Source organism: Mytilus californianus, unplaced genomic scaffold, assembly GCF_021869535.1.
Source record: "Mytilus californianus isolate M0D057914Y unplaced genomic scaffold, xbMytCali1.0.p SCAF_5, whole genome shotgun sequence".
NCBI lineage: Eukaryota > Metazoa > Mollusca > Bivalvia > Mytilida > Mytilidae > Mytilus > Mytilus californianus.
Genome location: NW_026262701.1, coordinates 54,032,197 through 54,149,148, shown reverse-complemented (window position 1 = coordinate 54,149,148; position 116,952 = coordinate 54,032,197). Strand labels below are relative to the sequence as shown.

The following is a 116,952-nucleotide window of genomic DNA, read 5'->3' as shown; positions in this document are numbered from 1 at the left end:
GATTTTAACCTTATTTTACATGATTTCCCAAACCACAGTAGATACAGATGAGCGCGACAGGCTCTTGAGAGCCTCTATAGTTACCATTGTGACTGACCAGATAAAAAAAACACATGCTACTAATAATCTTTGTTGCTAATTATGCATTAAAAAAAAATCATTATAATCAGATCTATTATTTTGTTGTTATTTAACCCGTTTAGGTAAGGGCGTTACAGAAAATTAAATGCAGACAAGTGGTGGTGGGAGTTGGCATGGGAGGGTTATTATTAAGACCCCATTCACCTATGATATAAAATTTTCATTTTACTTATAATTAAAAGGAAAATACAACCACACACAATTATTTGATTTGAGTGAATCCCATGCCCCAAACCACAATCAATTTTGGAACAGTACCAAGAGATTGTGTTCACTGCATATATATATTTGACTGTTATATTTAAAATCCACAATAAATTAGATTTTCCCATGGATAACATTGCAGTTAGGACTGTTCCATTCAAACATACTTTGTACACACAAAAGGCACTTTGAGGTTGGGGTACCATCTAAAGAGACAATTTTAGAATTTCACCTACAATTTCACTGTACAAAAACACCCACCTGTAGATGATATTTTGTAGTGCATTCACATTAAAAAAGTTGACATAAAAATAAAGAATTCAGAAATGTTTGTTGCTGCTGAATTATGATGGAAAAATGCGTCTCTGCATGACATTATGAGCTTGCATGTTAAAACTATCTATAAGAAAGATGCTTGTAACAAAACCTAAAACAGAGTATTCATTTTTAATAGATAAAAAAACAGATCCTGTTTCCGCATTTTGCCTACAAGTTGGATTTCTATTTTCTTCTACATGTATTCTATCTTATGTTTAAATGAACCTTTTCAAAATGAGATTTGCCATACTATATTACAAATGTAGACATTTTTTATTGCTTGCAGTAAGTGTCATCAGAACAGAAAGTAGAGAGGAGTTATTTAAGATACTTGAAGGCAAAGTGTTTGTCCAAGACCTAATATTCAATTTAAACAATTTATTTTTATTCATAAAGTTAACTGCTTTTATATTAAAATAAGCACATTTCATGTGGTATGATTGTCAATGAGACAACTCTCCACCAGAGACCAAATGACATAGAAGTTTACAACTAAAGGTCACTGTATGACCTTCAACAATGAGCAAAACCCATACCGCATAGTCAGCCCCGAAATGACAAAATGTTAAACAATTCAAACGCGAAAACTAACGGCTTGATTTAAGTACAACACAATGAATGAAAAACAAATATGATATACAGCAACAAACAACAACCACTAAATTACTTCTGACTTGGGACAGGCACATAGAGAATGTGACGGGGTTAAACTAAGTTTGTTGTCGCCAAACCCTCCCCCTAACCTGGGACAGTGGTGTTATAGTACAACATAAGAACAAACTATAAAAATCAGTTGAAAAGGGCTTAACTCATCAGCTAGTTCAAAACCAATAACAACTAATAAAACAATCATGCCTACTACATGTTTAAAGTTGGTTCGTTTAATTAAATCAATAAACTTACATTTATTTTCATTATGTATAAAATTCATTTTAAAATTTGCATTACTATTGCCTTTTTATTTTTTATTGTGTTTTTTAGAAACCAGCTTCAAGAAGAAGAGAGGATATATCAGACTCTGAGTGACTCTTTAAATGACTCTTTAATGATACAAATTATATAAATGATAAATAATATATGATAATGTATAATATATATACATAATATATGATCAAATTAAATATGAAAACACATCTTTATGCATTTGTTTGGAGTATTCTATTATCTGAAGCTGAAGTTTTTCAACCAACAGTAATGTCAAAATGATCTAACTTTTCAATGGAAATACTAGTAAGGAAGAGCTGAGAGGCAGGGTAAAAAAAGAAGAGTGCATTTAATTGTATTGGAATACCATTTAAGTAAATCTTTAGATTAAAAGATGACCCTTTAATTTTAAGTGTGCCTTAAGCACTGTCGGCTATTATTCGACTATTCTAGTTTAATTATCCCATAGGTATCTCCCGCCTCTCTTTTAGACGTGAGGTATACATCAATGCAACAGCAACTCGATGAACAAAAGTAGTCAAATTATATTTAGATGGGAACATAATATAGCATATAGTCTTCAACAACATAGATGTCTATTCACTAAACTAGTTGTGAATGAATAAAACAGAAACAGACATCTGCCATATCCATCTATACAGAATTTCAGGAATAACATAAAACATTAAGATTTCACAAGACAGGAATTGATTTATGGTAAACGCAAGTAAATGATTTTTTTTTTAAACATTTCACTAATGTGGGTCTTCAGTAAATGAATAACGTTATCAGAAGTGTTACTCTAACGTTAATATTACGTAAATAAATAATGTTGTAAAAAATATAATTCTAACGTTAGTCTTCTGTAAATAAATAACGTTATCAGAAATGTAACTTTAACGTTAGTTTTGAGTAAAAACAAACATTGTTAAAAAAACATTACCACCACGTTAGTCTTCTGTAAAAAAACAACGTTGTAAGAAATACTAATCAAACGTTAGTCTTCCATAAATTAATAACGTTATAAAAAGATGTATCTTTAATGTTAGATTTACATAAAAAATAAACGTTCTCAAAAACGTAACCACCACGTTAGTCTTCTGTAAAAAAATTACATTCTAAGAAATGTTACTTTAACGTTGGATTTACGTTAATAAACAACGTTAGCAGATATGTTACTATAACGTTTGATTTATGTTTCTTGTAATGTTACTTTTAACGTTACTTCCACGTTGATCGGAGTCTACAAAATGACGTAAAATAAACGTCTCTCAGTAACGTGAATATAACATAAAGTTTACGTTATACCAACGTTATACTAACGTTATTTTGTTTGCTGGGCAGTAACTGCGACTACTCTCAAATCGTACGTTCGTGTTAATTTGACCTGTTGGCACAATTTGTAATGCATTTCTGTAATTCAATGTTTACTTATTTTGTGTTATATCTCGTCTCACTATTTTTAATATGTACCACCTTTGTATTTAGTATGACGATAAATTTTCACTTCTGTACTCGTACTCTGAACAAAAAATTTATTAATTTTGTAAAAAAAATGTTTACTTCCGTACTCCTAACAACAAAATTATTATATTTTTAAAATTTACCTGTGTACGTTGTTTTATTTAGCGCCATTTTGTCCCAGGTAAGAGTTGTCTTATTGACACTCTTCCTACATTTTTTTTATTACTACCTGTAACGTCTCTGTTATAAAGGCACCTACGTTTTAATATTGTATTTATATTGTGTCATAGATCAAACTTATTCAGTGTATGTTTACTTGTTTTTGTTAAACATATTTTAATGTCTTTTTGATCGAGTTAAGCCATTTCAATTGATATTTTATAATGTGTCTTTTTATGTTGTGATGTTACACTACTGTTTGTGCTGTATTTAGACTCTTCTACCGAGAAATTTGTTTTGCATGCACACGTATAGAAATTGCGGTTTTTATCCAACGCAATCATAGGTTTGAACGTTGTTTTTTTATTTAGACTTGTATCAAATGTTCTCTTATTCCTTTAGTAGTCGAGAGTTTTGTTATTCCTTCCGGTCAACTCAAGTTTTACAACTAATAACGGATTTATTAATTTTTTTCTCGTCCTTAGTTTCCATCAAATGCAAGAAAACAAAGAATAAACGATTTCGAACTGTTGACCTAAGATCTTGTCCATTTTTGTTCCGACTCTAACGGTCTCAATATACAGAAATCCTTATGACTAACAAGTGTGATATACATAATAAAAACATACGATATCATACGGGTAATCAATGGCATTCCCTTCGTGCACATATCATCCAAATTCCGTGGTTTTTAAACTGCTTTCTAGGATTTTACTTCTGTATTGTGAGGGAAAAAATAGAAGAAAGAAGAAGCATACTCAAGTTGAAAAACAATTAACATAAAGTCATCTCCTTATTTTTTAAATGGCAGAAATCAAGACAGTCACATATGGTCAAAGCCGTATTTAAACTAGAATATACACACTCCGATACTATAGCCAAAATTTCAATATATTGTATAACACTTGATATGGGTTACGAAATACTATGGATTTTCTACCACAAGAATAGTTGACCTTAGCTGTCCATTGTGACACTAAACCAACCACCATGTCACTGTCGGCATTGTGAGATTCTGATTCTAAATTTGTGTTATGTCTTCAAAAACAATTATATAATTCTAACTAGAGACGAAAAAAACGGTAGTAGAGTTTTTCTACGAAGTTGATTACGAAAATGCTTTATCTAAACAAAAATTATGAAAACACCTATGAATGACCAGATGAAGTTAATACAAAGTGAAAAATTATGTGATCATTATCTTCATATAACATATACAATTTTGATATTTGAGTCTTCGTGAATTTTTTTAAGCCTCCATTTTATGTTTTGGTAGAGCTAATAATACTTTTCCAGTTCTCTCTGGTGCTGTTCCACCAACATCTCAATCCAAAGTAGACATGCATGTGTGGTGGCAAGATTCTTAATTGATATTTTAATGAATGACCGGCGAACAATGTACAGTTGATGTATAACAGTTATCTCCCTAAATCCAGGCCTATCCCCTTAAATCCAGCTCTCTTAAAGTAAATAGTTTACGCTATTATACACGAAAGAATTATATCATAATAAAGTGAAACAGTAAAACAAATAATTATTTTTGAAAACATTACATGATTTTACTTATAATTACGTTTTTTTGCTAGGATCATGAAAACACGATTTCTATCAAGTTTTTCTTTTATTTACCTGTGCACTTTATTGTGGAAGATCGTGTCATCATGAATGTTACATTTCATTTTGAAATGAAGGTTAATTTCAGAATGACGCGAGATTGCTGTTAGCCAATCAAAATAACGTATTATAATGAAACGTACATGTAATGTAATTAACTTATCAGTTTGTATTTATTAAATATAAAAAAGGCCTTACTTTCTTAATTACTTGTGTTTCATAGACTTAAATTGCTTAATGTTTAATGTTGTCAATAAACGTCACATTAAACTACTATCAACAAAACCTAAAACACAAAATTAAAAATGTTCGTGATATATTATCCATCAAAATATGCACACATGTATCAGATAAATAACAAGACCAAAACCAGGTCTGGACGAACATTTTCCTTCTACAAGCTCTCAGCAAACAGGAGGTGGCTACATGCCAAATGTAAAACTTGCTTACTCACTACAAATCAACATTATAAAGCTGTAGACCAAATATCAAATTATTCCCTTGCATAGAAGCCAAGAAACGTTTGACGAAAATTTTCCTTATACAATAAGTGTTGTAAAATTTCAAACTATCGGCAATCAGGAAGTGGCTACACGGCAGATGTAAAAATTGTTTTCTCGCTACAACTCAACGTTATCCAGCTGTAGACAAAATATTAAATCATTCCCTCTCATAGAAACCACGAAAACTTTGACGAGATTTTTCTTTCGGACGGATCGACGGACGGAGTCGAACGGTTATTAGACCTACTTCCTCAAAAATTGACATTAATATGCATGCACCTAACCTTAATCCGCATATCTTTAATATCTGTATATGATGTATTCTCATCGTCAAACTATAATTTATAAGTTTATAATGTATTACTTTTCTCTTGTGCACACGCGTGTTGTAGCCTTTTAATCTTCAATCTATTCAATATAATATTTTATTCGTCAAACATTGGAAAGGATTTCCAAAAAAATATCGTTTAATATGAAAATAAGGAGATGTGCTATGATTGCCAATGAGACAACTATCCACCAAAGTTCAAATAAAGTGGATGTAAGCAATTATAGGCAACCGTTCGGCCTTCAACAAAGATGAAAACACATACCGTATAATCGGCTATAAAAGGCCTCGACATAAAAAAAAATATGAAACAATTTGATTGAGAAAACAAACGGTCTAATTTATAAGAACACAATTTACGAAAAACAAATATGCTAGACATAAACCAACGACAACCACTGAAAACCAGGCTCCTAACTTGGGTCAGGCCATTAAAAAATGTGGCGGGGTTAACGATATTTGAAGTCCCCTTCTAAACCTCGGACAGTGGTGTAACAATATAACATAAGAACAAATTATAAAAGAGCTTAACTCATCAGATCGACACAAAGCAGAAACACATCTAACGAAAACACAAACCGGACGTGGCAGGGATTTTATACATCCCACACAACAACAAAAAAAGACACAACGTACAGATTTGAGAGTACTCGAAGCTAATGACAGCAAGTTCAAAGGCAATATAATTAATAAAAGGAATCATGTATCTAAGACTAAAATATCAACCAGTACAAATCCAACATCAAATGGATGTTGTTTCAGGAAATGGTCAAGTATGAACAAAACTTATAGGATTCAGAGGCAATATCGTTAAGATAAATTGGTACGGATCGATTTATGCAAACTCTCGAATAAAATGTTTGAGCTATTTAATTATTTACATAATTTATAACTATAAAAAAAAAAAAAAAAAAAAAAACACACACACAGGATAAGCTTTAGAAAACATCAGCTAAGGCAACCAATTATAAACTCGCTATGCAATGTCATAGAAATTACAATTAACAGACACATAGGACATACTCCACCTGAACATTTAATTTAGTAAGTTAAACATATGAATTTTAAAGTGAAAGCACAAGTCAAGAAATTTAATGAAATATTTTATTGTGATTCGCCGCGTCAGAATCTACCGGAATATGAATATTTCCGTAGTGCGTTCTCTAAAATAAAGGAGAATAACGTCACGTCATTGGTTGTATTTCCATTGTTTCGGACCTTTTTAATCAATCACAACACTTTTTAAAATACTATGCAACATACATTATGTTCTTATCTGAACGGCAACGTTACACAGCTAGTGCAATGGTTGATCCATGTTGTTCTTTTTCAAACTACATTTTTACTTTTCCAGTATATAGCGAAATGTATACAACTTAAATAACGAGGTTCAATTTGTTAGCCGGCATGACGTAAAAAACGACGAATCAGAGAATTTAACTTTATTTATAACTAATATAGGACAATGGTGGGTATTAAAAATGACACCATTCCACGCTCTTTTGTTTTCCACATAATGTATTACCGAGTCACTTGAGACCCGGTCTAATTAGTCATAAGCATCACGTCACAATGGGGTAAATCTGTTAATGGATTCTCATTGGTAAATGTTTGCTTATTCCGTATGAAGTAAAGGATTTCTTAATGTCTGATTGGATAACATTTGGTTGCATCTATTATATATGTGAGCGTAACTATCCGTAAGTTAGGCCAGAAAGAAATCACGATAGTAGGTCATGAAAATGACAGTAAAGTGTTCATTCACGTTGATAGTGAAGTGTTGAATCGATATTTTAATGCCGCAAGTTCAAACGCATAAGTGATTCAAATTATTTGAGTTTTGTTCTGTCTTCATTATTCAATTGTGTTTGCATCAGATATAAATATTATTTCAACTTTTGTATTCATAGTTAACTTGTTGATATGTATTAGATCAGTAACTAACAGTCTCCGGGACAAGTTTGCACTTCCGCTGAGTGCAAAAGTTGTCACCTTAATTTTTGGAGTTAAGTCAAAATGAAGTTGATAACTTGGTTGGTATTGGTTCCCTGATATTTGTCCTAGAAAATTTTGGCTCTAGCACCACTGTTGAAAAAGTTATGCCCCTTTTTTCAACAATTTCCTCAGAGGAAAAGTAGTTTTCCTCAAGGGAAATCAAATTTCCCTGAAGGAAAAAGATTTTTCCTTAAGGGAAATTGTATTTTCCTCAAGGGAAAAAGATTTCCCTTAGGGAATTTGCTGCATTAATATTTCCTTTGAGGAAATTCTATTTCCTGTGAGGAAATTTGAGGCTTCAAATTTTCCTCTGAGGAAATACTTTTTCCTGTGAGGAAATTTGCAGCTTCAAATTTTCCTTTGAGGAAATACTTTTTCCTGTGAGGAATTTTTGTCAACAGCAATTTCCTGTGAGGAAATTTTTGACAAACACTTTTCCTTGAGGGAAAATTCAAGACCACAAATTTCCTCTAAGGAAAACATTGTTCTCCAAATTTCCTCTATGGAAATTTCTCTCATTCAATTTTCCTCTATGAAAATTTCATAACAGTAAAAACAGTATGAATATAATTTTTCCTGAGACTGAATAATTGATACAAAAGATAATTAAAACTTTAATAAAATGTTCACTGATGAGTAACATGACATACAAAAACAATAGGCTAGCTGTTTGAGACAATACAATAATAAGCAAAACGCTATGAATATCATACTATTTGTGATGTTATTAATATTGTGCTCATATTTGCGGATTAAATAAAATAACCACTTTTCATGTTAATTTAACTTTTCTGCTGCGTACAATTATTCAATCCCCTACAAAACAGTTCAGTGCATAAATAATTCCATCCACCAGACATCTTCCTTCAATTGGTAGAGAATACATTTTTGCAATTTGTTCTTCAAACATCTTCCTCTATATAGTTGATATGACAGAGCTATGTACATGAATGGATAAAGCAGGTGTTTATTTCGACAAAAAAATACTTTTTTTTCTACATTTCTCCCTAATCCTTCAGTGTAGGTTGTTGCAATTACACAATTGTGTTCTTGTGCATCTATAATTGTACTCCATTTTGTTTACAGCCATTTTGTAGAAATTTCCTATTTTCTTTTTCCAGGTAAGCACACATTTCATTTCACATTAATCCAATTAGCACACAATGTAGAAAAGTATTAACCTTAAGTTTCCTCTTCTGTATTGATCTGTTGATGATCATGAAAACCAAGAAGTCTCTGCACCTATAAATACACAAAATATAAATTGAGAAAAAAACAACAATATGAAATAAGCTTATTTTATCATGTTTAATATGAACATTTTGAGAAACTTAAATTTGATATTCCTACTAATCATGATTATGAGTTCTGTTATTTCAGTGCTTTGTGTCCACGACTTAATATCAGTCGTTTTAGTGCCTTGCAGTGATAATGAGTTGAGCCACTTTCAACAGTTTTTACAGTTTGTTCATATGTTGTGCTATTTGAACCACTGTCCTAGATTATGGTTAGGTGGAGTGCTCACAGACATGATTGTTTTCTCATTATCGAAGGCCGTCATTGGTCTTTAATTGCTTGCATCCACTTCATTGAACTCTGGTGGATAGATAACTCATTTACCATACCACATCTTCTTACTTTTATAATAGTCATCATTCAAGGGCAATCACTTTTATTATATAGAAGTGGTCTTACCATTTAGGCCTTGTTGTCTTCTGTTTATCTTGTTTTGCCGATCATTTCTACTGTACAGTTGTAATTGTTTATATTTTTCTTTATCTTCTATATTTCTTGCCCTAAACTTAAAAAAGGTAAAAACTATAATTTAATGACAGTCACTATAACTATTATGATACATCAGTATGTGTTTTTCTATATACCATGATATAAAAAAGAATGAAATATTTGTGCTATTTCATTTCACAGACTATTTGCCAGTCAACAGTTTCAAAGACATAACCACGGTCAATAGTTTAACAAACAAACATTCCTGTACTTTTTCATCGTGTTCATACTAATTTTTCAATGGACAACAATGACGTGATTAACTATTTTTCTATGATTTGTGTGCTTGACAACATTAAACTCTGAAATATTGTTAACAGTATAATCTGTATGTGTCTGTTGTCAAAATTTCAAATTAATATATAACTTACAGAAGCAATTAAAACAAGAGGCTCACAAAATGAATGTGGTGTAACAACTTAAAAATTTCTAATTTACCTAATCAAACTGTATCATTATTATTTGCTTTTATATATAAATCAGAAATAACCAATTTAAAATGGAAAATTTTAAAGAAAACAAAAGGAAAAAAAGGAAAAAAAATCCCCCCAAATTTTTTGAACCCCCTTATGATTCATCACCCCCAAACTCAATCCCAGCCTTCCCTATGTGGTACGGTACCTTGCAGTACAATTTCAGAGGGACCCATACACTTGAACACAAAGTTATTGTCTGGAAACAAGAAAAATGCTTGTTTTTTGGCCCCTTTTTGGCCCCAAATTCCTAAACTTTTAGGGCAATTACCCCCAAACTCAATCCCAGCTTTCCCCCTGTGATATGGAACCTTGTAGTACAATTTCATAAAGATCCATACACTTACACACAAATTATTGTCCTAAAACTAGCAAAATGCTTGTTTTTTGCCCCTTTATCCTAAAATTTTGAGGCAATTACCCCCAAAATCAATCCCAGCCTTCCCTTTGTGGTATGGTACCTTGCAGTACAATTTCAGAGAGATCCATACACTTGAACACAAGTTATTGTCTGGAAACTAGAAAAATGCTTTTTTTTGGCCCCTTATTCCTAAACATTTTGGGCAATTACCCCCAAAATCAATTCCAGCTTTCCCCTTTGTGATATGGAACCTTGTAGTACAATTTCAGAAAGATCCATACACTTACACACAAGTTATTGTCATGAAACTAGAAAAATGCTTGTTTTTTACCCCTTTTTTTTGGCCCCTTATTCCTAAAATTTTGAGGCAATTACCCCCAAAATCAATCCCAGCATTCCCTTTGTGATATGGAATCTTGTGGTACAATGTCAGAGAGATCCATACACTAACACACAAGTTATGTCCGGAAGTTACAAAAATGCTTATTTTTGGCCCCTAATTCCTTAACTGTTGGTACCATAACCCCCAAAATCAATCCCAACCTTCCTTTTGTGGTATTGAACCTTAAGGTAAAATTTCATCGAGATCCATTAACTTCAACTTAAGTTTGAGTGTGAAAACCAATGTGTCTTTGGACGACTATGATGCCGCCAACGTCAACGTCATACCAATATTTTGACCACAAAATAAAAACTGCAGTTTCCTTAAAATTACCAATCTAGTGGCAGCAACCCAACAATTTATTGTTAATTTCATCTGAAAATTTACTGGCTGATAGAACTTGACATAATGAACAATTTTACCTCACATAAGATTTGCTCTAAATGCTTTAGTGTTTGAGATATAATCCAAAAACTGCATTTTACCCCTATGTTCTATTTTTAGACATGGCAGCCATGTTTATTGATGAAAAAGAAAATAAAACACAAGCTTTATTCTAAATACCCTAAGGATCATTCAGCCTCAGTTTGGTTGGAATTGGTTTAGCAGTTTCAGAGGAGAAGATTTTTTAAAGTTAGAAAACACATGAAACATGATAAACAAATTGTGTAAAATTGTCGTTAAAGTGCAATAACTCCTTAAGAGGTCCATTGACAATTTTGGTTACAGAAACTTATCTGTAGATCTTACTTTGCTGAACATTTTTGCTGTTTACAGTTTATCTTTATCATGAATAATATTAAAGATAATAACCAAAAACTGCAAATATTTCTTGAAATTACCAATTAAGTGACAGCAACCCAACAATCATGACAATGGGTTATTACATTCATCAGAAAATTTCAGGGCTGATAGAACTTTGAATACCTAATGAATAATTAACTCTGTGTCAGATTTGCTCTAAATGCTTTGGGTTTTGAGATAAAAGCCAAAAACTGCATTTACCCCTATGTTCATATTTAGCCATGACAACCATGTAACAAAACACAAACTTTATTGTAAATACCCTAAAGATCATTCAGCCTAAGTTTGGTAGGAATTGGTTCAGTAGAGGAGAAGATGTATGAAATAGTTTACACCCGACGGACGCCAATGGTTGACGAAAAACAACGACAGACGACGACGGACGCCAAGTGATGGCAAAATCGCACTGTTCCTTCGGAACGATGAGCAAAAAGGCAAATTTAAAAAATTGCGCTGGCTCTATCCAAAAGAGATTTTAACAGTGTAGTGTACTACTTTTGGGACAGGACATATTAACATAATAGAAAAATCTATAAGCTATAACTCAAAATATGGACAATTTTATGTTTAAGGTATAAAACCACTAATTCATAGCCCCATTGCTTTCTCTGTTAAATTCTGCAATTTCAAGCATAAATGGCTACTTTGTCTTACGTTCAAATTAAGTGGCAGTTATTTCATGTCAAAACTGTACCTTATGCTGACTTGTGCTGAAAAAATCAACATACCTTTAATTGCATATTAGAGCGTACTGGTTCCCGGAAGTTTGATAGTACAGAAACAGGAACTTCTGATCTGAACAACAGGCCAAATGAGCCCTCCTATCAAAATTTCATATACTTCTTTATTATTCAAATAAAACTTTCAACTAGGGTTCTACAGTGACTCCAAGTCCCAAAGCTTTCATTTGATACTAAAACTACCCAAATATTCCTACTATTGACAAAGATACAGCTATGCGTAGGAACTATTTTGTTTAAAATATGTACTACTTTCTTGTATGTTCTTTCCGACCGGGCCTGAATTAGTGGTTCTATACCTATAACAGCACCAAACTTGTTATATTGACTTCTGCTTGACTTAATTTCCTTCTATGATCTATTTCTAGCATAGAAAAACACATAAAGCTTTTGTCAAAACAATATATCACTGAATTCAAGCTCAAATTGGACTGGTAGTAACATATGCGTTAAACAAAGAAAACTACATATGGATACTAATAGTGACAGATATGACACTTTTTCAATTTTTACCAGTTCTGATTTGTTAATATCTACTCAAATAACAGTGTTCTTACCTATATGTCTTATTTTTATCAGGGATTCTTCCTTGAATATAAATACAGTGGTCCAAACATAAAATATAATTGATAATTTTATCCCCCCTTTTTTCTACATGTTGGAAAAGGATAGTGATTTGGTAAAAAAAACATACTTTTATGTATAAACATGGATCAACAAGAGCAATTCATGTATCTCCAAGATAGACAACTTGCTAAAATGGTTATCAAATCGTTTCAAGTGAGATTTTGGAATTCCTATATAAGTATACACCAATTTTCCTTGAAATAAATAACTCACCAAGAAACACAATAAAACATGAACACTCACTAGATAATTTGACCAAAAACAATATTTATACTATAAACTAGTCATAATATACAAGTTTCATTGGTTTCAGTGTTAGATAATCCAAAAATTTAAATTTCAGGTAAAATCTTAACTGTGTGCATGCTAAATGACCAAAAAAGGCTAAAATACCTTATTGTAGCAATTTGAGGGCTGTAATTTGACACTAACATAATTGTTACATAAAAAAAATAATGTAACATGATTTCTGACAACAAATGTGACCAATTTTCACTGTAAAGGGTATGATTTCTAAAAATAGAATTTAACATGCCTGTCAGTAATAGGTATAAAACCACTAATTCATAGCCCCATTGCTTTCTATGTTAAATTCTGCAATTTCAAGCATAAATGGCTACTTTGTCTTATGTTCAAATTAAGTGGCAGTTATTTCATGTCAAAACTGTACCTTATGCTGACTTGTGCTGAAAAAATCAACATACCTTTAATTGCATATTAGAGCGTACTGGTTCCCGGAAGTTTGATAGTACAGAAACAGGAACTTCTGATCTGAACAACAGGCCAAATGAGCCCTCCTATCAAAATTTCATATACTTCTTTATTATTCAAATAAAACTTTCAACTAGGGTTCTACAGTGGCTCCAAGTCCCAAAGCTTTCATTTGATACTAAAACTACCCAAATATTCCTACTATTGACAAAGATACAGCTATGCGTAGGAACTATTTTGTTTAAAATATGTACTACTTTCTTGTATGTTCTTTCCGACCGGGCCTGAATTAGTGGTTCTATACCTTAAAGGGTCTTTAATTTAGTTTGACAACTTCACAGACATACTAATATTTGACCTTTTCAAACTATACCAAATCACTACTTAGGCCCTAAAAAATATATGTCTGTTTAAGGTTACATACTTTAAAAAAAAGGCTAGGTAGGTCGGTATTTCCATTTTATTTTATTTTTTCATTTTATTTTTTGCGACATGATTTTGAGTCATGCCGTTTCGTCTTGTCGTGGTCTGAGTTGATCCTTGGCCAATTTTACCCGTTATTTTAATGATTGGATTATTTCCCTTGGTTATTGGTTGGGGAAAAAATGGCGGCAAAGTGTTTATTTCATCACGAGTCACGAATTTCCTTATAACAGCTGTCATATTCACGATTGTGAACATTGGGATGTATCAGGCAATTGATTTATATTATTGGCAACACAAACTTCATTTTTGACACGAGTTCAGTTAATTTTTGCTTTTACGACGGAAATAAAATGACTTAGGGTCGGCGCTCAAAAGGACGGTCGGTCGGGTAACCGTAAACAGACATATATTTTTGTTTGGCCTTAAGGATGTTCGCTACTCCGTTTCAAAATAACAAGCTTTTTAAAAGAATATGAATAAAGGAACTAAAAAAACAGAAAAAATGAAGGGTCCGTGTGCTTGTTTTTAAGATATAAGCCATTAAAAATTTGGCGGGAAGTGATTCTCTCTAGATTTTTCATACACTTAACACTGGCACCTTTTTCTTTCAAAAGCTATGGAAAAATAACAAGGATTTTATAAGATTTTCAAATATGGCTTTTTAAACTATGTAATAAAAATATGAAAAGAAAAGTAGGGGTTTGTGGGCAAAATTTTTTAATGGCACTGCATGGATAAAACCAGAGGATTCCGAATATCTGGTAAAAATGTCATTCATCCGCAATAAATTTGGAAGGAGTATGAAAATAGTTTGCAAGTTATACACTATATCCACACTAGAGACCTAATAGAGTAGAAATACTAATTTTAATCAAACTTGGCATGAACTAAGATTAGAGAATTATAAGACAGTTTACCTAGTTTCATGGCAATAGCATATATACATTAAAGACTATAAGTTTGAACTTTGGGTGTTAATTTTTTGCCGTTTAAAGTTTAACGTTTAACTATCAAAATTTGGGCCTACATAATTTAAATATTGCAAAAAATTGCTTTTTAAATGTCTTTATAACTATTTATAAATAATTGTGTATGTCACATGTATGTACATAATGTATTTTAATGTAAAGCAGCTCAATACTCATTTGCTGTCTCAGATTTATTTCAATTCTTCAAAAGTCGAATTTATATGAGCCTATGCCTAAATTTAAGAGATTTCAAAATTAAGGGGGGGGGGGGGGGGGGGGAGCGGCTAATATAAAAATTCTTCATGTATATTTAAAAAATTATTTGTATTTCAAAAGGAAAGAAAGTTACTTATCTGCTTATAGCATACCACATGAGTAGAACTATTAGGCCATGGAAGACTGAATAACATTTAAGGTCAATATATAGGCAGTAACACATTTTTACATGTATATGAAAAGGCATACACATAAGCTAGAGGAAATAAAAAAGTGTTTCTTTTTGGTAATTTGTAGGCTAAGGTGACATCATACAAGAAGTATGAGTGATTCTCAAACTAAAATAAAATAATTTCATCCCCCTACTTCATTGTACTTACTTTTTATGCATAAAAAATACAAATAAATAAATTTTAAAGTAATACATGGTCCACACTAGGAAATCTTTTTGTAAAAAATGAAAATCAACGGATGATAACTGTGTACTTGGACTAACAATTAAGATTTCACATGCTGAAATGTCTCGTCAGTCCAATCTCAATCAGTGAAATAAACTATTGTTTGGTTTTTTTTTAAAGTCATATGGAAGTAGTCCAAATAATTATGACGCATTGCAAGGCTTTTTTTTTCTCTCTCTGACGCCGTAGGAAGGAGAAGTGAGTTGACATAACATGTATGTTATCATGCAAAATCAACAGTAATGAGTATACCTTTGATTGTCATCGTCACTGCAAATGGATCATTATTACTAGGGGGAATGGAACCAATAAATTGATCGGATCCGATATGAAGTTCCCAGTAACGGAGAACCTCTAACTTTGAGGTAATATTATTAGTGTCGGTGGTCTCACAAATGAATCAGGGTGAATTGCAGGTACATTAATTAGCAGAGAATAGACAATTATCAACTTGTTATTCATTATCTCGCAGTTATTTACGGTTAATTAGCTGTATATATCCCAAAACAGGTGCTCGGAGCTAGTACTAGTCTATGACTTTTAAGTAACAATTATATTTATATTCACAATCAGTGGCGGATCGAAGGGGGATGGGATCCGGGGGTTTGATTCCCCTTTTTGTGAACGATCATTGCATTTAATCAGAGACATATATGTCTCTGATTTAATGGAGACATATATTTCAGTGGCGGACCCAGAACTTTTTGTAAGGGGGGCTGACTGATCTAAGGGGGGCCCGCTCCAGTCATGCGGGTACGTCTATACACTGCTCAGGACCTCCTGAGTGCACTCAGGACCCTTTATAGGCATCGTATTTGCACACAGGATGGCTGTATATTTTCGTAACACGCTACTTATTTAAGAATTAAATTTTGGTAGAATTTGAAATCGAAATTGATAGATATGTCAATTCTTATAAAATAATGAGAGCACGTGTCACTGATTACACAACTACTGAGCCGTGAATTATTCAATCAACAAAATTGATTGGATTATCTTTATTTTTGTTTATGAATTGTGTTGTAAGAACAGTGTTACGTTTAAAATTAATAACACGATGTTTTAAGTTTTAAGGGATTGTTTAATGTAGTTAAATTTAAATTATGCATAGTAAATTTTACGTTTATGGAGAAAAAATTAAAAAAAAAAACATTTCTATGGATACCTATGGATCTTCAGAACGCTGGCACTGTTGTACCATTATATTCTGCTCTACTTCATCATTGTTGTATTTAATTGTATTTAAATTATCATATTTGGGTATTATTCGATGTACTTTTTCAGTTTATTTTTCATGATGACGGTTAAATTATTTTTTTTGTGGTCTGCAGTTCATGCATAAAGAAAATAAAAAAAAAAAGTTGTGTTTTATAGTTGCCGTTTTTCTGTAACAAGTTCGATTTTTTCTTCGGGATTTTTTTTTCTCTCTCTCCAAATCAACTTAATAAACAAAAACAATGTTTGCTGAATATCAAATTTTATTGAATTTGTATATCTTTATTCTCAATAAACCATATACATATGTATAGAGAAGACAATTATGTACAATATTTACAATGACAATATTTAGATGAATTTATTTATATGATTTGCTAAGTCTAATATCTTGGCTGCGTACATGCTGTCCTTTGTCTTTTTCTTTGGTTTGGCTTACGAGCAAGTTTCTGGGGTTTTGGCACTTCAAAATATGTGCACGAAGACTAAGTCGTGGTTTGAACGGATTTCGTGTCAACCAACAGTCTCCGAAATAGTCTTTCTCGCTGTTCTTTTGTTTTCGAAAACCAGCATTGAAATGATACATCATGTTTTCTGTACGGACCGAAATGTTCATAATTTTTTTTACAGTAAAATACCAAAATATGATAAATGGCGAGAGTTCAATATACGATAGCACTTATTTAGGACAGTAAACTGACAAAAATAAACATGGGAAGAACTGAGAAACAAAATTAAATATTTTTTTCTTTTGTTTTACAATGAAAAAATCAATTTTTGAATTTAGTTTAGAATCATTCTACAATCTTCCTTACAAAATGTTTAGAAATAATACCCAAATATGACAATTTTCAGAAAACGGAGACAAATTCATTTTTTTCAGAATTTATTTACACATTGAAATTCGTTCTAGGCTTGTATTACTAGATGGACAAGAACGATTTAAATGAGAAATAAAATCTTACTAAATGCTGATTTGTTAAACATTCGTATTACTCAGAAATAAAATTTAGACATTTTCTTTTCACTGTTTTACAACAAATCATTCTTCAGAATTTATTTTAACATTAAAACTGCTCAAGGAATCTTAATACTGGACAAGAACGAGCTCAATGTAAAACCAAATCTTACTACATGAAATTGTTTAGAAATAATCGCCACATTTTGCAATAATTTATATCTGTATTTTTTAACGTTTTCAAATGAAATGAATTGAATTAAAATTTCCCAACAATATGTAGATTTAATTCTTATATTTCTCAAATGGCTTCAATTATTACAAACAAAACGAAAAGTTTATTTAACATTTTTTTTCTAAAACAATATATCTTCATTGTTCTTTATTTTTCAAAAGACATCTTGGTTTTGTTTGTTTGCCAAGCTTACTTGGATGAGGTTAGTACCATTACTTATCACTTCTAATTATTAAAGATCAAACGACATAATCAACATGATAATTGATATTCAATATAATCACCGGTCATGCCTGACATATTTCATAAATACGGCGCGTGCCAATGAAAAGTTCAATAACTTCTTAAATATTAAATTGATTTTATCAAAACAAAAATTATAAGATGGAAAATTAAATTGTCTATCGAATGCATACCTTCACTACTCACTAAAACAACTATTTCATGTCCTGAGTGCACTTTGTATGTCCTGAGTGCACTCAGGAGGTCCTGAGCGGTGTTTAGACGTACCGCAGTCATGCTTCAGTGATTCACTATATAATCAACCAAATTTTTCCCACCAATGGGGGGGGGGGCCAGGCCCCCCCCCCCCCCTGGATCTGCCTATGTATTAAGACCCCCTTTATCCTGGCTAGAATCGCCCCTGATATAACATGTAAATCAAGTCCCGGGTTAATTACTGTTAGCATAATAGCATAACGGTAATCACAAAGAGTGTGGTAATTTTAAAAAGGACGAGGATTTATAAATAAACAATTCTTGAAGAGGGGGAGAGTGCACTTCACGGTGATCGAAAAAAAAGTGCCTTGCATGTTATTTTCATCATCTTGTCTGAAACAGTCTGAATAATGAGCTTCAAGGCGAAGCGCGAAAATAAGTCATGTGAAATACTAACGTTGTACGGACAAACCCTTAAATCCCTCAATGTTATGTCAAATGAATTATAGCGAGGAAAAGTAAATTTAATTTAATATCAAAACTAAATATTTGTTATATTTCGCTCCTGATTTCTCAAGAAATCATAGAATCAATCAATGTATAAATTTCAATTATGCATGTCGGTGTGAGATCCATTTCATGAGACCAAGGATTTCTATAAAATCCTTGATGGGACCCTTTATATATATATATGTCTCTGATACAGTTTTCTATTTTCCCCGGAAAAAATTTAAAAAATATATAATCTTTTGGGAAATAATCCGATTTTGTTGAATTATTTCCTTTCATAATTATGATAAATCCTTTTAGTTCTTCAATTTTAAATTAAAATAAATATTTCATTTTGATCTAACGCCAAACTTTTTAAATTGTAGTGGCATGGTCAGTCAACTGATTAGTTGCATGGCTGATTACCAGTTTACTGGTGACCCAGTAATTTTCCATATGACAGTGGCGTGTACCCTTGGGGTGTGTATAACTTATTTTGAATACCTTAATTTTCTGGGGAACATCCTGTCCACGTGTTATACTTAGTATATATTGCAACAGATGACATTAAACAAATTTTCTTTGTAGCATCGGTGTCCATTTCATGTTCAACCACTCAAAATTTTCACAAAAAAGATAATATAATAAAATCATTAAAAAAAAAGATTAAAAAAACACTAGCAAATAAACTTCGCAATGAGTAAACGGGGATTTGTGTTTTAAAGGGCTTATTTCCAGTGAATATATTTTATACTAGATAACTAGACCTGAGATAACTTTTTTTTTTGTAATATATATTTTATTATTTTCATATCATTCTCAAATCTCGATCATCTTAAATAAAGATGTATAAAAAATAATTTTGTTATAACTCATAAATATATGGTTAATCATAATTGTTACAAATTATAAAATGGTAAGTCAATGCCCGATGTGCCGCCGTCTGTTGCAAAACAACGATTTAATCTTTTAAATGAAAGACGTGCACTGCCTTCATCGGAATAGAGGAAAGTCTACCTAGTGTACATTAAATAGTATCCGTTTGTTATGATGAAAAAAAAGAGATCATCATAAACTTTTTAGCAGACCTTCTCGTGTAAAAAAAAACAAACTTTTAACTGAATTAAACAAAAAATTATCAAACAAAACTCATTAGAAAACTCATAGTAACATTTTGTTTAGACCTGAGATAACTTATAGTAAGATTATTTATATAGAACAATAAAAACAAATGTCCAATCTGATACACGTACCTATAATCTGGGACTATTATACTAACTATTTTTTTAGTATAATAGTCCCAGCTATAATGTACAAAATTTTGAACAGCTTCAAATATATGGCCTTAACATTGGTAATGTATCATATTTGTATCAGTTATTGCTGAACGTGTAACCAAATTAAAATGAAGAAATAGGCTCGAAACCGCATTTTTTAAAGATATTTTTTTCAATCCCAAAATAGATAATTTTAATGTGCGTATTGTTATGCGTTTACTTTTCTACATTTGCTAGAGGTATAGGGGGAGGGTTGAGATCTCATAAACATGTTTAACCCCGCCGCATTTTTGCGTCTGTCCCAAGTCAGGAGCCTCTAGCCTTTGTTAGTCTTGTATTATTTTTAATTTTAGTTTCTTGTGTACAATTTGGAGTTTAGTATGGCGTTCATTATCACTGAACTAGTATATATATTTGTTTAGGGGCCAGCTGAAGGACGCCTCCGGGTGCGGGAATTTCTCGCTGCATTGAAGACCTGTTGGTGGCCTTCTGCTGTTGTCTGTTCTGTGGTCGGGTTGTTGTCTCTTTGACACATTCCCCATTTCCATTCTCAATTTTATTTTAAGAGATATGCAGATTAATTAAAGTCCCGATGAGAAGATTCACTTTCTTTTCTACCGAAGTAAATATATTAACAAAGATTTAGGATATCAATAAATTATTAAATTCATCAATTTATTAAATTTGAACATGTGAACCAAACAACGAAAAAAAATAAACGGGAAATTGGCTATACCTTTTTGAAGCCATGTATGTACCAGCCATTTTAACTTATTGTTTTCTTAACCTTTAAAGAATACATTTTAAAATGAACTACTTTATTTATAGTAGTTCAAGAAAAATATATATATATATTAAAAAGTTTTAAATTTTGTCCATGCTGTGCATAAAATAGGGAAAAATAATAAGGCTGAAAATGCACCAAATATTTATATTCAATATGAATATTCACATTTTGTCTATTACAACAATTTTTGAACAACTTGTTGTTGTAATAGACAAAATGTGAGTATTCATATTGAATATAAATATTTGGTGCATTTTCAGTCTTATTTTTTTTCCTACATATATTATATGGCCTTCCAAATACCGTTTCGATCCCTAACATCACTGAAGAGACATTAAATGTCGAAATCCGGATATGGTGTACAAATTTTTGCACCTCATGTTTGCGGTATACCATCTTTTCCGTAAGTTTATTGTTTTCTGTTTGGTATTTAATTAATATGTAAGATCCATTTTTTACATCTGGTGATCAATTTATTTGGTAATAGCCAATGGCAGTCAGCAGGGTTTAAGAACATCAGTTGTTCGACCTGTTAGTCAAATGCGTTTTGTTAAAATATACTTTTTCACTTTTTGGTCTTTTGGAAAATGTTGTTTATGCTGTATTTAGACCCCTCTACCAAGAAATTTGTTTTACATGCACACGTATAAAAATTGCGGTTTTTATCCAACGCAATCATAGGTTTGAACGTTGTTTTCAATTTAGACGTGTATATATATATATATATACATATATATTAGATAACTTTTTCCTTTATATTCAATGGAACAAGAAGCGAATTCGTTAGCGAACTAGAGTAACTATAGAAATAGCGTCGTTACAGGTCTTCTTCTGACCGGCAATAAATCCTTAGCAGTAATGATAGTGGAACGTCCATTGGGTTGTGCTCAGACACGTCCGAATGGGGACGCTGAATCCTTGCAGCAACTCTTCAAGTGGACTATAAGTAGCCTGGTATTAGGCCAAATTTCTGTCCATCCTTTTTCGTTGGCAGTCGAAATTTTCCGACCGTATCACGGGCGGTCTCAATTACAAGACCTACATGTACCTATCATATATTATTCGGTACGTCAGACACACCCGACATTAATCAACCAAAAACTCAATATTTTACAGTAGGGAATGAATATCTCCAGATGAAGATTACATTATGACGTATGTTTTTTTTTAAAGACCAACAAATCGATTTTTATCACCAAATTTGTCTTTGCTGAGATTAACACTAAAAAAGTATAACAAAACGTAACGATTGAAAACTCACAGTTCAGTTTTTAAGATATTTTTTTCTTTGGAAACTAACAGACTAATTTTCAAAAAGTTTTTTTCTTGAACCATTATTTATGAAAACGAATTGTAAACAAAAGTTATTCTCAAATATTAATAATGATCAATGATTGTAAAGAAAAAAATCCATCATAGTAGTTTGTTAATTTACTGGCTCCATGGTGTTAAACATGTCACCTTTCTTTTACAAATAACTGATTAAAAATATGAAGCCTTTACTGTAAAATAAATCATTCTAATAAAAATAAATTCATCCAGATTTTTCTCTCATAACCTTTCAACAGTTATTGTAAACTAATTTATTCGAACTATAATAGTCCTATGACTTGCTGTCCGTTTACCAATATTTATACTTTATAAAATGTTTTCATATTCATTGATCATTAACTTCATGTTTTGCGAATACTTATAAGGGGGTAATTATTATAGTCAGTAATAGCTAACAATTTATCTAAAGAAAACGAGATGCTATATTCAAATTCTGAGATATGAATCTAGTTCTTTTAAAAAAAATTCTCCACAACAAAAATTCTACACTTTCATTTATCTGGGTCTTTTTGTCTCCGCTTCGAAGCCGCCATCCCGTACCAGACATATTTATTCGTTTGGCAATATACAATCATGTAAGCAATATACAACAGGCAGTAGATCTGAATTTGTAAATTGTTATTTTGGATTTTACCTGATTAGGACGTGTCTCGTTGAATTTTCTAATAAACTTACACACACATAATCTGACTTTTAATCGTAATGTTATGAGATCTATAAGAACATAGAGCTACTGTATAGGCCTAGTTGCATGCAAGTCTTTACAAATTATATATTTTGGTATGCTATAGTTGTTTTTATAGACTATTTGTCATTTGGCCTTTTTTTGTTGTTGTTTTTTTAGTTTTTGACATGGCGTTGACTCGGGTTTGATATATTATGCATCTTTTGTGCTGTATTTTAACAATTATTTACAAGCATGCTGCATGTTTACACATACATCACTATACCGCATCTAAATATAGCTTTATTGTAAAAAAAATAAGGAGATGTAGTATGATTGGTGATGAGACAACTATCAACCAGAATTTAAAATACCTTATATAAGCAATTGTGACTTACTTTCTTTACTCAGAGTGATCGTAAATTAATCAGATAAGCTGGAGGAGGGGTGGGGGCTTCATATAGACCCATATTAAATGAAAAGAAATTAGCATTAGCTTTTTGTGATAAATATAATTATAATAAACTCACAGTAACAGAAATAGCTCGTGAAAGCTCTGTCAGATCCCGGCACTTTTAACTGTTTTTTGACACGTGCTAAAAAATGCAGCACCTGGTTACAAGGGCTTATTTGACAAATTATCATCTTTCGTAATCTAAGTTATAAAATCTAAATTTTAAGTGATCTAAAATGTTCATGACTAACGAGTATTTTCACTTGTACGATTTTTCTGTGAAATGAGTCTAAGAGTTTATACATGTATATCAGGATACTGACTGCATAGTAAAATATTTATGTACCATTAGTTGCGACTCATTTTGGTCTTTTAAGTAAGTTTCCTTCCCCTGCATTACTTGATCGCTTTTGTAAAATATAAACAGCACAACTCGCACAACAACAACAGCACTCGACGTCAGTATTGTACCATAAAAATGAAAAAAATATTCAAAAAGAAGGCTCATAAAATTCAAATATTGGTAAGCACACACACTAACTTGTCACTACAGACATGATCTTTTTGTTAATGGTGGGGAAAACCTAGTCCAAATAATTATGACGTCTTGCAAGGCTATTTAGGCGTCCCAGAAAAAAAAATAGTCTTGCCAGACGTCATAATTATTTGGACTAGGGAAAAACCAACAAATCATTAGTTCCCCAAATGAGTATCCTAGTTTAAAGTTTTTTTTTAATATATACATGATTTAGCTATTTCATATTGGAATGGCACATATTCATGAAAAATCAACAAATGATCTGAAAGTCGGAAAGATGAATATAGTCCTCTGACTTCACAAACTTGGAAACAGTTGTGATGTTGCTTCGCTGAGCTATAGATAACCGTACGACCATCAACAATGACCAAAATTCATACCATATAGACAGGTGCTTGAGGACAGGAGTCGAGATTCACGTTGATAGTAAACATGCATATTAAGAGTAAAAATATGGTATATTAGTATGTATATGGTACAAATAAGTGATATATATTGAAAAATCTAAGATTTATGATAATAAGGGGGAGGGACTATGGGCGGGGCTCAAAACAGGATCCTGTCCTCAAGCACCTATGCATATAGAAAGCTGTAAATATAATAAAAGGCCTCGAAATGACAAATGTAAAACAAATCAACAAGAAGCCTTACATTTATAATTGAATTTAAAATAGAATTGAAAATAGAAATGGGGAATGTGTCAGAGAGACAACAACCTGCCCAAAGAGCAGATGAGTCGGTCACCAATGTGACTTCAATGCAGCGAGAAAATCCCACAGCCTGAGGTGTGCTTCAGCTGGCTCCTTAACAAAAATGTATACTAGTTCAGTGATAATGGACGTCATACTAAACTCCAAAATATATAAAAGAAACTAAAATTAAATATCATACAAAACTGACAAATGCCACATATAGGCTCCTGACTTGGGACAGGTGCAAAAATATGGTGGGGTTAAAAGCCTATATACTGTAAATTTCAGAAATTGTTGCATGCATTTATTAATATTGCCAATTAACATAATCATGATAATTTCCCTTTCAATTTAAAAAAAAAATTCTGATTTAAGTTTTTATTGTATATTGAGACTTTGGATAGTCTCAAGAATGCTTTCACCAATTTTTATGAAACTTTGGTGAATTGATTTTAAATATTGACATAAACTCCCTTTACATTTTTATGACCCATAGTCATGTGATAGTGGGTCAACCCTTGACCGTCTGTCCGTCTGTCCCAAAGTCATTGGTTTTTGTTCTCTAATTTAGTTTGCCTCAACCAAATGTTATAAAACTTTTACAAAAGCTTATTACCACAATACTCAGATCAAGTGTGAATTTTGGTGGTGTCAGTGTTGCCATTCTAGAGTTATGCCCCTTTACAAATGGAAAAATTGCTGAATTTTTGGTTTCCGGCTCTCTATCTTTAACTTTAGTTTGCCTCAAACAAATGTTATGAAACTTGCACACAATGCTTATTACCACAAAAAACAGTTTGAATTTTGATGGTGTCACTTTTACTGACTCAGTCTGTTCTAGAGTTATGTCCTTTACAGATGGAAAAAATGATGAATTTTACGTTTCCGTCCTCTAAATTAAGTTTGCCTCAACCAAATTTTATTAAACTTTAACGCAATACTTTTTACCACAAAATCAGATCAAGTTATAATTTTAGTAGTATAAATTTTACCGTTCTTCAGTTATCTTCCTTTATAACTTTATATGATATGCAAGCCGGAGTATCATCCCCTATTTATTTTTATATAAGATGCAGAGTTATGGAATTTTAGTTGTTAGAAAATTGTTTAAAATTGTCCATTTTCACACTTTGGAAGGTTTTAGAATTGTATTTGTTCAAAAATCACGGCCTTAAACTTACAAAATGTATATACACTTGCAATATCCCTTAAAATGGAGCCAAATTATTTTCATGTTTTGTTTCAATGAATACCACTCTGTGTGCATGTCCTTTTTTAGCTCATCTGGCTCGAAAGGCCAAGTGAGCTTTTCTCATCACTTGGCGTCCGTCGTCGTCCGTTGCTGTTGTTAACTTTTTACATTTTGAACTTCTAGAGAACCACTGAATTCCTTATGAGGTGCTGACCAAGAGTTGTTACTTTGTTGCCGATCTATCATCCAAAATGGCCGGCAGCGGGGGACTTAGTTTAAGATAGGACCCTATAGGTAATACATACAAATGTCTTCTTTAAGAGAACCGCTGAATGGAATGAAACCAAACATAGCATGAATGTTCCTTATGAGGTGTTGACCAAGTGTTGTTACTCTGTAGCTGATGCATCATCAAAGACGGCCGACAGCGGAGTAGGACAATATTAAACCAAATATGGCCTCAATCATTATTAAAGTATCTGTTATGATTTTTATCTTTTTTATATGATTTAAAAAACCCAAATAGAGTCAGGTGAGCAACACAGGCTCTTTAGAGCCTGTAGTTTTGTTTTTTGTAGGTGGGGGGGGGTCTTAGTTGCACAGTGCTCAGAGTTTTTCTATAATGTAGTTAATCATTAAAATTCATTTAAAGCATAATCCCAAGCTAAAAGGACAACAAGCTTATCAAGCACTCATGGTACAGCTTTTTATTAAACACGTATTGATATATAATACATTAAACAGCAAAATAATTATTGATGCAAGATGTCATTAAATAATAATTTTTACTCTTTTTATGTGTAGGACAAGAACTATAGAAGATGCAGAGAAATTATAAACAGCAGAAATGATAGGCAATTTAAAATTTGCAGAAGTCAACAAAACCTAAATGGTAAGTAAACTCATCATAGATACCAGGATTAAATTTTGTATTTACGCCAGACGCGCGTTTCGTCTACAAAACACTCATCAGTGATGCTCGATAAGACTCATAAGGCCACTTTTATAAAGTTATTGCCCTTGAAAGATGATTATCATGATTATTATAAAAATAAAAAGATGTGGCATATTAAATATGAAAACTATTGATCATTGCTCTAAGAAAGCAATTATAGGCCAGTGACGGCCTTCAATAATGAGAAAGTCCATACCCTATTGTCAAAGTAGTCAGCTATAAAAGGCCCTCAGACGAAAAATTGAAATAATCCCAACTGTAGAACTAATTGCCTAGTTTATAACAAAACAAATTAAAAAAAAATAAATATGACAGATATGAAACAACTACAACCACTAAATTTGAGTGTCAGAATAAACTACAGGCTCCGAACTTGGAACAGGCACAATCAGAATATGGCAAGGTTATATAAAAATAAGAAGATGTGGCATGATTGCCAATAAGACAACTCTTCACCAGACAACAAATGACATACCGGTAGATTTCCTGCAAAAAAATAAACAGTCCGAACAAAGCAGGAAATGTATACCTTTCTCTTAATCGAAAAGACACAAAGATCTGTTAGTACTCACAGCTACTGACAGCTAGTTAAAAATCAATAAAAACTAATACATGTAATAAAAAAATCAGGTTTGTGAGCACTCAACCCTACCTTAACCTTGGACAGTGGTTTAACAGCTCAACATATAAAGAACAAACTGTAAAAATAACCGTTGCAATTGCCTCAACTCGAAAGATTGATAAAATGCACAAAATCAACTACCGGGGTAATATAAAAACCCATAGACAAAAAGCACGGAATTAAGAGAACTCACAAGTCATGCAAGAAAGAAATGAAATATTCTTAAAATGTTCATAAACATGACAAAATAAGCTTTTTTATTGCTGTTTCTCTCTCCATTTATAACATTTTATTTGTTTATTTTGTGTATTTATAGGTGATCAGACATCTTGGTTTTCATGATCAATAGGTCAATACTGAAGAGGAAACTGAAAGTTGATATCTATCTACATGGTGCGCTAATTGGATTAATGTGAAATGGAATGTGTGCTTTCCTGCAAAAAAGAAATAGGAAATTTCATCATAATCACATGATAATGGCTATAAACAAAATGGAGTTCTATCATAGATGCAGAAAAACACAATTGTATAAATCAGAGCTCCAGATAAGTTGCGTATTTGCGTGATGACGCAATAAAAACAATGGAAAACCCAATACAAATGACTATTGCTGCGTTCAAAAACCCAATTCATGCAGAGAAAAACCCAATTATATGTCAAAACTATGCGTTTTCAACCCTTCTAGTCGCTGTCGAGTGCGTTATTTACCCTTATCAATGAAATGTTGACGCGTAAATCTATTTTTGAAATATTTATAACAGGAATTCTCTGAGGGAATTCTACTTCCGTTCTATAAATAGAGCGTAGCATCTGCATCTTGATTGGCAGAACTACGATCACAGATTATACTTGATCTGGGTCCCTGTATGAAGTGTCCGTTGATCAAAACTGTATCCCCGGTAAACATAAGAGACCAGTTGATAAAATTTATTTCAGAAAACATGAGTCGGCGAGGCAGAAAAAAAGCACCGCTAGTTGCAAAATCTTACAGTCTTTTGAATTATATGACAACAGTCCGCCATGCGGAGGCACAGAAGTATGCACGCCAAATTATTAATACTATAGTGGAGGAGGCTACAACTCCGTTTACATATGACATAATAAACAAAATAATTAACGATGCCGTTTTTTCATCAAATGAAAATACTAGCAAAAAACAAAGACACACAGTGTCAGATAAGACCTTCTTCTCCTGGAAAGAAAAGTATACTTGGCTACAAAAAGTCGATAAATCGGGGGTCGCATATATATATTGCAATGAATGTAAATCTGCCACAAGAGACAAAAACATAACGAGCGTTTGGGGCCATGAAGGGACCTCAAATATTCAACTCTCAGCAGTTATAAGACATAACGAGAGTGCCGAGCACTTGGATATTATCAATAAAAATTTCCAAATTACTAAAACTGACTCGGATATTGAATGTGATGTGATTGAAACAGAAACTGGCTCGCAGTTCACCCTTATAAATGATGATAAAATTTTATTCAACACAATTTACCATGCATCGAAAAATGAAATGCCAACAACCAATGTCAATGGATTGTTAGACTTACAAAAGAAAAACGGACTTGAATGCAAATATTCAAATTTAAGCTGGGACACTATTTCGGAAATTCAGTCTTGTATTGCCAAAACACTCACCAATGTTATAGTAAATGATATTAAATCATCATCTATATACGCAGTTATGTTGGATGAGAGCACTGACATAGGGGTAGAAAAAAGACTGTCTATTTGTGTCCGATACGTTAAAAATGCTGAACCTATCACAACCTTTCTAAGTGATATACATTTAAATGATGGTTGTGCTATTACAATAGTAAATTGTGTTTTTGATGAATTTTCAAATTTAGGAATTTCTCTAGAAAATTGTGTTTCTTTAGCCACTGATGGTGCAGCAGTAATGCTAGGGCATAAAACTGGGGTAAGTGTGCAGATTAAAAAGCAAATATGCACCATATTGTCTACAAACTCATTGTGTGGCCCACCGACTGAACTTGGCTTGTGTTGACTCCATTAAGGAGAAAGACTTTTTGGTTAAAGTTAGAGACAAATTCACAAATTTATTCAATTTCATAACTGCATCAGCAAATCGAGTTTTTGCCTTAAAAAATATTCAATCATTATTAAATGAACCAGAACTGTCAGTTAAGGATCCTCATTCTGTAAGGTGGCTTGGCCTAAAAAATGCAGTGGAAGCTGTTTTTGAATCTTACTCTTCGATAGTATCAACGTTATCAAAATTTGCTGCTGAAAAATCACCTGTCCCTAAGGGATTGCATAAATTCTTCAGTTCCTACAAAGTTGTACTAGTAACAGCTTTTATGTTAGACGTTCACACAGAGCTAAGTATACTTAGCTGTAGCTTCCAAAAGAAAAATTTGTCGTTTAGTGAAATTCGTCCCCTGATTGAAGGAACAATTGCAAAAATTGAAACCATGAAAGTGTCTGATGGTGAAGCTCTACTAGAAATGCGAAAAATGATTGAAACTTCAGGAGATGAGAAAATGCTTAAGGGAGAGAAACTTTCATTTTCAGCAACCATGGATAAAGAATTTCAAACAATCAGAGATGACTATGTAAAAAGTTTGTCTAAGAATATTAAGAAAAGACTTCACAGGAAGGACGGAGATCTGTTGACAGATTTTAGTTTGGTTTTGGAACCTCAGAGCGTTATCGCCGCAGATGTCACAGACACTGACAATGCTGTTGAAAGACTTTCTGAATTTTATGGTCAGGAAAAGAAAACCAAAATTGTTGAAGGAAATCTTATTGAAGGAACAGAAGTTAAAGAAAAGATTGTAGAACCATTAATAGATGAAGTAAAACTGAAGGAGGAATGGATCAGACTGAAAGGAATGATAAATGGTGCATACTCCAAATGTGACACTTATCAACTTTGTAGAAGACTTATACTGTTACACAAAGACCTCATGCCAGTATTTTCTAAGCTCGCAATGATAGCTCTATGCTTAAGTCTGACAAGCGTAGAATGTGAAAGAAGCTTAGTACACAAAACCGTCTTAAATGTAAATATAGGGTATCTCTTAAAGAAATACAACTTAACATTATGATGAAAATTAGTATGTTAGGTCCAGTTTCGACATCATTCAATCCCTATCAATCTATTCGTTTATGGATGACCAAGAAGAAACGACGTCGAGGGAGACTTTATGCTCAGTACAAACCAAGACCGTCTAAAATTCCAAAGTTGTCCTCTTAATTGACAATCTGAGACAATGATCACAATACATAATTAACCAAAATTTTGTTTCAGGTAGAAACAGATGGAAATAAAAATAAATATTCGTGTTGCCAAGAATTTTATTTAAATTCAATTAGCATTTTTTTGTGCTTGAATCATAGTGAATAAATCTTATACCTGTTATAGGTAGTAAGAATTGGTACTGAACTGCAGTGACAGTGACTAAAGTACCCAACTTGGTATATAGAAAACTTGTCGATTAAGCACATCATAGTCCATAGATAAATTTGCTGTACTTGTAATATAAAATAAGATCCATGTGGTATAATTATCAAAAAAAAAAACTCTCTATCCGAGACCAAATGACATAAATGTTAACACCTATAGCAGAGGCAGGTCACTGTACTGCTTTCAACGATGAGCAAAACCAAATACCACATAGTCGGTTACTAAGTGGGTTTTTTTTCTTACTTTCTTGATATCTTTCTTTTCCAATAAAGTATAAAAAAGTGGAATTTATCTAATTGACCTCATTTAAAACTTAAGTATAATATAAACTGACAACACCATGGCAAGAAATGCAAGACAACAAAATGAATATAGTCCCCAAATACTACTAACATCTAAAAACTTCATATATGGTTTATTTCTACAAATTGTGACTTGGATGAAATTGTCTCGTTGGCACATCTTCTACTTCTTGCTCTAGAAAGGTAATAAGTTATTTCCCCACTAGGGGCACCAGGTTTAAAAAAATTGACAGAAAATACAAAACTGACAGAACGGTTGAATCAAACATATAATGAAAGAAACATATTTAAGATAACAGTGGAGGTTACATTTTGGTATGAAATCATTACATCATAACAAAAATAATTTCAATATCTTGGAGTTGGAAAAAAAACCAATGCATCCATGAACTTGGTGGTGAAAAACCCAATAAGATAATAGCCTGAGGGGTGAATTGGAATACATAATGCAATTGGAAAAGTATTTTACTCAATTACTTAAAAAATACAAGGGTAAAAACCCCAATAGTTGAATTCTTATCTGGAGCTCTGATAAATGCAACAACATATTATATATATTCGTCGAAAGAAGGGAGAAATGAAGAAAAAAATAGTATTTTGTTGTTGAAAGGAACACCAGTTTTATCCACTCATTTACATCGCTCCCTCATATCAAATATACTGAAGAAGATCTTCGAAGAACAAATTGCAAAAATGTTTTCTCTAAGAATTGAAGGAAATTGTTTAGTGAATGGAATAATTTATGTTATGAACTTTTACGTAGTGAATTGAATAACTGTACACAGCAGCTGAAACAGAGGAAAATTAAAATTTACAAGAAAAGTGTTTATTTTATTATTTAATTTGCAAATATGAACGCATTCTTAAGAACTCCACAAATGGTATGACATTCAAATTGGTTGCTTATTAATGTATACAATTGAAACAATAACAAAGAAAACAGAATACTTTGCTTCAAAAAATATTTTAAAAATCAAAGTTAAAGTCATATAAAGTATGTACAATACCTTGACCTAAACAGTCAGACTCACTATATTGTTTTTGTATGTCATGATAATTTTGAGTCATAAATTTATTAAAGTTTAAATATCATTTGTATCATTTATTAAGTCTTGTAAACATTATGTTCATACTGTTTGTATAGTGAAGAAATTTACAATGAGTAAAAATAGGGGAAAGCATTTCCTACAGGGAAAGTTGATGTACAGAAATTTCCTTAGAGGAAATTTGGAGAACAATGTTTTCCTTAGAGGAAATTTGTGGTATTGAATTTTCCCTCAAGGAAAAGTGTTTGTTAAATATTTCCTCAAAGGAAATTGCAGTTGACAAAATTTCCTCACAGGAAAAAGTATTTCCTCCAAGGAAAATTTGAAGCTGCAAATTTCCTCAGAGGAAAATTCGAAGCCTCAAATTTCCTCAGAGGAAATAAAATTTCCTCAAAGGAAAATTTGAAGCCGCAAATTTCCTCACAGGAAATAGAATTTCCTCAAAGGAAATATTAATGCAGCAAATTCCCTAAGGGAAATCTTTTTCCCTTGAGGAAAATACAATTTCCCTTAAGGAAAAATCTTTTTCCTTTAGGGAAATTTGATTTCCCTTGAGGAAAACTACTTTTCCTCTGAGGAAATTGTTGAAAAAAGGGGCATAACTTTTTCAACAGTGGTGCTAGAGCCAAAATTTTTTAGGACAAATATCAGGGAACCAATACCAACCAAGTTATCAACTTCATTTTGACTTAACTCCAAAAATTAAGGTGACAACTTTTGCACTCAGCGGAAGTGCAAACTTGTCCCGGAGACTGTTAGTTCCTGAGTTACAAAGCACCAATAAAATTACAGTTATCATTCATGCGTCTCGTTATACAGAAAAATTATATTACACGCGTAGCTATAAATAGCCGAAGCATTAGCGGTTTTGTTATGTATAAAATGCACACGTAGTAATTTAAATAATTTACGCTATATATCAAGAAACACGCTGTCGTGATTTTGCAGAGCCACTACGAATGCTACGTTCATAAAACATATAGAAGGGATCGCGTATACTTCTGTCTGTAGTTAACAAAAACTAAAGAGAAGTATATATTAACTCATATAATTCAAAAGTATAAAAAAAAATGTGGAAACAGGTATCTTCAAATGACTCATTTTCGATTAATTTTTCTGGCTGAGTGGCGGTTGATGTCAACATGTGTCGAATTCCTTATCACGCCAACGTCCATCACAGTACAGTGTAGTCCGAATGATTAAGACATCTTGAAAGGCTGTTCTAATATTTGCGCAGGAAGGCATCACACCAAAAAATTAAAATAGCCTTTCAAGACGTTTTAATTATTCGGACTAAGTACAGTTACAAAACTTTTTCGGGAAGGAGTATTTAAAACACATAAGCTTGTCCGTCGGTAAAGGTTCGTTTTGAAAGCAAGTATACATGTTTGTAAAAATATTTAAAGCGTTGTCAGAAATATTTGTGTAAATAAAACGAGATGTAGGGTATCATAAATAACTTAACATAAGACAGCATCCGAATTAACACCATAGCTAAATAAGGTCAACACTCTGGTTGCTTCAATGGATACACGTCTGTACAATATTTCAAGCTCTAAATTTTCAAAAAAAATAAATAATTGTGGATAATTTTACAGACTTTCGAAAATATGCAATCAACACAAAATCCATTAAATAGCAAAATTAAATACACAAATTTAGGAGACCTTAAGGCAATGAACAGGAACGAACACCATTTGCTAAAATCTGAGAAAACCATGATCACACTTTTTTTGTCAGCTTCATGTACATGATTGTATTGTAATGATTGCTCTGACAACCAATGTTATATAGTTGAACTTTGATAGTGCTGGCAAATGTTCAAAATCATAGTATATGTTTTGCAACGGTCCAGAAAATTAGCCATGCAGATATTTATAACATAAAAATAAGAAGATATGGTATGATTACCAATGAGGTAACTATCCAGCAGAGACAAAATGACATAGATGTTAGCACATATACGTTACCCTACAGCATTTACCATTGTAAGCTATTAAAGGATCCGACATGACAAATGTAAAAAAGTTCATGTCATTATTTTTGTACAAAACAATTATAAACGAAAAGCATATGTAATTCACAGTAACAAACGACAACCAATGAAATTCAGCCTCATGATTTTGGTACAAGCACACAGCGAACTTGGCGAGGATAACCATGTTTGCGGATGGCCAACCCACCCCTAACCTAGGACAGTGGTGTTAAACCGGTACCGCAACATACAACTTTAAAACACTGTTCCTTTGCTTTTTGTGTTCTTTCTGTGCATGTACTTTTTTAACCGATTTTGTGTCCTGAATGGATATCCAATATCCTTTCTTTTCTACTATGTAAGAACTAACTGTAAAATCCAATTGAAAAGGGGTTGACTCATCGGATTGATTCAAAGCTAAGAAGACGACCAATAAACTTCACCCTTGTAAGACCTACCCTAGAATATGCTTCTCCAGGATGGGACCCGCAACAAATCACTATCACACGAGATTTCGAGCAAGTACAGAGACGAGCAGCTCGCTTTGTCTACAGTTGCTATCAGGACAACTCTCCAGGACGTGTAACTAAATTACTGGACCAACTTCCGTGGAAATCTCTCCAGCACAGACGATGGAAACAAAGTATTGTGCTGTGTTAAAAGACCCAACAACAGTTGATTGTCATTGATACATCCAAGGACAACACATCAGGTTACAGTTGGACCAGAGGCAACCACACACTCTGAAAAGCTAGAGTAAAGAGAGACGTAATACTATATTATCATTCCTTCTTCCCGAGAACAACAAAAGAATGGAACAATTTTCCAGAATCTGTAGTAGAGTCCAGATCATTAGAGGACTTCAGGGCCAGAGTGAACACTATCTCCTGGACCCTGCCACATCTCAACAAGACAACAGGATACCCAGTGTATATATTTGTAAATACGCACCTACTGATTTCAATATAAATACCATCCAGTTTTTCTGGACTTTTACTTTTGGCCAAAGGAGTGGCCTCCTGTCTGTTTGAGATACGCCCGAGTCAACTATACTCAATTGTAGAGTCCGACTCGTAACCGGGAAGAAGAAGAAAGTCAGAAAGTAACGATCAGAGAGTCACACATGTATTTACTTTACTTCATAACATGCCAATTTGTTATTTTTTTCAGAACAGACTTTAAACCGATTTACTCTTTAAACATTTTCCCGCAGTAACTATGTACATGTACCTTTTTACACTCCTGGAACCTGCTTAAGTAGGATATAGGCACAATTTTCGGTATAATACAGATTCATTAGGATCTAAAACGTTTGTGAGTTGTTTTATCGGGACAATTAATAAAAGATCTTGATCACACTTTTCTCAAACAGAGAGTAAATAATGACATGTCTGCTGAAAAATTGATTTCTAAAAAAAGTTTATTGAAATAAGTACAGGCAAACACGCAAAGTGATTTAGAAATTAAGCCCTTTCCAGGAGTTAAAAATGACAAAGCACAAAATTAAAATTGTAACCCTTACAATACTATATTGCCCGTTCCTCTATTCCACTTTTTTTCACCCCATTACAATTTATATGCAGAGCAATATTCTGAATGGATGAAAATACAAAGCAAAAAACAAAAAAAATTCAACATAATAAACTAAAAACCGGCAAGCTTTTTGGAAAAGCTATTACTTGTATTACCAATAATTAACAAGTTCCTGGTCGAATCCGATATCGATACCAATAGTATTTGTCACATGTAGTTTCCGGTTCTATGTATGTATGTTCTATATCTCCCTCCTTTATTAGGAGCACCAACATGGGTTTGGGGGATATTTAACACACTGTATCGGTACAAATTTAATGTGAGCATTTGCTTACCAGTTTCCCAAACTGGCCATGACGAGTCTTACTACCAAACGTTGCAGTAAGAAAACCAGGACGGGTTCAAACAGAAAGATTTTAAAAGCAGAGAAAACTGTGCACATTATAATCAGCATGACTTTAGCAGAAGACAATACGAATACTAAAAATCCAGGCTAAAAATAAGGCGCATGTACTTTAATTAAGTCACCGACCCGCGATGTCGTGGGTGTGTACTAGTATTTATAAACAAAACAATATCAAATGTATGTCAATGATACATCAACCCAACGACACGAATAATCAATCCGTTTATAGAGGTCAACAAACATTCTTAAACAATTTATTCACTATGAAAATAATTATCTTATAAGTGACTGAATGTATTTTAGAAACATTGTAAGTTTCATTGGATTTATCATTTTGTGCTTTATAGTATCCACTTTCCATTAAAAGAAAATAATTTATTATATGTTCTAATCTCATACTACATCGTAATTGCATGTGACTTTTGTTTATTGCATAGGCGCCAGAATCATTGAATGACATTCTTGTCTGTTCGTATAAAATAAAATTGAGAATGGAAACGGGGAATGTGTCAAAGAGACAACAACCCAACCAAAGAGCAGAAAACAGGCCAACGTCTTCAACACAGCTAAAAAATCCTGCACCCGGAGGCGAGCTTCAGCTAGCCCCTTAACAAAATGTGTACTAGTTCAGAGAAAATAGACATCACACTAAACTCCGAAACATATAGATGAACCAAAATTTAAAAACATACAAGACTAACAAAGGCCAGAAGTATGTCTGTCCACCATAAATCTAGTGTTCGTGTACTTATTTCATTTTAATTTTTTTTTTTAAAATCCTTAGTTTAAAATTGATAAAAAATAAATAAAAACGAACAAGAATTTTAGGTAAACACAAAACTTTGAAAATTTTTATCATTTTTGAACGCTTCCTTCTTAACATTTAAATGGAGAAGGAAGTATTCCTTACCCAGCAAACGATTCGGCATCTGTTTTTAAAATCGGAAAAGCGACTTAATAGATGAAAAGTATAAATTATCCTCTGATTACTTTATATGTAGTCACAAGTGGCGATGTCCTATTACATCACATTGCAATGTAGTACTAGGACGACAGTTAGTGTTTATTAAATACATAATGGAGTTAATTCACATTTTCTTAATTTTTAGCGTAGATTTTCTTTCTGTAATGCTGGCTACTGGTGAGTAGTTGTTAAGTATATTTAATATGTCGGATATCGCATAAACTATATACTTTAGACGTACATTGGATTTTTAAGTTTTATATGGCATGGTATTGGTTGCAAAAATTTGATATTTTTCATTTAAATGCAATATTTCTTATTTAATTGGTATATATCTTCATTTAAATGCAATATTTTTTTATTTGAATGGTATATTTTTTCATTTAAATGCAATTTTTTTTATTCAGATGGTATAATTTTTCATTCAAATGGTATAATTTTTCATTCAAATGGTATAATTTTTCATTCAAATGGTATAATTTTCGTTCAAATGCAATATTTTTTATTCAGATGGTATAATTTTTCATTCAAATGGTATAATTTTTCATTCAGATGGTATAATTTTTCATTCAAATGGTATAATTTTTCATTCAAATGGTATAATTTTCGTTCAAATGCAATATTTTTTATTCAGATGGTATAATTTTTCAATCAAATGGTATAATTTTTCATTCAAATGGTATAATTTTCGTTCAAATGCAATATTTTTTATTCAGATGGTATAATTTTTCATTCAAATGGTATAATTTTTCATTCAAATGGTATAATTTTTCATTCAAATGGTATAATTTTCGTTCAAATGCAATATTTTTTATTCAATTGGTATAAAATGTCATTTGAATGCAATATTTTTTATTCAATTGGTATAGTAGTTTTTTTATTTATATGCAAAAATTGCATTATGGGAAATTCTTTGACGTCATAAGGTCAAATTTGCGACAACGTTTGTGATTGGTCGGTAATTGTTTCGATTTCTCCCCTTTCTTTCTAAACTTGAGTGACCAAGAATTAAAAAACGCGTCAGAATATCGCCCCTCTAACTAAATTTGGCGTTCGTGCGAGTTTGTGCACAGGCTGTTTATGCCAATAATGGCCAGGACGAGCAACAAATGCGAGTGACAAGTAATAATAATCAATTTGACACACAACTTGTTCATGGATAGAAACAGGTGCCTGTGTGCATGGCAAAAACACCTCCAACGAAAACCTTTTCTGAAGAAACTCTCCTACAGTCTACACATTGAAATAAAAAAAAATACATAGCTAGCCCCCCTCCCCCTTCTAAGTCCAGATACATGTAATCATGACGTTCTTTAGTGCTATATCATTTTTTACTTTTCTTGATCCTCAGAGACGTTGCAGGAAGGCACACATGAAAAATGAATAAAAAGCATCCAGGACGTTACAATTATTTGGACTAAGCCCCCTCTTTTTTACTACATGTAGAAAAAAAATCACCTAATTACGACAGCAGAACCAGAAACCCACAAGTAGAGACATAAGCTGTTATACTCCGGAACTAATTCTTTAATAAAGACAATTCAGGATAAATTGGAACCAGTTACTAACCCATGTTACAACAATAGTCCTATGACATAGGACTTCACTATATGGGTCATTATCAAAAAAACATGCAAAACTATGTTATTTGGTCTTTTCAAGTCAAAAGACATGAAACTATATCAAAATGTATCAAAATAACTATTGCATATGAAAGATATGAATGTTTTGTGATACACTATACACAGTTTACAGTATGAAATGTTATAAAAACATTCTTAATTTTTTCTCAAACCCTTGGATATAGCCAGAATCGACTGTTATTTTTTACTATAAATCCCTTCAGACCTGAAATAGGGCTATTATTCATATCATTTGATATTAGAAATTATCACTTTTTATTGCATTTGATACATACAAACATTTTTTTAATGATTTGGAAGGTGTATGTTGGTTTTATAATAAAAAATTTAACCAAAAGGAAAAGTCTCATTTTTAAGTCAATGGTGTAACCAAAAGACAAATTGGTAGGGTAAGAGTTATCTTTCTCAATATTTCAGCATTTACAATAGTTTCTCCCATAGCAATGTTACCTGTAAGCATGTTATGCAAAAGAAAACAAACATTCATGTTGAAAATTTAGTAAAAAAATATTAAAAGTAAGTACAAGCTATATCGTAATTGAAAATAGTGTCCATGGTGTACCCTTATAAAAATCATTTTTTTTTTTTAAATTCCTGAACTTTGAATTATGAAATATATTGATTGTAGAAACATGCACCAGGAACACCATATAAAATAGGGGAATGGAGCCCTTATTTTGTAACTAAACCTTAAAATACACCTGAAAATCAATGGTGTTACTGTCAATGGTGAGACCATTTTAATAAAATAACACCATTGACCAGCTTAGTAACACCACTGAATATATTATGACAATCAGCATTTTTTGGTGTTTCTTTCATGTTTAACAAGCGAAACATCATATTATCTATAACAAACAATACTTATTTAACAATGTTTTAACAATATCATGTATTACCTATACAAAGTTTTCAAAAACCGGTGTATGCTGGTAACACCAATGACACTATTTAGTAACACTACTGACATTTTTGGTTATTGATATTATATGTTATATAATTTGAGATTTTTAAGCCTAAGAATTATTTTTCTTCTTTTTCTTTTGCTCAGTGTTCTCTGTTTTGTGTTCAGTACTTCATAAAAGTAAAATTTGAAATGTGTTGTCAATGGTGATACTTTTGTGTCATTGGAGTTACTGAAGAGTCAGTGGTGTTACTATATAAAAATGCGATACTTTTTAATTTTTATTCATAAATGGAAGCGTTTTTAGGTTGTATACGAAGGATTAAGCATATTCTTATCATTTCATCTTATACATTATACATATATTCAATTTAAGTGTATTTTTTTAGTATTTACAACAGCCATAATTAGGACAGCCAACTTTTTTACGACAATGCATTCTGAAATTTATGTTTAAAAAGAATGTTTAGCTAGAGGAATAATGTCAATAAGTAGTAATTTAAACCTTAACAACAAATTGGAACAGTTGTTTGATGTTTAACAATAATATTTAGTACCTAAATGCATGTTTTAAATTGGTAACACCATTGACACGATTCTATCAAAGGATGACCTAAAATTGTTAAGATTGAAGGAACCCTTCATTTTTCCCATTGCATATTTCTGAAAATAGTTGCTACCATACTATAGAATAGAGGGACACATTTAAATGTTTTAAACAATGACATCGTTTTTCCAAATATTACTTCATCGAAATTTGCATGTTTTTTTATAATGACCCATATGAGGCGTGAACTTCATATTTAATACCATCTATAATATGTGCTCTCATGTCTTATGCTGCAAATCATTTTACATTTAGGATTCGTTGCTGAGTTTTTTTTTACTGCTCTCGTCTCCGAATCTCTTAAATAGATTTTTTTCAAGCCCCCGGCACAGTAGTTCAATAATTACTATATGTCTTTGCATAAATAAGTATGCAGGGCATATTTCAAAACATGTTTTATCTTCAGGACTTTAAAATGATTTACTTTTCAATACTGCATTGAGAAGGGGGGTATACAAGTTTATTTTGTGACACATTATATAATATAATTAGGTATCCAACAAATTATATGATTGTACGTTTAGCTATTATCTAGACCCGTACAAAATGTATATAATTAGACACATTTAACAGGGGCGGACCCAAAACCTCGGTGTCTAGAGGGAGGGGGGAGAAGGTTCAAATTTAGATATTTGTATAGAGATGTATACAGTCCGCCAAAAGTTAAGCACCACCTAAATATAACTGTCAATATTTTTTTAACTATTGCGAAAAAAATATCTATGTTTGGTGTTACGAATTGCCTATAGCATACACTAAGAAAATTCATTACGACCAAAAAAATTAAACTCCGATATACCCTCCAAGCAACCTTTTATGAAAGGTCATCTGCACTTTTACAAATACACTGTTTCAATGCCTTTAAATCATCTTCCTACTGTCCCGCGTACAGGTGAAATTTGACCTTCACCAAGTCACTGTGAAATATGGCAAGCGGTAAGTTATCTGTGACTGAACGTTGACAAGCAATTGACATGTCAAATTCCGGTAGGAGCACTAGGAGCATTGGTTTCCATTTCAATGTTAATCGCACCGTCATTGTCAGATTTTTACAACGTCATATTGACACAGGAACTGTAAATGATAGACCAAGGTCCGGAAGACCCCGTTTAACTACCTATCGTGATGACAGACTACTTATTGGTCGTGCTAAAGCCAACCCATGTACTCCTACCCCATAGCTTAGACACCATTTGCCTCTAGGTGGTCGTGTTAGTGTTCAAACATTGGTCCGTCGACTTCATAGAGGCTTCCTAAGAGCATGTTGTGTTGTCAAAAGACGTGCCCTAACAGCAAGGCACCGTATAATCAGGTTTCAAAGGTCTAATGACCATCGACGATGGAACATGAGAACCTGGCAAAATATTCATTGGTCAGATGATAGTTGGTTTCTCTTACGACCAAAGACGGCAGAATACGAGTTTGGCGGGGAAATAAAACTGCCTATCACCGAAACAACAATTGCCCAACGACAGCAATCGTTGATGGTGGTGTTACAGTATGGGGTTTCTTCTCATACTGTTGTAAGTTGGGTATGCATATTTTGCAGGGTAACATGAACAGACAGACATACAGGGATTTGGTGCTTAGAAACATTGTAGTCCCTCACTTTGAGAATTCCCAACTTGCGTCAAGACCCTCGTACATGGACGACAACGCTAGACCACACAGGGCAAGGATTGTAACCGATTACAAAGATCAAGAAGCCATTGACACTATCTTTTGGCCTTCCATGTCTCCAGACCTGAACCCTATCGGACATATCTGGGATGCCATTGGCAGAAATTTCAATCGCAGAGAGCCACCTTTGCAAAATCTTGGCGATTTAAGAGGGGCAATTGTTGATGAATGGAATAAATTTGCTCAACTAAAGTTCAGAAGGCTTGTACAGAGTATGAGACGCCGTGTTATGGAACTGTACCGGAAGAGAGGTGGTTACACATCCTATAGACTTAAATATTGACATTAAATTTGCCGAACATACCAAAGATTATTTGTAGAGACTTTTAATGATTTTGGGTGATTAATTGTTGTAAAAAAATAAATTCAAAGTAAAACTTAAATTCCGATTCTGATTTGTGTAATTTTCACTATTTCTATGAACGCAAAATTCAAATGCATAGAACCTGCATCAGTGACCAAACTTAAGTTTATGGTTTGTTTATAATTGCTACATCAATATTTTCTCTTTTTCGAGGACTAACTGGTTTTTTAAATGAAAAAAATTTCGATGCAACAAAGATAGGTGGTGCTTAACTTTTGGCGGACTGTATATATATGCGAGTATTGGCAGTAATGGTTATGGTGTTTGTGTAAGGGTAGGGGTTTCAGATCAAAGATCGTTTCTATAATTCTATATCTTTTAGTTTTTACCATTTCACTCTATTCTTTATCCTTTGATCTCTATAATATTTGTCCTAAACATGCGTGACATATTTGCCACTGGACATAAGGCAACCAAAAGTCAATCAACGTATTCTGTATATTTCATCATTTCTTTATTATGTTATCTATAGGTTTGGTCCCGCCCCTTATCTATTTTTTTTTGCACATTAGGGACGACATCAAAAGTTCAATGTAGGATAAAAAAAAACTGGCCAATAAGGATATATATAAAATCGATGTTAATTAAACACAACTTGCAGCAATTTTGACCCCCCCCCCCCCCCCCCCCCCAAAAAAAAATTTTTTTTATCCTTCGTTGATTTTCTGATGTCGTCCCTTATCCTCTCTATGTAAACCCAATTCATGTCCTGATAGATGGTGACTCATGCATAGCATCATATGTGGTTAATAAAACAAACAACATATTCATATTATAATAATTAATGTATGCTAGGACTTATAGATAAATGTCATTAGTCCCAGGTCATGTAATAAAGTAGGTCTTATTAAAATACAATAGCATTTTAATTTTGATGATTATATATATGTTTATATATTTAATAATGCCATTTTTTGGAAAAAAAAGGGTAGGGGCAAGGCGTTTTTAAAACATATCAATAGGGCGCGTTTTTTTTTTTGTTCTTCGGAAGTGAGCCAGAAGAAGTCCATTTCTGTTTTTTTTTTTTGCATTGGGAAGATCTTCTGGCTCTCATCCACCTCTTCTTTTTTGATAGGTTGACGGCACAGGCACATAACAAACTAAAAAGGCGTCGTTTAGTCTAAATGAAATTAATAAATTTATGAATACAGATATATTAGAATGTGAGCTGTTTTATAAACGTTTTTATGGTATGACAGCCTTAGTAGGACATCCCTATAGGACGATAAGCTGGATAAATATAAGAACTATACGGACAATAACAGTTAAGGGACGATTATTTGATATTCTAGGGAAGGGATTTTGATTGATTGGTGTGTAACGCTACTTTCAACACTATTGGGCTATTCCGTGGTGGTCAGTTTAAATTTATAGATGAAGGATGGGGAAGGGAAGAGAGGGCATTATTATCGCTAATCATGCCTATTTTTCAGCTCTTACCAGGCAACCATATTCATATATGAAATCCTTCTGTCCCCACCCTAACAAATAAATAAATATCAAATGGTTTTCCTCTTATTTAACACAAGTTTAAATTGATTGATTGTTTGTTGCTAATTTTAACGCCCAGTGAAAATTATTTCATGCTTGTTCAGGAAAACACGAGTTTAGAAGTCACGTATATAATATAAAAATGAAGAGATGGAATATGATTGCTAATAAGGCAACTATCCACCGGAGTTCAAATATGAAGTGGATGTAAGCAATTATAGATAAGATAAGATAAGATAAGAAAAATTTATTTTAAGTCGGGTTACATGAAATACTACAAACATAAGCTCTGTAGAGCTTTTTGCCGTCATGTAGACAAATGCTTTTTGTAGACAATCGTAAGGCCTTCAACAATGACAAAAACCTGATACTGTAAAGTCGTCTATAAAAGGCCCGACATGAAAAGTGTGAACAATTCAAACGAAAAAACTAACAGCCTAATTATACATAACAAAACAATTTACAAAGTATCACATATGAGTCGAGACAGGAACCAACGACAACCACTAAACTACAGGCTCCATCCCTGGGAGAGGCAAATAAGGACTATGGCAGGGTGGATATAAAAACGAAGATGTGGTATGATTGCAAATGAGACAACTCTCCACAAGAGATCAAATGACACAGAAATCAACAGCTATAAGTCACCGTACGGCCTTCGACAATAAGCAAAGCCTACACCGCATAGTCAGCTATAAAAGGCCCCGAAATCAAAAATCTAAAACAATTTAATCGAGAAAACTAAAGGCCGAATTAATGTACAAAACAATGAACGAAACACAAATATGTATAACAAAGCAACAAATGGCAACCACTGAATTACAGGCTCCTGACTTGGGACAAGCACATACATACAGAATGTGGCGGGGTTAAACATGTTAGCGGGATCCCAATCCTCCCCCTAACCTAGGACAGCGGTGTAACAGTACAACAACGTGTTTGTGAGCAACCCATCCCGAAGCTGGGACAGTGGTGTAACAGTACAATAAAATAACAACCTGCACAAATCAGCAAATTAACTCAAAAGATCGATACGAGACACACAAAAAAACTAACATTAAGACAATAGACACAAAGCACCGACATAAGAGTATTTGCAATTACTGGAAGTTTGCTCAAACCTAATTACAACTGGTACTGGAATAAATGTTGTTCTCCCAGACTGAGTTATCAATCAGTACACAACGCGCGGCAAAGGATTTATTAAAAAAAGAAAACAGTCTGAGAAACGTCTGGTTTACGTTGTATATAGATATAAGAAGATGTGGTATGAGTGCCGATGAGACAACTCTCCATCCAAGTCATAATTTGTAAATGTAAACCATTTAAGGTCAACGTACGGTCTTCAACACGGAGCCTTGGCTCAAACCAAACAGCAGGCTATAAAGGGCCCCAAAAAAATTAGTTGTGTAAAACCATTCAAACGGGAAAACTAACGGTGTCTAATCTTTTTTAAAAAAACCGATATACTTGCATATAAATCCATATACAATGAAACGTTTTTGAAAAGTGGACCGAACGTTTTGACCATCGAAATTTTGCAATAGAAATACTAGTTATGACCACAAGATTTTAACAGCCAGTGCAGGACTCGCACGAACGTTAGATTTAATTAGAGGGGCGATATTCTGACTCGTTTTTTAATTCTTGGTCACCCATGTTTAGAAAAAAAAGGGGAGAAATCCAAACAATTTCCGACCAATCACAAACGTTGTTGCAAATTTGACCTTATGACGTCAAAGAATTTCCCATAATGCAATTATTGCATATAAATAAAAAAACTACTATACCAATTGAATAAAAAATATTGCATTCAAATGACATTTTATACCAATTGAATAAAAAATATTGCATTTGAACGAAAATTATACCATTTGAATGAAAAATTATACCATTTGAATGAAAAATTATACCATATGAATAAAAAATATTGCATTTAAATGAAAAAATATACCATTCAAATAAAAAAATATTGCATTTAAATGAAAAATATCAAATTTTTGCAACCAATACCATGCCATAGTTTTAAGTGAGTTATTGTGCGTAATTCATTGTTATACAATTATATTTGACATGTTTTATATCGTAAAGTAAGTTTTAGGTATTTTAGGAATAAGTGAAACGGCTGATACTGCTGTTTTTTTTGGGGTTTTTTTTTGGCGGGATTGTGGTAATACAACAAATATCTCATTATCAATAAACAGCTTTTCGAGTCGTAGTTTCATGGTATAAAATATAGTATCGTATTCACTAATATTCAACAACAATATCCGCAATTTGTTTCCCGATGCAGATCTTGGCTGAATGTCTTTCACAGATAGTATCCAAGCGGGTAAAAACGAATTCTTTCCATTGCGTTCCATTTCTCTTCTGTGCATCTACAAAATATTAACTGTGTTAACTCAGTTGAATTCTTTTGTAATATTGAACACATTAACATTATTCAATGATGAAAATAAGAGAAAAATTATAATTCACTTAAAGATTTGATTTTAATTTTTCCGTTTAAATATACATCTCCTTGAAATTTAAAATGTTGTATTTTGATTTTGTACAACAAAAATCGTTTGTTGCATTTTAATATATACATTAAAAACAGACAAGTTACGCGGATATTTTCTACAATGATATTGTGGTTTAATAGAATAAATAGTTCTCAAGAAATTGAAATTGTCAAAATGGCGTATACGGTATATTATTTAAATGTTTGTTGTTTAACTTGAATATAGTACTAATGAATAGAATGTGAGGAGTATGGGTAAAATTTTAATAAGGCTTCTGTTAAATATTGGGCGCTGTTTATATTCAATTTTCGACAGAAACGCGAGACATAATCAAATGCATTCACGTTTGTTGTTATATGTCCAGTGTTCGTGTACTTATTTCATTTTAAATTTATTTTTAAAAAAATCCTTAAAAAAAATATTAAAAAAGGAACAAGAATTTTTGTTCAAACACAAAACTTATTTATAATTTACAAATATTACAGTTATATCGGCAGTGCAAATTACGGGGTTAATCTTGAAATATTTAAATGAAATTAAAAAGTATTTTTTCAATTAAGTTAAAGACAAACAAAATGGAACCCTGAAATGCTTTTACCCATGCAGATTTTTTTTTAAACCTTTTCTGTTTCCTATCTGATAATAGGGAAGAATGAAAAATACTTTCAGTTTGCTTGGATAACCTTTTTAATACTCACCTGAAAAATTCATCAATTTTTTGTTCGTTGTAATAACCAAAGTGAAAGAAAAAAATGTTGTGTTATCCATGAAACACTGTTTTCTTGTTTAATTTTAGTTCATCTGGTTTGAAGTAGAATCGCATTTTGTTTCCGAAATGACTTATAATCGAGCACACCCTTATAAGTTAATTAACCTAGACTAAAGAGTTATAAACCTAGAAATTTATCTAGTTGTACCATTTTATTTTTCTTAGACGATTCTACATCCAATATTTATCAAAAAAAAAAAAAAAAACACATATAATCCATTAACATATATAAATAAATATAAAATATTTTTTATTATTCTCTCCAGACATACCACTTAAAGACACAAACACATATCCAACCAATCCCACTACAAGAAAGACGAACGTATCCAATGACTTAAAACATAAATCTGTATGAACGATTTTCAACATTTTTTATAGTAATTATTAGAACATAATCGCCCATTCTCGTCCAATGGTAAATCAGTATTTTCCCTTCTATTTTTCATAGTACATGGCTTTCCATGCACTATAAAATGCTAAACATGAATGACTTTTCGTTGTAGATTTATTATGAAAGTGAATGCTTAAAAACTGCACCAACGAAGCGTACAATCCCCTGAAGCAATTTCCATAGGAAAAGAGCAAAAGAAAAAAAATCATGAGTACTGTTGTTTGTCTAATTATTATAAATGAAACCAGGAGAATAGAACTATAAAAGCATCTTAATTTGAGATTTCAACATAGTAAACGTTATATATAATGGTACATTATATAGAACAACAACACAAATTGAAAAGGGGGCAAAGTGTAGGTAAAATAATATTTAATCTAGTTTTTATACGAGACCTTAAGAAACAATGACTGTTGATAAAAAAAAAAAAAGAAAAAAAAAAAGAAAAAAAAAACATTACATTTATCAATAAAAAAAAGTAAGCATCTGGACCCGTATGCATAAAGCTGCTTAAGTTAAGATTTTCCTTAGTAAACACTTACGTTAAGGAAACACCGCCCTTTTTGCCTAAGTGGTATGCATCTTAAACTAAGTATCTCCTTAGTAAATTCTTAGTTGGTTTATGTCACGCCCATAAAACTTAAGTGGTATGCATAAAACCCCTCAAACTTAGAAAACGCCTAAGATTATACTTAAGTATAAGGTACCTATGGAGCTACCTTAACTTTTAAAAGATAGATGAAATTCAATCGAAAGTATGCAGATTTTGAAGAAAATTGATTGTTAACCTACCATTGAATTAATTAATAATTACATCTGAAATATTTCGTTTGTTTATTGCTTAATATTAATAATCATTTCTGTTTTCCTTAATTCACGTTTAATCAACAAAATCAAGAAATAACAGAGGGTAGTTGTATAATTTCATTCTACCCGAATGTCTCAATCTCGCTGTTGTGTATTCCGAAAAGTACTTACAATGTTTACACTCATGGAATTCATGTTATTATTTTTCTTTCGATTCGTCTATTCGTGGATGCTTACATGAATAACATTTCAACGTTCTATTGTTAGAATACACATTCTGGTAGTATGGATTGTTCATGCAAAAAAGTTTGAAGGAAGCGATAAAGATCTTTAGGCATGTGAAATCATGCTTTCTGGGATGGGGGACATTGCTACCCAAGTATCAAAGCTAACTTACTAGACAGAAATTTTAAACCCCATGGTTTGTTTTATCAAAGAATCTAATATATCATATTCTGAGATTTCAACAAACGATTTCTTAAAACATTTTTTTTTTTAATTCTAAATAATTTATTTTAAAGCTGAAAGATCAGTTTGTCTATTTGACTTAATAGTTTTACATTGTATGATTTTTTTTTTTTTTTTTGCTCTTCTCTACATTTTTTACTTTACCACTTTCTGTACATCAAAATTTTCAAAATCTTGGCCTTTCAATTGAAATTTGCCTATACCATTTGTATTTTCTGATACAAAAACCATTCTTATTGTGTGTATAATTGCAATACAAATATTCCCTTATTCCTATGTATATTTATTAAAATTTGGCCTTGTGTTCATTGTCATTCTCTTAACTAAATCACAACCAAACTTAAATGACAGACGGGCATGCAAATACCGACATTTACAAAACACTGCTTTCAAATTATATCATAAATGTAAAATGTAAATCCAATATAGTTTTTTATTATAAAATAATCAAAACTTAATGAATGTTTTAAAGAAAATGTTTGCGTTATTTCGCAAAGGTTGGCGTTATTTCGCAAAGGTTTGATTTAGTTCGTAAAGGTTTAGGTTATATAACGCAAACATACTTAGGAAGAAATATAAAAACAAATGTATGGCGCTAATACGCTTCCGTACGTAACCCATCCACATGAATACGGATTCACATGTGGTCGAATTATTTTACGTGCAAAGTCGATATTATATCAGCGATGTTTTTGAGCTTATTTTGACAAATTTGTGTCAAACTACATGTACATTTTGTAACTGCTTATAACGAAAAATTATTTCAAAATCCCGCTTTCATTAAACTTGAAACAAAAAGAATCGTATTTAAAATGTTTGTCTCACTCGTAACTAATGCCCTTTTAAACTGTTAAACACATTACGTCTCATTCTCGTCCATGATATAAAACAGTCATACATATACGGGCTCAAACACAGAAATTCAGATAAAAACATAAATAAACGTCAATCTACAAAACATAAAATATAATCAAGTTAATATCAAATATTATAAATAGACATTACTTTTCACACAACAACAAAACACTTTCTAGATGAGTTTTTTTCTTTCTTTTTTATTTGGAGGGGGGTAATAAAATCAAGATAGTATTACGGAGTGTGTTACTCGTCGTAAGGCAGAACTTCGAATGATTACATTATAATTTTTTTTAATCTATATGAAACGGCAAGCACGAGAAACACGAACCACATCTTACGATATCAAACCGAGAATAGCTGTATAATTCGGAGAATTATACCTGCAATGCGACACATTACATCCAATGAAAACTAGTATAAACATTGCAGTAATTCAAAAATACATGTTGATGTAAACAATCACTCGCGTTTAACCAAAACAAATACATTGTGCTTCTGTACTTTCGCAAACATAAAAAATGTAATCCCCAAATGCGCGCAAATATAATACGCCCATCGATGAATACTATATATAAATTATATAGATTTTTTCAAATGACATCAAATTTAATGCTACTTTTTTCATCCAATTTTTTAATTCAATATCATCTTCAGTTTTTAGTTCAAAGGGACGAAAACGTCCGAAATGTATAATAATTTTTATTTCCAAAGCAACTTTTAGAAAAAATTAGAAAAAACTCGTATTTTGTCCATAGTTCAAGCTACAAAAGAAGCCTAAATGCTTAATTTGGAAAGTACATTTGTCTATATCTTTCCCTATGTAAACGTGCTGCTTTCGAACTATTGTATGTCTACCGAGGTCTTGGAATTCCTTAACAGTACAATACAGGAAAGTTCTGTAGATACAATTCAAAGAAAGTTTTAAAACAAATTTTGTTTATTCCTATTTGCTATATCCCTTGAATGAAAATAACAGTCTATGTACTGTATGCGTCCGAAGCGCTTTTCTGATTGTACCTTCATTTATTACGCTTAAACCAAAACATTTGAAAGTCAGTGATGTATGATTAAGCCGAAACTTTAGGGGTTATGTGACCAAAGTTACCAAATCCATCTAAGGTCAACGTTGCCTGAAGGAGTTGGAACCTTCTTTTTTTTACAAATTTTCTTAATTTGTTAACGAGGATGTTTTGCTTTTAACTAGTAAATAAAAAAATACTGAATTTACTATAATAGTAAAATAGATAAGACTCTGAATAATTGTAGAGGTGCACACCTTCATGTAGTAATAAACAATAAAATCGATTTCAAACATTTACTGTGTAATTTGATGCTATGTCGGTACCAAAATTATGATTATAAGACAGGTGTGGACAAAATTGACCATGACCAGAATATCGATAAACGAATTCAAAACAATGACTTTGAACAAGGAGGTGGAGTTTTCGTCAAAACGTTTGAACAGTTTTATATTAAATGACAAACAGTAACATGAGTAATTTGTGAAACCGCTGAGTGTTAGATAAAATTTCTGTGAATTCAAAGGACAACTGCACCCAACCTCTCTTTGAATGCTTAAATTCAGAAGGTAAGATTATACTTCCAAAAATCATGCGTAATTAAACTTTCAATACAAAAAATAACCCAACAAAAGCTCTTGAATAATAGGACTGTGTAAAAATATTTCTTTCATTTTCAGGTAAACCAGATCCATTGAAAGATGTAAGAATTAATGCCATCGGGAAAAATGCTAACATTTCGTGGAATATTTCATTAAATGAGTGGAAAACTACAATTATTAGTCTTTACGATTCAAAAGGAGACAAAGTTACATTCGATTCCTCAAACGCCTATAAATATGTGCCTTTTCCAAATACCAGCTATGAAATTGTCAATCTAACGTTATGTGCAGAATATGTTGTCAATATCCTATACAAAAACACTGCAGGACAGTGGTCAGATTTCACCAAACGAAAGTTTTGGATGACAAGTAAGTACATTTTTTCCTGACTATATGTGTTATCTCTTTAAATCTAAAATGTTCAAACGAACATAGCTTATGAATTTAGAATAACATAAGTTTATGAATTCAAGGTTTGAATTATTTTCGATTGATGTTGAAAATTTATTTCATTTAACAAACCCCTAACACATAAAAATTTTCGATTTAGTATCTAAGCTTGTCTAAATCAGATGCGATACTACAATAAAAAATATTGTATAGATGCCATGATATTTTAATTCGTTTAATGCAAAAAAAAAATTAGCCGTTTGAAATTAGAAAACTATCCTTTCTCACATCACAACAGTTTGATGAGACCCTTAAGACATCCACATCTTTCAATAAAGTCTCTCGAACAACAATTCGGAGACTAAATGCTACTGCTCAGTTATTCTTACTCGCAGATACTGCATGCCAGATGTATTGAAGGTATATTAATAGGCTTACATTTTGTACATTTGCATACAATTTTTAATTTCTGCATTGGGTCTATTTACGTGTACTTGCGGGAAAAAAATATTTTAAGTTTAATGGTAAAAGTTCCTCTGATAAATGATAAGTTTATATTATCATTAGAAGACCTCCGAAGAAAAGGGGGTTTCGAAATCCCCGAGCCAATATTTTGTGAGGAGGTCTTTTAATTTCAATATTAACTTTTAATACTGGCTTTAACGGTCTAAAATGTTGAGAAAATACAGAAGAAAGCTCTTGCATCAACTTTTATCCCCTATATTGGACGAGTGAAATTGGATTGAAATCATATGATAGATAAACAGTACTCAACCAGGGGCCAGTTTCACAAAGCCGTCTTAGGACTAAGATATGTCTTAGGATGGTCTTACGACATATCTTAGTCCTAAGTGGGTTTCACAAAGTGGTCCTAATTTAGGACATCTCTTAAAGTTGGTCATAAAGTTAGGACTACACGAGAGGTGTCTTATGATGGTCTTAGGATAGTCATAAGTTTATTTTTATGAATTACACTTATTTTTTATATTAATTTTGCAAATTATGTTATTATTATTTGATTATCTAATCTCCTTGTTCTACTCGAAACAAAATCTTTATAGGTTGGGGGATTATCAACAATGATTTATCAACAATGAACATTCGATTTATTTATATCAAAAATGCACGATTTTATCCTTTAACCTTTTTATAACCGATACAGTGAAAACTTGAATTCAACTCACTTGTGCAAAGTCAAATAATCATCAGCTTATTGTTTTTTTTTCTCAAATTTTTATTTGAATTTTTATATGCATATTGGTGTATTATTAATAGATTATTTATATAAATTAAACTAATGCTTTATATTAATTTTACGAAATATCTAATTCTGGAATGTTAATCAATACGTTAAGTAATTTATTGGAAACACATAATACATTTACATGAATTTTTCCATGAATCCATGTTAATATTTAAAAATTTAAAGAACTTGCGACAGGTTTAGGATATCTTAGCTAAGATCATCCTACGACAGCTTCGAGGCGTGGTCTGAGATATGTCCTAGGATAGTCATAAGAGGATCATAAGACATGTCCTAAGATATATCTTATGACAGGTCTTAGGATAGCTTCGTGAAATCGGCCCCAGATATATAAACATAACAGTTATCTAATTGCTTACAAAACGGACCGATTGAATGGCAGTTATATGAATTGTTTTTATTTCTTATTATGATTGATCTGCCAAAGGTAAACACCGTAGGATGTTATACAATTCTTACAAAATTGCAACTTCCTATAATTGAACTTCAACTTTTAAGAATAATGTTTTTTTATGATACAAATGAGTTAATTAAAATCATTTACATATCTCATTGACAAATGACCAATGAATAATCTGCCCATTCGAGTTTTTATTTTGTTATGTACGTAATCGGGAGAATTTCTGTATAACCAGCATAATTTGTTGTCTTATGTACCCTTATTATTTCACGATTGTGCTCATTTGTTCCGTAAACAAAAAATTTCATTCGCGATAAGTTCTTATTATTCATTTGTATATTTTTCTTGGTGCATCTTCAGGGAATATCTCCATTTTTTTTTATCTACAGGGAAAGTTTATATTATGTCTAATTGTCTCAATAATTGTAATTTCCATCTTCAATATCAATTATCACATTGTCATTTCAGTATTTTTTTAAAATTTCATTCTATATGGTTTTATTTCAGAATTCATAGTATTTATATAAAATTATTACGATTTTTGAAAAGAAACTTAATTCACACAAAAGCAGAAATTTTCTAACACTAGGTAAATTTCGCGCAAACACAATACGTTTCGTTGTTAAAATTTTTTCGCGCAAACGTAACGCGCCGAATTTATGGTATAAAATAATGTTTCTTCCTGTTAAAATGTTATAGCAGGTTTTGGCGACGATATAACAAATATTGCTATCACTAAATAAAGATATAATATTACATTATTTTTATCAGACAAACTTGAAAACTGATCATTATAGACTACAGTATATCAATATACATGGTATGCCTTGGATGTTCATATGATGGACATTTTAAAAGTTCACGTTTTTCATCTTCTAACATTTTACAATTAAAACAAATGTTATCACATTGTTTTTTTTTTCTTTCAAATCGACCAGTTGCAATGTCTAAACCCTTAAAAGCAACACAATGATGTAGTGACATATTCTGTAGCAAATATTTCTCAGTGTTATAAATATATTAAAAAAAGTGTATATGTTCTTAATTTATTACCATTACTATAGGTTAAAATTCTTGTACTCCCACCATTTTATATCTATTAAACATGGTCTCTTCTATCTGAAATTAAGTATAACTATCAAGTACATTATCACTTATATTACAATATCTTTCAAAACCATAAGATTTCAACCTGTCCATAACTTAATAGCAACATTTTTTTTTAATTTACAACTGACTTTTATCACTGACCATTTAAAAACCTAGTAAGTTATTATCAATTCTATTGCTTTCCATATTTGTATATTTTGACTAGTGTCTAAAATATTTGTCCACTGTTTAACTGGTGGTTACCAATCCATGTCACCATACACACCACCATAAGGGGTATATTTTCCAACGCCCATGTAAAACGCATGACACGGTTCTGCACTACTGTGATGCATTAAACATCTCTAGTGCTCCAAATAGACGAACTGACAGACCTGACCATCGTATCAAACAATTTTGTGTAGATATTGTTTTTTTTATAATGAATTTTCTTTCTTGTAACAAATAGACTAGCACAACATGTATGAATAAAGGTATACAGAATGGCATATTCAAAGCAAGGAAGTTTTAAATCAAAAACAACAATTGAATATATAATGATGTAACATTAGGTTAAGCATAACTAATTATCTAAAAACAATGGAATCTTAATTCGTTCTTGGAATATCTAATTGAGGTGTTTAAATCAAAATTGATAAACCAAAATCCGACATTTATTAATTGGTCTATAATGGTGATCCAGGGACTCCAGTATTTGTTATATTCCTCTTCAGAGAGGTTTTTAAATGAAATGAATTTCTCTAAGTTCACGTGTTCCTTTAAATAATTTTTTAAAGCATTTAAATTTGGCAATACTTCTTGTAATTTTGTTCGGTAAATATAGAATTTTGTAAGCAAAATAATCTTATTTTAACAAAATTCAATTTAATATTTTCGAAGTTACCAAATAGAATAATTTTGATATTCAACATGTTCAATGGCAGTTCAATATTTGTCATTTCAAAAATCCAGTTGTTTAGTGCATGCCAGAGACTGGAGACCATATGACAGCTCCAAAATATATGTTCTGTGGTCTCTGGTTCTCTTCTTTGCAGAATTTACATATATTGTTACTGTTTATTTTTTCGTCTTGTAAAGTAGTGTATTAGTTCCCAAAAATTCTATGGATAATTATTGGAACCAGCAAAGCTTAGTGCTTCTAGTATATTTTGTACACGAAGTGTGTATTTTTTTCCAGTTAGTACCAGTCATATTACGATGGTTTTTCCATTTTTCCTTTGCAGCAAAAGTAATATATTTCAATACTTCGTACATGTCCTTTGAGTGCTATTCCATAATAATGTAAAAAGTTTGGTCTAAATTGATATAGTTGTTGGAAATTTTGAAAAGACATAATTTTGCCCTGGTTATCTAACAAGTCATGCACTGTCGAAATTCCAGCCTTAGCCCAGTTTTTATAATAAACACTTGAACCACCAATTATAATGTTTTCTACCTCCCATAGAGGATAAGATAGAACTTCATCAATACATCTCGGGTTTTTAATTTGATTAAGGGTTTTCCAAGCATCAAAAACCTCTTGCCAAAATTTTTTTAATGACCTTTTCATGGGCCCAATGTAACTTATCGGTAGTTCAATAAAATTTATTTGCTCCACAATAGAGACTAATCTCACCCACTTTGAATTTGAGTTATACAGCCTTCTTATCCATGTAAGTTTCAGTCCGTGTATAAATGCTTTTAAATTTACCATTTTTAAACCACCAATATCATATTGTGTAGATATTGTGTTGGAAACCACCATATGCTTTACATTTAACAATAAGTAGACCTAGTGATCTACTTGCTGACCTGCTACAGCTTTTGCCATCAGTTGGTAGTCTATAAACTCAGTTACCAATAAACCTAAGTATTGATAACTTGAGATATACTTTTCTTAGAGTGACTATTAAACAATTCTTATTACACCATACATTTAATACTTCTAATATGTTTTGTAAATCTTCTGTATTTTCTGACATTAAAACAACATGCAAAAAATAAAATTTTACGTAAAGCATCCATCATTCATTCCTTTGACACGTCTAAATTTAAACGACCGTGAAAAACGAAAATAAATAACGACATTATCATAACCATTATTATATTTATTATTTTTATTTTTATAATTATCATTACTTTTATTATTATTATTATTATTTTATTTTCCTCTTCTTATTTTTTTCTATTATTATTATTATTATTCTATTTTTTCAAGTATGATTATTATTATGATTATGATTATGATTATGAATATGATTATTATTTTTATTATTATTAATATTATTATTATTATTTATTATTATTATTATTATTATTATTATTATTATTATTATTATTATTATTCATTAAATAAAAAAAAACGAAAATAATTAACGACATTATCATAACCATTATTATATTTATTATTATAATTTTTATAATTATCATTACTATTATTATTATTATTTTATTTTCCTCTTCTTATTCTTTTTTCAATTATTATTATTATTATCATATTATTATTATTATTATTTTACTTTTTAATTATGATTATTATTATGATGATGATGATTATGATGACGATGATGATGATGATGATGATGCTGATGATGATGATGATGATGATGATGATGATGATGATTATGATGACGATGATGATGAAGATGATGATGCTGATGATGATGATGATGATGATGATGATGATGATTATTATGATTATTATTATTATTATTATTGTTTATTATTATTATGATTACTATTATGATTATGATTATGATGATGATAATTATTATTATTATTATTATTATTATTATTTATTGTTATTATTATTATTATATTATTATTATTATTTATTATTATTATTATTATTATGTTTATTATTATTATTATTATGATTATTCATTAAATAAAAAAAAAATCTTCACAATTTACTGGGTTAGCTCAAATACAACTTTGCCCAGTAGGAAAACATGCGAACTTTGATAACGTCGTTATTCTCCATATATAACACATTTCGGGATGGAGGATTTTAGATGGAGAAGAAGTTTACAAAATTTCAAATGAACTCTATTATTTCATTATTTCCAAATCCTCAAATTTCACAACCGAAAAGTAAAACAAGTTTTGCTCATTGTTGAAGGCCGTACGGTGACCTATAGTTGTTAATTTCTGTGTCATTTGGTCTCTTGTGGAGAGTTGTGTCATTGGCAATCATACCATATCTTCTTTTTTATATTAACCAATTTATCAAATTGGCAACTTATTGATAAACCCTGCTGTCTCCCTTTTTTGATAACTTCATACATGTTTACAGGTGCACATAGACAACAACTCACATCATTAATTAAACATGTGAAAATACTGATTAATAAATCATTTTTGCATTCAGAGGTAACAGTCACGTGGACACTCACATTTTGATAAATGAACCTTTTTGCATGTATATTCACCGTTGGCTGTCATTTGTCATAAGTAACGATGGTGAAGCATTGCGATCGGATCGTGAAAGATCTGGGATCGGATCGTGAATGCCATTAAAAGGAATTCAACTACAAAATCTGTGAAAATATCCGTTGTATAAGCAAAAGGCGGAAAAAATCAGACAAAAGAAACATGTCTGTCAAAATGGTTCAGTGATAATACTGTGCATTTAGGTAACAGAAAAAATGCAGTACTTCTTAAAACACAAAAGGGGACACTTACCCGTATAAGAATCATAAAAGAAAAAACAAGTTTCGAATCTACAATGGTCACATTCCCATAAATCATGATATTTAAAACTAAATCTTTTGTTTGTCAGATGGTTCAGTGAAAAGGAAGTGATGTTTTCCTTGAAAAGATTTATTTTATGGTTTTAAAAGAAGGATTTTGTTGATTTTTAATCAAAAGTGATTGTAAGAGATCAGGCAACGTGTTATTTTGATCGTGAAATCAAACGTGACCAGACAAGACTGTATAGGTTTTGCGTACAGTTTGAAGGCTTGTAGGTGACCGATAAATGCTTACATCTACGTTATTTAGTCTCCCGTGGATAGTTGTCTAACTGGAAATTATACCACATTTTATTTTATTTATCAACAGAAAAGAAAATTTAATTTCTTTTATCATTGATGTACTTTAATTGATTGAAGCGAATGATATCTTAATAAGAACATAACTTTTTGGGGGTTGTAATTTATCACCTCATTTTCTACAAAACCTTTAAAAAAAGTTCAATTACAAATAATACTTATCATATTTATATTTGTATACAAGTAGTACTTACATGGCCATTCACAGAGGAAAATAACAAAAACATATATGTTAAAATGCTAGCGCTTTCTATTTATATTTAACAAAAAAACATTTCAATTTACAAAAACAATGTATATATATATAACCACTTATTTAGACCTGTTTTCACTGTAGAGGAAAACATAACTTGACATCAAAGACAATTATGCAATCAGGAGCCTAACTTGTCGAAAAGAGTATGTTTGTATCTATAATTTTAAGGGCATTAGCGAATGTTCGAAGCGACAGGGGTCGAAGGGTGTCTTTCCTGGTCATACATTGAATTTGAGCCCACTGTTATACGTCATAGTACCCTACTAGGTGGTCAACATTTCAAATTATGTACATCTAGATTTCCTAGCTTAGTTTGTACCGATTGTGTTCTATTCCCGATCGTAACATATTGGGATTCGCTTGCCTGGTGATGCATAGCAGAAGAAAATTATCTTGCGGACATATCAGGTCTCGCTCAGATTGGAGATTAATGTAATAAATTAACATAAGTTTTTTATCTCATGGTATGTATCTCCAAAAATGTTTTTAATCAAAAGTGATAGTCAATTAATTTACGCTTAGCACGCAGCACTAGTACTTACAGCTAACACTATCTAATACGAACTGATAACACTTTTTTTTCCAGCTCGAACGTAAATAATCTAGCTTAGCGTATGTTATACAATAAAGGCAGGACTTTCTTTTAATCGTGTCGTTCATTGTTTCCAACGCCGCTATTTGGACATTGCATGGCATTGAAACGTTGAAACACAACAAATTTAAACCGGGAAATTTTTCGGGATATGTTATTTTTATATACTAAATTTATTCTACGAGATTGTTCATAATTTTTTACGGTCATTTCGAAAATGGCAATCTATGCAGTTTTTATTTGGCAACATCATTTCAAAATGGCATATAATAACTGTGTTTAAATTTTAGTTAAAAATGCTAACACAAAAAGATTATTTTCAAATTGCATGGCTTTTTTTCACATAAAAGCTCAGTTTTTACCACAAATTGGACACCGATAATCAATTTAGAATACCGCAATGCACAAGTTTGATATAGACCCTATATATAGTTAGAACAGAAAGAGTTTATTCATATTTGTCAGTTTTTTTTTATTCAGATGTTTAATCGAAAATTTGACACTGGGAATCAATCTAGATTTTTCATTTTATACCTGAATATAAATAATTGTTGAAAATCATTGCACACAAAGATGAAATAATAATTTCTTAATTTAAAATAAAAAAAATTAAAAAGTTTTAACCACATTTTCACATGCAGCAAATTTCAAATGTCCGGAATCTGTTATTATTTTCCATTGAATTTCTAGCTCAAAAAGATATTTCTCGAAATTTGTGATTATTTTTTATATTTTACAAAAATGTTCCTCCTTTTTTCATACAAAATCGACAAATATATTTCTCTTATAGATATCAATACTATCCATAAACATTATGGATATCGTATGACGCACCCTTGACTTTAATAACGTTATACCGATGTTGACGGACAGAGTGACAGGCAGAAATTGCTTTAGGGCACCACGGACTATTCGGCATTGTCTTATTAAGAAACTAGACCTTAGTATTAAACTATCATAGCCTAACGGATCATCTCTCAACAAAAAAGCGAACAGGAAAAAGTCATATAGCTAACACTATCTAATACGAACTGATAACACTTTTTTTTCCAGCTCGAACGTAAATAATCTAGCTTAGCGTATGCAATACAATAAAGGCAGGACTTTCTTTTAATCGTGTCGTTCATTGTTTCCAACGCCGCTATTTGGACATTGCATGGCATTGAAACGTTGAAACACAACAAATTTAAACCGGGAAATTTTTCGGGATATGTTATTTTTATATACTAAATTTATTCTACGAGATTGTTCATATTTTTTAACGGTCATTTCGAAAATGGCAATCTATGCAGTTTTTATTTGGCAACATCATTTCAAAATGGCATATAATAACTGTGTTTAAATTTTAGTTAAAAATGCTAACACAAAAAGATTATTTTCAAATTTCATGGTTTTTTTTCACATAAAAGCTCAGTTTTTACCACAAATTGGACACCGATAACCAATTTAGAATACCGCAATGCACAAGTTTGATATAGACCCTATATATAGTTAGAACAGAAAGAGTTTATTCATATTTGTCAGTTTTTTTTTTATTCAGATGTTTAATCGAAAATTTGACACTGGGAATCAATCTATATTTCATATTATACCTGAATATAAATAATTGTTGAAAATCATTGCACACAAAGATGAAATAATAATTTCTTAATTTAAAATTAAAAAAAATTAAAAAGTTTTAACCACATTTTCACATGCAGCAAATTTCAAATGTCCGGAATCTGTTATTATTTTCCATTGAATTTCTAGCTCAAAAAGATATTTCTCGAAATTTGTGATTATTTTTTATATTTTACAAAAATGTTCCTCCTTTTTTCATACAAAATCGACAAATATATTTCTCTTATAGATATCAATACTATCCATAAACATTATGGATATCGTATGACGCACCCTTGACTTTAATAACGTTATACCGATGTTGACGAACAGAGTGACAGGCAGAAATTGCTTTAGGGCACCACGGACTATTCGGCATTGTCTTATTAAGAAACTAGACCTTAGTATTAAACTATCATAGCCTAACGGATAATCTCTCAACAAAAAAGCGAACAGGAAAAAGTCATAATAAATTTTCATATAATTACAAAAAATTTGAACACTTTCAATAATATGTGCAAATTGAATGAAAAATTAGCGACACCGGCTCTTTCATGGTCCTTGTCACAATCACAAAAACTTGTCGAAAAGAGGATGTTTGTATCTATAATTTTAAGGGCATTAGCGAATGTTCGAAGCGACAGTGGTCGAAGGGTGTCTTTCCTGGTCATACATTGAATTTGAGCCCACTGTTATACGTCATAGTACCCTACTAGGTGGTCAACATTTCAAATTACGTACATCTAGATTTCCTAGCTTAGTTTGTACCGATTGTGTTCTATTCCCGATCCTAACATATTGGGATTCGCTTGCCTGGTGATGCATAGCAGAAGAAAATTATCTTGCGGACATATCAGGTCTCGCTCAGATTGGAGATTAATGTAATAAATTAACATAAGTTTTTTATCTCATGGTATGTATCTCCAAAAATGTTTTTAATCAAAAGTGATAGTCAATTAATTTACGCTTAGCACGCAGCACTAGTACTTACAGCTAACACTATCTAATACGAACTGATAACACTTTTTTTCCAGCTCGAACGTAAATAATCTAGCTTAGCGTATGTAATACAATAAAGGCAGGACTTTCTTTTAATCGTGTCGTTCATTGTTTCCAACGCCGCTATTTGGACATTGCATGGCATTGAAACGTTGAAACACAACAAATTTAAACCGGGAAATTTTTCGGGATATGTTATTTTTATATACTAAATTTATTCTACGAGATTGTTCATATTTTTTAACGGTCATTTCGAAAATGGCAATCTATGCAGTTTTTATTTGGCAACATCATTTCAAAATGGCATATAATAACTGTGTTTAAATTTTAGTTAAAAATGCTAACACAAAAAGATTATTTTCAAATTTCATGGCTTTTTTTCACATAAAAGCTCAGTTTTTAACACAAATTGGACACCGATAATCAATTTAGAATACCGCAATGCACAAGTTTGATATAGACCCTATATATATAGTTAGAACAGAAAGAGTTTATTCATATTTGTCAGTTTTTTTTTATTCAGATGTTTAATCGAAAATTTGACACTGGGAATCAATCTAGATTTCATATTATACCTGAATATAAATAATTGTTGAAAATCATTGCACACAAAGATGAAATAATAATTTCTTAATTTAAAATAAAAAAAATTAAAAAGTTTTAACCACATTTTCACATGCAGCAAATTTCAAATGTCCGGAATCTGTTATTATTTTCCATTGAATTTCTAGCTCAAAAAGATATTTCTCGAAATTTGTGATTATTTTTTATATTTTACAAAAATGTTCCTCCTTTTTTCATACAAAATCGACAAATATATTTCTCTTATAGATATCAATACTATCCATAAACATTATGGATATCGTATGACGCACCCTTGACTTTAATAACGTTATACCGATGCTGACGGACAGAGTGACAGGCAGAAATTGCTTTAGGGAACCACGGACTATTCGGCATTGTCTTATTAAGAAACTAGACCTTAGTATTAAACTATCATAGCCTAACGGATCATCTCTCAACAAAAAAGCGAACAGGAAAAAGTCATAATAAATTTTCATATAATTACAAAAAATTTGAACACTTTCAATAATATGTGCAAATTGAATGAAAAATTAGCGACACCGGCTCTTTCATGGTCCTTTTCACAATCACAAAAAATTGGTACCCGATCTTTCACAGTCATAAATATCAAATGTATAGAAATATTCCAATTTCGACCTACTTTCTTATTAAGTTACCTGTACTTCAAAATACTTTTGAGAGCCATTTGAAACGCTAATATAGAACGACAATGTTCAGAGAGTAGTAATTTAGTTATTCATAAAATGAAAAAAAAATCATGTTTATATAACAATAAAAAGATGTGTTTTAATTGTCAATGAGACAACTCTCCACCAGAGACCAAATGACATAGAAGTTAACAACCATATGTCACCGTACGTCCTTCAACAATGACCAAACCCATACCGCATAGTCAGCTATAAAAGGCTCCGAAAAGACAAATGTAAAACAATTCAAACAAAAAAACTAACGGCCTGATTACAATTTACAATTTAAATGTTTACAATTTTTATGTCATTGACATGTTGAAGAGCAATTTTTGTAGGTTTTAAAAAAAACACGGTGATTTTCTCACATACTGCTCATAATGTTTGACAGACAGTTTGATTTTTTTTTAAATTTGTCATTATAATGCAGTAAATAAGATTATCTATTGACCTTGTATGTGTCTACTCGATAAGATTGCCTTCACGATCCCATACTAGAACTATTTCACGATCCTATCGCTATACTTCACCACCGTTACTTATTCTCTCACGATAATTTTTCTCGATATACCGACAGACAGCCGTAATAGTGTGCTGTAACGTATATCCAAAGACAGAAGAACATTTTGGTGTTAGTTTGTGTTTATTAGGAGAAACCATTGAATCGTATTTTTGTTTTTGGTGTGATTTGTTTTTTAAAGTTCAGTTCATTCATCTCTATGATGTGCTAAATAAACCTTTATTACACTGTATATAAATTTTGTTTTTATTTTAAATGTGAACATTGTGCGATATATAGTTATTTTAATAAATAAGTGTGGAGATTTAAACTGTTTATGGTAGGGAAACACTTCTGAAATTCAATCATTCAACTGAAAACAATGGTTATGGTCCATTTTGTACGCAAACATCTAATGTAAGCCAATATGTGAAGTTCTAGGGATATATAGAAATCATTATGTCCGTGTTTCCGTCTATCTCGTCTATTTGTCGGCCTACCTTTCTTTCTTTCTGTCTGTTTGTCTATTTGTCTGTCTATTATCTGTTTTTCTATCTGGCTATCTGTCCTTGTGTCTGTCAGTCTCTACAAGTCGTGTTGTTTCATGACTATTGAAAGCCATGAATTATATAATTGATACTTTGCATTATTCTAGCCCATTATTACTAGGTTTATTTTGAATAATTTTGAAAGTCCGTCTGCTAGGACAAAGTCAATAACTTAATTAAAGTTTGCATCTCTATATTCAAATATACTAAGTCGTGTCCGACTCAGATCTTTGAAGGCTTTGCAGAGTATGAATTTTACTGGAATTTTTAAATGTCCAGTTGTGTGTCACGGATTTGCTACGAATGTCTGTCTTCAGGTTAAAGCCCATGAACATCTTTTTTCAAATATAAAAGTTCTAGGCGAGTTAGAAATTTTGAGAGCCTAGAGAGATATTAATTATGTTTTAAGCTGTTATTGTCCACCACCAGGGGGGGGGGGGGGGGGGTTGTCCGAAACAAAGTCTGCAATGTCAAGGTCACAGTTAGTTTAAGATTTTGTCCAACTTAGAACAGTTGAATGCGGTGTGTCCGAAACAAAGTCTGCAATATCAAGGTCACAGTTAGTTTCAGATTTTGTCCAACTTAGAACAGTTGAATGCTCTGAAGGATATCGATTATGCTTGAAAGTCTACCAACGAGGTCAATGTCACAAACTTATTTCAACATTACATGCATATAATCAAACAAACAAAACCGTGTCCGACACAGATTTTTTAATATTTTGCAATATATTGATTAAACTTTATATTAGTGGTGCCTGCTTCTAGAAGATGTGTTGTATACATAGTTTGAATGTCTGACTGCAAGCTCGAGGTCAATACGTGCTAATGACAATGGTGATGGGTATCCTTTTGTGAGCTTGACTCGCAATACCGCAAGTTATAAATATATCATCGTCACATTGTTTTGATAAACACTGTTTTGTTTATTTTCAAAAAGTTATTCAAAAAATAAGATTCATTTGTTAATGCTTTCGTTACTAGTTTTCCCATTGTGTTGGAATAAAAATTGGAATTATATTTACAGATACCACAGTTACTGCTGAAATCGAGGAAAATGTTGAATTATCATGGAGGACCGGTTTTACAGATAACAGTGCAATTTCTGTTTATGCGCCAACTAAATTAATATATGCAGTGCAGTTTGGCACTTTAATTCATAATTCTGATAAGAAGAAATACAAACTAGGAGAAAAATCAAAGGATGTAAGCACTATAAACATAACCATCATACGTGTGGAGACGACTGATGCTGGGCTATATCGATCAAGGGATGATCTAAATGTGAATCGGTGCTGTTTATTAGTTGTAACAAGTATGATATCAAAATTAATAAAAATCAGGATATAAAATAAGCATGTCTGCAGAATTAGATAACTAACTTTTCCGATGATCATACTTTATTAAGGTGCAAAGTCAGAACTTGAGTTTTATTACTTTACAGAGCTAACCAGAAACAAACCAAAATTTATCTATATATATATGTATTGTCTCAATACAAGAAAATAACATAAAATATTTTTTTCTTTAAATTGAGCTGGAAATGACTAAGTGATTATACAGAAAAAATGTGACAAAATTCCCCAAATAATTCCTAAATAGCAGGGCCACAACTCAAATGTATGTGTAATATTTCAGGGAAAATTCAAGGCTTTTAGAGGTGTTTATTACACAAAATTAGTACAGCCTTTGGTAACAAATTTGAAATATTAACATGTCCGGAAAAATAGAAAAAAAATGCCTCTAAAATTCCCATAATGTTAGGTGTGCAAGTTCGAATTGTGTCCAATGGTCCAATGTCACAATGTTTCAAGGATTAAGGTTAAAGACTGTAGAATAAAGTGAATACACAAATGGTACTTATTTTTCCCCGGCCGGCCACCATTTTGTCCGATATCACCATACTTCGTCCAAAAATTAAACATTTCCGGTCGGTATATGTATATTTTGTAGCTGCATAAACAGAACAGATTAGATTTCTTTTCAAAACAAGGGTGACTGGGGAATAGAACTATTGTCAATACAGGTCTTCTTCCGACCGGCAGTAAAACCCTTGCCATGGTGGGTCGTCCGTTTGGTTGTGCGGGATAAATCAAGTACGCAGACACGTCCGGTCAGAATGGGGACGTTAAATCCGATGTTTCGTGTAGAGAGAGTGCTATGCTCGCTGCACGTTAAGAACCCTTGCGACAACTCTTTGAGGGGTCCGTAGGTAGCCTGTTGCAAGGCCAAATTTCTGTCCCTATCCACTATATCCCCATTTTCCAGTGGCAGTCTAAATTTCCCCAACCATCATCCCGAACGTATTAATTGTTAATTTGTTCTCGTCCTGGACATGCACGAAATATTTGCCACTGGACGTTAAGCAACCAACAATCAATCAATTGAAAATAGAAAGTTATGAATAGACCTTTTGCAAAATTTATAACGGGACTCAGTGATTTTAACTTAACAAAAAGATTAACCATAATCTGTATTGCACACGAATCATTTTATATGTTTACATGTATATTATTGTTTACTTCAGTGTGTTTAAACACCTCTTCTGAGACCTGGAAATATATTACTTCTCTTCTGTAATTACAACAATAATGATACTACATTGCAATATGTGACCTACATAAAAATAAGGAGATGTGGTATGACTGTCAATGAGACAACTATCCACCAAAGTTCAAATGAAGTGGATGTAAGCAATTATAGGCAACCGTACGGCCTTCAACAATGAGAAAAACCATTACCGTATGGTCGGCTATAAAAAGCCCCGCCATGAAAAATATGAAACAACTCAATTGAGAAAACTAACGGCCTAATTTATAACAAAACAATTTACGAAAAACAAATATGACAGACATGAAACAACTACCACCACTGAACTACAGGCTCCTGACTTGGGACAGGCACATAAAGAATGTTTGTGAGCGCTCAACCCTCCCCTTACCTGGGACAGTGGTGTAACAGTACAACATAAGAACAAACTATAAAAATCAGTTGAAAAATGCTTAACTCTTCAGATGACTAAACAGAAATACATCTAACAAAAACACAGAGTGGACGTGGACGGGTACATATATCCCAAAAACAAAAATACACTAAGTACAGATCTGAGAGTACTCGCGGTTACTGACAGCTAGTTCAAACTAATATGATTTTAAAAGACATTAATAAACATTACGTTTATTATCTTGATACCAATGAAGAAATTATTGTTGGAATCAATTTTCAATCTTGCAGCAACTTGTGGTAGTCAATAAGCGTAACACGATTCCATCTTAAAATGTTCCAAATAAAGTTAGTTTTCTAAATAAAAAATGGTAATGTTGAAACTATTATAAAAGCAACAGTTAAAATGATTAAACAAGGATGATAACAATTTGAAAACAAAATCGGCTACCATTTCTGGGTTTGTGATGTACAACATTATTAAATTAAATGTTTCGACCCCTTATGTAGTCCTGTGTATTATGAAATTTCCAAAGGGCTTCAAAATGGTTATATTTCATTTTTAATTACTTCTTACGACATACGAATATGTGCCGGTGTTTGTTATATTTGAACAATATCTTTTTTGTTCTTCTTCACTTTATTTTCTTATTCTCAGTCTGGTTAATTGGTATATATAGAACTTAGTATTTATAAAGTCTGCTTTAATTCACTTTTTACCCCAAAAAGTGGTACCAAGGGGTAATTTCTGACTAAAGGCTGAGGGGAAATATATATATTATATAAATTTGACCAAACAGTAGGCCAATGTCAGAAACATATTGGCTACTTAATTGGCACAATCATTCCATATAAATATGTTTAAAAATGAGTAGATAAGTTTTATAAATGAGTATTTAATGTTATTGCTGTGTTATCCATGAAGCGGAGATGTTTTCAACAAACTATAGCCATGTTACATTAAATCAAATTTATGTCAATTAGAGAAAGGAAAAGGTATTGTATGGCTTGAATTTGAAAAGAAAGAAGTTTTCTACATGTGACACCATCCTTTAGCTGTTCCCAGATATAAGTCTGTCTGAAATCATCATTTGCATTTTTGAATTTCACCTCATGACAAAAATATTGCTACAAGATGTCTCATTCATCTTTGTTCTTGTTGTGCAAATATGTTTTAATAAAGGTTTTGACTACTTTTTCTTTATTTTACATAACCAATGTGCAAAATGGCTATATATATCAAATACGTCAATTTCGATATGCTTGTATTATAGAGATAGCACAATTAAAATTTTTGCATGAAAATTACTAGAATTTACCCTTCTATTCATTTATCAATAAAATCAATACAAAATTGAGAGGGCCGATGCATTTAATAAGTGTTGAAACATAAGTTTGTAATTTCGGTGGTCAGATAATCACTTTTAACACATCCTTCCTTTGGAGAAGACGTAACTAAGTTGTACACTTGTGTATAATTCATGTGTCATTTTGAGCAATGAAATATATTCAAACTAAACACATCCTCTTTTTGAAACACAGTTTGATTTCAGAGACATATACTTAAATTCGAACTTTTAAGGTCAGCCTAGTGTTTTCTAATTGTTTCCACAATTTTTTTGATACGATTTTTTTAGTATCATCGTATTAAATACATTTATGATATATTTTACAAATATAATGTTTTACATTATCATCTCTTAACGCTAATAGAATTGTTGATAAATATTATAGCTAAACCAACGGATCCAACTTTAACCATTAGCCCCGAGCATCCATTTGTCAACAGTAGAGTTATCTTTACATGTCATTCAACAGTGCAAAGATGGCCTGGGTATATACCTTCAAATTTGTCGTATCAGTTTTTTGGAAACAGAAGAGGTGATGATGAAAACAATAAGTTAATAATAAACACCCTTGCTAAGTCGGATAAAGGCATGAACATATCTTGTCAGGCAACTGATGATCGCAAGAAAGTTTCTATCATGAGTGATGCTGTTACTTTGGATCCTTATTGTAAGTATAATAATTTAATAAATCTTTGATGTCAATTGTTGTGAGATAGACATGCGTGTCATTTTAATGCTACACTCATTGTCTATACAAGACTCGCAAATGCTATAATATAATGAATATTGCTCTTACATATTGAAGGCTATAACTATTGTTTATTTAATGTTTATTTACCAACCAGCATAAATTTGCACATTACGGAACGTGCTTTTAAGACAGACATCTAGATACCATAATCATACTATGTATACACAGGCCAGAGTCTGAGCTTGATTTGCTATATGATATAAAAACTAAACTGACGAAAAAAGGTCATTTATTCAAAATCATAAAATGCAAAAAATACATTTTGCAAATAAGACATTTGACATAAAAGTTCATATTTAATATGAAATAATATTACATAATTAATACGAAATTACATCAACTAATATCATATCAATTGAATAAATGAAAAAGAATAGCAAAGGTGGGGAGAAAAATCTGCCACAAATCCGCTCTTAAGCTGAAAGAGTGGATTCCCAAATCCACTCTTAGGCTAAAAGAGTGGATCCCCCACCCGAGGACTCTGGCGACGTGAATACAATTTATATATAACTTGACATTCACATACATGTACACCAAAAAATAACACTTTATTTTTGTAAAACGTTTCCACATTGAGCAGAAATATTAAAAGTTCATATGATCATATACCAAGATATAACTTTTAAATTATCTCTTACTGATAAAAATGATTAAAGGTGTAAATTTTAATCCGGTCAGGACCACAGCAATAAAATTACAATATAATCGTCGTTAAGTATATGTTTCAGAATTCATATTTCTTCTTACATCTAGACATTTAATAATAGTTTCCCTTTAATATTTTAGTACGGACAATTAGTACATTAATTAACCGAAACTTTATCTTTAATCTTAAATCTTCAAACAAAATAGAAGTAAATTTTTACGAAGCCCTGGATTTTTTCTAAATACGAAGTTTTATATCTGACTATTTCTATATGGGATCATGAGCAACTGATTCTCATACTACACTTGACATTTAACAATCAAAATTGTATAAAGATCATAGATTTATTAAATGTCGTAAGGAAAAAGGTTTTAAATTGAAATTAGTAAATAAGTATCTAATGTAGACCTTTTTAACTTCAGTTATTTTTGTTATTATTGATAAGAGACTTTAGAAATATTTTGCGAAACTCATGATTCGGTAAAAAGTTAAGCTTTAGTCATAATCTTGAATATACAGCTTTTTAGAAATTTAATGACTGGTGAATACCACCATTTAATATTAATAGTAATGATTTATATCGATAATACTACTATAATCCACCAAACTTACTTATCCAGCACTGATAAGCTTGGGGACTTTTAATTTACACTTTAAAATATACTTAATATACATCGGGAATTTGATTTTTCTATTGAAAAAAAAAATAATAATAATAATAATAAAAATAAATAAATAAATAAATGAATAAATAAATAAATAAATGAATAAATAAATAAATATACAAAATGAATTCATATTCATTTTCTTCCTGGCATGCTACAGAACTTATTCTGAACATACTGGTATTACAATGCAATACATTTTAAAAGGTTTATATTGTATACGGTCGTAATAAAGTTGTAAAATGAAAAATATCTTTGAAATAATATTCCAGCCTTTAGTGATTTTTCGTATAGTTTTTATTTACCTTGCGATGAACATGATTAAAGTTAAATGATGTAAATTTTAACCGAGGAAATATTTATAACTTTTGACACATACTCTAAATTTTTTCTCGAAAGAGAAAAACCCATTTAATTAATAACAAGTTTAGTTAAATATAAAAACTTTAGTTTGTGATGGGTTTACCTCTAAAGACCATAGCATTTAGTACATAATTGGGATAAACCATAAAGTCCTTAAATATATATATATATATATAATTTGAATAAATACGAATTTGAATTAAATAGGCAACATTAAAAACCATAAAAGAGGGACGAAAGATACCAGAGGGACATTCAAACTCATAGATCGAAAACAAACTGACAACGCCATGGCCAAAAATAAAAAGACAAACAGACAAATAATATTACAGATGACACAACATAGAAAACTAAAGTCTGAGCAACACGAACCCATAACATAACATGATTTATGAACAATTCATGTATACATACAGGAAGTTAAACCGAGCCATAAAATTTAAAAAAACAATTTAATGGTAGCCTATCAAATGTCCACATTGACAGTCTGAAAAATGTGTAAAGACAGCATCGGCAGGAGGGCAGGCAATATAGACCCCAATCGTACGAAATAAAGATCATAAACGTTTGGCTGGCAATACTGGCCCAAAACATGATACGGTTGTAATTATATGAAATACAGATAATAAACGTTTTGGCAGGCAATACTGACCCCAAAACAAGCATAGCATTTTATTACTAAAGATCATATACTAGTAAACGTTTTGGCAGGCAATGCTGACCCAAAACAAGACATTTGTAATTATATGAAATAAAGATCATAAAACGTTTTGGCAGGCAATGCTGACCCTAAACAAGGTAGTTGTAAATGTGTGAAATAAAGATCATAAACGTTTTGTCAGGCAATACTGACCCGAAACAGCTGAAGCATAAAGTTCTTTTACTAACTTAATTCTTTTTATGCTGTAAAATTCCGATAAACGCATTTGACTTCAATCCTTGAATCACGAATAGGACAATTCCATCCATGAACTGCAGCAGAAGTCTTTGTTTTTTCCTTCTTCTAAAACTAAGTGCTGTATATTTACGAGAGTCCAAGACAATTAACGACATAGCCAACTTTAAAGAGATGGTGGAATAATAGCAATTGGTGCTTTAGACTTTCATTGGAACTAGGGTCCAGTTGTGTATCCAAATGCTGATCGAAGTCGTATTTTGTAAATTTGTATTTATAAAACAGTCAAAGTAGGCTTTGGTTAGTCAATGATTCTTGTTGATATGACTCGCACGTCTTGATAAACATTCTAATCTCGAAATTAGGTATGTGACATTAAATAATGTCAGTGAAACAGCAACCCATCAACATTCGTATGTTTGTATTATCGGAACTATGTCATACCGCTGATATATGAAAGTATATGTAAGTTGTTGATATCACGCTTTATTGCACATTTCCTACAATGGGAAAAAGTTCTTTTGTAGATCAATACCAGACTCAACGCTCTTTGTCCATAGTTAAAGCATGAAATAAACAAAATTAGAATGTAAAAGAATGGAAAAACTTAAATTCTCATTAAAAAAAAAAAACTTGGTAGTTTCTTCTTCTTCAATAATCAACCATTAAACAGACATGATTTTTATATATTATGTATTAAATGAAGAGTATGAACTTTAAAATATTATCAGTATGTCTTGTCCATTGTTATTTTTAATAATAAATCTAGTATAAAGTAAAAGCAAACGACCTTACAATGCATAATTATTGGCATAAAAATTATCAATTACGTTCATCGCAACCCAAACTATATCATGTACATGCATTATACTAGTAAACATAATTATAATAAAATAATACATTAAAAACATGTATAATAAACTGACAAACATGTGAATCTAGCTATATGTCTCAAAATAATTGATTACAAAAATAATTTATTCCAAACCAATCACGATGACGATATAATAATTAAAAGTAGCATGAGTTTCATGACGAAGCATAAAACAATACAGAGATCATAGACCAAGCTACTACGACCTCTGCAAAAAAAGTAGCATGAGTTTCATGACGAAGCATAAAACAATACCCACTACATACTAACATATTTTCAAAAGCAAATACACAGAGGTCATAGACCAAGCTACTACGACCTCTGCAAAAGTAGCATGAGTTTCCCAACGAAGCATAAACAATACCTACTACATAATAACAAACAGGCAAAGTGGTTCGTAATAAATAAGCATTGGGTTGCGATATAGGTAAGAGACATATCCTTTTTATACCGTTAATATTAAGCAAACAAGGTACACCTGCATAAATTAAAATACTAACAATTATAGCGATTAGGCTAACTTGCAAAATTACAAGCTCCAACAAAACCACCGTGACGAGATTTACGAAAGAAGCATGAGTTTCGTGACATAGCATAAAACAATGAACACTAAATAAAACATGATTGCAAAAGGAAATACACAGAGGTCATAAGTACAAGAAACCAAGCTCTCTGCACCAATTGAAATATCGTCCACCTTACCCAAACAAGTAAGGCAAATGGGTTTGTAGCCCAATAAATAATAGCATAGCCTTAAAACTTAAACTGTCTTGCTCTTTCTTACCTTGCTCTTTCTTACCTTAGCTCTTTCTTACCTTAGCTGTATTTGGCAAAACTTTTAGAAATTTTGGTCCTCAATGCTCTTCAACTTCGTACTTTATTTGGCCTTTTTAACTTTTTGGGATTCGAGTCTTTTGTAGACGAAACGCGCGTCTGGCGTAAACACAAAATTTAATCCTGGTATCTATGATGAGTTCATTTTATATGAGAGTGATTAAATGTATTGAATCGTGAATAACACCGTATATAAGTGTGTAAGTTTGCATTCTATCATGTATGGTATTATTATCGTTATGCAAAAAAAAATTGTATTTGTAGTTAAATTTAAATGAACCATGTCTCCTACAGATACACAAGGCGGATATACGTTCTGCAAACATTAGGATGCTATTAAGGATTCAGTAACTTGTAAAATTACAACATCGGGTTAATCATCAGCTATAATTTTTATAAGTATGGTAAATAATTACATTTTGATCGCAAACGCACAGTGTCGCCACCAACACCAAAATTAATTTGACCCACTATCTCTTTGACAAAGAAATGAATTTGACCAATTAACTGCTACAAGTTTTGCATAAATCAAAATCGTGAGATCTATCCGAACGGAAGAATGGTAAAAAATTAACTGTACGTTTGTTCAGAATGTAAGCATAAAATAGCTAAAAAATAAAAGTATAGTTCGATTTTACCTCAAATTGCTAAAAGGAAATCACTCCAGTCCAAAATTATCCATAAAATTAAAATTTTTAACAAATTGTTTGATAAGAAATACAAGTTAACACATCAAAATTTTTAACAAGTTGTTTGATGAGAATCACAAGTTAACACATCAAATGCCGATGATAAAAGGAAGTGACCACAACGCACTTACACGTGAACTCGTGCTGACCCCGCAAGATCATTGACCAATAAGAAAGATGTAATCCAATCATGCATTGGTCATAAGTGAAATTTCTCTGCACGTGAAAACATGTTTTCTAATTTCAACAATTTATCGTTTGGTTAAGTAGGACACTCTGACCCTTTGACCAGACTAGAGACATCATAAATTTACAGTATAAATATCTCACTCTTTATTTTAAGTCTTAGTAATAAACAATTAAAACAGAATTATCTTCTCTGCTGTCCTTAAATTATTTTATTCAGCTTAATTTTCAATTAGCAAATAAAATTGGTTATTTTAGATTTCAGAACGAGTTAGGATTAGTTTTCGCTAGATATTAATTCGAGTTATTTAATTTCAATATAATAATAAATGAGCCGAATTCAATTTCGATAGTTGATATCAAGCGATATCCCATTCTCACGAGTTGTCAAACCTATTTCTCTTATGGTCAACATTTCCATTGTGTTAAATTAAAATTCCGCGAATCGTTGATCTAGTCTTTTACACATATCAGTATGAAATAGTGTAAACTATTATATTCACATTTTTTTTCAAACATGAATTGATATTGTTGTTCTGTTTTACTATGTAATGATGATTACATATATTCCGTTATCATGATAATTATGTAGCTTTCTTACGTAAAGCAGTAACAATGAATAAAACATATTAATTTTTCTATTTTATGTCCTGGTAGAGCTAGACATGATAGAAGAGCACACATGTCTAACCCTTCTATAGCAGCTGAGTTCATATCTGGTTTATAATGCAGGTGGTGTTGCTTCGTCTGTGGTTTTTATTTGTTTAACGATTTAGAACTTGTTTTAATGTTTTGTCTTTTTGTCATGTGTTATCTGTCCTGCTTCTGCATGCCTTAATTGGTAAGTTTTTAGTTCACCTGGCCCAAAAGGGCCAAGTGAGCTTTTCTCATCACTTGGCGTCCGTCGTTCGTCGTCGTCGTCGTCGTCCGTTAACTTTTACAAAAATCTTCTCCTCTGAAACTACTGGGCCAAATAAAACCAAACTTGGCCTAAATCATCCTTAGGGTATTTAGTTTAAAAAATATATCCGGTGACCCCGCCCATCAACCAAGATGGCCGCCATGGCTAAAAATAAAACATGGGAGTAAAATGTAGTTTTTTTGGCTTATATCTCTGAAACTAAAGCATTTAGAGCAAATCTGACATTCGTAAAAATGTTCATCAGTTCAAAATCTAGCTGCCGTGAAATTTCAGACGCATCAGACAACCCGTTGTTGGGTTGCTGCCCCTGAATATGTTATTTCAGGAAATTTTGAAGTTTTTGGTTATTATCTTGAATATTATAATAGATAAAGATAAATTGTAAACAGCAAAATTGTTCAGCAAAGTAAGATCTACAAATAAGTCAACATGATCAAAACTTTCAATTGACCCCATAAGGATTTATTGCCCTTTAAAGTCAATTTTTCACAATTTTTCGTAATTTTTTTTTATCTTTTACTAATCTTCTCCTCTGAAACTACTGGGCCAAATTAAGCCAAAATTGGCCTAAATCATCCTTAGGGTATTGTGTTTAAACAATGTATCCGATGATCCCGTCCATCAACCAAGATGGCTGCCATGGCAAAAAATAGAACATGCGGTAAAATGCAGTTTGGCTTATATCTCTGAAACTAAAGCATTTAAAGCAAATCTGACATGGAGGTAAAAATGTTCATCAGGTCAAGATCTATCTGCCCTGAAATCTTTAAATGCATCAGACAACCTGTTGTTAGGTTGCTGCCCCTGAATTGGTAATTTTAAGGAAATTTTGCAGTTTTTGGTTATTATCTTGAATATTATAATAGAGATAAACTGTAAACTGCAAAATGTTCAGCAAAGTAAGCTCTACAAATAAGTCAACATGATCAAAATTGTCAATTGACTCCTTCAGGAGCTATTGCCCTTTGAAGTCAATTTTTCACAATTTTTCGTAAATTTTTGTAATCTTTTACAGAAGTCTTCTCCACTTAATTTACTGGGCCAAATAGAATTAAACTAAGCCACAATTTTCAATAGGGAATCGTAATTGAAAAATGTATCCGATGACCCTGTCATCCAACCAACATGGCCGCCATGGCTAAAAATAGAACATAGGGGTTTACTATTGAAGTCTAAGGGAAAATTGTAAAAAAACAATTTCAAATGGTCACACAATTTGAAAAATAATTTAAATAATGATAAGGGGTCTTCAGTAACTATTGTAAGACTACAATGGCATGACCTGCTTTAAATTTAACTACTGGGCCGAATTAAACCAAACTTGGCCTCAATCATTTTTAGGATATCTAATGTTTTTAACCTTATTTTACATGATTTCAAAAACCACAGTAGATACAGGTGAGCGACACAGGCTCTTGAGAGCCTCTAGTTATTTCCTCTTTTATTGTAATTCTGTTTATCTTTTTAATTGAATGTTTTTTATGGTTTTTACCCAACATTATCATATGGTATTTAACTGATGTAGATGGTCCTGACAATGTTGTGCTGAAACCTGGACACACAACTATCAATGTTACAGAAGGAACTACATTAGGTCCTATACGTTGTACTGCAACCTGCAATCCGAAATGTTTATTCAGATGGAAACTGAATCAATCAAGAACTTTTGAAGATGTCCTTTCCGGTGAAACTCTAAATGTAGAAAATATAAAGAAGAATAAGGCCGGGATCTACCGTTGTCTAGTTGTTTATCCTTATAATACAACACTTCGTAGAAGAACAGATATATCAGTAAATGTACATTGTAAGTATTTACAGTGAAATATCTACATTACAATGGTCCGTGCAAAATACACTAAAATATAACTTAAGACAACTTATTACTTATATTTTCGTAGAAAACAGCAGATCATTGTCTTGGGTGATAGTGATAAAATCGAATGATTTTCATTTTTACCGAATTCTAAACTGTATTGCATAATCATTTATTCTTAAAATATTTACCAAATATTTATATTTCAGATTGTCATCTTCGAATCGTTACGTTTTCTTAAAATAGATTAAATATAAATAAGAAGATGTGGTATGACATCTATGAGTGCCAATGAGACAACTCTCCATCCAAGTCACAATGTATAAAAAGTAAACAATTATAGGTCAAAGTACGGCCTTCAACACGGAGCCTTGGCTCACACACCAAACACCAAGCTATAAAGGGCCCCTACTTATTCTATCTGATGATTTATGATAAAGCTTTGACCGTAGTAAGCGTCCACAAATAAACAACTCATGTCGTCTTAAAAAAAGGGAAATCTAGTGAATAATCAAATTTGCATGCGCTCTCATGGAATTCTTCAATGTTTTGCACTTTCATCGCTTTTGCTCATCAGTCCCCAAAATAAAGTTCTTCTGAAAAGTAACAATGAAAACAAATTTAAACAAATGCGTAGTTAGTATATAATTTTATGATTTCTTCTAAATATAGATAGCATTGACAACAACAGGCTGTTTGAGTTTTGTGTAAAGATGCCTTAAAATAGGTAATTGCGCAGTTTAAGGATTTCATACAGAATATTAGCCAGTCGAAATCATTGACCAAAACACACTGCATTAGTATGTTGGTCTATGGTAGACAATCGCAACATAGCACATTAAGTATCACATTGTAATGTCATGGGAGTGGCGATTATTTTGGCTAATATATTCTTGTATTAAAGTGAAGAATACAAAGGGCTATAAAGAGTTATTATTTGAAAGTTATGTACGACGAAATAGGGTTAAAAATTTTATTATGTGAGCAGTAAGGCATACAATGTTTTACCTTTCTTTCCGGCACTGTGACACCTCATTTCAATTGAAATATTATGAATTATGAATCAACGGTTTATTGTAATACAGTTTGATTTAGAGGGAAATTTAAATACACAAGGAAAACAAATACTTCAAAGACTGTTGTAAAAGAGAGGCGAAAGATACGAAAGGGACATTCAAATCATAAGTCGAAAATAAACTGACAACGCTATGGCTTAAAAAGAAAACGAAAAACAGACAAACAATAGTACACAAAACACAACATAGAAAACTAAAGACTGAGCAACACAAACCCCACCAAAAGCTGGAGGTGATCTCAGGTGCTCAGAAAGGGTAAGCAGATCCTGCTCCACATGTGGCACCCGTCGTGTTGCTCATGTTAGTACAAACCCGGTATTAAGTCTTATTCGGTAGGTCACGTTCGGGAAAATGGGACGGAATTGTAGTTACGACATTAGGAACATATCCGCTATCATCTGTGAAACGGATATTCCGTAACGGTCAACCAACTCGTGATGTCGTCCGTAAAATTTACGAAGGGATGATTTCAACTTCACGACTTCGAACTCTTGGTTTAATAGCTTCCTTGTGAGTAGCAACCCTCAATCAAAGAAAACATGATAGGAAATACAAGCCATGGAGTATCGTATCAACTGCTGGAATGTTGCTACATAAAAATGGAAAGTTCACAATTGGGAAGTTGAAATCATCTCTTTTGTCATAAAGTTTTGTTTTCAACCGACCCTCATTGTCAATTTCTAGGTGTGAGTCAAGATAAGAGGCAGTAACTGTATCTGTTGTATCCTTTATCCCAAGTTCGATAAGATATATGCGTTCAACATAGTCACCAAATTTTGAATTATTTAGTGAGAGAACATCATCTATGTAGCGGAAAGGAAAGTTAAAGGATACTGCTAACTTCTTTTCTTTCTTCCTAAGAAATTCCTGTATGAAGTCAGCCTCATATGAATTAATAAACAAGTCGGCAAGAAGAGCACAGTTGGTTCCCATGGGAATGCCGATTTTTTTGTTGAAAAACACGTCCTCCAAACGTTACAAATTAGTTCTCAATCAAGAAATCAAGCATCTTGATAATGTCAGTTTCAGAGAATTTTTTGTTAGAATCAGAGTGATCTTTTACAAAGTAGAATGTATCCCTCCCTAAGACAAGATACTTGTATCTACGTTGGCCATTCTTATTTTTTTTAACAAAGCAGGACCAGCTCTTTCAATTTGTCTTTTAGTTTGAAATTGGGAATACTTGTGTAAAGTGTAGGAAAGTCAAATGTTTTAATACTTATTGCAAGATAAAAGAGTCTTAGATTGTATGTACTTTAAAGATATTTGGAAATTTTTAGTATCAACATCTGATTCACGTCACCTCTAGAATAGGTAGTTTCACAATAACTTTGAAGGCCGGCGTTGATTGCTGATTAAAATGATGTTAATAATTTAGAAAGAGGTTTCGTGGAGCACTTGGAAGACCCAGCAATATACCGTTGTTTGTAAGGACACTTATGTAGTTTAGGTATCCAATACATTGAGTGGAAGATCCAGTTCTTCATCTTTGGTTGAATTTCCAAAGGAACATAGAACAGACTTATGATTATCAAGGATTTCCTCTTTAGTAAGTGTCGTGGGGGTATATGTTGAGTTTTCAAGTGAATTGTCAATACCTAACTCATTTATCAAGCAGTTTATGTAATGTGATTTACACACAAAAACGATGTTGTTTGGGGCTTTATCTGCGGAGACAACAACATATTTGTCATGGAGGTAGGACAAGGGTTTAGAAACATTTGGGTCTTTAAAGATTGGTGTAGCATGGGTATTAATAGACCCATTCAGCTTCTTAATTCTGACTAATACGCAGGCTCAACATACCTTTTATCAAACACGAACGATTTAAGCGTTCACCAACAACATATTTTGAAGAAAACGTCAGTAAAAAATGTTTAGAAATTTAGATGCATAAAATATTTTAACAAAAAGGACCTAAAAAAGCATAAGATTTAGTATGCATGAGGGAGTTAAAAACTTAGTGCAAGTATATTTTTTGCTTTTAAATTTACAAAGAACGGCAAAATTTAAATCATATATCTAGAAAAAGTGAAGTAGGATTAATTTAACTGTGAATGTGGTTATTTTCAGGCAAGGGTTGATGTCGTTTATTTATGTGTTTATGTATATATCATGTAAAAGAGAGGCGAAAGATACCAAAGGGACATTCAAACTCATAAGTCGAAAAAAAACTGAAAACGCCATGGCTAAAAAAGAAAAAGACAAACAGACAAACAGACAAACAACAGTACACAAAACACAACATAGACAACTAAAGACAGAGCAACACGGACCCCACCAAAAACTGGGGGTGATTGCAGGTGCTCCGGAGAGCCTGGTCCACCTGTAAAAAAAATTGAGAATGGAAACGGGGAATGTGTCAAAGAGACAAAAATCCGACCAAAAAGCAGATATTAGCCGAAGGACACCAATGATTATGTATATGTTCGTTGTTTTGAAGTATTGTATGTTTCGTTTCAGTTTCTCCAAAAATTAGAACACTTTGGTTAAGTGATAAAAATTATACTTATGGATCGAGAAGCCCTACAATCTATAGTTTCAGTGAAGGCAACCATCTAACGATTACACTGCGTATTGAAAGTAACCCAGATCCGCAGATAGTAATACACTCCTCTTTGTTGAAGTTTCCAACATTACTTTATACCAAACAATCTAATGATTTCTCAACAAAACTACCTTCTCTAAGATGTGAAAATACAGGAAACTTTACAATACATGCTAGTAATGGGATAGCGTATGGAGACAACAGAACAGTCAACTTAGTGATACGGTGTAAGTGTAGTTAAATAGTTACAGAAGAACATATTAGCAAGGATCTCCAAATATCTATAAGAATTGCATATTTTTGTATAACTCATTGGTAAGTGTACAATTACTTTAAAGGGTAGAAAATGTATTATAATCAAGATACTTATTTCTATATAAAAACAAGTAAAAATCACATAACATGCAACTCCTTTTATTTATATGGGACATCATTTTGTTTATCATAATTGGTCTGTAAGACCATGTATAATCTAGAAAATCGACTATTTTGCAAGGAAAATGTCAATTTTTAAAATTTTATAAGACAGAATATATTTAAGCGATTGTTGCTTGTTAGATGCCAAGTGCCAAATAATACATGATTTCTAAGGACGAGACCAAATAAACAATTCACTCAAAAGAGAGGTTTTACAAGACAGCTGGATCGGAGTGAAGGGGACGGGGTGTGGATTTTAACTGGAAAGTGCGTGGTTAATGGAAATGGAAAACATTTTGGCTGGCAAAGGGAGGTTATGGCCGGGACCAGTTTAAATTTCTATTCCCCAAGTCAACTCTTCGGGTAAATTTGTGTAGTAAAGAGATAAACAAAATACGGTAAACCTTTAATGAAGTGAATGAAGTGGACAGATTGATCTGACACAGTAATAAATGTCTGAACATTTATAGTGACCTTGATATTAAAATTTCACATGGAAACATCATATATAAATGTATTAAAAAGGAACAAATTGTTAATTATCATTTCCTTGGGAGTGATGTTTAGTTGGCTGCTTTTGTTTTTGGATTCTAAATAGAATAGGTCTCATATTTCCATTTCCGCTAAGTTTTCACTACTAAAAAAGCTTTTACGGCAGGGATATAGGGGGTCAAAACCTTTGCTAAAATTCATCACAGATACAGAGATTTATTATGGAAGTATGATTAACTAAACGTAGTATTTTGCATCCAGCTATTTATAATTATCTGGTTTATGAAGCTAATACATTTAGTGGATGTCATTCAAAGCTGTCCTATAGCTTTGCTATACTAATTGATAAGGTTATAAGTATACTATCCTTGTTTCTTTTTATAAATATAAATTTGCTTTTTATAGTTTGAAGAAATACAATTTTTTTTCGGGATAATTAATTGTTTTTGACATTGTTTAAATCTATGTCATCATCTACTGATTATGACGTTTATATATGAAATCACAGTATGAAAGTACAACCGATGTTAAATGTATGACAGTATGTTTTGTTAGTTTAATTGGGAGCTTGCTTGCAGTACCTGCGAGTATTTTTAAAAACAGTATAATTTGCTATTCTTTTTTTTGTTATTTATTATACCTTTATTGTAGTCAAGTGCTTTTCTTATATTGATATTCAATTATATTCTTTAATGAAAGTGTTGTTAATTTACAAATGTGGATTTTAAGGGGAAAAAAACCGAAAGATACTAAGGGACATTAAAAACTCAAAAGTCGAGAGAAAATGAAAACGACTAAAAAGACTAATAAGTTCACAAAACAATTCATAGAAAACAAAAGATCGAGCAACACGAACCCCAACAAAAGACAGGAAGATCTCAGGTGCTCCGGAAGGTTAAGCAGATCCTGCTCTGTAAGTGTCACCCATTGTATCACTCATAGTAAATAAACATTTGGTGATGAGTCTCATTCGGTGATGAAACAATCAGTGGAAAAAGGACGGGATTGTGGTTACGACAATTGGAACATATCCTGAGTTTTCTGCGACAAAACTATTCCATAATGGTTAACCAACTTGTGATGGCATCCGTAAATTTTCGAAGGGATGACTTCAACTTGGAACCCTTGCTTCGATAGCTTCCTTGTAAGCTGGTTCAATAGCTTCCTTGTAAGCAGCAACCGTTTATCGAGGAAATCATTTTAGAACACGCAAGGTCTGGAATATCATATCCATTGGTAGATTTATTTTCAATATGCAGGCAGTGCTGGGAGGTTGCTTCATAGAAATGTGAATTTCACAATAGAAAAACTAAACTATCTCTTTTAAGTTCTTAATCGACCCTCATTGTCGTTAGTCAAAATATGAGGCAGACTTTACCTTATCTGAGGAATTATTCATTTCAAGTACGATGGGATATAGGCGTTCAACATAGTTACAAAACTTTGAGTTTTTAGTAAGTTGACATCCTCTATATAGCGGAACGTTAAGTTTGGGGATGCTATATGTAGCTTCTGTTCATTCTTTCTGAGAAGCTCATGTATGACGTCGACATCGGATGAATAAGATGGCAAGAGAAGATGGATTCCGATACGAATTCCAATTCTCTGTAGAAAAATACGTCCTCCAAACGAAACAAATACGGTATTAATAAGAAAAACCAAACATCTTTATGATATAAGTATCACGGAATTTTTCGTTTGAATCCATAGTAAAGAAAAGTAAAACAGGTGTTAATTGAGATCCCTGACAACTATTTCAACTGTGACACTTGATCGTGTGCTTGTCCCCAGTCAGGAATATGGTCAGTAGTTGCCAAATGTCATATCTTATCTTTTTTCTTGGAATTTTGTCGCGCTGGCGTATAACTCGAATCTCCTTTCATTCATATTAAGTAATTATTAGATACAACAATTTGAAACTTGTGAATTTTTTCTAAATTATGCTTACCAAATGTAAATATTTAGACAATAACGTAAACATATATCACATTCCCGAAAATTGTGTCAAAGCAAACCCGCATATTTGTTTTTCGTTAATTGTTTCGTTATGAATTAGGCCGTTCGTTTTCTCAATTGAATTGTTTCGTGTTTTTCATGTCGGAGCCTTTTATAGCCGACTATACGGTATTGGATTTTTCTCATTGTTGAAGGCCGTACAGTTGCCTATAATTGCTTACATCCACTTTATTTGAACTTTGCAGGGTAGTTGTCTCATTGGCAATCATACCTCATCTCCTTATTTTTATACTGGCAAAAAGGTGAAATTAAGATACCTCCACTAGTAAACCAATTTTGATCTGAACACCTCTTAAAAAACTGAACAAATAATTGTTTAGTCATTTTCAGTCTTTCCGTCATACTGTGTGACTTATCCACTGCGGTAAATTCAGTACTTTTGAGACAATTCGCTTGCAGTCAATTTAGATCTGTAATTCTATGTTCAGACTATTCAGAAGTTGTATTTGACCGGTAAAGCTACTGCATTCATTTACTAGTGTTAAAAATACTGAATATTGATACGTTAGTATGGTATACTACATTTCAGTAATACTTCAGAGTTCCACTTGAAAAATAAGGAAGATTGAACGGTTTAGAAAAAAAGTTCTAAAAGTCGTGCAATTCAAAAGATTTTAGGACTTTGAATAACAAAATGAGTGTTTAATCTAATGTAACATTTTTAGAGAATCTGTATCGCTTCGTTATTGACTGTTAACAATTGAAATATGTATTGCAGGTAAACCTCGGGATGTTAAAACAGAACGTAAAATAGGAACAAAGGTCAACACCGATGTAAGAATAGTAATGAATGTAATATCATTTCCGGCACCAACTGTAACGTGGCTTCGTAAGACTGCATTCATTTGGAGGGTCGAGAAAGACAAATACGATTACAGACATAATATTAGTTCCACTATACGAATTACTTCGATAGATGATTTTAGTGAACACGGAATAAAAATATGCAATACGTTAGGATGTATTGTGGAAAATATCACTTTGAAACCGGAAGGTAATTACATTTTATGTATCAACTTCAATTCTTATTTGATTATCCAAGCTATGTATCTATAAACATTAAAAATATCACATTATGAGCAAACAACATACAAATGCAGAGAATTTAATTATATTCTTCTGATCGATTGTTATTCAAATAAGAAATATAACTTCGTCAACAACTACTACCGTAACTACTTCTATTTCTACTACTACTACCACCTATAATAATAATTATAGTAATCATTATTATTATCATTATTATTATTATTTTATAAGTATTATGATAATTATTATTATTATTTTCATTATTATTTCTGTTGTTATTTGTTTTTTTGACATTCGTTACGATGTTCAAATATGCACGTAAGTCAAAATTTTTTAGCTTTCATTTTGCATTAACCGTATTAATATTATTCTGCAAATGTACCTGTAAAACTAATCGGGTTAACGCCCTCATGGATTAATCTAATACTAACGATAAAACATAATATAACTCCAAATTATCTAAGTCATACCTTGTTATAGATTTTATCTTAAATTCCCGGCCTAATCACATATCATGAAGCTGGAAAGATAGAACTATTACACGGGTTCATCCCTTCCATACATTACATACAAAGTGCCAAGCGAGAGAATAGCAAGTCATGTAACAATTTTAAAAAAATGTTTTATACATGCTTAAGTCTGACTGCATTTTAAACGCTTTGCATATGGTATATAAACTTTGTTTACTGCTGCAGACCGATCTCTAGATTATTATGTGTGAGTGTGTGTGTAATTACATCTTTTGTATGATCTCATTTACGACATTCAAACATCGTTGTTTATTTTTTTTATTTTTTCCTATAATAAATGATAATCGGTGCCTTAGGACATGGATCAATGTATTTTTTTATCAAGATAATTTAAGATTCTAATGATCATTTCCTATGTTGTTGCAGTTTAATATTTTCCCTAAAATGATAGTCATATTTATTTACATGACCTGTCATGAGCCTTTTAGGGGTGGGGGATTTGATTTCCTTATTGTTAAATATCTATTGTTGGCTAGTAATATCCTTAGCAGATTTAGACAGGTAGCTTCAATCTGAAAATTGTGTATCTTAGCAAAACAGTATTCATCTAACTTGAGTTCACGAAAGTTTTTTTTTTAATTTTCAATGTAAATGATAAAAAGTCTTTTAGCGATTAGAATTTGAATAAATAGATCTTAGAAGAAACACAAAAGAGAAGATTATGTCAAGTTATTAATATCTAAATTCAAAGAAAGACTGACATCAGAATTAAAATAATTATACGACAAAACGAAAATATTTTGTCCACGCAACTTTTTTGATAAGGCAAAAAAAATAATCTTGTATGGTAAATAGTACTTGCTCCACCAGGTACAGTCGTCGTGTTACTTATACTATCTATTATATTGATTGTCCAAACCGTATCGACTAGTCACAAATGATTCGTGCAAATTCGGAGCAGTTCTGACACATTATAAAATGTTTTGGCTGTCAAAAACGGTTACAAAACATAAATGATACAGATCCACCACATGTCCTAATTATTGAATTTGCATTGAATTTTAAATGAGATAAATCTTTTACACTAAGCTGTTACTTTCTCCTTTTTAAATCTACCTTGCAGTTTCACATTTTTATCAATACATTTTTTTGAATCAGTAGAGGTATTTGATATTTTGTGATTTGGTTATTGTGAATAACGTAAATGAATACAGTTGATTTCTCTTTTCATAAGATAAATCCATAGATGAAAGTTGCAAGCTTAATTTCAGATAAGCCAGAAGCACCGCGTAATTTCTCTGTCGAAACAACAACATTTAGATCAGTTAATTTATCCTGGATTGTTGGATTCAATGGTGGACACGAGCAAACTTTTTCAGTCCAGTTTAAAACAAGAGATGGTGGCCAAGAGGTCACAAAGACCGTTCAAACTGATGACATTACAACTGGTAGTACGGTATACTTCACATTAAATGAGCTTAAAGCAGACACGTCATATCAAGTAATGGTTTTGTCAACAAACAAACATGGGAAACGGAATGCATCACTTGAATTCAAAACAAAAGGTAAGCTCACCAACCGGAATAATATTTTTTCGCTTAGGTTTCATTTTTGTTTATAGGCTGTTTTATCTTTTCCTTGTTGCTTTGTTTTGTAATATCTTTGTTTCTTTTAGGGATTTAAATTTGTTTATCGGTAATAACATACACAAACAATAATGAGCATAAAACATAATAAAAATGTAGATTTTAAAAATTAGGTAAATATTTTCTTTTCAATAAAATATCATAGTAGAAATTTTCATCACTAAATAAAAATACAAATTTATTGTTTTCTGACATGTTATAAAAATCATGACAAAAGAATAAGCATGACTAAACAAAACAGCACATTAATCTGCATAATTATAACGGACAACTAACAATCTCATGTATCCCATCTTCAATAACATTATCTTTACAATTAAAGCAATTTCTTTTATTAATGGGTAAGTTCTGATACATGCCCGTTTCCATTTTTAGGGGCGAAACACCACAGCGATTTTCCAAAAGCGCTTCTATATTTCCCTGCAATATGTTTTATAAATATAATTTTCTACCGTAAACTCTGTTTTACACTATTTAAAAATACGTAGCTTGGCATATTCATTCGAACCCAACTAATTATACCATTCATCTTTATATAAATCAATAGCTAAGTGTGCTATATCCGTAATAACATTTTTTGTTAACAATATATCACAATTACTGTATGGTTTAAGACTATATTCCTTAAACTAAGTCATTACTCTGAAGCACCAATTTTAGTTGCTTTTTTCCATACTTATACGACCGCATAAATACTCGTTTATTAATTCTTTCATTGTCCATTTTACAAAATCTAGTTCATAATCTAAAAAAGGCTGTCCATTGCTTTACATTGCATGAGATCCAGCCAATATCACCATACAGAGATATGTTTGGTGTATATTTTCCTTTATTTTTACATGTACTACATGTACTAAGTGAGAAAAACATTAATCTAGAAAAAAAAATCATAAACACCTATTGAATGTAAAGGATTACAAAGTCGAACCAGATCAAACAACATTTTGAAATCTTCAAGAAAACACATTTACAAAGGCGTGTCTCGTTTGCAGACATGTCGCTTTACCTTATTTTTATGAAATATCATTTAGTTGTCTCAGCTAATACTGTTTTCATGAGAAATGATATTAGTACAACGTTGTGTTTAGCCTAGTAATCTGTTTTGAAACAAATCTAAAAAAAAAAAGACGAGCATATCAAGTGCTGCTTCACCACAGCATTTATGTCATGATACAAGTCTACATGGCCATTACACAAATAAATATGCTGCAAATTCAGAATTAGATACCACCAATCTCAGATGAGTTAATGAATATTCGGATAATATTACTATTTATGTAGGCCTGTGTGTCAAGTATGTCAACTAAATGATTCCATTTTTTTGGATATGTAAACTAAATTCGTTAGATGTGTACAGATTGATACTTAAGTCTTGGAGAACTTTCATTAGTTTATTTATAAGTTGTAATTTGCTTTGAACAATCTTTCAGTAACTGCTAGCTCTCTAAGATCAGTTCAATACTTCCAATGTAAATGTAGAACTCACAAACATGATTAACCCCATTCATGTCCAAGTCAGGGGCTTGTAATTCGGTAGTTGTCGTTTGATTTTGTCTGTCCAATTGTTTTTCATTTGTTGTTTTCTTGTTTGAATTATTTGAAATTTTGTCATGTCTTTGCCTTTTATGGCTGACTATAGAATGAGGGTTTAGCTCATTGTCTATTGTGACTTACAGTTGCTCGAATCTATCTCATTTGGACTTTGGTGGATAATTGTTTCATTGGCAATAATACATTTGTGTACACATCTCCTTGTTTGTATATCGTAACGTTATGGGTTGAATGTTATTAATTTCAGGGAAACATTTTATAACAGATACTCGTTTAATCGTGTTCCTATAATACTTATCAACAAGGCATACATTCAGTTAAATATTTTATTATGACATTGATAGAACAATAGAATAATCATGATTTATACTTGTATGTACATTTAAACTTTTTTATTCCCTTTTCCGTCTATATTTCAGTGGAACCTACCGTTAAATCGCCTTCAAAATCAGCTTCCATGCCCGGGATATTAGTTGGTATTGGATGTGGTATTGCAGTTATACTTATAATAGTTACTTCTCTATATGTGTTTTGCAGCAGAAGGAATAGAGGCACCAAAAGCGGTATGTTACTAAACTATACTATATTTAAATTATGAGGAATAGGAAATATGATGACAATCTAACTGTTGCAAAAAAAAAACCACAGAAACAATTTCGAAGCAGCTACATATCTTCAATAGTATAAATTGTCTGAAAGTTTAACATATGCTTTACACCAGGAAAAGACTTGAGTCTAGTGATATTGTCACCAACCGCAGGATATTGTTTAAAGGACAATAACAACCAGCTAGAAATAAAGAAAACACTGAGGAGGCCTTTGACTTTTATGAGGCATATGCGATAGGGCAGAGTAATTAGTATTTTAAGCATCATCCCTCTTTTTTCAAAAGGATTGTAATCAAACTTTCACGGATTTTTCGTGTTATTATACCATTGTGCACCTTGTATTTTACTATTTGATCAGAATGATTTTTTGTGTTTTCCATACACAAACATGGACTTTGCCCTTTCATATTATGGGGTTAACATCCCCCATCCGCAACTCCTCCCAAACCAGTGAATGGATTACAATCAAATTTTCGCGGATTCGTCATGACATAATGGAATTATGTGCCTCTTATTTTCTATATTGATTAGAATAATTTCGGGGGTTTCCGTTACAAATGCCATTGTTGGATTTTGGGGTAACCCATTTTGTATCCCAACTCTTCCTAAATCGCTTATTACAATTTATTTAAACATTCTCACAATGATAACCGTATTATGCTATTGTTCATTTCCTTTTTGGTTTTTGTCTCAATAAAATTGTGGGTTTACCTTGCAAAAACATGGACTTTCAAAGGGGCGGGTTTTTTTTTATGTGAGCTTAACTCACAGTACCTCTAGTTTTCACCTGTTGCTTGTTTGGCATAATAAATTCACGCGGCTACTTTATTTTCACTTTTGTGCACAATTATTTTCTCTCTTTTTAGGGGCAAAATATTAATGTAATGCCTGTATAAGGCATACATTTGTTTTCAGTGATTACCAGGCCAGGTTATATATCTCCAATATCCTGTAGCTGTACATTGCGAAGACAGCAAATGTACTTAATACACTAAGACCAAAATCTTCATGTCAACGTATGGTATCTATTTCAACGCGGACAACTTAACACAGGTTTAAACAGCATAGCTAATATTATGTTAAGGTCAACTTCAAATTATCTAATGGAATTGCGAAGTTAACCTGATGAAACTCTCGTCTGACCTGTCAACCAACAATAATATGTATGTCTATAATTTAATCATAGTAAAAAAATAGAAACATAAATTTCTTAAAATATAATTTTAGAATCAACAGAAAGCAATGTGTTGTATGCAGCAGTTAATCAGATACAACAGAAAATCAAATGGCGAAATCCGTGTAACTATCAAAGTAAAATAATTGTAACTTCTATATTTTGAAATTTTCAAACAGCACTAGTATATTGCAGTTTTAAATACAGCCTGATTATATACTTTATTGATATCGGTCGACTCTAGTTGTGCTGTCGGATCGTAGTGATTTATCTTCATGGTTTTAGTTTGTTTCTATGTGTGTTGGCGTTTGTTTTTGTTGCACTTCGGTGTTCCTGTTGTTCCTTTGTTTTCCTTTTATAGTTGATGTGTTTCCCTCGGTTTTGGTTTGTAACCCGGATTTGTTTTCTCTCAATCGATTTATGACTTTTGAACACCGGTATACTACTGTTGCCTTTATTTATCACCACCGGATCGGAATCTCTTCTGGTGGACTGTCTGTCCCCGAGGATTCTACCAGTCCGGTAGCCTAACAGCATGAATACAAGTAGAATAAATAATATTATACTGGATGACACGTCGCCCAGGATAAAAAGGTGTCAATCGGATGTTGTCAAGGACACAACAACACCGATTTTATCAGGTGTCCCCAGGATGATCTTAAAGGATGTTATGAAAACGACACATGTGCAGTCTTCTGATTCCTCATTGTACTATAAAAATTCAGACATGTTTGTTTATATTCGGCCATGTACTGTTCAACTTTCAGATATTTTAGATTTCAATGATAGCTTACAACATTGCTCTATTTCAAAATGTACCCGTAAAAATTGTAAAACCTGCGATATACTAATATCTGATACCCTGACCATTCTATTGTTTCAATGAAAGTCTGGATTATAGAGAAAATATATCATACAACAAATGACCCCATATTGAGTACACCATATCGTCTACAAGAGAAGACTTTTGGATAAGAGAGTTGGGAACAGCCATTCCCTATGGATACAATGACAAAATTGATGGTGTAGGTATTTTGTCTAGTCCCAGGTGTAGTACTGTCAATAAATTACAATTGTTTAACACTTCTGCACGTAGAAATAGAAGTCATGGTCACAGAAATTATACACCACCTGCTGTTCACACCGTGACAATTGATAGCCTGTTATCGTCTGTTTAAAAAACCTTTAGGCATTCACCATATCAGAACTAAATTATACTCCATTCCATTATCTAAACTTTATTTACTATTTCAAGAGGCCCAAAATACTTCCGTCATTGATTCTAATTCTGTTTTGTATATATTAGTTTCAATAATCATGGACATTGCTAACCATAGACTATTCAAACCCGTAACAACTACTTCCAAAAATGAGGAAAAACGTATTTTTTTTAAAGTAGAATTCGCCAATAAAGGTTTAGATGCTATCAATATTAGCAATATTTTCCACCAGAAAGGTGTACAAAAAACTATACCTGATTACTTCAAAAATAAAGCTACACCTGTAATTTCATATACTTACACCAAGTCTATTGCATCCAAGATTTTCAACCATAAGAGGGTTTTAGAGGCCTTTAACCTCAAAGATGTAAAATCCAAACCTCCGGATTGCTCATGTGCATCGTCAAAATACAATTATAGTCCAGCTGGTCATGTTATTACTGGCGACCTTGGCATCGTTACCAATGAACAACTAAGAGAGTTGTTAGCCAAGGGACCAAAATACAGAGTTCCCAAGCTCATCAACTGGAAAATGAACTTCAGGTTACTGATGGATGCAGTTGAAGATGAAGACAGCTAGAAAATGGGTAAAGCGCAAACCAGACGAACCAGAACTGGACACTTTGTCTGAATGGATCAAAGCTATGCGATCATGCATTCAGAAGCGCATTCAGAAGCTACGATGTACTATGAGCACAAGGGTTTCTAACCCATTCAAGAACCCGGAGGTTGTGGATGCTTTATCCTCTTTGCATGACAAGTATGTCGTTGTTCCAGCAGATAAAGCCTCCAATAATATTGTAAAAACCATTATTTGCAATGCCTCACAGAAGAGCTTGGAATAAACAGCACAACTGGTAATCCTACATATTCTTTAACATCATTTACAAAGGATGAAATTTTACCAAATCACAAATCTGTCCTTCTTTCATTTGGCATTAGCATTAAAGAAAACGAAGAAAATCTATCGTCATTATACTGGATACCAAAACTTCATAAAACTCTGTATAAAGAATGATACATAGTGGATCATCAAGATGTTCGACTAAACATCTTTTTGAAGTGTTGACTACTTTTCTTTCTACAGTAAAAGACAGCCTTCAAAAATATTGTGATGAGATATATCCAACCCGTGGTGTCACTCAGATGTGGACTCTCAAAAATTCTAAAGATCTACTGCTAAATCTCAGATCACAGTCACTGCAATTTTGCAGCAACATTAAGAACTTTGATTTTTCTACGCTTTACACTACTATTCCCCATGCTCAATTGAAAGATCGACTTCACCATCTCATTAAACAGAGCTTTTTCTATAAAAATGGGAATCGTAGATATAAATTTCTTCTTGTTTTGGGTTATAATAATTCTTATTTTGTGAAGAACCACACTGATTCTATCAGAAAATACAGTGAAGACGATATTATCAAAATGCTGGACTTTTTAATCGACAATATATTTGTTGAGTTTGGAGGATTGATATTTCAACAGACAGTCGATATTCCAATGGGTACTCATTGTGCACCCCTTCTGGCCGACTTGTTTTTGTACTCGTATGAAGCAGAGTTCGTTCAAAACCTTCTAAAAGACAAAAAGAAAAAGCACCTTGCAAAGTTCTTTAATTTTACTTTCAGATATATTGATGATGTCCTATCACTGAATAACCCATATTTCAGTCAGTACTTGCATCTCATATATCCCAGTGAAATTGAAATTAAGGATACTACTGATACAAGAAGTACTGTTTCATACCTTGATCTTTTCCTCAATATTGACACAGATGGACGACTTCACAATAAAATCTATGACAAACGGGATGATTTCAACTTCCCAATTATCAATTTCCCATTTCTCTGCAGTTACATACCCTCTGCTCCGTCGTATGGTGTGTACATATCTCAATTGATACGTTATGCTCGTGCATTTTCACACTATACTGACTTCATATACAGGAGTGTGCTCCTTACGCAGAAACTGCTCAAACAGAGGTATGAGGAGGAAAGATTGAAAATGACACTCCGTAAATGTTATTGACACCATCACGAATTAGTTGATCTATACGATGTGTCTGTGTCTTAACTAACTAATGACATTTTTACCACGTCTTAGATTGTGGTTTAACATCTATGTCGTCTGTCTGCTAAGTACCGAACGTGACTTATTCCCGAATATGACTGTAATACCGAGAGTGAATTTACATTGCTATACGACGTGTTTCGGTATTTTGTACATCCAACATTCATATATTTATTTTTGATGTGTTTGTTATGGTTTTAGTTGAATAATGTGTTATGTCGTATCGTTTGTTGTCCAAATAATTATGAAATTGCCTTTCAAAACCATCATTGTCATATTCTCGAATATGACTGTGATACTGAATGTGAATTTGCATTGCTGTGTGGCGTGTCTCGGTGTTTTGTACATCCAACATTAATTTATTTATTTTGATGTTTCTGTTATGGTTTCGGTTGGACAATCTGTTATGTCTTATCGTTTGTAGTCCAAATAATTATAAAATTGCCTTTCCATACCATTATTGTCATGAAAATTGTTTGGACGAATATTGTGAAAATAATTGTATAAAGTTCGAGATTGCATGTTAGTTACGTAAGCGCGTCACTGTTTTTGATATCCGGTGATGTTTTTTGTTGATGGAATATGTTCGTTGTTGTTCTGTGGTTTGCATGTTGTGTCGACTATTATTTTATTTGTTTGTGCGTTTCTCTGTTATGAATGTTCTTGTGTGTGTTTGTGTTGTATTTCTGTCACGTAGTATTTTTGCGATATTTTATAACATTGCCATAAAGCGGGAGGTTTGGCATGCCATGAAACCAGGTTCAACCCACCATTTTTTCTTAAAATGTCCTGTACCAAGTCAGGAATATGGCAGTTGTTATCAAATAGTTTGTTTCTATGTGTGTTGGCGTTTGTTTTTGTTGCACTTCGGTGTTCCTGTTGTTCCTTTGTTTTCCTCTTATCCCTCGGTTTTGGTTTGTAACCCGGATTTGTTTTCTCTCAATCGATTTATGACTTTTGAACACCGGTATACTACTGTTGCCTTTATTTAGACGTGAACCTAAAATAATATAAGCATACATACCAAACCCAAAAAGACAAGTCTGAGTATTGCCGGGGTGCTTAAAAACGGTGTTACTTCAAGACAACAAAGCATGGTGGAGTTGTGAGGTAATTGTAAAATCCTTTCTTTCTAAACAAAGTCATTGCGAAAGACAAGGAAAAGGGATATATCAATTAAAATCAAATCAAAATCCAGGTTAATGTTTAATACTAGTAATCGAACAAGTAAAAATTTGTCCTACTACTATTAAATACTTTTGTCTTTTCAAACTAAATACGTATAATAACATGTATAGATTTAGCTAATAAAGATTATGCTAAAGATTTTGTTTTATTTATAAAAACGAGAAACAAAAACAAAATATCAGACCATTTGGTCTTGATTAAATCTTCAGCTATGTGAAGCATTTTTTTTATATATTTTACATAAGGTACAGACGAATTCTTTTTTAGCTCACCTGACCCTTAGGGTCAAGTGAGCTTTTCTCAACACTTAGCGTCCGTCGTCGTCCGTTGTCGTCCGTTAATTTTTACAAAAATCTTCTCCTCTGAAACTACTGGGCCAAATTGAACCAAACTTGCCCTAAATCCTCCTTAGGGTATCTAGTTTAAAAAATATATACGAAGATCCCACCCACCAACCAAGATGGCCGCCATGTCTAAAAATAGAACATTGGCAGTTTTTGGCTTATATCTCTAAAACTAAAGCATTTAGAGCAAATCTGACATCAATAAAAATGTTCATCAGTTCAAAATCTATCTTCCATGAAATTTTCAGACGAATCAAACAACCCCTTGTTGGGTTGCTGCCCTTGAATTGGTAATTGTAAGGAAATTTTGCAGTTTTTGGTTATTATCTTGAATATTATTATAGATAGAGATAAACTGTTAACAGCAAAAATGTTCAGCAAAGTAAGATCTAAAAATAAGTCAAATGACCAAAATTGTCAATTGACCCCTTAAGGAGTTATTGCCCTTTAAAGTCAATCTTTCATAATTTTTCGTAAATTTTTGTAATCTTTTACAAAATCTCCTCTGAAACTACTGGGCCAAGTTAAACGAAACTTAGCCTAAATTATCTTTAGGGTATCTAGTCTAAAAAATGTATCCGATGAACGCGTCCACCTACCAAAATAGCCACCATGGCTAAAAAAAAACATAGGGGTAAAATGCAGTTTTTTGCTCATATCTCTGAAACAAAAGCATTTACAGCAAATCTAACACGAGTAAAAATAATCATCAGGTCAAGATCTATCTGGCTTGAAATTTTCAGACGAATTAGACAACCCGTTGTTGGGTTGCTGCCCCTGAATTGGTAATTTTAAGGACATTTTGCAGTTTTTGGTTATTATCTTGAATATTATAATAGATTGAGATAAACTGTAAACAACAAGAATGTTCAGTAAAGTAAGATCTACAAACAAGTCACATCACCAAAATTGTCAATTGACCTCTTAAGGGGTTATTGCGCTTCAAAGTCACAAACATTTTTTTTTTTTAATTTTAAATCCTTGTTATCTTTTAAAAAAAATCTTCTCCTCTTAATCTACTGGGCAAAATGGAATTGATAGCATATAATTTCAGCATACTTATATTGGGTGAATGCCCCCCAGACCTGGTGGGTTAGCCGAGGTCGGGGGAACCCCTGCCCAATTTTGTTTAAAGGGTGCTTCAAAGAAACATTTTAAGGCATTTTCAACTTTATACCGGCCTTGGTGGATTCAATAAAGCTTCATTTTTAGACTTTCAACAGTATTTTTCTTTTTGTCATGTTATAGACCTTGGTATACACAAAAGCCATTATTTTGTTCTTTAAACAGTATTTTATTACTGCATGTGTGGTATTAACCTTCATTATATGTTCTTTTAAGAATTCTTACCATGCCCCCCGACCCATCAGGTTAACCCAGGTAAGAGGAATCCATGTCAATTTTTTTTTAGTTTGACTGTGTTACCTTTAGATATGATTACAAATCTTGAAAAGTAGAATAAATTCAATGTATAAAATATTTTAAACATGATAAAATTAGATATATTATAGGCCTTGAATAAGAAATATTTGAACCATGCTTTTAAATTTATTAGTATGAAGACTATATTTTAAGTGTCCAATTTTTGATGGTATTTATTGGACTTTTTTGTGATATATTTTTTTTTGTGGTATTAAGATAAAGTGGAACTCTTAAATGAAAAAGGCATATTTAATGCTTTTGGATTTTTACCACGGTAAGAACACATATACAGGTGAGCAACACAGGCTCCTGAGAGCCTCTAGTTAATAATATGAAATTGTGTTGAAAAATTTGAACTGGCAATGCTAATTTGAAATTCTACAGATTTTTGTTTTTTAGTACAGAATGAATATAAAGTAGGTCAGAGTAAATGATGAAAAACCGCAGCAACTTAATAGGTATTACTAATTGGCGTGTAATAGTTATTTCTAGATATAGCTTTTTGTCCTCATCTCTGAAATAGTCGATTCTACATGTATGCATTGCATAATTTTATGTTATTTAAGGTGAGGAACGTTGTATTTTTTATTCTTTTTCCTCATGTAGAAAACGAAAACGAGGATTCTAATGAACCTGCAAATGCGGAATATGCTTCTGTTGCTAAATCCAAATCCAAATCTAAAAAGGTACATTACAAAGGTAAGTCACACAGATATTCTGTTTTTGGTTGCGTTGTTATTTATTTGGTTTTGAGACTGTTTTAATTCGAGCATCACCGGTTATTCTTATGTAGAAGAAACGCGCGTCAGGCGCACAAAACTTGGTATGTTTGAAGAGGTTTTTTTCCATAACTTTTCCTGTATTTACTGCTATGGAAAGCGTATAATCATGATAATGTTATGTGTAAGATGGCTTTTTTGGATTGTCTTAATGATTTGTATTTTATTTAAACATTATGGTATTATCGGATAATAAATAACAGTACTTCTAAGACGGTCTTAGTTTATTAAATACCAGCATGAGAACATTGAATAGTTATTGTGAGTACAAAGGATTCTATAAAATATTGAACAGGTTTTCGGCCTGCGGCCTCAGACCTGTCCAATATTTTACAGAATGACCTGTTATCGGCTTATATCCTTTACGTATAATGTCTAAAGTGTATATGATGTGGTACAAATTTTTGGGAGAAGTTACAACCAATCATTTTATCAATTACCTTTTTGACATATAGTACCTTGATAAATAACAAAACGGGGAATACTGGATAATTTTACTAGAAATGTTCGAAAAAATCACTGTGTCAAACAAATTTCATTCCATCAAGCTGAACAGGAAACAATTAACAATATCTTTAGTTTAAACATTGAATTGAAAATAGTAAATAGCTCCAAAGTCATCATCGATTACATGTCCGAAACACAACCCAAAACTAAATAAAAGGAAATATAAGGTGTATCAATCAGACAGCAACCCAACGACAAAGTATCATCAAGATTTCTAGAGGGCAAAAAACATTTATCATCAGCAGATTGCTGTCTATACAATGTGACAAGTCCTTAATCGTCCCAAGTCTATTAAAACTGTGAATGAATTTAGCAGAAACAATCAAATATCTGCCATCATCTGATAATTTTCAAAATAGCAAAAATATGAAGATATGACATAAGACAACTACTGAATCAGATGAGATTCCTAACTTTGTGACAGGAATATGAATATGTGCCGGAATAATCTTATATGATAACAAACCCCCTATTAAATCTTTGTCAGTTGTCAGTTGGCAAATAATCGAACATAAACATAAATTTAAAATTATATGGTTTGGATTCAGAATTGGGTACATTCGTCTTTAATTTGTACCTCGGCTTCTGTGATAAACTGTTGGGAATCACTTTTACCAATGGCTACTATCATTCCTTGTTTACTTTACCCTTGTTTTATATTAGGAAAACCTTGTGCAAATTAGATAATTAGTTTTACATTTTTTTAAACAATATAAATGTACATAGAAATGCATACAATAAAAAAAAGGCGATGTGGTATGATTTTTAATGAAACAACTATCCTTAAACTTTAAGACCAAACGGACATAGATGGGTATTTGATCTAATTTTTAAAACTTCATTAAAAACCCTCATCATACTTTTTTCTGGAAACCAAATAGTTAATGATGTCTCTAAATGTACATCACAAATGTCATATTAAATGATATCATTTCGACTTTCTTTCTCCTTTTCTGTTTCTTTTTTTTGGGGGGGGGGGGGGGGGGGGGGGAGGGGTAGGCATAATACTTCGATTTACTATTTTATTGTTATTCAGAAGACGAAATTGAAACAGCTAATGATGAATATGCAGTTGTAGACAAATCAAATAAAAGTAAGCTATCTACATTTGTTCATGTTGAATTTAAATCAAATAAAAAACAAGCTATAGCCAATGTTTCTTCACCCTAATTTTGACGATGATTAATTTTTCGAACTAGTATGCTCATCGTTAGGATCAGTTTTGGAACAGTTAGCTATGTATGCTCAGAAATAGAAATATAAAGATAATTTATTGTGTAGTATTAGTGTGTAGATTTGTGAACGATCACAATCGATAGTGTGGTCAGTTGTCATTTTCTTAAAATACTAATAGAATAGAGAATGGAAACGGGGAATGTGTTAAAGAGACATGAACCCGACCAAAGAGCAGAAAACAGCCCAAGACTACCAATTTGTCTTCAACCAGCGAGAAAATCCCGCATCCGGAGGCTGATTTCAGCTGGTCCCTAAATAATAATGCATATAGTTCAGCGAAATGGACGCCACACTAAACTCCGAAACATACGAATGAACCAAAATTTAAAAAAACACACAAGACTAACAAAGGCTAGAGGTTCCTGACTTGGGAAAGACGCAAAAATGTGGCGGGGTTAAACATGTTGTGTTACTTCAAACGAGTGTGTCTCTTCACAACTTGTGCTTCTATTAGTTTTCAGAATGCTATGATTAGCATTGGATGAAGTATTATCTTGATCAACATTTTGATTAGTTAAAATAGACCCCAAACCATAAAGGAGAGGCGAAAGATACCAAAGGGACATTCAAACTCAAAAGTTAGAAATAAACTGACATTGCTATGGCAAAAACAAATGACCAAAAGACAAACAACAGATACAAAACACAACATAGAAAACCAATGATTGGGCAACACGAACCCCGAGGGTGATCTCGGTTGCTCCGGAAGGGTAAGCAGAACCTGCTACTCATGTGGCACCCGTCGTGTTGCTCATGAAAACCTGCTAGTTTGCAACCGAGTGTATCCACTCAAAAGATGTGCTTCTTTTATTTTTTAGAATGCTATGTCCGGCATTGGATGAAGTATATACTTGATCAACATTTTGATTAGTTAAAATAGAACCCAAACCATAACCTACCTTCGATGTCTACTTTCGAATACTTTTTCTTGCAAGGTTGCTTGTGTCATAATACACACATATTCTATTTACCATGCAAATATCATTAACATTTCATTTTTAATCATCTTTTTAGAGATAGATTACACAGAGAACGACAATGTATATTCAAATCAAGGCGATGCAGATTTGCTTATACATCAACCGTTGAAAGCAAAGCCATCTGGACGGGTTTGTTTAAATTTATATATGTTTTTCTTTGCAGTTTGTCTTTCTTGTGTACAAAAAAAATCCTATATTACGTGTAGAAAATAATACTTGCACACTGGTTTTAACATATTTACATGTATGCTTTAAAAAGTAAGAAAATTGTATAGCCACGTTTTGATAAAACAACTACGAATTATACATCCTAGCACAACATATTTTACAGCTTTTTTATTGACAATGACGTGTTGAAATAAGTAGTTGTTCACGTTTTGTCAATGCTTAATAAGAGCATGTTTTAATAGATTGATTGATTGTTAACTTCTTGAATAAAAAATTTGTATCAGAAGGGAAGTGAATAGAAAATTAGAGATAAAAACAAATACGATATTGAGTTACAAAAAACTATTCTTGTTCCTGTATGTTATTTTTTATAAAAAAAAAAATATTGTCAATAAAATCATAAAAAAATGATCCCAGAAAACACCTCTCGTAAAACAACAGGTCGGGTACTTGGTTGGGAGATTTAGGAATTAAGTTAATAGTCTTTAAATGGATAATAAATAAGTCTTTGTCTTACTCAAATTGATATACGTGTGTACTATTATTAACATAAACCATCAGTCCTAATAAAATTGTTTTGACTTAGAAAAGCATTTCATTCAATTACTGTAATTAATTATTAGTAATGCAATCATATGTGATGGGAACCATTCGTGCATACAAATTCTGTTCTTTATATCTCTTTTAAAACATCTTTATTAACTTAATGACATTTGGCGTAGTATTGGCTTTTTTTATGTATTTTTGTCTTATTTAATGAGAATGATATAAGTTTAACTTAAAAACCAAGGAAGTGTTAGTTTAAGTATGCACTCATAAATTTGACAAAATGCAGTTGAATATTTAACTATTTCTAAGTACAGTATCAACATTATCAAGGACCTAAATTATACGTTGATCTTATGAGTGATTTCAACTTTTATTTTAAGAGCAAAAATCAGGATGGTTTGACATACATAGAAGTATCATTCACAAGGAAGCCAAAAGATCGACGTCGTATCATTGGAGCTGAAAACAGGACTGACTATGTTGATATAGATTTCACAAGGAAAGCTGATCCATTACCAGATAGCTCAGATGAATAACCTCTTTAAAACTGATTTTTTTACTCGATTATTGTTTTAAACATGTTTGAATATAGAAATATTTCTTTTAACAGTTTGAAGTGTATGACTTGTACATTCACAAAAATGATAGAGGATCTGGATAGGGTTAACATAGAAGAGAATAATGGGAAACTAACATATAAAAAAGTTGTGGAACAACTTGACAGCAAAAATAAAGGAATAGAGATAAAAGGCCTAAAAACTAATGAACATAAAAATGAAGACATCCCAATCCAGACCCTCACACTAAGTATTTCAAAAAGTCAGATCAATCTGACTCTAAATACCCGAAGTTCCTCTTTCAGATGATAATATTGCTTGTATGTCAGTCACGCCTTAACTATAAAGATCAGCAATAAAACACAGGAAGATCTGCTGGGTCATTTTTGATTTCGAATACTTTTATAAGTCATGTGTGTGTTTGTGTGTGTGTGTGTGTGTGTGTGTGTGTGTGTGTGTGTGTGTGAGTGAGAGAGAGAGAAAAAAATTTAATCTAGAGTTAGTGTTAAAGTGCACACCTTGGTCATTTTGTTATCAAGAGATAGAAAGAGTGTACTACTGTCATGTAAACAATGTTTTACTTTTTTTTGAGTTTTGCACGATACAGCTTTTTGATGTTTATCTTTTCATTTACATGATGTTTTTTTTTAATTAATGTTATCAATAGTTTAATGTTTTACTCTATTGTAAATACAGCTTTCCTGCCCTGATGAATATTCGATTAAGGACTTCTTCTGCGAACGGAGAAATCAAAAGTCCAAATTCGATTCATGTCAAAATTCGAAATAATTTAATGAACTAAAAATACACTGGAACTCAATCAATAAAATTTACCCTCAGATCAATTCACAAACTATTATAATACAAAGAATGTTGATTATTTAAACTTAATAAGGAAATGTGTTTCATTTCCGTTTCAAGTCGATGACCCGGAACGAATCTAGATATACGACTTTTTTTACCAACCACCAAAAATAATTGCAATAGTATTTATAAAATATTCTTTTATATCGTTAAACAGAAATGTTCTATAACAAAATGCTCCTTATCAATTTACATCTGTCAAAAGTTTTAACAAATATTTCCCATGATACATTTACATTCTAATAAGTTACATTACACCACTTTAATTCAAAATCCGTAACGCCATTTTTTTCATTGTCCATTATTGTAATGAACATATCATTGCACATTAAACTGATAGTATCATATACAACTGTCTGTTCAATCGTTAATACGTTATACTCGGTGACTGAACGATTGACTCATTCGTGTATGTTGGTTTTTTTTTTAATTTATTCGTTTTGCATGCAAATTTATTTTTTTGTAAGTTTTATATGTTTTGTAGCATGTCTTTGCTTTTGTCGTTTTTCGTTTGGCCATAATGGTGTCGATTATCTCCGACTTATGTGTTTTATTATCCCCCTCCCTCGTTTGAATAAAAAGAAGCGGATGAAACACCACCGTCAAGAAACAAAATTAAAAGAGAAAAGTATAAAAGTTGTCCCGTTTATCATATATTTAGACATAAAGGTTACCATGGGAATGATAAGGGACTTTCCGTTTTGAATTTTCCCTGGAGTTCGGTATTTTTGTTATTTTACTTTTTACTTACATCCGTGTAATTTGGTCTGTGGTGGATAATTGTCTTATTTCAAACGGAATAGCACATCCTAAATTTTACGGTGATGTTGTAAACCGAGCCCGGAAATTTAGATACGATCCGGGTAAACTTATCAATCCTTTAAATAAAATTATTCTAAAAGGTTACCTATTCAAAACTGTAATTAAATCTTTGAATATAGTTTTTATTGGAATAAATATTGATTTTGTTATCGGTAAATTAAAACCATACTAAATATTACACATGTGTACTTTCATGGTACTACAATCTGTCGATACCTATAGTTTGGCATTGCACAAGGTCATGTTTTTCTCTGACTGTTTATGACGTCTTTACACTAAATCCATTGGATGTTGGATGTGTACTGATTGGTATTTTAGTCTTAGATACATGATTTTTTTTTTATTAGTTGTATTGGCTTTGAACTAGCTGTCAGTAACTGCGAGTACTCTCAGATCTGTACTTAGTGTCTTTTTGTTGTGGGGATGTATAGGTACCCGTCCACGTCCTATCTGTGTTTTTGTTAGATGTATTTCTATTTGTATCCATCTGATGAGTTAAGCCTTTTTCAACTGATTTTTATAGTTTTTTCTTATGTTGTACTGTTACACCACTGTCCCAGGTTAGGGGAGGGTTGAGCGCTCACAAACATGTTTAACCCCGCCACATTCTTTATGTGCCTGTCCCAAGTCAGAAGCCTGTAGTTCAGTTGTTGTCGTTGATTCATGTCTGTCATATTTGTTTTTCGTAAATTGTTTTGTTATAAGTTAGGCCGATAGTTTTCTCAATTAAATTGTTTCATATTTTTCATGTCGGGGCCTTTTATAGCCGACCATACGGTATGGGTTTTTCTCATTGTTGAAGTCCGTACAGTTGCCTATAATTGCTTACATCCACTTCATTTGAATTTTGGTGGATAGTTGTCTAATTGGCAATCATACCACATCTCCTTATTTTCATAATGACAATCATACTACATCTCCTTATTGTTATATACTCGTACATGATCAAAACCCTCGAATGGTAATTGTCTTAGTGAGCATGGCGTGTACTTTAATTAATTGTTAATTGATAAACGTCCAGTGGCAAATATTGTATGCATATTCAGGACGGGAACACATTAACAATAAATATAATAGGTAGGTCCTGTAGTAGAGGCCGTCCGGGATGATGGGTGATGGAACTTTTGAATGCCAATAAAAAATTATGGTATATTGGATAGGGGCAGACATTTTGCCTTGCAACAGTCCACCTACTGACCCCTCAAACAGTTGTTGCAAGGGTTCTTTATATGCACTCTCTCTACACGAGGCATCGAATATGATGTTCCCATTTTGACCGGACGTCAGATGCGAGTACTTTGAGCATAAACCATCTCCGTTCATTGGTCTCTGATAGCGTGAAGCCTTAACTTAAACACGTTGATCTATGATAAGTGTAAATTTCAAAAAATACACTTTGAAGCGTAGTATTATCGTACATACATGTACATTTAATTTTCGAATTTGTCAGCGATTAATTCTTTTTTTATAACGCGCTGATCGATTGTTTTCAGCTCTTCAGATCGTGGGAGAAACGCGTTTATTAAATGGTGTTACTAACTTCTTTGCACTTGTGGCGCAATGCAAACATGTATATTAACCATGCTTAATGAGAATTTAAGTACTTTGTAAAAAAACAAATCATTACTATATCAAGTTTTTTGGGGAAATTACTTCAAACGATCTTGATAGGAACAACTTTTGGTATATCAGCGTGTTTTCATTGAACATACTTGTAAATACAGTCTTCTTTTATTTCATTGCTCAGTATATTTACAGTAAAATATCTGTAAAAAGATCCGTATAATTACTAGTTGTGATCCAATTCATGTTGTCACGCGAAAGAAGGAAGTAGATTTTATTGAAAGAAAATATCGATTTCCGGAAATAAGCTGAAGATGAAAGATAAGTTGGTACGTAAGTGTTTGGTAAAATAAGCTGTCAACTTTCTGTTTGTTAAGTGTTTTCTCGTCATCGTTTCCTTTTCAACTTTAAATGCCACTACCATGCAATCGCGGAACACCACCAGATATAAAACGATTTCTATTTTTAAAAGCTTGCTTTCATCAATATGGTACGCTAATGCACAAACGATATAACAGTATATTTTAGGAAAAAATAAATACTCAATCTAGTAGATGAAATCAACAAACATGTGTGAAAAAAATATAATTCTTTAATAAAAATACATGAAGATGTTTAAGTTTTCGCATATTTTGAAAGCATTTTAAGTTAGCAAATAAAAATAAAGATGTTGCATGCTTGACCTGTTTGTACAGGTACTGCATTGCATTTCCATATTTTCTAAATTATGATTAAGTTTCGACAAATTACTATTAAACAGCATTCAGTATAAATTCTGCAGATTTGTTCATCACCACATGTTAAACATTGTTTTACCCTGTCGTCAAACGGTTCAAAGTTATGGTTACACACATCGTCATTGTTACTACTACTACTACTACTACTACTACTACTACTACTACTACTACTACTACCACTACTACTACTATGACTAAACAGTTCAAAGTAAGGTTCAAAATCCTTAATGGAGTCCATTTTATTTAACGACACAGAAGTCTTTCAATTTGGATCTGTATTTACCATTTTCTTTAGGGCTAGTTAGGTCCAGGGTCACAAATCCGTAAGGCTCTTTCAAATACTGATAACAGAATGTTTCAATACTTGAAAGGTGAGGTCTAAGAAATGATCACAGTGAATGTGTTGAAGATTTTTAGGGTCTTGTGGAAATAAGCAAATGAAGTTACTATTTTCCCGAATCGTTTGACGTGGAAGTTTAAAGTAATTTTGACATAGGTAGAAACAATCCACGTTGTTATGTCGACCTCGAACGTATTAATCTTCACACTTGTTTTGTTTACATAACATTAAATCATCAAACACCATTTACGATGGGAAATCAGTTGTCGAGGGTCTGGTACATCGTATCCTTGTTCATAAAAGAAGGCCTCGATACCACTAGGATGTTGTGGTGGGGGTAAGTCTTTTACAACATCGATTAAAGAGTGAGGACATTTTTTTTCACGGATAACAAATCGCGTATGTCTTGTTTAGTGAAGCCTTTTTCCAATGCGTGTTGCAACAGTTGATAGATGGGTTGATGAAGTGATTTTCCAAACACATGCAAGCAATCGTAATTAAGAACATTTCTCAAGTAACTCTGGCAGCATTTCGTCTGGTACATCCTTTTGGTAAACCGTGAGTCCATCAAACACAAGAGCACCTTCTTCAATGTTTTGTTGTGTTAAGTAGTCAAAAGCAATCCTTAATGCTCTGTTTTCTAATGAACATATAATGTAATTAACGGTAGTTCCTCCAATGTTGTATTCTTTCTTACCTTTCTTTTCCTTAGATTGTTTAGCTAATTTGTGTACGTCTGGTCGTAAAGCAATGATGGATTCAGTAATGTGTTTAATCCCATTACAATAAGATTTGTACCATTCAGGATCATCCTTGTTTTGTACTCGTCTACCATTAATGATGGCTAAAGAGTCTTGTTTACATTCATCACGTGTTTTACCTGTGTGTTTCATTAAAATAGCTAAGTACTATTCTCGATGTTCAATATAAGCATCCAATCCTTTACATTCGATTCCATTTTCATGACAAAACCATGACAGTAAAGTTGGATGAACATTTTTCATGTCAATGTCATACATGATGTCTGAACACAATGTTTGTCTGATTTTCTGACTCATGTTTTGAATACCTAGTTTTTCACTAGTCCAGTATCTACCAAAATTATGTCTTTGGTAATACCTCATCACACATTCACTTCGCTTGTTAGCCTTTGACAAGTAATCCTTCATTAATGTTAATTGTGCATTCTTTTCCAACTTAACCCTATTATTGCATCGACTTCCCAATTATAAATTTACTAGGGTGAGACACAATGCATTCCATTTTACGTTTATCAAATAACTTCACGTAGTTGAATGACTCGATTGTTTTCTGAGGCAGATGGGTTAACCTTGTACAATTCAGGATCTAGCGGCAGGTCACCAAACACTTTTTCCATATTTTTAAAATCTTCACGAGAGGTTGCTTTCACTAATTTTTCTAACCTTGTACTCATAAATTTAAAGCTGTCTACAAATCGCAAATGTTGGTGAATGAAATGTTTTTCTCATCGGTGTTGGGAATACATGTAATTGGTCCTTCTGTTACACCCAAATTCTTAATGAAGAGGTGATTGTCATACCCAGCTAAATTATGAAAATACACGGGTATGAACTTGGGTACCTTGTTCTTCAAGTTACACAAATTGTGTGCTGCGCCCCTGTACTTACCGGTAAAGTGACAGTGATCTCTAACTTTATCGTCTCCTAAAGCGTTGTCACAAAGGGAACACAATGTTGCAGCCTTGTAATCACTCTTATTCTCCGTCGTCATTACCATCGTTTTTTTTTAAGTCATTCTCGGAGTAAATGGCTTTGGTATCTTTCTCAAGTCTTCCAACAAAAATCTTCTCCTTCTTTTTGCATGGTGTAAAGTACCGGCTCCTTAGTAAAAACACTTTCATCAAAGCATTTAATGTAATTACAAAATCACGACGAGTATGCTGTTGATACACTTTGTTGTGTGGTTTGTCTGCAACGGTTTCCTCTGGTTTGGATTCTACTTTTTTGGTAAAGCACTCAAAGTCTGCATAAACCGCGAAAGGAACTCTCATCGATCTGGCGTGGTTCTTAAAGCTTTGGTAGGCTCCTTTACCAGGCATCTCGATCTTAACTGCCTTGTGGTTAACGCAATACTCTTTATGTTCCTTCAATGCCTCTTTGCATTGGCATAAACACTTGTAGAAAAATGCAAGTATACCGTTATGATCTGAGATCTGATTAGACAGTAGTCTAGACATGATTTTTAAGCAACAATAAAGTTTTTTACCTTCACCTTCTATCAGCAACAATTGAATGTCTCTATCCCGCTTTTCAGCAAAATCTGAATATCGTAGTGTGTATATCTCATGTCATCATTGATTCCATACACATTGATTGCCAAGGTAGGGTTAATTTTCTCAAACTTGCTAATATCCTTAAGCTTACAGGTAATTCTAATCCTTTTAGGTTTAGTTCATTGTTCCACCTACAACACTGAGTCCACCTATCTGTACACTTTGGTCTACCTCCTCATGATGCACTACTGCAAGTATTGCCCATTAAAAACACTTATCATCTTTGTTTTTGGACATTAATCACAGCTTTTTTGTCTTTGATCCATTTTGGTAAAGCTACATACTGCGAACCGGGTAACGGTGTGTGTTTTTTTTATGTTAAGTTGTAATTTCACGATTTCCTTCAATGTCCACCCACTCTTCTCAGAGGTCCACTCGGCAATCTTTTCTCCGATCTTTTGATCCATCTCTTTCAAAGTTTCAATAAGGTCGGTGGCTCCGGTTATAGTTCTATTTCCCGAATTGAAGTGTCCCTCATTCTCATCGTCCTTTTTACCTGTGGAGTTGATTTTCACGAAAGTACAGTGTAACGATGAACAATGAACGAGGTTGTTAAATGTAATATATACTTTTTTGTACTTTTTTGTTAAATATTTGTTCGTTTTTTTTTGTGATTAAGATTGTGACACGGTGTTGACTGCTGTACCCCTATTTTACATTTTTACCTATTATGTCTGTTTGCTTTATTCACGCATCGTTGCCAATATAATGGAATTTGATGCGACTGTCTTACAAATGAGTGGTTTAGCGTTATAAAACCAGGTTCAATCCACCATTTTCTGCATAAGAAAATGCCTGTACCAAGTCAGGAATATGACAGTTGTTGTCCATTCGTTTGATGTGTTTGTGCTTTTGATTTTGCCATTTGATTAGGGACTTTCCGTTTTGGATTTTCCTCGGAGTTAAGTATTTTTGTGATTTAACTTTACACCGCATTTATTTTAACCGCTTTCAATGTAAGATTTCGAATGATGTCCATCCTTTTCCCTCTTGTTACTTTAAGAAATGTCTGGATGTCCATTTCTGCATCCAATGTCATTTTCCAGGTAGTCAATACACCTTTTATGGATCTAATGGGTTCATGTACCCGAATCATGGACTCTTGATCTTTCTTGATTTTCTAACCTACCATTGTTAACAGTTGATTTTTAGGTAACCTACACACACCTTTCAATCCATGTTGTTTTGCCTTGATCTTGATTTTTTTTGTAGCTAGTTTAGGAATGCGCTCAAATGTATGTTCTGTCTTCGTTTCAATCAACTCTAGTAACTGATCTTTCTTCATTCTAGAGTATTTTTTAAGACCAGCATGTTTAGTCATATTTCTTAACTGTTTTACTGTTTCAACAACAATCGTATTCATTTTACTTACTATATCCATGTCTTTTATTATAGTTTTTTTTCAATTTCATTTTTTGTTTTGTTATTTTTATTAAAAACTGGTTTGAACCGGTTCCTTACTTATTCTATAAATATATGGATGACCTACTTTCGTTTTCAATTTCAATTCTCTACTACTCTTAGATATTTGGTATATGATATTGAACAGTTTATACGCTTTTAAAACTGACACTGTTAAACCGACTTTACTTTTTAAGAGTTATCTCCCCGAACACTGTTTTTTTTGTGCGGATTACTCCTTTGCAACCGTTAAAGATTAAGACAAATGTATTTTACCAAATTGCTTGTTATATCCTTCAGATATGGAGAATAATTTTGACCAACGAGATCCGCAGACTCAATATGAGAGTCATTTCCCCTAATGCATTTTAAATGAGTGATATGGAGTCTCCGGATAGCTTCAGTCGAATGATCATTCTCATCCTGAAGATATAACGAGCAATTTGGTAAAATAAATTTGTCGGTCGGTTTCTTTTACGGTTGCGAAGGAGAAGTGGACACAAGAAATAATAATTTGGACCAATCCTTCGCAACCGTAAAAGAAACCGACCGACAAATTTATTTTACCAAATTGATCGTTATATCTTTAGGATTAGAATGATCCTTCGACTGAAGCTATCCGGAGACTCCATATCACTTATTTAAAATGCATAAGGGGAAATAACTCTCATATTGAGTCTCCGGGTCTCGTTGGTCAAAATTATTATTTCTCCGGATCTCGTTGGTCAAAATTATTATTTTCTGTGGCTTCATACTTTATACTTTATAGTATTATTAAAGTATTCATTGTTTGTACCCCTTTCCCCGAAATAAAATATACTACTGTTGCCTTTATATGCATATGTAACTGGTAAACCATAAGTGATAAAGACTTAAGGTCTTTTGATTTGAGTTCCTTGGTCCAAAAAAAAGAAAAAGAAAATAAGGTCAAGGTCATAGGGCAAGGTCATGATTTAAATTTTGATTTGGCTTATTTTTACGTCTTTTAAAAACTTTAAAAGATATTGACAACATATTTTTTACTAAATTGTTAGTTGCGACATGTTGTAACACATGAATTTTGTTTGAAAGGGAACTTTAAATGAGAGTTTTCTCCCCTCTTATATTTTAAACTACACGTATGGTACGTATAACTCTTTAACCATACATAATAAAGATCAGGGTCTTTTGATTTGAATTCCTACGTTTATGACCTTGAAATTGAAGTCAAGGTCAAAGTTTAATTTGACGTTCTACACTTTGACCTTTGCTGTGACTTCTTATTGGTACATGATGAAGTCATGGGGTCCTTTACATTGGGTTGCAGACATACGACCTTGAAGAAGGTCAACTGGAAGTGACGTTTTGTTAACCAGAAGTAGCCATTTTTGCATTATTTTCATGTAAAAAGTAATATAACTTTATTTTTTTAGAATCAGTGTGAAGTCAGGTTCAAATGAAACCAGAAGTGAAATTTGGTAAACTTGAAGTACCTACTTATCAAATTAGATGTCGCTTAAATATTTGGTATATGATATCAAACAGCGTATACGCTTTTGAAACTGACACCGCTTAACCGAACACTTTACGTTGTAAGAGTTATCTCCCCAAACTCTGTTTTTCTTGTGTCCACTTCTCCTTCGCAACCGTAAAAGAAACCGACCGACAAATTTATTTTACCAAATTGCTCGTTATATCTTCAGGATTAGAATAATCATTCGACTGAATCTATCCGGAGACTCCATATGAGAGTTATTTCCCCTTATGCATTTGAATTAGGTAATATGCATATGTAACTGGTAAACCATAAGTGATAGAGACCCAGAGTCTTCTGATTTGAGGTCCTTGGTTCCAAAAAAAAATGAGTTCAAGGTCAAAGGTAAAGTTCACGTTCTAAATTTTTGATTTTAGTTTTTTTCACTTCTTTTCAAAAACCGTATAAGATATCGACAACATGTTTTTACTAAATTGTTAGTTGCGACATGGATCTGTCGTCTACGGGTTGGATCCCCCTTTCTGGATCTGTCATTAGATATTTCATTCCATCATCTGTCAACTGCCATGTTTGCGTGATTGCAGAAAATATTTAAAATCATAAAATATTCCGTAGTTTTAAAATTTAATCTTTTTCTGTGGCTTCATACTTTATACTTTATAGTATTATTAAAGTATTCATTGTTTGTACCCCTTTCCCCGAAATAAAAAACCAAACAAATATATAATTAACTATAACATTATATTATAACTCTGAAATTAAAAAAAATGCATAATACAATTCAAACCATCCATGCTGTTCAATGCAATATCCTTTAAAATAACCATACATTGATATACATGTACATTATAACTACATCATATAATACAATGGTACGAAACAAATTAACACAAAGGAACATTTTAACATATTTTTTTTTCAGGCAATCCCACCACAAGTTTTCAACTGTTTACTTAAATATAATAAATGAGGGTATGGATGGGGATCCTTCATTTCTGTATTCTTTATTGCCAGTTGTTCTCTATTCTTTATATTTGTTTACCCATTTTTCTCTATTCTTTATTTTTTTGGCCCATTATTCTCCATTCTGTAAACCCCATCCACACCCTCATAAATCTAATTTAACTACATTTATTGCATATCTGAACCATTCTTTAGGATTTCCGTAAAAATTACACAAAATCCGTGCATGTGCTTTAAATCACTCCAAACATACAGATATAACCCTGCAGTATTTTACGTACCAATACTACCAACTACTAATGCGTCCTGGTACGTGTCTTGTTGAGCTTCAATTTTGTCGTCTATAACTCTTAAAAATATTGTGTTACTGGTGGCGCAGAGGCAATTACATCATAAGTCTTGATTCCCGTTCATTTGCCATCAAACGATTTATACCGTCATTTATTGCTTTCTCCTGCCCCGTAAACAAATTGCTTTATTATCCGTCGTATGTAAAAAAATGCGCAAATATATCATATAAAATATTCATAAAAGACACGTTTAAAACTCTTTACTTACCTAGTTCTGACCTATTTAATACAGAGTTACGACCAGCACACATTTACGTTAGGCCCATCTTCAACATTTTTGTTGTTTATGTTACGACCATCATATTCGAATTTTTGAATGACTATTTTACGAAAATTCGAATGATTTTATGTATCAAATTTTACCTCAATATCAACGTACTAATGATAAGTGTGTTTGGGATAAGCGGTTTTGCTGAAGTAAACGTTATACTGCACGAAACTCAGAAAAGAAAAACGTACCCCCAGAGTTGTCTCCCATCATTGGCTAACCGTAACTTTACTTTACTTTACGACCATCCGCTTACCACCAGTGATGTATTGCCACCAATGATCAGGTAATTATCACCACACATGTATCACTGGAGGTAATCGGATGTTTTCAGCAATGTAAACATGTTTTCTGGAATTATTCAATAACATTATGAACATACAATAGTAAGTGACCATATACATGATATAGCCAAGTAAGGTTGCAATCATATATAAAGTATTTGGTTATGTCACCCGGAAACAAAGATGACTTATAAACAAACAGAGGATTGGATGGGACAAAAAAAATACTTCTAGCTATTGATATAAAAACAGAACGTAGTATTTCTATTTTTTGCTTTCATGTGCAACAGTTACAAATAGTGTTAATTCACTTGTTGGCAAATGCATTAATGGTTTTGGTCATGCAAATTAACATGCATTGCAAATTTGCCTACATGTGTATTTTCGTTCAAAGGCACGTTCACGTCTTTCCTTTTATATAAACATAAAATGTTCTAAGACAATAAAATGTAACGTCATTATACTGCATACCTAAATTTTACAAAAATCCTTAGAACATAGAACAGTTCAATAGCCGAGTCGTCTAGATTTCGACTAAACATCTTTCTAAATATGTTACAGTATGAAATTGCCTTCTAAAATATTAAGATCAGGTATATTCAACAACGGGAGTTAATCTGATGTGATCATTAAACAATTATAAAGATCTGTTGCATAATCTTTCACTATATTTGTTTACAATTTTACAGTTTTATCAAAAATATTCTTTGCTCTTCACCATTAAATCACATTTTCAATGGCAAGATCGACTACATCGTCTCATAAAATCGAGCTTTGCCAGTCTACAAATATGGGAATCATAAAAACAAATTCATTGTGCGAGGTGTTGCCAAATCGTACGTTGCTTCCGACAACAAATACACCAACAATGATATCATAAAAATGCTGTACGTTTTGATCGAAAACATATTTGTAGAGTTCGATGGATTTCAACGGACAGTAGGTATTCCAATGGGCACAAACTGTGGACTGATTTTCAAGTATATGTTAATTGTGTCCTATAATAATTCCAAGTTAAGCCAAACGACTACATTGAGAAAATGAGTTCAAATATGACTGATCTTCCAAATGTTTTAAAATAAAAAGTCAATTTGATCATTATACTGATTCTTCTACCTATTATATACATGCATACTTATTTGTATTTCTATGTATGTGTATACGTATAGATATATGTCTGTGTGTGGAATGGCTTACAGTCTCCAGTCGCATCTTCGTGAAAAGATCAAACTATCATAATTATCCAACAAGTAGGTTCTGCAAAGTGGGTTGACCGGAATAAAAGGCCACCGGAAAATTGGTTCATGTTTGATAGGTGTAGAAATGTTTGCCTTGCATTAGTCGACGACCTATCCCACACCCCGAAAGAGTTGTTGCAATTGTTCTTTAACTATGTAGTGCCGTTCGGGTCATAATTCATGTTGTTACACGTACGCTAGAGGTACGCGTAACAGGTCGTTCATGTACCCTAGAGGTACACGTAACACTTTGTTCACGTACCCTAAAGGTACACGTAACAGTTTGTTCATGTACCCTAGAGGTACGCGTAACTGTTTGTTCGTGCAGCTAACCGCAACAAAAAACCTGTCATCCCTTTCCCTGAATAATAGATCATCTGTGTCAACATCCTTTCATTATCCCCCAGTCTCAAACTACTTACAACAGAAGAATAAATGTTTTGTGTCAGGAAAACTAAAATGTATTCACCAGGGAAAAATTCCCATGAAATGCATGCAGATATCTAAAAATTATAACGGAAAGAAATTAATCATATCCTTTAAGGATATGTATTGGATAAGGGAGATAACTCTGTAAAACTGCTTAAAATTTGGCAACAACCGTCAACAAAACGATGAACACTGTTTTCCCTTGTACACAATATGTTGCCAAAATTAATGTTTAATATAAAAATAGGTTTACGTCAATTATTTTACTGATTTTTAAAACTTTAAATCAAGTTATTAAAATGTTGTAAAAAAGGCCTGATTTAATTGATCAATTTGTATTCTCCAGCAGACGAGTTCATTGTGCATAGGGTATAAACGTTATTCCGCATACGTGAACAAGCAGTTACGTGTACCTCTAAGGTACGTGAACAAATTGTTACGCGTAACTTTAGGGTACGTGAACAAAGTCTTACCTTAAGTCGAAATTTGATTGTAATTTTGTTGAACCTATTTATGCTGAGAGTTAACATGCCCACCCGATAACTCGTAATCCCTCCCAATGTATCATGTGTACTATGTGCTCTGTTACATTCTCTGAAAAGTGACCTCTATGACCGGCATGCGCACTCTCTCATGTTAACTCTCAGCATAAATAGGATCAACAAAATTACAATCAAATTTCGACTTAAGGTAAGTCTCATTTAATTGTACAATTTTATTGAACCTATATGCTGAGAGTACCATGAGATTTCAGAGATATGTGATCTGTTACACATGACCCAAATCTGATTTATGCTCCATATTGTCAGGCATAAATAATTACAAAGTAGTAGTTAACTTGTATTCTTCCAAAGTATAACTAAACAATATATACATACATGTACACATAATCACATGATATGCAACTTTATAGTAAACTGTTCATACTTATTCTAATTAATCAGTTTGACAATTTTTGACTTCTCAAAACTTTAACCCTAAAATTATCATCATAATTTTGTTTTGATACTGGTCTGTTATAAAATGTTCTAAATGTTGAATGATTTGACCATCCTGCAGCTTTTAATATTGTATCAATAGAAGTAGCACACTGAAAAGCTGCTGAGGTACTAGCTGATCTAGTACTATGTGATTTATAAATTGTAATATCTATACCAGCCAACTGCAGAACAGTTTTCGCCCACCGTGCAATAGTGGCTTTAGACACATGTTGATACGGTTTGACACAGCTTAAGATTAGCTTTTGAGTTTTTCTGAAGGAATATGTTCTAAGTAAATATTCCTTAAAAATTGTAACTATACACAGTCTATCATCATCAATAAAAGCTGGCAACTCTATTGGTTGTAAATGTGATCCAGGCTTTGAACATTTTAATAAAGTTCTTACATCTATATATATGCTAATATCTGTAACACTTATATCATCCAAATCCAAACGATGAATAGTTTGTAACCTTTGACCTGTTAATAATAACAATAATGTAACTAACTTATACGATAAAACACGCAAAGTTAACATATGAACTGGTGTTAATGTCATAAAATATTTTAACACTATATCAACATCCCAGGTCTTTTGATATCTAGGTAATGATGGTTTAAGATTAAATATACCTTTTAGAAATCACTTCACTAATGGCCATTGACCAACCGTTTTTTCTCTATTTACTGACAAAAAAGAAGATAACATACTTCTTGCAGTGTTAATAGCATTATAACCTAAATCTTGGTTAAAAAGTTATGTTAAAAATTCTTAAATATTTAACTCAGTGGCTTGAAATATATCAATTTCCTTTTCACTGCAAAATGACAACCATCTTTTGCAATATGTCCAATATTGGTGTTTGGTAGCTGGTTTCCATGACGATGCAATAATGTCGGAAGCTTCTTTTGATAGTCTAAAACTTTACAACAGTTCCCCGATATCCTGAAAACTGCTAATCTTAATTTCACTATGTGATGTTCTATTGTCGGACTTTGAGGTTGATAAAGTAGATTTTTCTGGCTGTATATCATAAACGAATCTGCCACAATCCGGTGTAATATTAGTGGAAACCAGTTTTGAGTGTTCCATAATGGTGCAACTAACGTCACGTCTGCTTTGTCCTTGTCTACTTTTTGCAATATCTTCCCAATCAGACTGAAAGGAGGAAAACAATAGCAATTAATGTTACTCCATTTAACTGAAAAAGCATCTACTGCTTCTGCATAACTATCAGGAAAATATGAACAATAACGTGGTAGCTGATGATTAATTTTGGATGCAAACAAATCCACATCATGTGGTCCAAATAAACTATTTATAATATGAAAAACATTTTCATTTAATTTCCACTCAATGTCCACATTTATTGACAGTGAGAGGCGATCTGCCTCTATAATTGCAACTCCAGGCAAATAAAAAGCAGTTACCCAGATTTGTCTTTTAATACACCAATTCCACATTTCTTTTGTCAACGTGTTTAACTTCAGAATGCGACCACCCGTTTTGTTAATGTCATTCAATGCCACCATCTTATCTACATATACATGAATTTTTTCCTTGGAAGAACAAAACCATTTTAATGCTAGTAATACAGCTTTAAGTTCTAGAAAATTAATATGATTTTTCTGTTCTTCATATGACCAAAAACCTTTGGTTTCTAACAGTGTATCTTGCACAACTGCACCCCAACCTTTGCTTGAACTATCCGTCTTAAGAATAAAGTCAGGATCATTTTGATTTATTGGGTTCAAACTGGATTT

At 32.2% G+C, this 116,952-nt stretch overlaps 1 protein-coding gene and 2 long non-coding RNA genes across 3 annotated transcripts; 2 read left to right on the top strand and 1 right to left on the bottom strand.

The window, feature by feature from the left end:
- Window positions 1–8,251: 8,251 nt before the first annotated feature.
- Window positions 8,252–16,298, bottom strand: LOC127702633 (uncharacterized). Its single transcript, XR_007982512.1, has 3 exons — window positions 15,854–16,298; window positions 9,346–9,451; window positions 8,252–8,892 (listed from the first exon to the last, which is right to left on the bottom strand). It is a non-coding gene; the product is annotated as an uncharacterized LOC127702633 (long non-coding RNA).
- Window positions 16,299–23,881: 7,583 nt separating this feature from the next.
- Window positions 23,882–27,977, top strand: LOC127702634 (uncharacterized). Its single transcript, XR_007982513.1, has 3 exons — window positions 23,882–23,973; window positions 26,677–26,764; window positions 27,766–27,977. It is a non-coding gene; the product is annotated as an uncharacterized LOC127702634 (long non-coding RNA).
- A 9,141-nt stretch (window positions 27,978–37,118) lies between these two features.
- Window positions 37,119–103,024, top strand: LOC127702624 (nephrin-like). The gene is made up of 13 exons (XM_052206896.1): window positions 37,119–37,289; window positions 51,301–51,591; window positions 65,208–65,495; window positions 68,858–69,139; window positions 76,823–77,101; window positions 80,650–80,961; window positions 84,378–84,653; window positions 86,430–86,723; window positions 88,775–88,918; window positions 96,991–97,083; window positions 98,707–98,763; window positions 99,921–100,015; window positions 100,984–103,024. Exons 1-13 carry the CDS (start codon window positions 37,226–37,228, stop codon window positions 101,137–101,139), a joined length of 2,631 nt encoding a protein of 876 aa, XP_052062856.1. The 5' UTR covers window positions 37,119–37,225; the 3' UTR covers window positions 101,140–103,024.
- Window positions 103,025–116,952: the final 13,928 nt, after the last annotated feature.

Coding starts and splice junctions, on each gene's coding strand:
- LOC127702624 (XM_052206896.1), top strand. CDS start 37,226: ATGGAGTTAATTCACATTTTCTTAATTTTTAGCGTAGATTTTCTTTCT. Junction 84,654..86,429: donor TATCACTTTGAAACCGGAAG/GTAATTACATTT, acceptor GCTTAATTTCAG/ATAAGCCAGAAGCACCGCGT. Junction 86,724..88,774: donor ACTTGAATTCAAAACAAAAG/GTAAGCTCACCA, acceptor TCTATATTTCAG/TGGAACCTACCGTTAAATCG.